The sequence below is a fragment of the Lepisma saccharinum genome, chromosome 15 (assembly GCF_977018435.1).
Source record: "Lepisma saccharinum chromosome 15, izLepSacc3.1, whole genome shotgun sequence".
Lineage (NCBI taxonomy): Eukaryota > Metazoa > Arthropoda > Insecta > Zygentoma > Lepismatidae > Lepisma > Lepisma saccharinum.
In genome coordinates, this window is record NC_139243.1 from 8026309 (window position 1) to 8148377 (window position 122069).

At 38.0% G+C, this 122069-nt stretch overlaps 2 protein-coding genes across 2 annotated transcripts; one reads left to right on the forward strand and one right to left on the reverse strand.

Annotated features, from left to right (window-relative positions):
* The first annotated feature begins 218 nt into the window (after positions 1–218).
* On the forward strand, positions 219–85242 carry LOC145999758 (uncharacterized). The gene is made up of 9 exons (XM_083137049.1): positions 219–556; positions 13901–14062; positions 20286–20833; positions 46034–47005; positions 53465–53774; positions 69581–69748; positions 72410–72574; positions 76267–76757; positions 83934–85242. Exons 1-9 carry the CDS (start codon positions 398–400, stop codon positions 84595–84597), a joined length of 3639 nt encoding a protein of 1212 aa, XP_082993175.1. The 5' UTR covers positions 219–397; the 3' UTR covers positions 84598–85242.
* Positions 85243–94132: 8890 nt separating this feature from the next.
* LOC145999556 (endochitinase-like) lies at positions 94133–107107 on the reverse strand. The gene is made up of 11 exons (XM_083136561.1): positions 106996–107107; positions 104758–104858; positions 104343–104509; positions 103432–103609; positions 101177–101399; positions 100506–100632; positions 99370–99570; positions 98453–98531; positions 97874–98088; positions 95370–95474; positions 94133–94338 (listed from the first exon to the last, which is right to left on the reverse strand). The coding sequence occupies exons 2-11, from the start codon at positions 104846–104848 to the stop codon at positions 94210–94212; spliced, it is 1515 nt and encodes a 504-aa protein (XP_082992687.1). The 5' UTR covers positions 104849–104858; positions 106996–107107; the 3' UTR covers positions 94133–94209.
* Between the last annotated feature and the right edge of the window lie 14962 nt (positions 107108–122069).

Consider the following 122069-nt stretch of genomic DNA (forward strand, 5'->3'; position numbering starts at 1 on the left):
TATTACTACTACTACTGCTGCTTCTGCTACTACTACTACTAGCACTGCTAATAATAATCATAATAATAATTATTATATTTGTTTAGTTGAAGGTGAAAATTGGTCGAAAAAGGGAAATTTTGCCCTTTGGAAAGGGTAATTTTGCCCTTTGGAAAGGGAAATTCTGCCCTCAGATTGTGGCAGCACTGGTACGTAGTAATAATCTGTGAGTAGGTCGAGGTGTTCATATTTTGTTTTGATAATATTTCGAAGGAAACTGAAAAGGAAATATGACTAACTGGGAGTGTTTATTTATGGTGTTTATTTTGTGATGTTATTTCCTGCACGATCGTTTACTTCTCAGGGATGTTGTAACTCCAATTTCTGATCGAGCGTCGATGATAAACTAGAAATCAACATGACAAGAAGCGGCCGTCTGAAGACGATCTCTAGCAGTGAATTTCGTAATTTGTGTAGACTTTGTTTAATAAATACAAACATGAAACTACACATATTTCTAGATGAAGGTGTCCAACGTCAAGTTCACCAAAAGATTTTGAATTGCCTGTCTTTAATTGTAAGTAAACACCAGATTAACTTTATATAATCTTTTATAGATTCACGGTTTGAGGCGACAATCTGCCTATTTGTGTCATGATCCAGACTGGTAATTCAGCAGTGTTTTTCTGTGAAATGTTACCCCCCCACACACACACCCCAATTTCTTTTTCTCGAATAGGTGAGGCAGGTTCAGATTGACCAAGCATTTCTGCACGTCCTTTTACCTTGTTGGCCCAAGTTCAGATTGTTTAATTGCGAACTAACAATGTTTCACACGCCCTTTTAAATATTGCTCGATTTCTATTTGTGAAGATTAACATATACTTCAGGAACTTGGGGATTACGGCTATACTCTACGTCCTTATTGGCTTATGGTGCACAGGCCCGTAGCTAGAGGGGGGGCAGGGGGGGCAACTGCCCCCCCTGAGAGCCTGCTTTGCCCCCCCTGTGAAAAATTCAGAACATATTCCTACCTGGAATTCTCACTAATCTTTACAATTATATCCTGTATTACTTTAGTAACATAACAAAGACATTTATTGATTTTGTGATTTATGAAGGTGTGTGGGATTCTGTATAATGTCCTATCAGGATGGGGGAAAAATTCTCTTCCAGATTCAGGCTTCGGGAAATGTTTTCGCAATTTTCAGTATCTAGAACAGTTAGAATTTAGCGTTGCTTTTCTGCCACATCTAGCTAATCGTGACAATGAGTGATGACGTGAAATTGATGAAGAGACACTCACAAACAGTGCTGCAACTACAGAGGGGCGGGGGGCATAGGCATTGGACTGAAGTTCAATCTAGGGGGGGCAAACATTGAAGTAAAGAAACATGACTAGCAGAATCTAAGAATAGCAGGACAAATGGATACTCAAGATGGAATTAGTTTTCTAGTGTTTCTTGCATTTTTCTTCCAGACGGCTAAAGGCACTTTCAGGGGGCACAGAGGGGCAATTGCCCCCTCGTTTTCAAATTTTATTCAAATAAAAAGTACATTTCGTAAAATTTTCTTGCTCGCTTCACTCGCAATTTCAATATCTGCTATTCTTATACTGCAAGTTCAGAGCCATAGCTGGGGGGGAGTTAGCCCTGGGGGACAAAACGATCTAAATGAAAAAGAAATGTTAAAGAGAATGCCATGGCACCCCCGTGGAATTATCTGCGTTCTATTAAATTAATATTGTTTTCAGTTTGCAAATATTTGGATCTAAAGATTTTCCTGCTCGCTTCGATCCCAATGATTCTTTTCTGTAATGCATTTTAAATAACCCGAGAGAGAAGTAAGGCCAGATATATATACTTCAGATTGTTGCTGCTTAAATGCATGAACATTTGAGAGACGATTTGGTGGATGAATTGATCATGTAATGTATTTAAATAATATATATATTTTAAAGAAACTTTGAGTACGTACACAAACACAATTTAGCGTTAACATGTTGCATATGTATTTCTCATTTTACGTCGCTCTATGTTGCATATGTGTAAAATGTACAAAAAGAATAATGTTCGTCATGCATATTCTGTCTTTCAAAAATACAGTTTGTGTTCTTGTTTTCCATTATTAGCTAATATGAAATTGAACGTGTTGAAAAAATATTTGAAATAATTTGTTCAAACACAAATGCTTTAGCACCAACTTCTGCCCCCTTTGCATGATTTACGACGATAATATCGTCTTTTAATGCTATTATTACTACCACTACCAGCACTATATTACTATTATTATTATTGGCACATTTGTCCTGGTACTTGACCCCCTCTACAGATAAAAAATTGTGGTTTCGCCTCTGCTCACAAAGAACACTCATGCCCAGGCTCGAACCTGGAACCCATGGCTTCGTAGTGTGTTATGTAACCATCCCACCATGGAGGTCGGCTAGTGAAAGATGTAGGACAGCTTACTGGCTCAAATTATTATCAAACACGATGAAAATGTGATAGTGTTTTACATTTATTATTTCGGTTAGAAAGCAATACAATTTGTAGTTTGATACAGGTTACACTAAGCATCTTATGGAGTGTAAATATCAATTTCAAATCTTATGAATCATTTCTCTACGCAAACGCATCAAATATGATAAGCAACATAGGCGTGTGTTATGATATCCATTTTATAAAGAGAAAGTTAAGTTTTAACCCTGGCTGTTTGCATGATATCGTTTCCATTGCTCTCAGAATTTTAAACGGCAGTATAGAAATAAATGACATTTGCAACTGCGAAGCTATCAATGGGATTGCATACATTAAGGACAGAAGATGCCATATTTCGATTTCTTGTAACATCGAAAGAAGAATTAGACGAGCAAATAGTGACTGAGAAAAGTTGCTTGTGTTGATGTCCTGTACACACTGTAAAAGTTGTCGGTGTTATCAGGCGGCACCCTATGAATAGAAGTTCAAGAAAATGACAAGTAGAAAAAAAGCTACAGTGAAATAAATACAATTGAAAATCTCTTAATTTTTTTAATATTTATTTTATTGTATTTATAATATTACATTGTGTCTGTAGCAGACGTTGTCTGTTAAAGTACCTCAGGCACAACCTAATTTTTTGACAAATAATTATGTCAACTCTTCTGCTGTGGAGTGGACTCTACTAATTTTATTCATACATCTTAAGTCATTCTGTGAGTGGCAGAAATCAGTATCAGCATAAAAGAAACCCCGATATTTGGGGTTTGTACGCTTCTGCTCAAAAATTGGTGGCGATAAGCGGCCCAGAGACCTCGTGCCGCGGAAATGGGGTAAGGCGAAGGAGGCCCCTAATATCGTTCGTTTTCGTACCATAGTCATTAAGGAAGGTATTTTTTTTCATAATGTAAAGAGGATACAACATTTCCCTCTATAAAACTTGATATGAAATATTAATGATTGATGACACTGTAATCCAAGAAGTCATTGATCAATCAAGGGATTCGTATTTGTTTGTCGGGTGTCAAACACATGTATTTCAACAACACAATATTTTGCAAAATGATTAACGTAACCAGTAGGCAAACATTGTCTGTAGTGATGCAAGAGAGTTTCATTTGAAGCAAATAGAATTCGTGGTGGAGTGTAAGGGACCCATGTTTTAATGTTTTAGCAAGTAGGCCTACAAAGAAGTATTACAAATTTTTACACAATTCATCAAAGTGTGGATAATATGTAACCATTATTATTTAATTAATTCGATTTTTCTTGCATAACACAAGACAATTGTGTTGTTGGATAATCGTTAGATTGCTTTGTGCGTAAAAATCTTGCATACTGGAAACTAGAGGGAAACATTGTGAAGCACGATTTATAAAGGATTTTTTTAATCAGTTCTGCAGAGAAGCCAAAAGCTGTTGGTACATATTAATCGTCACATTATTGACCTGTAAATACGTATAAAGTAAATACAGTCCACATTAGTCTATTTATGTTAAACTTTATCTTTGTATTCTTTGGTAGTCCGAAAAGTCATTATCGAAATATTGTTATTTGATGTTGCTCGAAATTGTTTTTTCGTTGGAGTTTCAAGATATCATCCCTTTCTTGTCACTTATCACTTTTGAAGGAGGGGGCAAGTGCCCCTGTGTACCCGGCTATATGTGCCAATGCAACACAATATATTAAAAATTTGCCCCCTCTAGGATTGACTTCGCCCCCCCTACTAAGAATTCCTGACTACGGGCCTGATGGTGCATGAAGAAGAACAGGTTCCAAAAACTTGTAGGTAGTATAAAATAAGTTTATCCCCACTAATAATTTAGTGCATCGTTGAAAACCGTGCTTGCAGACAGCCGGCATCTCTTCGGGTAAGTACCTTCGGTAAATGTCTGTTATATCGGAGACACATTAAAATCGGACATTTTGTGTTTCGGATGGTTCGTACTTACCAATTGTGTATTGTGGAACATAGTTGAAGGTGCCATTATGCATTTTACACGAAAATAACTTCGATTTTTCACATTACGAGTAATTCTTCTGGTACGCTTTTTTTCTTCTTCTTTTTTTTTTTTACAGCTGTGGATCATCGCACGTCGTGTTTGTGTTTTATCGATTTGGATTGGGTATGCAGTGTTTCAACCTCCTTAACCGAAAAATACCTACTTTCGTGTTTATTATGTCATCACAAACCATTGACGAATAGCCCCAAAAACCATTCACGATAGCCCCACAAACCATTGACAGATAGCCCAAAAAACGTTCATAATAGCCCCACGAACCATTGACGAATAGCCCCATGAACCATTGACAGATAGCCTCAAAAATCATTCACGATAGCCCAACAGACCATTTCCGGGAAGGTTAGGTAGGGTTAGGTTAGGTAAGCAAAGTTTAAAAAAACATTTTCTCGTAAAAAAGAGGCACATTTGGAAACACTGGCGAGATCGCATGACTTTCGACGCTCGCACCATCTGCAGGTTCATAATGGAAACAACGGCATAATATTGTCACTTTGCCAAAATGCAAGTTTTTTATATCAAAAGTGCTTATTTCTTGTGCAGCATTCTACGGTGAGAAAATACCTCCACGAACTTTCAAAATGCTACAGAAACTCATTTCTGTAAGTAGTTTCTTCTGTAAAAATGAAGAAATGTGTCTCCGATATAACAGACATTGGTAAATATGCGATATCGCCCGGACGGATTTCTTCAAATTTACAAAAGAAAGTACGTACTGAAATGAGTTTCTTTAGCATTCTGGACGTTCTTGGAGGTATTTTCTTTCACGGAAAGTAAAAACTTCGTAGTTTAATGCTGCTGAACAAGAATTAATCACTTTGTCAATGGTTTGTAGGGCTACCCGTGGATGGTTTTTTGGGCTAACGTGCATGGTTTGTGAAGGTAAACATGAAAAAAAAAAAAAATCGAAATAGTACGTAATTTTCCGTCATGAAGGTTTGAAACACTGCTTGTGCACTGAAAATCGACAAAACACAAGCTGGCGCGTCATGACGTGCGATGATCCATTACGAGTGCATGCCATATTGTGTATTACAGAAGCGGAACAAGTAAGACAAATAATCAATCGTAATATGAAAAGTTGACAGTATTTTATGGATAAAGGCATATCTTCACCTTAAAGAATGTTCCGCAAGGCAAAATAGGTAAGTACCAGTGGTAAAATTAAGGAAATAAATGAGTGAAAGGTGTCCGGGCGTTATCGCATATTTACCAAAACTACCCAGACATTTACCGTACCTTCTTCTTTCTACACTTTCTGTTCACTTTAGCTCCAAAAACCGTGCACGGGTAACCCCACGAACCATTCAGGGGGACGAGGCATGCCTACAAGGTTGGGTAGGGTTGGTTGGGTTCCATTAGCACTCATTTCACCCCTAAATATGTGCTTCATCATCGAAAAATTTCCTCAGTACGTTCAATTACGCTTATTCGGACAACATCGGTTTTTATCGATTTCCTCCTCCAGGTATTTTTACCTCACTTTGGGATTTACGTTGTTGAATTCTTTATACAATAAGCTTTCCAATGATATATCGTATGACATGTATTCCTTATGAAAGAGGACGTAAAGTAGTGTCTTACCAGGATTACTTGTACACCCAACGGCAAAAGAAACAGTAAGCGAATTGGGCTAGAATTTACAATACCGGCCCCTTCTGTAATTTCCATAATACTAATTATACTCATGAAGTACTTAGTCGCAGTGGTTCTTCTAAGGTTAAGATGTTGCGGTCAAGTGCAGAAATTGATCATTAACGTGTACAAGTTGCTACATAACGTTCTTGATTTCCGCAATTATTCTCGGTGGACAAGAACAGAAAACGTTCTTGATTTCCGCAATTATTCTCGGTGAACAAGAACAGAAACCATCTTTGGTGACATGAACAATTGACGTTCGTGATGAGTAATGCTGTCTACAGCATTGCAACACTGTTCATTTCATACTTGGAGAGCATGGATCGTGAGCATCGTGAGAGAATGGCGAACGGTGATAGTAAAAAGAAAATATTTTTGGTACTAATCTGATATGCCCCGGACAGATTTCTTCATTTTTACAGAAGAAACTACTTACGGTAATAAGTTCCTGTAGCATTGCAATTACCCCAGAAACCACTGACTACTAGTCCCAGGAACCATTCACGGTAAGGTTAGGTTTGGAAATTTGGCGGTCACGTGTAGAAAGGAAAGCAATTTTTGGAATTCTACGTGCTACGAAACTTACATTTTTTTAATATTTAAATTCCTTACCAAGGTATCCATAGAGACATGTGGGTAGCCGGAGCGGAGCGCAGCGGGGGCATTGCCACGATAGCTGTTGCTGGTGGCAGGTTAATTACCCCAGGGTGGAACCCGGAATTAGCGGGAAATTTTGACAGCAATTTTCATGACATTTCTTGAGGTACAGTCATGAAAAACCGACTTTGACATACATTGATCGGTACCGGTGCTTCGAAGTTCGCATACTTACTAATTGAGGCCTCCCAATCACGAATTTGAAGTTACAATTTGGCGGTCAGGTGTAGAGATTGCAAAATTAGCTAAATTGAATGGTGTGCGATCGGCACGATTGCTCATTATTTACAAAATTTTCTGGTAAATAATGAGCCATCATTCCAATCGCAGATCACTGAATTTAGCTTATTTTGCAATTTTTAGACATGACCGCCAAATTTTAACTTCGAATTCGTGATTAGGAGGCCTCAATTAGTGAGTATTCGAAATATTACGAAAATCAGGGAGGGGTCCGGTATTGTAAATTCGCTCCACGAATTGTCCACCACCATTTTCACTCGGTCTGAATTACACAATAAAGACGTCAGTAACACTTCAATATTGTTCCACCGGATTTCTTCATTTTTACAGAAGAAACTGCTTACGGAAATGAGTTTCTGTAGCATTTAGAAGTTTGTGGAGGTATTTTCTGCCATCGTGGAATGTATTTCACCAGGAATTCATGTATTTTTCAACATAAATATCTTTCCTACGTACAATTGCTGTTGCTTTCATTTCCTTCCACTACGTGAACCAAATGTTGCGTACGTTTGATGACGTAATCCCCCTGTCAGTGTTTCCAGCCACGCCGTTGTTTTGCAAGAAGAGGACAATTTTATCTATGTTTGCCTATCCTAACCTTGCCGTGTATGGTTTGTGGGGTTATTCATGAATCGGGGTTATCCATGAATGGTTTGTGGGGCAATGCGTACATGGTTCGTGGGGATCTTTCAGTTGAGAAGGTTGGAAACACTGCATACCCACTGAAGATCTACCATGCTAGTCAAGCTGTATCGCCATATTGTGTGTTTACTCCTCATGTCAAAAATTCAAATTATTTTCATGAAAAAAAGCAAAATACCACCTTGAAGAATCTTTCGCAATGCAGAATAGGTAAGTACAAATGTTAAAAATCACGAAATAAACGAGTGAGAGGTGTTGGAACCATACCGAAGTAGTAATAAGACATCAATAAGCAGAGAACAATGCCTGCTTCGAACCAACATAGTTTCATTCCTTAAAACAACACAGGATGTAAAATATAAAAGTAATAGTGGTGGACAATTTGCGTACCATTATCTTTGCCGTTGACTGTACCCGAGTGTCTCAAGGCTAGATTCCTGCTGGCGTTTTCTGGACTTTGATTAGTTACATGGTGCTTGTTCATCTCTAGTTTTTGCATTGCAAGACACTGTACTTGTAGATACAGTTTTTTCCCTGCAAGGCATTGCACAGATGCGACTTGAAGAAAGTTGTAGGAAAATAGCTACTTCTTCTATTGTCCTTATAATTACCAAAATTAAAAGAAAAGAATTGGCTAATTATTGGCTCTAAATAAAATATGGCAGTCAAGGTGTACTCAACATGTTCTAAATAAACTTTGCAATATTCATTCATAAGTATAGTGCTTTGTTCAACTAAATATATCAAACATTTAATACACACAATAATAAAGATTTGCATTATCAAATCTGTCAACAACAAGCTTTGAACATACGCCTACAATCATTTCCAGTACTTGCTAACACTCCTATTTTTTATGGGTATATCTAACATTTTTGAAACCTAAATTTGAAAATAAGATCCTTAGAAAAATCTTTGGACCTGAAAGGGATGAGGAGACAGGTGAGTGGAGAAGGTTACATAATTTAGAACTACATAATTTGTATGCATGTCCAGATATTATTAGAATGATTAAATCGCGAAGACTTAGGTGGGCAGGCAATGTGGCACGAATGGGAGAGGAAAGAGGAGTTTACAGGATTCTTGTTGGGAAACCTGATGGTAAGAGACCTGTAGGAAGGCCAAGACGAAGATGGAGGGACAACGTTGAGATGGACGTAAGGGAAATCGGTAGGGATGGAAAAGAGTATATTGATCTTGCTCAAGATAGGGACAGATGGAAGACCTGTGTTGCTGCAGCCATGAACCTTCGGGTTTAAGAAGGCTAGGGAGTTAGTTAGTTAGTTTTAAATTTGCAAGATTTTCAAGTTTCCATTTTAAGTAAATTTTTTGCACAGATAGGCTAAAGCAGACTGGGCCTACATTTTAAAGTGGGATCCAAAACACTTTGTGCCTCCACCAGGTACCAAACCCTGGACCCCTTAATTACAAAGTGATAATATTACCACTAAATGGCTACACTCCATTTCAAACCAACTTGCACGTGCTTTATAAATTTCAATCAAATCTTACAATTTATAACATGAAAATTTCAAAGGATAAAACAAAGTCAATGGCTATAAATAGTAAAAGAAAAATCCTAGAGTGTAAATAGTTATAAACAATAAAATAATTGAACTCTGTATATTGGGGAAGCCACATTTCTTCAAACACCAGAAAGCTGTTGAGAAAAATTTAATAAAGATTAAATGGAATTTTGAAAAAAATTTGGGAAAACAAATTAGATACCACAACATAATTTCAAAACTGGTTCTTCTATATGGTAGTGAATGTTAGACTCTTCGTCATCATGATAAAACTAGAATCAATTATGTGCATGAAATTTAGAAATTTCGCACTTCCGCATTGCACAATTTAATGGTTAAATCCTATTAATTTCGAAGATCCACTGTCTTCATTCACTGAAGGGTACGACATCTGGAGTGGAGATGCAATGTGGAAGTGCGAAATTTTACGTAAGTAATTTTAAACCACGTTTACCACATCCATGGTGGACTAGAATCAATTGTTCTCAAATGAAATTTTTGCAGTCTTTAAGTAGAGTAACCTTACGAGACAAAATTAGAAGTAAAGAAATCCTAAATTAATGGAAGGTCGAACCAATGGTGGAAGAAATTCAGTTAAAGTGGAATCAAAATGTTCTGAGGATGCCAGATAGCCGTTTGCCTCAGAAATTATTACATTTCAGGCCAAAAGGAAAAATAAATTTAAGATCATCTCGCTGATGGAATGATCAACTTTTGTAGTCTCAGAACGGAGTTTGGTTACCCAGTCCTGAAAGAGGAAGAAAGACATATTACTTCAAATTCTTTTCGAAAATTTGAATAATTTTCTTCATCTACCTACAAACCTTTCAAAAATCATGTAGCATGTCAAGGTCTGACATACAGTCAAACAGTTCAATGCTCACTGGTAGGCACAAATCCCATGTTTCAGTTATGTTTAGAGTGGTCATATTAGGAGAGAGATCTCTACTGGTACAGTTTTTTAATTGTTGCCACAAGATGACAAGTGTAAATCTACCATATTATCAGAACATGACATTGAGATATTTTATGACTTAAAGAAGGTCAATATACAGAATGTTTTGCATAAAACAAAAATTCCCAAAAATGTATTCGAGAAACTAAAAACCAGAAGGGAAATACACAACTACAAAACAAGAGGAACAGAGAATCTTGAACTCTTCAAACACTCACTGGAAATTTTCAAATCGTCTTTTACACTTTCAGCAGCAAAGACATGGAATGAACTTCCTCCCTCCCCAGTCCTAACAAATTTAAGAATAAACTAAAGAATTTTCTGTTAGATGAGCAATATCTCTGTTCAAGCTCCCACGAGTAACACTACACAATACAGTTTAGATTACATACGAGCCTCGCTAATCCAATCCTTGACAAATCTTCAACTATATTGTAATATTTACGTATGCGTTGTTCTATCGTACCTCACAAAACTAGCATAATCATGTACATCAATCTCAACATCCGTGCGTGAATGTCCTGCTCAGAAATGTTTAGTATGTGTGTTTTAATGTGTGCGTGAATGTGTTTTTTTCTCTCTTTCTTTTTTATGTGTTGTCTTGATTTTTTAAAATGTAGTCTTTGTTCTTTCCTTGTAACTTTTTTTTATTTTTTTATTGTATTTTCTTCTCTTTTTTATGATTTTGTTTATGTACACTAGGTAAATGTCAAACGTGGTTAGGTGGGAGAACAGCTACAGGCTGAACCTCGCCCTTTAATAAAGAAAATTTGAATTTGAAATAGAGCAAATGGGATGTGATCGTTACTCTATTCCCCTGTTCCATTCCTTTTTTCCTTCAGTGCTTATTGTCACTGCATCACGCTATACTCCCTAACTGAAATTTAACGTGTCAAATGTCACGAAAAGTTTTTATTTTAATAGAAGAGCTAATTTCTTACCTATTTATAAGTCAAATTAGTTTTAGCAACGTATACATTTTATTCAAAATTTTCCCGTGCATATTTTAATTAACTATAATTAAAATTAGACAACACAAAACTATAGTTTTTCTTGTATGTACGCATTGCTTGCATTGTAGAATTATTTTCCTGTAGTTTATGGTTATTACAAGCTTAAGAAAACAGAAATTATTAAATTTAATGAATTCAAAATGAGAAACTCTCTACCAGATGTGAAAACCACAGGAATATATAATATAAGTTGTTCATGTTCAAAGGATTATGTGGGACAAACAGGAAGGAAAATGGCAATAAGATGGCACGAACATGATTTGGACATTATAAATCTAAACCCAAGATCAGGTTTGTCAACTCATATCATCGAAGAGAAGCATTTGATTAAAAAGAGAAGGGTTTTAAAAAGATTAACGGGAAGCATAGAGTTGAATGTCTGGGAAGCTTCGTTCATTGCAGAAGAACACTGGAATAAATGAAATAATGAAAATGGTAACATAGATCCAGTATGGAGTTTTCTTTTTCACAAATCGAGTAAGCCACCATCTTTAAAATTTAATGTAACATAAAACATCAATAGACTTTGTGAAAACAATGATGAATTTGAATTACCTCATGATATTTGGGATTCATAATAATAATAATAATTTAAAAAATCTGAAATAAAAATAAAACAGACTGCTGCTTTTCACAGTTAAGTTGCTATATTACAACAATGTAACATTGACAACATCCATTATATAATGGATTCTTTTTGTTTAAAAAATTACTAACAATTGTTATAACTGTATCTTTAGTCAAAATTAAAATAAATGTCTGATGAAAGGAGCGTGTGTTCTCCTGAAATGTCACAAAGAAAAACTGTTTTCTTATGCTTGTAATAACCGTAAACTACAGGAAAATAACATAAAACTAGCTTTTTAGAATGATAACCATAAGTAGAAATTATTAATCATGTAATAATTTCTTCATTTAGTGGTACATATCAGGAGTTTTTTCTATGAATAAGAAGAAAAAACATGACTGAATGTGTAAAGAATTCAGCTGCTGGTGTCTGAACTTAACTATTTCTTCCTCTGCATTGTTCGTAATAGTTCATGTAACCACTATTGTGTAGGAGTCATGTGCAGGGGTAGACTGCAGGTTTCTCAGAAACCACCATTTTTTTTAAATACGGGCTAAGAAAGCCAATGACCTAACTAAGATAAGTTATGACATGTGATCTTAAAACATTTAATTTATTGATTAATACAAGATTGGATTGAAAGTAATTAATTCTTGCATGGGAATGGACTTTTTAAAAAAGGCTCAACTGGTGACAGCATACAATACATTGTTATATGTGCCAGACTCTAACACATCGCTGGAGATTTTAATATTCTGCTTGCAGCAGTGCCAAAATTTATAATGGCATGTTTTTTATTATTCTGATTTAATGAAGCATGTGATACAGAAAATGTACAAACATTAAAAACCACATACTGTACTCATTACAGTAGACTCGCGATTATCCGAGCTAATTGGAACCGAGACTACCTCGGATACGGAAAAACTCTGATAATACGGAGATAATGTGCTAATAGGTCGTAAATGACGAAACAACACTTAAAACTGTATAGTAATTATTTATTACTAGTACAGCATAAATGAGAAGATAACTTTTCAAAAAGTCTTTCATAGTTTTTTGGACACACCTTTTCCGTTTGCCACTCGTACTACATTACTGGCTTAGAATAGGCCTATACAGAGATTTAAACACCACTGTAACAATCGGATACACGGACAATGTAACGAACACGTGCAGGGCGGACAGTGACTTGACTTCAATTTATTAGTAAACAAACAGGGGGTGCGTTATGAAGCACGGTGTTTTCCAACCACTCCCTTGGTTAATCGCGAGTCTACTGTATTAAAGAAAAAGTAGACTTAGCACCTTTTATTTTTATACCCCTGATTCTTACTATTATACAGGGTGCTCGGAAATTCCCCTTACAAACTCCTGGGGCTAGTAGAGAGGACTGAGTAGACAATATTTGGAATAGGAACCCATGTCCGGAAACCTACCTTGTCCGTGCTACAACCATGACAATGTGTCGGAATTGCCTGTGTTGGTATGCATCCGGGTAGGCAGGATTTGACGTCACAAGATCACCTGATGGCACGTGACGTCTACAAATTGTTGCGTTCCACTGTCGACACAGGTGTTGATCAATGAATAGTACGTTTTTTTTGTTCCCTTGACATTGTTACCAATAAATTTGTTTGCATTATGGACTGAGTCACACGTCATTCACTTCTGTACCTTACGTAACACCTCATTTGACAAGGTTGTAATAAATGATTACACTTTAGGTCATCAGGTGATCTTCTGACGTCATGTACTGCCTACCCGGTTGCGTACCAACACAGGCACATCCGACACATTGTCATGGTTGTAGTACGGACACGGTAGGTTTCCGGACATGGGTTCATGTTCCAAATATTGTCTACTCAGTCCCCTCTACTTGCCCCAGGAGTTTGTAAGGGGAATTTCCGAGCGCCCTGTATTTACTATTTAATAAAACCTGAACCCTCTTGATGTTGAAGAACATTGGGCAGTCTACTAACAATTTTGCCTCCAAAGGTTCCATGTTTGAGTTCTGAACTGGCCATTGGCCCATATTGGTGTGAGTGATCCATTCAAAGTACCTGGAATTTGTTTATATCAAATGGAATGGAACCCTATAAAAGTAGTAACAAAATTTGATCATTTTTAAATTGGAAAGATTTCAGTAGTTTGATTTTGTCTACTTTCCTTTCTCCATTTTAGGTGTCAGAGGACGATAACCTTCCAAAATTTGTGTGCTACTCCTGTGTCAATAAGTTAGAGAACTTCCAAGACTTTAGAGACCTGTGCCATGAGTCTGAGAATTTGTTGAATTCGTACTTGCTCTCTGCATCCAAAGAAAATCACTCTGTAACAAAAGTCGAAGTAAGTGTTTTTTCAAGTTTTTTCTGCAAGCTACATGCATGTTCTAATATTCATTGCATGTGTAAAGATTAGGCGTTTGTGTTGCATGAGAGCTAAATAGCTCTGATTGACTCAAAAGGAACCGAGATTTACACCTTTTTTGTCCTTTCTGCACTACAAGGTGACATTTTCGTGGGGTATCGACCAGGATAAGCGTGTGGTGACGGGTGAATTAGTACCTGGTTGATATCCCGTCATCATATGTCACCGAGAAAGCATCACTAAATTAAAAATTCTATAATTTTTATTGAATGAAATAATATTATAACAATAATATTTGATTGAATATCTTTAATTGTTATAGGGTTAGTAATATATATTTCTTCTATAGTACAGGGTTGTTTGATATATATATTCAGATGTGTCATATCAGGTCACCACTGTTGTCTACTATCTGATTAAAAATTATACATACTCGAGTTTGGACTGCAATTAAGAATTAACCAATAGACCTTCATAAAAGAGAGTTATTTAATTCTGCATTAAGCTATGGCTACCAAATTATTTTTGAACTATGCTTTTTTTATTGTCTTTTTGTTTTCCAAACGGCCACTCTCTTTGAACTTCTGTAAATAAAAAAAAACTTGTAGTTCAATCGTGATGAAATTTAAATACAGTGCAAGTAGAAAGGTTTTTAATACAATTCTTAATTTTCAGATTTTTTAAATGTCAAAAAGAAAATGTTCCTATGAATTTTGTGAAACAACTTTTTCTTAGTAATGTATAGTCCTACAAATACAAATTTGGTCTTGGTTTGAAGCTCTTTACAGCTATTTTTAAAACCTATTATCATTGTCAATTCACCTTGCGAACTGATTTTTATTCAACAGAGTAAACATGTGTGTGAATGTGGCGACATCGCATGGAGTGACAGCCTGCAGTGACACAACATGTGATGTTGCCACGTTAAACACACATCTTTAATCTGTCCAATAAAAATCTGTATAAAATTGGTTTCGCAAGGTGAATTGACAATGATAATGGATTTTAAAAACAGCTGCAAAGAGCTTCAAAACAAGACTAAGATCGTATTTGTAGAGCTACCCAATAGCAAGATTAGAAAAATTGAGAAGAACCTTTTTTTTTTGGCAGATTTAGTAAATCTGAAAATTTGGATACATACTGGCAATGTGGTAATTGCTCACAATCGAATAGCAACTAAAGGTTAAAATATTAAAAATCAGTAACTTACATGTGTGAGCATGAGATTTGTCGAACTACGTTTCGAAGGTTATACTACCTCCTTCTTCAGGTTGAAACGATGTTTTCAGACACCCGACATGGTGCCTCGTCGAGAAAGTGTTGGTTGAGGATTTAGGTCAAAAGGTATGGGAAAAGACACTTTCTAAAAAGATGATGTAAAATACACATACTAAAACCGCGCAATACTCTATAAAAACAAAGGAACGTTCAAAGCTGATGGAGGCAAACTGCCGATCGGTGCTCGGGGTAGGCGAATGCACGGTGTCAGCTCATACCTGGGGAAGGAAAACTCCTCCCTTCCGGGTTTTCCTCAACTGGTGCTCTTGAGTCACCAATCCAAGATGAATTCAACTTCCACCTCGGCGGCTTTCCTAACCTCGGGGGTAACATAGAAGCCTATCTCGTCTCTATTCCCGGCGGCTTTATCCCATTTTTAAAAAAAAGTTTATCCAGCCGTCTTCCAAGTTTCCGTCATCCCTATTGAGTTTATTCCTATTATCTGCGCATATACAGGGTGTTTTGTAAGTTCGTTTACAATGCTTGGGAGGTGATTGTACGAGTGAAAATAAGGTGGAAAGTTCATGTAACGAAATTCCGGAAACGGCATTGTTGCCGAGTCATTGACGTTTGAAAACGTGGGAAAATGATTTTCCGAAGTGAATAATGGCAAAACGGGTGGAGAGAAGTCGTCGGTGTTGGGCAGTCCACTAAGAAATTGGGTACGCTCTTGTCAAAAAATCACGCGGCAATGTTGTGCAATGTCGGCGCAAGGGATTTCTCAAAGGACGCGAACGAAGATGTTGAAGGGAGTGGGGTGGGTGTGCATTCTGTGTGAGCTGGTATCGACGAAAATTGGCATGTGTTGAATGGCACCAAAAAACAAAGAAAATTTCCTGAGCGAAGGGCACCATGACGTAAAAACGAAAAAATGAACTGTCATAGGTTGCATACCCTGAAGGGCAGGGCCCTCCCCCATGGTGCAGTGGTAGCGTCGTTGCCTTGTAATCAATGGGTCTCGGGTTCGATACCCGGTGGAGGCACAAGTGGTTAGGATCCCACTTTAAACTGTAGATCCAGTCCCGATTAGCCTTACTGTGCATAAAGTGCACTTAAAACAGCAACTCAAAACCTGAAGGGCAGATGGGTGTCCGTGTGATCTGACGTTAAGTACCACATTTCCCGCTAGGGGTGCCAAGGAGTGCACGTGTCTGTGCCATTCGTGCTTTAGCTGCTGTGCCAGCAACAGGTTGTTAAACATTCACGGTTGAATGGAAAGACGTGAGGTTCTTGGACAGTAGTGTTGGGCAAACATTTGACCTAGCAGTGTTACGTGTTAATTCTTAGCCACAGCCCATCGTGTCCTGTGAAGAGTACTAGTGTTAACGGCCATAAACACTTGTAGCCCGGTATAAGGGATGGCTGTATACACGTCCCAAGAGCTGGCGGACATGCATCTGATTTATGGGGAGGCTGGAGGTAATAGCCGTGCTGTAATCGCCGTTGTCGCCTCTGCTTGGAAGTACATGGTGGACACTTTAAAAACCGTCTGTGATGAGGTTCCCTTTACATCTCCATTAAGCATACTGTGTACCCTTCAGGGTATGCAACCTATGACAGTTCATTACGTCATGGTGCCCTTCGCTCAGGAAATTTTCTTTGTTTTTTGGTGCCATTCAACACATGCCAATTTTCGTCGATACCAGCTCACGCAGAATGCACACCCACCCCACTCCCGTCAACATCTTCATTCGCATCCTTTGGGGAATCCTTTGCGCCAACATTGCACAACATTACCGCGTGATTTTTTGACAAGAGCGTACCCAATTTCTTAGTGGACCGCCCAACACCGACGACTTCTCTCCTGCGTTTTGCCATTATTCACTTCGGAAAATCATTTTCCCACGTTTTCAAACGTCAATGACTCGGCAACAATGCCGTTTCCGGAATTTCGTTACATGAACTTTCCACCTTATTTTCACTCGTACAATCACCTCCCAAGCATTGTAAACGAACTTACAAAACACCCTGTATAGGCTGCCTCATATACATTCCTATCTAATTTGTTGTTAATTGTCCTGATGACTTCTCTTTTAGCGATCTTATGCTGGTTAACTAATACATGCTCAGATAATCCTGTCTTGGGTATACCCTCTTTTACATCTTTATCATGCTCACTCCACCTAACTTGCATACTTCTCCCGGTCTGTCCCACATATTCCTTTCCGCATTCACATACTATCCTGTACACTCCCGTTTGCTCTTCAGGGTTATCGCGCCTGTCTCCCCTCCCTTTCTTATAAGACGTGACGTGTTTTTCAATGCTCCGAGGTGCTCTAACCCCACATTTTATCCCGTATCCCCTTAGAAAGTGTCTTTTCGTATACCTTTTGACCTAAATCCTCAACCAACACTTTCTCGACGAGGCACCATGTCAGGTGTCTGAAAACATCGTTTCAACCTGAAGAAGGAGGTAGTATAACCTTCGAAACGTAGTTCAACAAAGCTCATGCTCACACACGTAAGTTACTGATTTTTAATCTTTTAAGCTTTAGTTGATGAAAATTTGGAATTGTATTTAAATCTTTTCTACTTGCACTGTATTTAAATTTCATCATGATTGGACCACAAGTTTTTTATTTATAGAATTTCAAAGAGAGTGCTCGTTTATAAAAAAACTCGAAGGCATACTAAAAAAAGAAAGAAAAAAGATCAGTTACCATAGCTTAATGCAGAATTAAATATGCTAAATTTTGGTGTAACTTGTTTTTATGTAGGTCTACTGATTAATTTTTAATTGCAGTCCAAACTCGAGTAACCATAATTTTTAACCCGATAGTATTGTGTTGCAACCTTCACTTAAGAATTAGGGTTGTTTGAAGGTAAGAATTGTGTTCAAATTATTTTTCCGGATGAACTATTATCGTGTGGAGATATGGGAACGATTATGGGTGTTTTCAGACTGAAGCAGCAGGCAACATGGAGATTCACACCAAAGTGACAAGCAACATTGGCCTCATCCAATCTGTAAGAAAGCATACACCGTACATGTGCAAATAACAGACCGAGGCTACACAATGGACACTGTTCAGAAAAAGCCTGAAAGGTTGCATTTATTTCTGGAAGGTTGATTTCTCACTTGTTGCTTTGGTCTGAAAGCTCCCCAACAGTTACTTTTCTCTCTTTATTATGTTGTTTAGTAAGTCTGTTCAAAATGTATCTGACCTAATTTTTCTTTCTCAGAAGCTGGGTGAAGCTAAGAGGTGAGAGTCAGCACAGTAGTGTGTGAATTCATTTATACATGCGTGATTTTCTGACAGTCTCATCAGTTGAGGCTGTCACTCCCAGGCAGCTGGTGTGTGTTTTAGTGGGACACATGTTTGTCACATTTTCACGTCATGTGGGAAGCCAGAATGCTTTTGGGAGTATTACTGCATGACGTTTCACCAAAAACTTGGTGATACCCAAGTTGAAACAATCGTGCGATTCATCGTTGATGGTAGGGAGATTATAGAAATTAGAGAATAGCTTAAGTAATTTAAAAATGGCTGAATTTCTGGTGAAATCCAGATACTACAGTAAGGCTGTTCGCTTTATATCCGACCATTTTCGATTCGGTGCTGCCTCCTGGCGTATCATGCTGGAACTGTGGGTCTGCTGGCGGGAGCAGTGTTGTGTCTGACCTTGTAGGTGCGTGAGTGTTGGTAGTGAATGTTATCAAATGGCACCGAAAATCAACCGGTATTGGAAGGGTTACGTAATGGCCCTTTTTACATGCTACGTTTTCATACGTACGCATTGTGAAACAGTGTTGGGAGAATGGGTTAACACTCGGGGTGACTACTGCGAAAGCTATTGTGGCCTGTTACACACAACAGGCTCTCCTTGCGAAACATTCACCCACAAAAACCACCAGGAGAAGAGCTGCAAGCAAAGTGTCACCCGTAGTGCGAAGGGGCGCAGCAACTTTGTTCATCAGTGCAGGGAAAGTTTCCCTCGTGGCTTTATGGTTGTGATGGGATTCGGATATGAGGGTAAGTTGATGATACGCAAGGTGGACAAAAACGTGAAGGTGAATGCCAGATACTTCCAAGACTCCATTTTGACACCTATCTATCGGAGAGACATCCCACAATTGTATGGAATGGACGCGAACCAGGTGATGATCCATATGGACAAGGCTTCGAGTCATACCGCCAGAACATCACTACGTTTTTATCAGGAAATGGCAGAGGAATTAGGAATTCATGTCATTTCGTTTGAAGACATTCCTGTGAAAATCCCAGATGCCAGTCCAATGGATTTTTGCGCATTTGGACTGTTGAAACGACGTCTTCAACATCACCGCCCGTGCACCCTGGATGGTCTATGGAAAGCTTGCAGGGAGGAGTGGGACAGAATTCCCATGCCTGTCCTGCGCTGGAGCTTGCTGCAATGGAAACTGCGATGCGGGGCGATAGTCCACAATGCTGGGGGTCCAATAGAACATGATCAGTGGTGGCAGTGCAGTATCTCTTAAGGTGAGTACATGTCAAACATGGTCGGATATAAAGCAAACAACCTCTGTATTAATAAAGTTTAATATTTGATCATGAAACGTGATCAACTGCCTGAGAAATTTATGACATTACAATTAACAATGGTCCGCACATGTGATTTTAATCAACGGTTTGCGTACAGGAGGCTGTACCTGTGAGAGTCACTTGGCGGCTTCATCATGATGATGCCATCACCAGTTCTTGAACTTGTTCCAATATTTCTTGGCCAAGTGCTGATTCCACAGGTTCATGAGGCCCTCGACTATTCACAAATGGCCCCTTGCAATATCTGACTATTCCCCAATTCTACTGAAAATCAGCGATTTAAGAGAGAGGACATCATGAAATTTTGCCCCCAGCTTATAGTGTGATACTTTTTGAACTAACCTCGTATATTTCTGGGTTATAATAAGTTTAATTTGATTACTGTTAAATGTATGTTTCAGCACCCTCAAGATGCATGGCCATCATGTGCTCAACAGAGCAGCAGTCAGGTTGTTACTAGCAATGAAGAAAATGCACCATCAATAAGAGTAGACCCTACTATCAATGTTAAAGTTGAGAACGATAGTGAGCCAAGTTCTGAGTGTATAGTTCCAGACATCTCGCATCACGTTGTGATAAAAAAGGAATCTAACTGTGAAAGTAGCAGGCGGGGAAGAACTGAAGGTTGGGTGGAGAATCCATCAAGCCAGATATGTAGTTCTAGTCAGTTAAATAGTATAGTTTCAGAAGCTTCAGCTGATCTTCAAAAGATAGGTGAAGTGATTATTACTCCAGTGCAAGTAAAACAGTCCATAGAAATGCCAAATAATGTTTCCGATCCGTGTTTTAACAATGTTAGTGACTCCAGAAGTTGTGATATGACTGACAGTGCCATTTTTGAAGATTCCGATGACGATGTACAAATTTTGGATGACGATATGGAAGATGGGTCAGCTGAGGTCCAGGATAAAGTGCAGGCGCAGATAGATTCAGGCGAAGAAAGCAAAACGTAAGTTTCTATCATTTCTTAATTCTCTAAAAATGAAATTGGTAACCCATATACATGTGTTCAATCCAATCTAATTGCTTTTCCCACTGTAAAGAATGAGTGTGTCAAACCATAGCCTGCTACAATCCTTCCAGCCGTGGCACTTACAACCTAACAAATACAATTTTCTGTGCTGGCTGAAACTCCACATTTCTCTGTTATGTGCTATTTCAAAGAGTAGTTTAACTTCCAAAGTAGCGGCGAAACACTACAGGTTCACATCACCTAAGGGAAGCCCTGGGTGAGTAAATACAGCCGGAGCAGGGTGCTGATCACACCACTTCCACTATGTTCGAGACAAAGAATGTATGAAGCCCTAACTGCATACCTTCATGTGAAACTTTGTTTTCCCCATGGGGAGGGGACAATTATTTTCCAGCACGACAAGTAACACTTTTTCCATTGAGGGAGACAAACAACGATTCAATATTGTCACAATGCTTTATTTTGAATTATTTGAAAAGAAAATTATATTTTTCATGACTCATTTTCCAAGGGGAATTGAATACCCCTCCTTGGCCCCCGTTGAAAAAGTCAAAGGTGTCATAACCATTTAGTACATAAAGAAGTTATTTTTGTTTTGTTAATCAGAGCGTAAGTCAGTCACTTCGTTACATTTTTATTTTATTTATTTTATTTATTTATGGCTTTCTTTTGAGCTTATTTACAGAAATCGGTACAACTATCTTCCCTTGTTTATATTGCTGGAATTGTAATGGAAAAAGTTATAGAAATCATGTGTTGTTCCAAATGCAATGCAGAAGTATCTACCCCCATCCTGTGGTTCGACATTTATAAAGTAACAAAAATCGAATGATGCACTATCCATCGCCCAGCTTTATTGGTGTTTCATGGACAATTAAAAAAAAATAATCTAAAATGCTGTGCCTGTCTTACCGAGTGTGTGTGAAGCAAAGTTTACAATAAAATATAGAGCCTATGCAATGCGTTTGTTGTTCTGTTCCCCGAATAATGATCATTCTGAATACATAAGTGAATGGCTCTGCAGTGTCTTCATTCCAGTTGTGTTGAAATGCATTGCTTCCTCAATGACAGAGATGTTTGAAAGGTCTAAATACTTAAATCACAAACCGTTCAATGTTAAAGTTCACTTGCTTTAGAGGTGTCTTGTTAGAAGCAGACCAGTTGGATATGAGTGCTATTAGGGGAGTACTGGAAGAAATACTAAGTTCTTGCGATTACATGCAAACTGGTCAAATGCCAAGGCTTTAACAAGGTGGTCACTCTAAGATCATAATCAAACTCAAGTACACTATGTGGAAGAAAGTCATTGGACACCACATGTCAGCAGATACCATCAGTTTTCTTGCAATCAATAGGAGGTCGGTCCGCCTTTGGCAGCGATAACAGCAGCCACTCGTCGTCGTAAACTGGCAACAAGCTCATGTAGTACACCGAGTGGGATATTCCGCCATTTCTCCTGCAGTACAGTCACCAACCCTGGAAGTGTAGAAGGGCAAGGCGATCGTGACCTCAATTGGTGCTCCAGTTCGTCCCATAGATGTTCGATAGGGTTGAGGTCAGGGCTCTGAGCAGGCCAATCCAGTCGGGTGACATTATTTTCTGCATACCACTCCATGGTAGCCCTGGAAACATGACAAGTCACATTATCATCCTGGAACACACATTCTTCGTTTCCATAGAAATGCTACAATGTGGGGAGCATGGAGTTGTGTAGAATATCTCGATAGGACGCAGACGTCATGTGGCCATACACCGGTACCAGTGCACCCATACAATATCAGCTGAAACAACCGCAGAACATGATGCCGCCGCCACAACCATATTTCACTGTGGGCACTCCATGCTTGAGTAACAGACGTTCTCCGGGTAATCGCCATACCCACACTCTCCCATCTGATCGAAACAGTGTGAAGAGTGATTCATCGCTCCATAGGACCCTCCGCCATTGAATTGACCAGTCCAGTTTTTCCGGTCTTTACACCAACGTAGTCTCTGCCATTTATTGTTTTTTGTTATCAGGGGTTTGTGGGCAGCGGCTCGACCTTCTTGCGAAGCGTGTGAAGTGTCTTGGTCGAAACAGTCAAATTGGTCGCACTTTGAAACTCTTCTGGAATCGAATGCATCACACGTGTCCTGTTTTTCCGAATCTCCCTCTTCAGCACTCTCCTGCCCGGGTCATCCAATTTCGTGGGTCTTCCACTTCGTGGTGCATTGCTGCAGTGTCCCTTTTCCTTTCACTTCTTGATGACAAAGGTTGATTTAGGGACCTGTCGGGCATCAGCTATGCCACGTATACTCATGCCTTCTATGGAGCAGCCTACTATGATCTCTCTTTCAAATATGCTGTGCTCTTCCCTGTCCATCATTTTATGCGAATGATCTGAGAAGCCTCCTGCTTCGGTATATATACCCATCTGTACTCTCTCTTCCATGGGGTGTCCAATGACTTTCTTCCACATAGTGTATAATTTCAAATTTTCAAGGTGAACTTTCCAGAAATTCAAGGGTACAAGCAGATGTTCTCTCTATTTAAGCCTTACGTATTATCACCTCTCACCACCCACACACACACACACACACAAATATATTAACAATATAAAGGGTCTACAAAACGTTAAAGTGGGTGGAAACATTACATTTCTAGTGTATATTTTTCGTACTATAAATTTTGCCTTGGTCAGAATTTTAATGTTTTATTAACATGGGAACAAGACTTAACAGTGTTACCATTGGAAATAAAGGGTCTATGCGATTCCAATTTATCAAAAATTCTAATTCAATTCAATTAAACGGTATATATATTTAATTTGTTTTTTTAATTTAAGGTGCCAAGTTACATATTTTCTGTCTGTCAGGTAGACTGTTCTGCAAAGGAAAGCAATAGATTGAGAGAATTCTGTTTTATTTACCACACAGCTTTCTTTTCCTTTCTTGATAAAAATAAAAGCTAAACTGTGAAGAACTTGCCTCAGGGCATTAATAAATATGTGCAAATTCAGTATGTGCAAATTCAATGGGATTTGGATTAATAAAAGTTGCAATTTTTCACATCTACAGAGAAAAATTCATTTAGAATTCACACATAATTTCCAGATTGAATAATTCACATATAATTCTTGGAATTCAAGGAATTCCTGCTGAGTAGCCACCCTGTTTAAGGATCGTAGCGGGTTGTGGTCAAACTTATGACCATCTAGGAAGATGTGAATTGAGTATTCATTTATTCCACCCTTTTTTCACCTCATACAAATTGGACTTTAAACTTACAAGAAGTTGTAAAAGGGGAGGAGTTTTAAATCTAAAAATCTCTATGGATTGAACTATCCAAGTCTAAACATATTGTTGTTGGCACAAATTAATGTTGTTCAATTTTCCTGAAATCTGACACCATCAGATGTGGTACACAACATTTTCAAATTGATATATCCCCGAAATATCCGAAGGAACTAGCCAATGTATGATAGCATCTAACATATAGATAAAAGAGCTTTGGCTGCTGGCTTTCTGCAGCCTTGTTACAAGTGGCCTCCCAAAGAAAAAGGATGGCATGCACCATTTAAGTTGATTGTCAATGCTGTGAAAGGCTGCAGTGGTGTTGTATGACCCAACATTAACAAAAACTAAAGTAAAGGTGTTCATGAAGGGTGTTTAGAATAAATACACAGCAAATTGATGTTTAAGTACAAGTGATCACTAGATCCTGGAATTTTAGGGCAAATACCTAGTTTATTCCCTAAATGAAAGTGAAGAATTGTTTTCAATATTCATGATTTACACAAAATTAGACCTATTGAGAGTGACATATAAAGTGGCTCCGGCGTGAGAACAGACTTGGAAATTCTATTTTTTGTCTTTTCCGTCGAAAGCTAAGGAGGGTCACATGAACAGATGAACCAATCGGCTTTGTCCAGTTGCCATGGGGAGGGGGTGTTCTCGTGGTATTCTGCATAGCCAAATTTTTCATTTTGGGTCGTTTTCGAAACAGGTGGAACCCTTACCAAAGCCAGCACTGCGATGCCTAATGGTTGCCGCCACGTAGCAAGCGAATGGGTCTCCGTTTCCCTGCCTCTCCCTGAAATGCGAGCGAAGGGGGCTTGTTGACAGGAAGAGGTGTCGTGGACGACTGGACAAAAATCAGGCTTGTAGCAACCGGTAGCAACACTGCTTTTCCCCCCTTGAACTGGAGGCGGAAAGTCTGGGTTTCCTCAAGTCCATTCTCTCGCCGGAACCAGTTTAGTCACCAGAGAGAGTTATAGTGACTTAAAATGGCAAAAATAGGGACTTGCAGCCACATTGTTACTTTAATATTTTTTAAGGTTCTGTTCTCCAGGTAGCTAAAATTGCCCTCTTCCTCATACACAATTCAGCAATCATAAATTCAATTACTCAAGCCTTTTTTGACCCATCTACGATCTGCATAATAGGTTTATGAACACTTTGTCCAAGCTGTTCTTTTCTTTAAATTTCCACCTTTAACATCTGTCTCTGTGAATAGATTTTTTCTACCTTTAAAATTATTGTAAAAGACAAAAGACACAGTTTCACTGTGGGAAGTTTGAAGTAAAATCAAGTTCTGTAATGAAATTGAAGTGGTAGATTAAAAATGTAGCTAAAGTGCTATATTTTTTTTAAATTAAAAATATCTTTGTCAAGACATGAATGTTGGCCTAAGAATAAACTTTATTTAATCTGTAGGTTTTTATAACTTTTACAGATTCATTGACTTAGTTTCGTTTTAAGTCAACTGTTATGCACATATAGCCTAGTAGGGACTGGATCTACAGGTTAAAGTGTGATCTGAACTACTACAAGGTACCTGAACTGGGTATCGAACCCAAGACCCCTTGATTAAAAGGCGACACCATCAGGGTGGCCCAATGACTTGAATAGCATTAAGTAAAATGTAGTTTAAGAGTTTACTTTAGGGCATATTTTTTTTATTTTTAGAGCCTAATTTCATACTTTTAGAGCCTGTTTTAGGTGCCTAAATCTTAATTTTTTCGTCCCTAAAATTCCGAGGTCTTAGTGATCAATTAATTGGCCCACAATCAGCTGAATTTTACATGTACAAGATCAACCTTTCTCACATTTACCAGATTACCAATCTGGCACTGTTCCGGTACTCCGAGAATCTTTTTGAAACCTCCAGCTTGAGGCATTCAAGGTTTCCTGGATGAGGTGCTAACTTTCCATCAAAATTCTCTACATTTTAACAAGAAGTTAATTTTCTGTTCAGTTTTCATACTTGCCATGAAAGCAGCAGCGTATTGTGCAGGATTACAAGATCATGAGCCAAAAAAGAAAAACGTTGCAAAATGGAGGACAAGATCATTCTTAGCAAATAATGTATAATATAGTGTACGGCAACAAATTGGGTGATTTTGCAAGACTGGATATAGCTAGTTGTACAGAGGTAACACGTCACGACCACTACCTTGCAGCCCCAGATTTACCAGCCAGTTATGATGGAGACATGAAATGGGCATAGCACACATTCACTATAAACCTGCGTTACAAAAACTGTGATAGGTATGTGTGCTCTCAAGCGTGCATTTTCGAAACATTTTCGTGTCATCAAAACATGGATTAAAAACTTCGAGGAAACGGGCTCCAAAGATAGGGTCCGGGAAAACATGGCTCAAATTTCTGTGGCCATGCGTTGCTTGTGTAACCTACTGCACGGACACGTAACTATCACTTTTACAGCAAATGCATTCTGTGCCACGTTCCACAGCTCCACCATAACTGAATGGTTATGCTTTGCGATAGTCATGTGTTACCTCTGAAACAACAACTAGCAATATTCAGTGTTGCAAAGTCACCCAATTAACTGCTGCACCCATTACTAGGAAATCATTACAGAAAGAAAAACCCAGAGTTTCACTTTCATTTGGGCAACTCTTATAGATAAGTTCTTAATTTGACATTAAAGAACTTCTTACGTCATGTGCTGGCAACATGTTAAAAACAACACAAAATACATAAACAGCACGATATGAGGCACTTCAAAAGCTTGTCCAAGCTATCTGAGAGTCATCGTCAGGACTGGTAGAGAGACGGCGAAGAAGATATGGTCAAGGTTCCAATGGCACTGATGGCTGAGTCTGCCGGAAGGTGTTGTTGCAGTGTTTCAGTGTTGGTAAGTTTCTGGGTTGTTGCGATTGATGGCTGTGTACACGTGATAAAAATGTGACATTAAGGGGTACTTTAGTATTATACGGACTACCTCATTTGTTTACCGTACCGTGCAAACCTCCTGCTTTTAGGTTAGGTTAGGTTAGAGTGTTCCTATTATGTCCATAAGTGTTTCTCCTGCTTCCCCAGAAAACAGATGGTCTGAAATGAGGTAGTTCGTATAATACTAAAGAAATAAGGTAGACCTAACCTAACCTAACCTAAAAGTGGGGGTTTGCACGGTACGGTAAATGACCCATGTTTCCGAGGGGAATATCATTTAACGTAGACAAATGAGGTAGTCCGTATAATACTAAAGTGCCCATTAAGGAAGGTGTACACATAATTAAAAATACAAATAATATTGACAACAATTTATGTGGAAATCTTTATTGCTACCTCTATTTGGTGCAAGGTGCATGAATCTTAATCTTAAACCTCAGCTAGAATATCTACAGGGTAGGGTTCTTTGTAGACAACGAAACCAGACAGGATGCCTTCCACTGGAGATGTTTTAACGAATATATTATATAAACAAGGATACATGGAAATAGAATATTTACATGATGAGCTACTTTTCTCTATAATTCTCATCTACAGTCAAGTTTTAGCTCAATATGTTTTTTATTATTTCTTTTCTTCAATTTGTATATCCTTGTATCTGGACTTCCTTCTTAATGGACAGTCTGGATCTGGACTTCCTTCTTAATGAACAGATCTGGATCTGGACTTCCTTCTTAATGGACAGGTCTGGACTTCCTTCTGGATTTCCTACGTGAGCTTCCTTCTTAATGGACAGATCTGGATCTGGACTTCCTTCTTAATGGATGGTCTGGATCTGGACTTCCTTCTTAATGGACAGTCTGGATCTGGACTTCCTTCTTAATGGACAGTCTGGATCTGGACTTCCTTCTTAATGGATGGTCTGGATCTGGACTTCCTTCTTAATGGACAGTCTGGATCTGGACTTCCTTCTTAATGGATGGTCTGGATCTGGACTTCCTTCTATTTCAGCTTTTTGACGATTTATGAATTCACATATCCTTTTTCCAACTTTTCCCCTTAAGCTTTGGGAGATATACTAATCTCTTCCCTTGCAGCTGCGATTGGAACGTGCCAACACTAACTGGGTACAACAGAGTGTATACTTGGTGCCAAACGACTGACATGCGCATCCAAGTAGGTGCTACGGTTGAAATGTGCAACCAAAAGTGCTGTGGGGCATCGATTGGAATGCGCCGCCACTGATGTAAACAAAATTTCCGCTATGGGAATGGTAAATCAATCGGACAGATGCAATATCTGTTCAAAGACACAAACTTGTATCAGAGCTTTGACTTCTTTAATTTTCATATTAACTTACATATGATCACTGATTTGATTTATCGAATATATATATTGATTTATTTCTTTTATATTTATTCTTTGTCTTCTTATAATATATTCTATTGTTTTTCATCTTTCCAATTTGCTTTGTTCTTATTTATAAAGTTATTCACATATATTATGCCAATTCTTAATCTTGCACACCTGGTGCTGCCATCTCTATTCCTCTTTGGCAAACTATTTACAATACTTGGTCCTATTGGGTACGTAACATTATTTATCATGGTATAACACAGTCAAACTAAAAAAGAAAATCGTCTCCTTCAGGCATCAATCAAAATAACCAGGAACTTACCAAGACCTTAACGACACCTTCCGGCAGACACAGCAATCAGTGTCATCGGAACTTTCTTCGTCATCTCTCTTACAGCCCTCATGATGGCTCCAAGATGGAGTCGAAAGCTTGGACAAACTTTTAAAGTGTATTATGCTGTTTATGTGTTGTTTTTAACAAGTTCTTAATTGTTATGATTAGTGATTCCCATGCAGCAGTTAAGACACATTTATTCATAGCAGCTACCTTCTTGCAATGGTGATGATTCTAGCAAAATAAAATTGAAAGCACATCACTTTATTCCATTGCTTTGCTATGCTTTCAGTGCCTAACAAATACACCAGTTAAGTTCTGAACTTATTGATCTTGTAATTTTTCAGGACAGTTACTTTTGTACCAAATTGTATTGTTATTATCAAGTTGGTGGCCGCGGTGGCTCAGTCGGTAATGCGTCTGGCTACCATGCTAAAGGTCCCGGGTTCGATCCCCGGCCGGTTCAAATCCGGGAACTTTTCTAACGGTGGAAGCGGCCCTGGCGCCTACCCAGCGTCGAATAACATGGGTACCTGGGGGAAACCCTGGGGGGTAAAGGCGGTCAGGGGCGTGATGCTGATCACATCACCCCCACTCACGACCGGATCAAGAAAGTGTGGGGCGTTACCCCCACACCCCCTATACGCCTTCATGGCGTGGTGCTAAGCACAGGGGAACACTTTACCTTTTTTTACCTTTTATTATCAAGTTGTGACAAGAATAAATATACTTACTATTGTGCAGCAGGCATATAAAAAAAAGGAGCAGTATAACGCACAAGTGGGATTCTAACTACTGTACAATGTGCTCTACTAGGATTTAAACCTTGGACCTATTGTTTACAAGGCAACTGCAGTAGGCACCTTGGTTTGGATCACACTTGAAACTGTAGATTCAGTCCCGAGTAGCCTTTCTGTACATAAAGTGGATTGAAACTCAACTGCATGTATGGTAGTAGAGAGAGACTGGATTAAAGAATAATTGTAAAATCTGGAAGTACTTTCTGCCTTAAATTCCTCATTATATTTCATGAACTACTTACGTATCTCTTACTGGCATTGGCAGATGTCATATCAGTGTAACATAATATGTAGAAAAGCATGTGTTTGTTGTCTTGGTGGAGAAATGGCACAGTATGCTAGAGGTCTGGGTACGAGTCTCCATCGAGCCTGCAGTTTTGACTGAAATTTCTACATACGTATGTGTTGTCTCAGAGTTTTTTGGTTATTATTCTTGTATTGTCATAGATTTTTGTGTAATTAAAATGTAAATTGGTTTTATGTGAGATCTGCGGTGAATATTTATCAAAATTAAAAGGTAACAGTTTCATACATCGGAGATACATTTCTTCAATTTTACACAAGAAACTACTCACGGAAATGAGTTTCACCAAGGTTTACAACGTTCGTCAAGGTATTTTCTTTCATCGTGGAAGATATTTGACCAGGAAATCATGTATTTTTCAAGAGAAATATCGCACCGATGCACAATTGCCATTGCTTTCATTTGCTTGCCCTACGACAACCGGATGCTGCGTACGTTTGATGATGTAAGCCCCTGTCAGTGTTTCAACCCCCCCTTTTTTTTTTACTATGCTTGCCTAACATAACCAAACCTAACCTTATCGGAAATGGTTCGTGGGGCTATCCGTGTATGGTTCGTGGGGCTATCCATCAGCTACCTGTGCATAATGTATAATTTCCACCGGTGACGAACACGATAGTAGGTATTTTTTGGTGAAGAAGGTTGAAACACTTCAGTCAAGATGTGCCCGCCATATTGTGTGTTCCGGAAGTGAAGAAAGGAATAAAAAAAGCACTCAGAATGTGAAAAATTGTGTTTGTTTTCGTGTAAAAAGCATAATGCCACTTTGAACTATGTTCCGCATTACACAATTGGTAAGTACGAACCATGCGAAACACAAAATATACGATTTTAATGTGTCTCCGATCTATGAAACTGGTACCAATTAAAATCTGCCCATACATCCTTGTGTGCAATTGCTCTATTGTATTGCTTAGTGAACGCCATAACTACGAGTAGTGTTCTAGAGTTTGTAGGAAACTGGTTGCCAGGAATATGGTGAATTTTCTTCATTTTCAACATAGGACAATTGTTGTTCAGAAAAAATTAGCTTTGTACTGATGTAATTTAATAGAGAACTTGTTTTATTGTGTCTAATTGTACATAAAATGTCAATAATATGTGTTTTTACAGTGAAACACTATTGAGGAAATTGTCATAATGTAGCCTGCAAGTTTTTTTTTTTGGGAGGGGGGTTACTATCACGAGAAAAAAATATCCTTTAACTTTTTTTTAATGGATATTCATGTGTATCTTTATGAGGCTGGTTTGATACAGCAAGCTTTGTTTTCCTGCGTGTGATGTTTTACATAAATATGTCTTGAAACCTTGCATACAATGCATAGATAGTGCAATTACTAGTTGTTTTAAAGTAATTTGTGCATAACTTTCATAGTCAATTGCCAACAGCATTTGTTCATTCACCGTTCTCTGCCTTATTAGGCAAGTTTTTTACTCCAACCTCCAGGCTTTCCAATGTTGCACCTTACGCTTCATGTCAGAATAAGATCCACTTAATTTAATACCTTTTATCAGCTGATATGTTCTCCACAGGTTCATCTCATCTTTAGTAAGAGTAGCCAGTGTCCCAACCAATTCCTTTTTCTGTTGATCACTTGTAGCATTGTTCTTTTTTTCACCAACTCTTTGCACAACAGTTTTAGTCTTTACTTTGAGAGTTCACTTCACATGCCCCAGTCTGGTAACAGTATGGTATAGGGAAAACACATTTCTTCAAATTTACAGGAGAAATTACTTACGGAACTGAGTTTCTGTAGACTTTTGAAAGCTCGTGGAAGTGTGTTCTCCCTTCGTTCAACTTATTTTTCGACATTAATGTCTCTCCGATGCACAAAAGCTCTTGCCTAAATTACGTCGACTACGTGAACCAAATGTTCCGTGTGTACAATGATGTAACCCCCGGTCAGTGTTTCCAAACTCGCCATTGTTTTGCCAGAACATGACAATTTTAACTATGTTTGCCTAACCTCACAGAACCTAACCTAACCTTGCGTGCATGGTTCGTGGGGCTATTTATGAATGCTTTGTGGGGCTATTAGAATGGTTTGTGGGGCTATCCATGAATGGTGTGTGGGGCTATGCATGCATGGTTCATGGGGCTATCTGTGCATGGTTTGTGGGGTTTTCGAACCCGGAAAAAATACAAAATGAGTAACACAAAAGTAGGTATTTTTCGGTGAAGAAGGTTGCAACACTGCAAAGCCACTGGTCATCAACAACGCTAGTCAAGATTTCTCCGCCATATTGTGTGTGAGAGGAACGAACAATAATTACTCGATATGTGGAAAATTGAAGCTATTTTCGTGAAAAAAGTGAAATCCCACCTTAAACAATGCTTCTCGATGCATAATAGGTAAGTATCATGTATTGCCCACAGTGGTATTTAACTCCTTTAATGCACTGTTTGCCATTATTTTGTCTTGCGCATAAGCAGATGATGATGAACTAATTATTTCTGTAACTTTTTATTCCTTTATACTGAGAAGATAATATTTTATATTGCATTTCCTGACCCTCAACAAGATATTAAGATATTAGACTCATGTTTGAATTGTGTGAATTAAAATCATATTCAAGGGTTTATGCTTTGTTATTTTGGAGAATGCCTCATTGACCTTTTTAAAGGCCACAGCTCCAATACTGCCTTCATTGCCACAAGTGTCCCAAATAGTACAACATGGAAAGATATAAAGGAATTAAAAATCTTAATTAATAATTTTTGAATATCAGAAGAAATATTGTATTCAACTTAGCTCTTTTTATTTTGTATTATTATTTTTCAACTGTCATCCTGACGGCTGGTTGTATTCAGAGTCTGACTAATGACTTGAGCTCATATTTTTATGTAATATCAAAGTACAAAATATGTACATAAATATGTAACAATAAATTATAAAATTCATTCATTCATTGTTTTCTGCCTAATTGGCAGGTTTTTCACTGCAATCTCCAGCTTTCCCTATTCTCTGCCTTACGCTTTGTAATAGCATACGAACTTAATTTAATATCATCCATAAGCTGATATCTCTTTCTTCCACGGACTTTCCCTCCTTCAACCATTCCCACCAAGGCATCTCTTAGCAGGGGGTTCCTTCTTAGACAGTGTCCTAACCAGTTTCTTTTCCTCTTCTTGATGGTCTCCAGTATAGATCTTTTTTCACCAACTCTTTTCAGTATGGCTTCGTTTCTTACCTTGTCCATCCTTTTTACATGCTCCATTTTTCGCCATGTCCACATTTCAAAAGCTTTGAGTCGTTTCTCTTCATTTCTTCTCAACGTCCAGGTTTCTGCACCATATAGTGCTACACTCCACACAAAACATTTCACTAATCTCTTCCTTTGACCTATGTCCATGGGTCCATAAATTTTTTTTTCTTCTATTGAAAGCTTCTTTTGCTATTGCGATTCTCATTTTCATTCTTGTTTGCAGCTCATGTCACTGCTTATAGTGCATCCGAGGTACTTGAAGCTAACCACTTGCTGGATTCTTTCACTGTTTGCTCTCACATTAATATTCCTTGGTTTCCGTCCTATAACCATTGCCTTGTTTACATTGATCTTCATCCCATACTGCTCACAGCTGCTGTTTAACTCTTCTAACATACTATTTATGGTTATTTCATCCTCAGCGAATAATGCCATGTCATCAGCAAATCTTATGCAGTTTATTCTTCTTCCTCCCAATTTGACACCTCCTGTGCCCTGGAAACAATTTTTCACTATATCTTCTAAATAGATATTAAACAAAGTAGGCGATAGGCAGCATTCTTGTCGTTCTCCTCTTCCAATTTCACAGCCTTCTGTCATTTCGTCTCCTGTTCTGACTTTAACTCGTTGATTCATGTATAAGTTGCTTAGAAGTCTTCTCTCTTTCCAATCTACACCAATTTTCTTCAGAATTTCTGAAAGTTTAACCCAATTCACTCTATCAGAGGCTTTTTCCAGGTCTACAAATACTACAAACACCTCCTTTCCTTTCTCTAAATATCTTTCCCCAATGGTCCTCAGTAAACCAATTGCCTAAATATGTATTATCACAAGAATATGTAGCTAAATATGTGGTATCAAAGAATATGTAATATTAATAACAATTGAGTATCCAAGCAATTTCAAGAATTCTGCTAGATATTTATATTATTAGAACACATTCAACATGACATGAGTTGTTCAAATTGAAATTTGTATTAAATTTATAAACTCAAAAAAAGCACAGCAACGTGTACATCTTTAAGAAACCAAATTTGTCAACTATTAATTACTTTTCACATTGCAAATTATTATGTGTCCTCCTCTGTAGCCGAGCGGGTTAAGGCGTTCACTCGTCTTGATATCGTTCGCTGCGGGACGGCGTAGGTTCGAATCCGGCTGTGGTCGGAATTTATTCGGCCTACGTATAGGGCCGGTGGCAACCCACCATCGTGAGGAAATTGGGAAGCTTCGAATGAGTAAGCGTAATCCGGTCACGGAGACCTACTATAACGGCTGGGGATACGTCGAGCTGACCCCCCGACTATTCCAATACTGGTTGAAGATCTCCAAGCTTAGAGGTGATGAAGGAAAGCGTGGGAGGGAGACCGGCAGTCGGTAGGTACGCCTAGGCCCTTCATGGGCTGTTGCGCGACGGATTATTATTATAAATTATTATGTAAGAGACCTCTTTGCAACTTTCAAAACAAATTGTAAAAAGAAGCATCTACGGAAAGAACAATCGAATGAAAATACATAGCTACTTTTGCACTTTTTGTACAAGGGAACATATTGTGTAACTCGCTATGTACAGGAAATTAGCTTTCTTGTCCACCGATGCCAAGTTTCTAGGTGATATGTCTAAACCTAAGAGCGAAACGAAAATATGTAACCAGAAGAAGGGGGTGGGAGAGAAACTTCCACATCTTTCGATAAATAACTTCACTTTTTTTTGTTTTCTTCAGCCTGTCTTTCGACTTGGCTGTCCATTATATGTGCCCATAAGCACTATGCATCTCATTGATTAGAAAATATGACATCACAAATTTTCTTCATCATGTTTCAGAGATGCAGGAAAAGGATCAAGACAGGGAAAAATACCAAAATATGTAATATCCTGGCAAATATGTAGAAATATGTAACATAAAATGTATGCAAAATCATGTCAGTTATGTAATTCGTTAACATTTTCCTGTTCAGGGTGTGTATCTAGAAAGGAACATTATATGTAATTACATACAAAGCCGAGCTCTACTAATGACTTAACATTTAAGTTCTACCTTTTGTGTTCAGCAGTTTTATCTAATCATCATTGCTTCTTATCATAATTAAGCAAAGTAAAATAAGAACACAAGCAATACACTATGTGTTCCTAACATGACAGTCAAGAGTGAGAAAAAGAGATTAGTGTCAGAGCATGCACGTAAGGAAAATTTTCATGTGTATATTTCATGGGAAAACAAGGTATTTTTTGTATCTAAAGATATCTGTTTGGCTGTTACGCGTAGATTGATAAATAACTCTGATAAACTTACTTATTTTTTGTACAAATACCATGTTTGTTGATCGCAGATCTCGCTTAAGACGTGCTTCTTCTGATGAAGATGTATCATGTTATGTTGCCCAGTCAGTTAACAAAGAAGTTTCTTCATCTGGTCAAGATCAGATAATGAAGATTCATTCTTCTGATCTGAACAAGAGAACCTTCCCACATGAATCTCCTATCGTGTCTGTTAAACCTCGGCAAATTCAGCCAGGAAGTGGCAACACTGACTTTCTAAAAACACTACAGCGGTATCGGTGCAACACTGCTGTGAGGATTCATGCGTGTAGCTTTTGCCCCAAGATCTTTTCGACGTCGTCCAATTTGGTGAATCACTTACGTGTACATAGTGGCGAGAGGCCGTTCGTTTGCAGGGTTTGCAGCAAAGCTTTTACGCAGAAAGGAAACCTGAAGCAACACCTAAGAACACACACAGGAGAGAAACCTTATTTCTCTACAATCTGTGACAAGAAATATGCACATCACAGTAATCTATGTATTCATGAAATGATGCACCACTAAAGTGCATGCTTGGTGTTTTTTCTTTGCCAAGTGCAGCTGACCTACAGAAGGTTGTACACTAGCGAAGACATAGACATTTTATGGCTTAGTTGATCTTTGTACTTGTATTAATGTTTTGATATTGAAATATTTTATTCAAATTTTGTTGCTTTTACAAATTAGGGGCAAACAGAATAATTGTTACTCTATCGTTATCCAGCACAGACATGTTGGTGAATTTGCTGATAATATTACAGGTCTGATATTGGTATATACAGCCTGAAATGTAGTGCATTTTCTTCCATTTTGTTTATTAAAGCGTAATGTATATACTCTGGTTTTGTAGGATAAATGTGTTAATATGTCATTCCTTTTGCTGAGGCAAAATCCTGACCTTCACTAGCAATTTTATATTAAATTGATTGATAGAATATTGTTATTGCTAAATATTTTTTACGAGTATCGCCAGAATTTCATATTGGTCGATACTTAATATGTACCAAAATAAATATTTCCTTTGGACTATAAAAATAGACGGAACATTGAGTATTTCATCAAAAAGATTTGCTTAAAACTATAGATGCAACTGATCAATGGCTCATTGGTCTTCTTACTGATATTAAAGGTGAAAGTGAAAGGTAAAGTTCCCCGTGTATATAGCACAGTGCCATGAAGGCATGTTAAGGGGATGTTGGGGGGTAGGGCCCCACATATTCTCGATCTTGCTCATTTTAGAGGCGAGGTGATCAGCACCATGCTCCAGCCACCTCTATCCCCCAGGTACCCATTGATTTGAGGCTGGATGAGCCCCAAAGCCGCTTTATGCAGTGACAAGGAAGGAAAAATTCTTACCTTAGATCACCCACCCCAGGAATCGAACAAGTCAGACCACTGAGGCTCTTTCGATACTAGATATTTAATATGTTGAAATTTTTCATCGAAAAATGCAGGCTCGACGAGGACTCGAACCCAGGTCTCAGGCATACCATGCCATTGCACTAACCACCGAGCTACCGAGCCAGCCTGGCCTTGCCTGATTTTTCGCTGTCGCTGTTTTACCTGCGTGGAATCGTCTCTGCCATCCATTTCATCATATCACCATTCATCATCATCTTTGCATTTAGCCAAAAGTGACAGAAAAGCGATGTAAAAAAATCAATAAATCAATCTGTAACTTAGAATTTCCATATAGTAATGCACTTCTCTTATTTTTTACAATACCAGCATCCCTAAGTTATTGTGGAGTGCAGATAAAGACACACACACACACAAAACAGTAATCAACAACAGCCAAAATAAATATAAATACACTACACCACCACAATCGTGGACTTCATCATCATCATCATCCTTCGCCATTTCCTGCCTCCGGCTGGTTTGGAGTAGAAGTCAAGCCTCTCCATTTTCTTCTGGTCTTTCACAACTCCTCTCTTTCCATGGTGTTCCAATCTTGTCCTCTTCTCCTAACACTCTCTGCTATCTGCTCTTTTAACAAACATCTTGGTCTCCCCCTTGGCATTATTCCCACTCCTTGTGCATTGTAAGCTCTTACTGGTAGTCTTTCTGCATCCATCCTTTTCATGTGTCCGAACCATCTCATCTGTTCCTGATCTATTCTGTCCCCCCAATAGACTCCTTAAAAATGTCATCTCCACTGCCTGCATCTTTTTTTTTGTCTCTCTCTGTCATTGTTGAAGTCTGCTCCATATGTAATTATTGGCACATGGTGTTATATATTACCTTCGTGCATTTCATAGGTACATCCCTGTTCCATATTAATCTTCGAACACTTTGATAGAGTCCACCACCCATTTGTTCTCTTCTGTTTACCTCCTCATCTATTCTTCCACTTCTCTCAATTATGCTTCCTAGATATTTAAAACTCTCCACTACCCTCAACTCTTCTGTGTCCATCTTTATTCGTGGTACAGATCTGGCTTGTTGATTTATACATGTTAATATATACATGTTAAACTACATTATCAAATGAACGCCACATGCCGAAACTAGAAATTTTAACATTGATTTCTCTTAGCAAAATTGCAATACAAATTCGTTAAGTGTAAACTTTAATCTAAATGAGTAACAAAGGAGAATGGTGTGTTAGTATTTTTTTTTAACCATTACTACCCATTACCACTGACACCAAAGATAAAGGTACTAAACATTTAGCTATGTGGGAACCATGCAACTGTCTATGAATGGGATAAAGATCTAAACAATACGGGTATGGACACTTTTCCAAAATGCTTAAAAGCTATTGAGAGAACTACCATAACGCTTTAAGCTTCGCCATCTTGCTACAAACAGGTGAGTACATAACCCTTCAACTTCTCATATGTAACTAATTTTAGAATTTTTTCATGTTTATATTATGATGTTGCATGAAAGTTGCTTCTAGCTTGTTGGCCATTGCAACTAAAGTTGACAGTTTGGTGGAACATGAATGTAGACATCCTGTAAATAGATGTATGTATTATACAGAAGATTGTTCAGGATATATCTCAATGACTTTGTGACACCAATGACATTTGGGATTGATCTGAGCGACAGTGTAGCTCCTATTGTCAGTTGTGTATCGCAGCTTGCAGAAGTGTCGTGCACGTAGCTGTCAAATGGCACCAAACAAACTGTTATTGTAAAGGGTACGTCATGGTCCTTTTCCTTTCATATTTCTCGCATGACAGAATAGTAAAACATTGTCGGGAGAATGTTTGACCATTGGGAAAGCCACTGTCAAAGAGATAGTATCCCATTGTACACAACAGAGGCCTGTTGGGGAAACATTTGCCCACAAAAGGCACCCGTAAGAGGACAACAGTGAAACATCCATTGTGCTCCGAGAGATTCGGTGAATGACATGCTGGAAAAATCCACCAACCCAACAAGAGATGGAGGCCTCTCCGATGGTAGCATCGTCACCTTGTAATCAAGGGATGCTGGGTTTGATACCTGTGGAGGCACATTGAGGTTCGGATCCCACTTTAAACTGTAGGTCCAGTCCTATTTAGCCTTACTGTGCATAAGGTGGACTTAAAACACCAACTCAATCAATCAATCAACCAACGGGAGATGGCCAGGAGGGTGCATATGACTCCTTCCACTGTGAACGTGGCCATCCATAACCTCTCGGACTGTGGTGCATTTGCAAGACCCGTGTGCATCACCTCCTCCCATGGCACGTTGCAGAAAACTCTATGAAAGACACCTGGCGGGGTCTAAATGGAGGAATGTGGTCAGCATGGATGAAGCATAGGAGGTATGACACAAAAAAACAAAACAAAAACAGATTGATTGCATAAGTGAAAAACAAAAAGGAGTTGGCAACAACAGTTTTGGTGACGTCATGCAACACCCTTAGTCTATCTGTGCTGCAAGTTTTGACTCACACGGTCTCACCAGTTGGGAGTATTGCATCATTGAGTGAACACCTGCAACCGTGTTCTGCCGAAAAAATGTCTAGTGTGATAAGTGAACAAAGAATCAACATCAAATTCCTTGTGAAACTTACTTTCAGGGTCATAGGTAAAAATCCATGTCTCATCGCAAGTAACAACAGATTCCAACAAACTTGACTCATTTCTAAGGTGGTGTAACATGTCCTCACTCAAGTCTTTACGACACAGTTTTTATTCATCTGACAGAACTTTTGGTACAACCTTCGCACGAATCTTCCACATGTTCAATTCCTCTGTTAAAATGCGTCGAACAACTTCCCTATCCAAGTTAATTAACTCAGCCACTGCACGAACACTCGGTCTTCGGTCACCTCGTATCATTTCAAGAACTCTTGCAATGTTTTGTTCCATAATCGCAGTTCATGGGCACCCTGTATGTTCATTGACATCCACACTGTCCCTTACCTCCGAAAACCGTCCATGCCATTCAAGCATGCATGTCCTAGACAAAGTATCATCTCCAAAAGCCTCACTTAAGAGGGAGGTGGAGTTTGGCGAAGGTCGCCGTGAAAAGTGCTTAAATTTAACATGGGCTTTTTTGCATTTTGTTGAATATAACGTTTTAGGACAAAAAATTGCCGGAAAACACGCAGTAGATGTGAACTTACTTTATGAAACTTTGAGTACATGACACATTTATGCAATTTCAGTTCGATAAATGTGCACAAATTCCATTATTTTTTTTCAATTTCCCATAAGGAAATACGTAAATAAGCACAGAATGGTTATAGGATTTGTGGGTAGCACCAACGAAAATGGCCATTATGATGCATACTAACGTAATGCTCAATCCTTCTATGACTAAGCTAGGGAGGGCTTTTCTTTCAAAAGTAATTTGCACAGCCCAAAATGATTGTTTAAAAATGTCATGTATTATCGACGGCGAAAGATACGGCCGCTTCAGCCGAATTTCATTCATGATAGTTCGCCACTTGGCCACTAGATGTCTCTGTTCGAAAATTGCCCCAGGGTGACGGGAGGGCTAGTTCGCGCGGGTGTTTTAATTCTCTGCACAGCTGGGTTCCGTCCCCTCATCAGAAGGTCCCGTAGCTGTCACAGCTTGATTTATTGCCTCTTTCCCAGGCAAGAAACCGAGAAAGCAGGAAGGCCATGAGTTTGTGTATGTTTGAGTGTAGAGAAGCAGAGCATATTTACCGTGAATTGCAACCAGTGACACAGTAACTTTATCTCAACCCCTACCGCGAAGGACGTATTTAGGGGGTCCAGGTGTCCCAACCTCCCCCCGAAAGACTTACCAAGTACAAAAATTAAATAATGAAATCATAAAATAACTTCAATTAAGTAATGAAAATAAGGTTGTTGTTTAATCGCAAATTGTTTATTTCCGCAAGAATATTGGAAAGCAATACGATTTTGAATGACAGTACCAAAGAAGATTTATGCAAGAATTATTACTACTTATAATAATATGCAAACAAAATATTACAAGGAATTTTACTTTCCTCAACTGGATCTAACATCATTTTTTCATACTCAATAAATATTATATTCTTTATCTATTTGACATTAATTTCCTTGCCAGGGCAGTTTCTATTTATTTACAAATTTTGCGGACCTTAACTACACGTAAGCTAGATAATGAATACGTGATGTTATACTGCACTGTTGTTATACCGCCTTCTTACCTATTCATGTAATAAAAATATATTAATTAATTTAATATAATTATACTTATTTTAATTTAACATTATTAATATTATTATTTTTAGACATTACGTTAGGACGCCCCTCCGAAATATATATCTAGATACGTGACTCGTGTTCGATTTGAATAAAATGTAGAAAAGGCGGGGAGGGTGGTAGCGCTTCCTCTTTTTACATTTCGATAGTTTTACCTCACATGTAGTACTTTGTGCAGATAGGAAATACGTGTACACACACACACACACACACACACACACACAATTGATGATTCGCAAAGGAACTTCGTTAAATTCCCATGCTTGTTCTGCTCACAAATCACATCCTCTCCAAATTACAATAGCCTACTATTGTTGTTGCTTACATATATGTGTGTGTGTGGTTCCTAGAACTTCACTACTTCCAATCATAAACTTGATGTGACTCTTACAAAATATTTGTTTTTGGAGTGGAACGATCATGAAAAGGTCTACTGTTTCTTTGCAAATCTTCAATTAATGTAAAATTTAGTATAAAAAGATAATTTTGGCTGACTTGCTAACTTGAGATTTAAAGAAATTATTAATTTGAATTCTTCATTAACAATAACAAAAGCGACATAAAATGTAGAAGGACAAGATTCTTGGCTTGGTTGAGAATTACATTAGAGATGTACAGGTTAGGAAAGGGGAGGGAGAATTCCCTGTCTTCTTCCTCTTCAGCGCGAACCCTGCCTCCTACATTCTACATGTCCATTCAAAATGTCTTCTTAGTTTCGGATATATTTTGCCTCCCCTATAGCGTAATGGTAAAGATGAACCTCATAATGTCAAAAGGTCCCGAGTTTGGTACCTGGGGCTCCAGCTACGGGACGCGCGCAGGTTCGAGTCTCCTGGGAGAAGCGTAACAACTTTTCTCCTGATATTTCGGCCAGTCAAACTCGTGGCTCGCAGGCCGCATCAAGGCCCCAGCATACGTTAATGCGGCCCGCCTTGGCCCCACTTAACACTTCGTGCTTGAAATTATCTATACATTTGTAGTTATCCCGTTTTCTCTTTTCTCGTGATACAAGACCAGACTCATCCAAACTTCAACACATTGACCAATTTTCCCTACACAGGTATACATTCCATTATAGAGTAGGTGTTGTGTCAACTAAGCAAGGTGATTGACAGGTTACTTCTGAAGTACGAAAATATCTTGCCAGCTGGGGGAGGGCAGCGTGCATACTTTCTGTTGCCTATGAGTCTGTTTCTTGATTTTCAAGGATTTACCTGGAAGAAAAGTCAGTTTCTGTAAAAGTTTCAGAGAACCATATCGCTGCCCAAACTTCGTGGGAGTAAGAAAAGGACTATAGAAGAGGAATGTAGATTTTTCAAGTGAAATGCTTACTTTTGTTGTGAAGTGAATACTGAAAAGCGTAGAACATTTGTACCCTGATAAAATAAATCCATTCAGAAGTATTTCTTTATCACGAAATAAATTTGCCATAATCTGTGGCAGAGTGGTTAGCACAACCCGTTTCGACACCAGAGGTTGCGGGTTCGAATCCTGGCCTGAGCATGGGTTTTCTTTGTATGTGTCCCTTCATCAATTTCATCATATCATTACTCATCCTCATCGTCGCCATTAGGCAAACGTGGCAGAAAAGCAACGCTAATAAAAACATCATAAATACAGTTGAGGAGAGGATTTATGACTTAGTCAATGAACAATTGAAAGCGAAATTTGTTCGTGTTGTTGCCTTTTCCCTCACAATATGCGAAATTACGCACGTCTGTGAGCTAGCTCGGTTAGCTCCCTTCATTCGTGGATGCGATTCTTATCTCGATATGACAGTAAAACTACTTGAATGATTCCTCCCCGTGACACAAGAGTTGATATTTTGAAGGAAGTGGAGGTCATTTTGCAAAGTTACAGTTTTCCGTTATATTAAAACTTTTTAATAAAGTTATAATTTGTCCTTCCCAACTTCTCAGGAATACTAGGAATGACAGGAATATTTGTCCACAGTAAAAATACTACGTGATGAAGTTGGAAACAGGTTTCAAGACTTCAGAGGGTGCGAAGGGCAATAATCTTGTTCTGCTCTGCTCTGTTTTCTTTTGATGATGCGTGTGCAAGTCCTGACTTCGAATGGAACTTATTTAATTGCAGTGCAACTCGTATAGGTGGGCTATCCTTGATTTTTCTTATATCTCCCATAGCAGGATCCTCGGAATTAGCTATTTTGCTGTAGAAATTTTATTAATTTTGGTTGCACTTGCCTTGGTGAAAAGTTGTTTTCCATAATGAAGATTAATGAAACAGCCGAATGATCAAGAATGACTGACAAAACATTTGTTGTCTGCATTAAGAGTTTCATGTTAACAAGAAACTTATTGCACACTTTTGAGAAGCTTGTTAAAAAAAACAGTGAAATCTGTGCGAAACGAAACTATAATTGCAAACAAACAATTACAATTGTAACCAATTTATACTCGAAAGTAACATGTAAAATACTATAACCATGAAAAAATATGGGGGGAGGTCTATATAATTTACATATCGATGCTGCAATAATAATCACTGGAATCCCCCCTCCCTTCGGCCCCCTTGGGTCGAACCACTTAGTTCTGGATTTTAAGGTGTTGGGGTTCTAGATGTGTGGCCCGGATAGTTTTGACATTATCGTTATGCGGCCCTACTCACGAATTGAGTTTGACATTGCTGGTCTATAGGACCTGTTGAGGAGATATATGTGTGTGTGTGTGTGTGTGTGTGTCATAGAACATCACTACTTCCAAACAAACTTGATGTGGCTCTTACAGAAACATCTGTTTTTGGAGTGGAACGATTACGAAAAGGTTTACACTGGCCTCCCCGATGGTGCAGTGATAGTGCCGCCGCCTTGTAATCAAGGGGTTCAAGGTTCGATACCCGGTGGAGGCACATAGTGGTTCGGATTCAACTTTAAACTGTAGGTCCAGTCCCTCTTAGCCTTACTGTGCATAAAGTGGACTTAAAACACTAAATTAATCAACTAACAAAAAGGTTTACTGTTTCTTTGCAAATCTTCAATTAATGTAAAATTTAGTATAAAAACATAATTTTTGCTGACTTTCTAACTTGACAAATTATTACTTCGAATTCTTCATAACACGTATAGTGCTGACCTTGAAGATCATACTATCATTAGTTGGACTGAAATTTCACTTGGGAAGCAATCAATTAACATTGGGAAAAATCACAATAGGAGAAAGCAACTAATGTGATGCAGGAACTGGTCATATGTTTCCACAGGGGATTCCCATCACCACTGAGAGTTTGTCCCCACCCTAGGCCGATTAGCCGGCCCCGTGGCTGAGTTTTTATCTCATTTCGCTACGACGCCAGTGGTTCCGGGTTCGAATCCGGTCTGGGCATATGTGTCTTTCGTGAGCGTCTCTTCATCGATTACATGATATCATCATTAGCCAAGAGTGGCAGAAAGGCGAAGTAAAATAAACAAAATCAATCAATATTGGCCGATTAAAGCTGCTGTGAACTCCAACGATGAGAACTGTGCAAAGGGACTTAATTCAGATCATAACAAAGAAAACTACTTCATCAAAGTGTATGTTCAATATTATACTATTGTTTCCTGACATCTTTGTTACTACTGTAAATTTTGTTACATTGTTTTGTCCGTCTTTCTCCTTTTTAGTTTTTCCATATGTTATTACGCATGTCCACGTTTCCCCTTTTTAAATTCCAGGTAGTTTCGCTCCTGCCCATCTCTAATAGGGACTCGATTCGTTAATAGTTGAAATAATAATTGTTACTAATTCTTGCCTTATTATTATCATTATTATTATATATCGATTTTGTATAAAAGAACACCCCCTTAAAAAAAATACTTTCTTTCAACTGATATTCTCTACCTCCTTCTTTCCTTCTTTACTCTCAATTGATAATTCTAACCTCAACAAGAAAATTCAACATAATTATAGTAGCCACTGTAATCAACCAAATTTATTCAATCAAAACTTCAGCGATGAAGGTTCTGTCTCGGGAGCCTGCCACTCTTCTCGTTCCATGCAAGAGTCAGCCAGCAAGCAGTGAAATGCGAATTGCTTTGCCAGTGGAGAAATTTTAGCCTCCGAAACCAGAATGAAAAGAAACAGGTGGGTGTCCTTTTCCTGGAAACCTCACTGCGGGAGTCACGCAGAGGGGGGGGGGGGGTGGTGAAGGGAGGAAGGTTCTCTTCCTAGTCCTCTGATATGTCGCTAGGTGTCTCTGTATCGCATCGGGCCAGGAAACTACTTTCTTGCCAACCTCCAGGCCACTCTTAACATTTGGAATGTTTCTGTTGCCGATTTCTAAAGTTTCACAAGGAATTTGATGTTGATTCTTTCTTCACTTATCACACTATACATTTTTTCGGCAGAACACGGTTGCAGGTGTTCACTCAATGACGTAATACTCCCAACTGGTGAGACCTGGTGAGTCGAAACTTGCAGCACAGATAGACTAAGGGTGTCGCATGATGTCACCAAACCTGTTGTTGCCAACTTCTTTTTGTTTTTCACTTATGCAATCAATCTGTTGTTTTTTGTTTTTTTTGTCACACCTCGTTTGCTACCTCACTGGCAGTGGTTACGTTAGGTTGGTTACACACTGTAACACCAATGGCAAGATGCGAACTTTGTGAAAGAGGAATGAAAGAGGAATCAATGTTATCCCATTTCAGGATATTCCGATGAAAAGCCCTCATGCCAGTTCTATGGATATCTATTAATTCGGACTCTTGAAATGATGTCTAGAACATCACTGTCCATGCACCCTCCCCAGTTTTTGGACTGGAAATTGGATATGATTCCCATGCCTGTTCCCCAACATAGTTTGCTACATTGGAAACTTCGATGTAGTGCGATAGAACACAACGAGTAGTGGCAGAATAGCATTTCAGGGAGTCAGTACACCTTAAAAGTACTTCGGACATATCCCGAACAACCTTCTGCAGACTGATGTTTACTATGTTTAAATCTTTAAGTAAAATTATGCCTTTTGTTTACGCTAGTACAACACATTTCATATCTCCAAAAATTTCTTTATGCTTATTTGTTCATTTTCAGATTTGGTTCCGCACTTTCAATGCTGATTGACGAGTCTTTTACTGCTACTGAAAATTGTCGTGAAGTCCAGGCTGGCAATGTTCAAAATGCGAGTAATAAAGAAGAAACTGAAGTTGATGTTAAAAGCAGTTTTGAGGGAAAATATGTGGATCATTTAGTAACGCATCTACCCGCAGCAACTAAAGAGGAAAAGTTTATGGTGTGTGAAATTGAGGAAGGAAATCTCAAAAGGTTTGTTGTTCAGTCGGAAGTACCTGAAATTTCTGCCAAAGTGAGTGAAGAAAGTACGATGTGGTGTGGTCAGCCTGATTGGAACAGGATGACAAGTTTGTTAGGCGAGATTAACGAGCAGAGACATGTATTGAGGGAAGAGCACAGAGATGTTCAAAAGAACACCAGTTTTATAGAGGATAGTCGCAAGGAATTAGTACATGCGTCTAGGTTAGATAACCAAAATTTTACATCTGGCACATCGTATGATAGACCATCAGATGGTGAAGGAAGCAAGCTGTTGCGGCTTCTTACAGATTCAAGTGATTCGGAATGTTCCGACAAACAGGCACAGTCATCGAAAAACCGACATGAGAAACACAGAACTGCTCGTTTTGCAGAACTCGGTAAAAGTCATCAATGCCATTTTTGCTCAAAGCTGTTTTTGAAGGAAGCTCATTTTGCTCTGCACATGAAACTCCACAGTGGGGAAAGACCAAATTTACAGAAACTCTGCAACAAGAGCTCTCCCGAAAAAAGATATGTTGGTCAGCATCAAGCTCCTTTCACTGAAGGAGAAAAGACCTACTTTTGTAGACTTTGTGAGAGAAATTTTGATTCTAGAAGTAGATTTTATAACCACCTGTGTTCAGGTGTTCAGTTCAATGAAGGAGAAAAGACCTACTTCTGTAGACTTTGCGAGAGAAATTTTGATTCTAGAAGTAGATTTTATAACCACCTGTGTTCATCTGCCCCTATGGAGTGATATTTTTGACAGGCTTTTGAAGTTTTAGAAATAACTTTTTTGTTATTTTGATATTAGTTAATCGAATGTTGACATCTTGTTGGGCATGCACTTATTATTATTTTATTTATTATTATTTTATTTATTATTATTATTATTTTTTACCACAATTAAAGATCAAAATTTCTCTTTTAGTTTCTGTGGTGATGTTGCTGTTAAAGATACTTTGATTTCATATGTTGAAAGTTTTCAGTACATTTGATATTTGTACTATCATAGAGTAAGTTTACTAGTTTTGTTTATGCTATTTTCCCCCATGGAATTAGCATGTATGTTTATGTGGGAATAGAGACAGAGAGAGGTGGATCCTACAGCCACCCTGTACTTAAATATCTGTGTTTTCTAGTCTCCAAATATATACAGGGTAAGTCAAAGAAAATTAAACAATTTTATATATTTATAATACAAGACTATGCAAAGCGTTAATATATGGGAAGGCTCTCAAGCTCTTATTACCATCCCAAAGATTCACATGGCATGTGCTCATGTGATTATATAGTTTGTCATTCACAGGAGAGCATGTCCGTATCTATGATTTTGACGGCAGTAGCAGTGATGTATTTTCCATGTTATCACATTAACCACTGGTAAATCAACTTTTTTCATTTTTTACACATATAGCTTTAATACTTGGGAAATTGATCGTGTTATATTATATATTATGCAAACTATCGAAACAAGCTTTTGATACTGAATTTAAGTAATTATGAAAAAAATTAAAAACTGGTTAATGTTATTTATGACAGTGTTTCCACCCCGATGGTACACAAGGACGTGAAGATGGTGGACAAGGAAGTGGTTGAGTGTTTTTTAAAAAAGCACACACCCTACGTGTTCAGTTCCAACACTGCAACAGTGTTGACAGAAAAAGCTGCTTGTTCTGTGCTGTGCTTGGCCGATGCTGTTTTGCTACATGAAGCGAAATCAAGATTCAATTTTCGGTGAAAAGGAAAATTTTATTCTATTTAAAAAAATCAAAATTGCTGAAAAATTAAGTTGTCGGACTTCTGTTCTTGTTTCACTTGCATACCTGCATTTATTTTAATTTTATGTAATTAATCAAGGTAGGGGTTTCCGTAACAAATGTAGACAATATATAAGAATCGTTGCAGTAAAGCAGGTGGAATTTTCATGATACGCCACTGGGCAGTAGTAATACACTGTTGTTGGAACTGGCAGAACTTTTGGTAAGAGTGTCAAATACAGAGTGTCCATGAAACACATCTACAATTTACTTTCTCCTTGTCGAGCAGTGTTTTATCTCACTATCAACCCCTAATGGATATACAGAATGCTCACGTACAGAGGAATCTGTCCTGTCTATTGCCTTCTATCATAAATACATAGTTACTTAATTTCTTTAATTTTTTTTGACTTACATATGTATTACCAATATGAGTTGAGAGTATAGATTTGGATGTTGTTATTATTGATCTGGATCAATAAAACATGGTTATGCAAAGCACAGTAATACTCCTTGTTGTCATACTATATTACTTGTTTGTTGGATATGTGTATATTCTGAGGAAATATATTTTTTGGTACTGTTACAAAATATTTTTAAAAGATATATATGTATAACTTTTGTGACAAGAATGTTAAGACATATAATAAAGTTAAGATATTTATTTACTTGAGACTAGGTAGAAAGCACAATGTAAAAGACAGAAATTTGTGATGCATCTACAATATGTATGTTATGATTAATAAAAAAATATTGAAATTATTCTTATAATAAATGCTATTTTTATTACTGATAACTGTAATATTTTGGGTATTCAATCTGCTGCTATTAACATATTTTAACAGCAAATCTCCACCTAATAGTTATAAAATTTTGTTGGAAATTGTTTTTGTAATGTGAATGTTGGGTCTAATTAATGAAAATCATATAATTTGGAAAACAAAGGATTTACACAAGCTAAAGTAAGCGATACCAATATCAGTAGTACCAGCATTAAAATTTTATCAGTATGTACCCAACTTTGATTCCAAGTTTTTGAAAACTTGCTTTAATCTGCAGGTTCAATTCCTGTATAACATTGTATAAAACAAATCTTTACTTTTTGCCTCAATAAGAATGAGGACAAATTAATGTACCTAAATGTGGAGACAAGAAAAAACAGGCAAGGAAATGTTTAACCCAATGAAAGACTAAACTTCAAAGCAAAACAAAAGAAAGAAAGAAATAATTATTACTGCAAGTATTTTTTGAAATAGCAATTCACTAACACCTGTGAACCTCAGTCCATAGTAAGATCATCAAATGTGGAGTGTTTTTATAAATGTATCTATTTACAGTATGGTGGGAATTAAATATGCCAAAATACAGAACGTGTACTGTTTTATTTGATTTTTGTAAGTATAAAATTGTTACAGGTGTAATACGGTTTCTGTACAAGCACAAGAACAGATACTGCACACACGTAATTTGAACATAAACACAACAGTCAGCATGCATGTTACAAGTGCCATCTATTCAACACCCAACATTTTTCATAGCGATCCTGAAAGTTTTCAAATACAGCTGCAATTGTGTCCTGTGTATTTGAATGCAGAACACATATGACGTTCATTTTGAGCTGATTAATATCGCAAGACACTTCAGTATTTCGCACAAATTACCTTTGGTAAGGGTTAGTTGGCTGGATACAGGTAAGTTTGTTCCATTTGAGAGTATGCATGGATAAAAGTGATGAAAAAGCTTCCCAATCATGGACAAGTGTGCACAAACGTTTCCTCCATGTTCAGTTCTTTAGCAATATGGGGCTGACTTTTCCTGTGATCGCAAACTTTTCTCCAGCACTATCCCTGCATGTCCAGCATCGTGGTGCGGTCTAAGGCTTTGGGCTAGGCCTATGGGACGTACACTGGTACGAGTCTCTTTGGGGGAGTGTAACAACTTTTCTCCTGAGATTTTGGCCAGTGGCCACCTACCACCGTGAGGAAATGAGCGAGGCTGGCGATCGGGAAATAGGTCCTTGCCCTCGAGGATTGTTACACCACAAGTTGTTATTACTATCTCCGCATGATCACTGTGCCAACACTTCGGTGTTGACACAGCACTTATCCTGTTGCCTACCATAATGGCACTACTGTATGAGCAGAAATAAGTTCAACTACAAACACCTTTTCTCAAATACACAAAGATCATTGCAGATTGCCTTCCACTAAAACAGTTCTCTGTGAGAACCAATGCCACACTGCAGCTACATTTCCTCACTTCCCATACCAATGGGCAGTAGCGTACGCAGGATTTCATCAAGGGGGGTGTTATTTCTAAAACTTTTTTCCAAATTCACATTACCATTGTTTTATTATGCTTTAATTAAATAATAATAATCACAATTAATTAATAATACTTATAATTAATTAATTAGCTAAATTAATACTAATAATACTACTATTAAGTAGTAGAGATCTACATAAATATAGTATTTATTAAAACAATAGAATGAAATTACTTTCTAGTCATTCGATTTTTATGAAATCCTGGGAGCATTTTTTTTGTTTCTTTGTTACGAAATAATTGTCTAGTCAACGAGGTGAGATATTTCAAGGGTGAAGAAGATCCATAAATACAAGAAAATATATTAAAATAAATTGAAATAATCAAAGTATGGAACTCATCGAAGGAGCTGCGGTGATCTGGTCGGTAGAACGTGTGACAAGTGACAATCACGCGAAAGTTCCGGATTCGATTCCCGAAATTGGTTGGAATTTTTCCTTCTTCTTCCCCGCATAAATATCCCCGATAATTCACATCTGGATTGTCTCCCTGTTCTTACCAACAAAACATTTTACGATAGTTAAGCTTATTGTCGTTCGAATAATTGTCTAGTCAACAAGCTGACACATTTTAAAGAGAGACATTGAAACGTGCTGCAATAAACAATACAATGGGAAGGCGAACTGGTGACTGTATTCTTGTCCGCCTAGCCTTTGTCTATACATTAGCCTCTTACAACGAACCAAGAACTTTATTTTGTTAATTCTCATTGTTCACAGAAAAAAAATACATGTTCGTTGAACACTGGCATACGTAGAGGGGTGGCCGATGGTGTTCCAGCCCCTACCGAAATTTTGAGAAAATCAGAATTTTCAAATAAATATCCGTTAAGAACTTCAAAAAATCAAAATGTGTAAATGCGAAACCTCTTTTAAAGTGAATCCCGATTACAATTTTTGTCTTTGAATACAATTTTAATAGACTGAAAAGCTCCAAAAATACGAAATATTTCATTATGCATCCTGCCCTCCAAAACGAAGCCATGTGCTATCCACATTTACTATTCCAGCCCCTCCTGAAAAAAATAAATTCCTGCGTATGGCAGTGTATTGAACATTGTTGCAACGGAGATACAAATCAACTTTTCTCTCTTTTAAATCATAGTTACCCTAACCTAACCTCATAAACTCATGTTTATTTTCAAGGCATCAATCACTCTGAAAGATGCATATGTTTGAAATGCTGTGCTTTTCTCCATGCTGCATGGAAATTATAATTCAAATTATTATTATTATTATTATTATTAGTAGTAGTAGTAGAAGTAGTAATAGTAATATTATTGTCCCAGATCTTTGACTCAAAAATTGGCCATTTAATTTTTTTCCACAGCATTTTTCATAATATTTCACAAGCTCAAGGGGGGGGGTTAAACCCCATAACCCCCCCCTTGCGTACACCACTGCCAATGGGGTACATTGTTGCCAAATTATGATGTACTTTATTCCCAGCTACACTGTATAACCACATTTCTGTTTTGTTTTGGGAGCTAGAGAGAGATTTATGTATTCCTTCAAATACAAAAGGAAAGTAACATTTTCATGATCATCTTTTTATATATTAGTGTGTCATAAGTACATTTTGTTTTATTATCTTCACTTTCCCTTGATCTGTCAATCTAAGGGTGGTGATTTATGGGGATGCTTTTAGCATATTTATTTTCTTTTGCACATTACTCAGGGGAAGTCTATGAGCATGTAAATTCACTTAGAGAAAGAAAGAGCGATAACAACTTTGACTCACACTGAATTAAATAATAGGAGAGTTCATTTATATACAAGGGCTATTTTTTTTCAACCTCTGATACCATGAAATCATAACCACAGTGAATAGCAAAATGGGTGTATTGACAAAAGTTACGTACACGTATAATCTATTTTTCAATGTAATCACCAAGAAGATTCAGACATTTATCGTACCGATGAACCAGCTTTCCAATACCCTCTGCAAAAAAATGTTCCACCTGTCTGTTGAGCCAAGTCTGCACAGTGTCCCGAAGCTTCGCATTGGTGTGGCAGCGCCGTCCTCCCAATCACTTCTTCATCGCCGGGAAAAGGTGGAAGTCAGTCAGTGGCAGGTCTGGGTTGTAGGGAGGGTGATCAAACCGATCCCAGTGGAATTTTTGAAGGTCTTAGGTTGATGCAGCAACATGCGGTCGGGCATTATGAAGCAAGACAATGCCTGAAGACAGCATGCCTCTCCGGTACACAGCTCATTCGATGGTGAATTTCTGCTGGATTGTGCCCCTCTACCTGTAGAAATTGTATCACACTACGCACCTCGCACTTGGCAGGAGAGTCGATTGTAGCAGACATCTCTACGTGCCCGTCACTCAGCTTCAACTGATGCGTTGACCTTGGCTATGGTGGTGCTGGTGACAGAAAGGATGCCAATCACACTGCGTTATGCCCTGCTTCCTAAAGCTTTACGGACCACCTGACCGCACCATCGGAGGTTGAAAAAAAAATAGCCCTCGTATAAAAAATAATGTAATACTTCTCAGAATTACTTTTGATTGTTCCAGCTAATGAATTAAATTTGTGTTAGTATGGATAATGATATCTGCTTATGAAGTGTTTCTTCACTCAAATTATGTTTCAACAGTACACTTTTACCAGTCGCTAACCAGACTATTCTGGTATAAATGCTAAAGTAATGAAAAACTTTTTTTTTCAAGTATGATTATCTCCTTTGTTTATCAGCATGATGTGTTACAAATCCGTAATGTTTTCAATTATGGGTATGGTATAAATACGTCACGTTGGACTTGACTGTTAACACCAAAACAAAATGAACAAATGAATTAAAACATCACCAAGTGTTTGATTTAGTTTGGAACTCGTCACCAGGAGGAAGGTATATCACTTACTTTGTGACATATAAGGAATCTTCCTATTGATGATGAATTCAAGACTGAGTTGAAATCTTTGCAAAAGTTTTAATCTGTTTGTTCGTTATGTCATTGTATTGTTTTTTAAAAGTCCAATGTAACATTTTGTTCGACATTTAAAAAAAATCAAGAGCAACGTTTGTACGTATTTGTTCCTTGAAATGTCTCATTTCAGTGGTAGGCAAATACCATGAAATGCAAAATTAATGAACACTATATAATATTAATTATTTATTTCAGATGTTCTCTGCCTTATTCCAGAAGAAAACTGCCGAGGAATAACTTACTGGAAGTGAAGCACCCTTATTTCGAGTTATCAAATGTGGTGCAAACAACCAGAGCATCTTCAGAGAACAGAAGAAGGAGTAGAGGGGACAGAGTTGCACAACCGCTGGAAAAAGATCTCGAGATTTTACTTGAACACGATACTCGTTTAACTTCCATAAGTTCGTCAGGAATTGGTTCTCAGCCATTGCCTACTTTAATTTGCAATGGAACAGTTTCCCAAGAGCCCAGTGCTAACTTGAATTTTGGGCAGTGCAGGGACCATGTATGTGAAATTTGTAACAAATGTTTTGGCTCCAGCGGAGAGCTCAAGGTTCACTTCAGGATCCACACTGGTGAAAGACCTTTCAAATGCAAATTGTGCGAAAAATCATTTTTGCAAAAGGGACACTTAAAAAATCACTTAATGACTCATAGCGGAGAGAAGCCTTTTGCTTGCAATATTTGTGGAAAGAGATTCAGCAGAAAATTTAGACTGTTTAGTCATTTCTTAACACACAGGAATATGTAATATTTGTAATATATTTTAATGGCTTATTTGTAACTTTATTTTCGGCAGTTCATTTATTTAGTGGTCCTTTTGAGTGCTTCTTTGCTGATTGCACTGCATTACATAAACACAGTGCATTACCAAGAAAGGAACTTTTATAAATAATTTATATTTCTGAAAAAATTAAGGAGACCAGAATTTTAAATTAACAAAATGGGACATTTTTCATATTTTCCTGAAGAAAAGACGGATAGCAAAATTTTAATATAAAATCTGTTCCATCATAAATATTTATGTTTGAAAACTAATTAATTAAAAATAAATAAATGCTGTGTAAATAACTTACATAATATGGTACTCTGCACTCTACTTCAACCAAGCAGTCCTTCAGAATTAGAAGTCATTCATTGATATTTTCCTGATGAATGGATCTTCTTCAGAACATTCTTCTTTTCAAATAAAATTTTGTACAAGTTTACACATTAAATGCACTAGTGCTGTTTTGAATTGTGTTAATGCTTATTCTAGATTTACATGATCAAGCACATAGAATTTACCGGACGAAGTTTTTAATAATCAAAAATTGGATAGCCTTTTTCAACTTGAAAAATGTTGGGCTGATATTAATCAACATAAATTTTAAATTCATTCTAGTTTTTGGACTTTTAACCACTGTTATTTTTTAAAGAGATTTACCTACGTTTCGGAAGCTGAATCTGCCTCCGTCTTCAGGGCAGCGTGTAGTCTGTTAGATCACATAAATGGTTGCCTTGGAGGATTATTCTTGGTGGCCTAGGCTCCACCGCGTCTGTCGGTCACAACAACCTCTATATACAAAGTTGCCAGGTAGGAGTATCAGTGCCCAGGCTCCACTTCTTCAGATGACCACGTCAAGATCAAGGCTTCGTGTGGCACCGTTAGGTTTCCTCCTTGATCTCCGGGGACTGGACCGCCCCGGATTGCATGTGGTTAAATAACAGTGGTTAAAAGTTCACATGGCACATTGTTGACATTGAAATGTGAAATAATTTCTACCCAACAATGCCCTAGTTTATAGTAATAGTAGAGAAAGTGTATTGTTTCAGTAATTCTATGCTGATAAGTTCTTGTCACAGAGGGGACATTTCAACATCCCATTTTACGTTTTGTCCTCCTCCATGGCTGTGTGGTCTAAGGCACTGTGCTTTGGGCTCTGACTGTGGGACGGCTTGGGTTCGAGTCCACCTGGATTCAGTCTCTGGATTTTCAGCCAGTGTACGGGACCGGTGGCAAACCACTATCATGAGGAAATTGTGAGGCTACGAGTGAGTAGCATAACCCGGTCTGGGAAATCTCCTGTAATGGCTGAGGATTCTATGTGCTAACCCCACGTCATCCCATTACCAGTTAATGATCTCCACAGCTCTAGATAGGATTGTGGGAGGGAGACTGGCAGTCGGGAGATAGGCCAAGACCCATACGGGCTGTAGAGCCACAAGTTATTTTTTGTTTTACGTTTTAGAAAAATCGAGACTGTCCCGGCTAATAGGTCACCTTATCATATATGCATGTCACATATATTTCAAGACAATTTTGAAATAGGCCATAAAATGTCATGTTTCAAAATATTCGATGAAATTCCACGGAAATTCTTCACAGTTGCCTGTTATAACATTATGTTATGCAGGGGTGGAAATAGTCAGTAACAGTCAGTTTTTCATTGCAGTCTTTAATTTGTCAGTTCTTTTAAAATGGGCAGTAAAGTCAGTATTTTTTTGTTTGCATGACTGCAGTTTGTGATTTTGAAAATAATTATTCCATTACAACTTCCCAATGAGATGATTTTTAAAAAATCGATTCAAGTGGCTTCTTTGAATTGCTGAAAAGTTCCAATTTTACTAACCGAGGTCATTTTCCTACCATGTTATTTTATATCATGCATATTGGATCAAGGTATAATAATGATGATAACAGTAGCGTATACCGAGTCTAAGATCTAGCTATCTCACTATGTCACGCGGTCCTAGGCTATGAATAGAAATTAGTTTACCAGCTCATAGGAAATGAGGTTGCCAACTCATAGGAAATCAGGTTGCCGACTCCAGAATCACGATCATCATCATCTCACTGATATGAATAATTTTATTTACAATTTCTGATAGATTTTTCTCCTAACTAGCCTAGAATATACGCTCCTGGATGATGATAATAATAATAATAATAATATATAATAACCCATGGCATAACAGTTCATTGAGGGCTCGGGTCAGCCTCACTCCCACTTGATCCTACTCACTCACTCACCCGAGGTGGGAGGTCATCCACACAGTTATGAGGTGATGTGTGGCCAGCACGACGAACCCCCAGTCATTATTGTAGCTTTTCATGACCGGGTTACGCTACTCATTCGTAGTTCCCCAATTTCCTCATGACGGTGATTGGCCACCAGTCCCATACCCAGGCCGAAATCTCAGGAGAAAAGTTGTTAGGTTTCCCCAGCAGACTCAAACCTGCGTGCATCCCGTATCCGGAGCCCAAAGCATGACGTCTTAGACAGCATGGCCACGGTGCGGGACGTATTGGATCAAGGTATACCTTGTTAATATTACACAGGAGTTCTTGTAGATGACGAGCAGCTCATGTTCATTACAATCAATAAGAAAAGGGGCAAAGGAGGAAATAAATCAACAAAGGGGAAAAGCCTGATGAAGATAGAAAATGAACAGTGTACAAGAAAAGGAAGCAAAACTTGAGAAGAAGAGAGAATAACAGAAGGAAAAGAGAATGACTGCTCAAATGTGACTAACAAGTGAGGTTATCTAAGTGTCCCCCTCCGATTTCCATGAAACTTGGCAGGTGTATAGAGGTGCCCAAAGGAAGAAATACGTGTTCTTTTGTTTTGACTGAAAAAAAGGTTTTAGGGGCAAATCCCCCCTCAAATGGCAAGATGAGGACAAATTGAAGTGGGGATCTGACCCCTGTGCCCCCCTCCGATTTCCATGAAACTTGGCAGGTGTATAGAGGTGCCCAAAGGAAGAAATACGTGTTTTTGTGTTTCAGCAAAAAAAAAAAAAAAAAAAAGAACAGTTTTAGGGGGCAAAACCCCCTCAAATGTCAAGATGAGGACAAATTGAAGTGGGGATCTGACCCCGAAACCACGTAAATATGGCATAGGAAGAACACACACATATAATTGGAACACACACAGCACACAGCTGTGTTTGGCAGTGATATGCACTTCATATCTCAAGTGTCCCACTTGTGTATCTGCCAGTACTATTAGCACAGAACTTCAACCGCCATCGTGCTTCACGATAGCACTTGCGTTTGGTACCGACAATCCTACAGTTCTGTGTTGTGTGTGTTCCAATTATATGTGCGTGTTCTTCCTATGCCATATTTACGTGGTTTCGGGGTTAGATCCCCACTTCAAAATGTCCTCATCCTGACATTTGAGGGGGTGGGCGGTTGCCCCCTAAAACAGTTTTTTTAGGTGAAACACAAAAACACATATTTCTTCCTTTGGGTCCCTCTATACACCTGCCAACTTTCATGGAAATCGGAGGGGGACACTTAGACAACCTCCCTTGTAAGTCATGAAAGCTGCTAAGGAAAAGTACATGATGTGAGCAGGGGCGGCGCCAGAAATTTTCGACCGGGTGGGCAGAAGCTCCATATTGATAGATTAGGGTGGGCAGTATAAATATAAGACCATATATAGTAATACGTATGTATCCCCCTCTCTCTTACACTCCCGATTTTCCTCTTCCTTCTTTTCCCTTTCCTTTTCTTGTTTTCCTCTTTATTCTTTTCTAATCTATTCTCACATCTTGTTCCATTTCCTTGCACTTTGTCTCTGGTGGGCACAATTATTTCAAGGAAGTGTTTACCCATGCGCATCCATACATTCTAATCACATTCTTTCATGCATGTTAATACAGTGAAATAAATGTGAATTAGGTTTAAGCTTGTGTGCAAATACAAGGCACATACTTGATTTTATGTATTCGGCGACAATGATAGCAAGTGTGATGGTAGACAATCAAGTTTCTCGTAATTTTAGTGCATGTTCCTGAGCATAGTATTTCCATCGTATGAGTTTTTGACTGGAAGAGTTTCCTTACTCCTTGGGGGTCACTATTCCTACCTTACAGGGTTTGTACAACTGACAAATCTATCTGAATGTTTGTAGTATATTAGTATATAGTATATTTTTTGAGGTAACAAAATGATTTAGGACACAAGGAATTAATCGAAGTTGATCATCGTACCACTAATAATTCATCAATTTTTCATACATGACTTGGGTTGTATGGCGTGACCATTTCGAACACACTGGAATGTCAACCTCTAGCCTGTGCAGCATACCCTGGAAACTTTATTCGTTCAGGGCAACGAGTCCCTGGCGCCTGGAACCACTGTCAAAGTAATAATTTTTGAATTCATGAGGGTTTGTATTTTGAGTGTCGGCATGCGTTTGTTTACGCCCCTTCGTTGCTTTCATGAACCTTATTGTAGTCATTATCAAAATTAGCAGAAAAATGACTTAAAATATAACAAATAAACCACAACGTACTCTTCCAAAAATGGAGTTTCATTAGTTCATACCTCTTAGAAAGTTGAGGCGGTAGTTTTATTTGCACAGCGTTTCATCAGTGGATCAAGGCAGCTAATTCCGTGAACAATGACGTTGTTTGCCGAAAGTCTCAAATATTTGGTTCAGGCATTCCCCCTCTTAAAATGGACACATCTTCTGTGGTGATAAAATGACACGTTTGGTGCAACTTCTTTCTGTATATTTTTTCCCCAGTGGCATATCGCTGTCGCATTATAATGAAGAGGCCCTGTGTTCGACTCCCACCTTCTCTGATGGAAGCACAATGCACACTTGTTCGGACTACACATTAAACTATAGGTTTAGTTCAAATTAACCTATCTGAGCATAAAAGTGAGCTTCAAAACAAACTAACAAAACCGTCTTCTGGGTACTTTGTGACATAACGTTTTGTTCTTTACTTCAGCTACATCTACAGATTCTGCTGACATTTTCGGCTGATTCATGTGGCAAAATTTACGTGTGGAACGAGGATTTCTAAATAGGATAAGCCACTCATTACCAATTCTGTAACTTTTTCCATACATAACTGATTTATTAAAATTTATTCACTTCGGTATTGTAGTGAATATTGTGATTCTTTCTTATTAGTAGAACGAATATAAAGTTGATATTTCACATACCATATTGATATTTGAAGATGACAGGTATATAAAAATTGTAATGAAATAAAAAAGAAAGCACACTTCTGGAATTTTAATGCAGAGCTAATTAAAACTCTATTATACACTCTAGCATATTTAAACCCGAAGATTTATGGCTGCAGCAATACAAGCCTTCCATCTGTCCCTATCCGGGTCAAGATCAATCCAGTATTTTCCATGCTTACTGATTTCTTTTAGGTTCATCTCAACGTTGTCCCTCCATCCTTGTCTTAGCTTTCTTACTGGTCGCTTACCATCAGGTTTCTTAACAAGAATCCTGTAAACTATTCTTTCCTCTGCCATTCGTGTCACATGGCCTGCCCATCTAAATCTTCTTGATAAAATTATTCTAATAATAATAATTTAAAAAGTCGAAATAATATATTGTGTTGCTGGAGGAAGTAATGCTAAGATGATGTTTTTATTTGTTTATTTGGAGATTATTTTAACCATACCCAGGCCGGATTTATATACGTAAGTGGAGACCCGGAGCTTACAGAACCAAGACCTCACTCCAATCCCCTCTACACAGTTTCAGTTACAACTTCTCGCCACGTTACATTGTGTGGTGTGTTATTATATTTTTTACCACATCTGAAGTACCTTTTTTTTCATTATGTGGTACTTTTCAAAGCAGTCTTTCCCAGTGAAGGCCCGAAGCTGCAGCCCTCAAGTTCACCCTAAATTCTGATCAAATCTTGATCATACCCTGCATAATTTGAGCCTCTTAAGCCTACTACCTGCTTTTAATCCTGGAAGTATTAATTTGATCACAGATTTTGTTTCAATAGGTTTTTATGGGTTGATAATATGTGAACATTTCTAGCATAGATGATATTCACAAGTACAATATACATGTTATGAACACCAGAATACACTTATTTATTGAAGCATTCACATATCCCCAAGTATATGTATTATTGAATTTGATTGGGTGGGCAATCGGGTGGGCACAGGAAATTTTGGGTGGGCGCTTGCCCATCCGTGCCCCCCCCCCCTTGTCGCCGTCCCTGGGTGTGAGCCAACATTATAGGAATGAAGAGAGCAAAAGGAAGATGAAAACAAGAAATGAATGCATGCTGATGAAGTGCAGATAACTATAAACAAGAGAGTTTACAGTTGGAAGGCTTGTGTTGTTGCAGCCATAAACCTTTGGGTTTAAGAGTTAGTTAGTTTATTAATAATGTTTATATTATGTTTTGGGGAAACACACCTGGTGCCAAACAGATGTTTATTTTACAAAAAAAAAAGTTGTTAGAATAATAATTGGTGCCAATTGTCGTGAATCATGTAGGCAGGTGTTTATAAGCCTAAAGATTTTACCATTGTCATGTTTGTATATATAAGAAGTATTAATATTTCTGAAGAAAAATATTTTCAACCTTAAACCAAGTAGTAGTGTACATTCATATGGAATAAGGAAGAAAGATGACATTTATTATGAAAGCCACAGTACATCTAATTTCAATAAGAGTGATGATTGTAATACATATGATGTTCTCATATGTTTCTACAATAAAAAATTATTATTATTATTACTTTCATGGATATAAATTGTACAACCATTTGCCTAAGAAATTGAAAGACTGTCCACTGAACATGTGTATTTAAAAAACAACTTAAAAGTATACTTATACAGTATGTAACATTCTTATTTGTACACCCGGATTTTCAAAGAAAATGCTTTAATATCTGAAAGGAAATACACTCTCTTGAAATTGTTTCTTTACAATTCAATAACTAATATCATTAGGAACATAAAATCTTACCCAAATTCTGTATAGCCAATGACAATAATAAATTAAATGAAACTGAAAGAGAAACATGCCATTTTTTGTACAACTTTTCTATTCGAACACTTAAAAATATAAAAGAAAAAAGCATATTCAGAGCAAATTGACTGACAGTTCTAATACTTTGATGTGTATTCTTTGGCTTTAATTATGGCTTGACACCTGTTCTTCATAGAATTAACCAGTTTCCGACATGTTTCAGAGCTTATTTTCTTCCACTCTGCTTGCACAACAGTTTTCAACTCTTGTTTGGACTTTGACGCCTGCTTTTTGGACTCGCCTCTTCAAAATTGCCCATAAATGCTCAATGGGATTTAAGTCTGAACTTTGAGCTGGTGTTTGTAGTAGTTTGGGCACATTCCATATTAGCCAATTCATGTTAACTCGCGCCTTATGCTTACTGTCATTGTCTTGTTGGAATCTGTAGATAGGCAGCATGTCCATTTCTTGGGCACTGTGCTTTATGTTGTTCTTCAATATGTCCAAATAGACATATGCATCCATGATACCATCAATAAACTGGATGGTACCAACACCTTTGGACGACATACAGCCCCAAATCATTAATGACCCACCACTGTGTTTTACTGTTGGAACTGTGTTAATGTCATCATTGTCTTTATTTGATTTTCTCCAGACCCTATTTATCCCATCTGACCCGTATATATTAATCTTGGACTCGTCTGACCATATGACACTATCCCAAAATTCCTGGTCCTTGTGGATGTGCTCTTTCGCGAATGAAAGTTATTCCTGCGATTCACCTTATTTACATACGGCCTCTTTCGTGGTATTCTGCCATGATATCCATGCTTCCAAAAGGCACGTCGGACAGTTTGTTCAGACATAATCTTGCCAGCAACATTTTCTACTACCGGTCGTAACTGAGGAATACTTAGTCGGGGGTTTTCTCGCACTCTTTGTAAAATAAAGCGTTCATCACGTTTATTCAACCATCTCTCTTTTGGTTTTCTCAGCACATTCTGTGTTGAACCTTCCTCTCTAAATTTGTTTACTATGTATTGAACTGTGGAGTGTGATTTATTGACTGTTGGTCCAATTTTTCTTAACGAATAACCTTTAAGGGCCAAATTTATAATAACATCCTTCAGATCGGAACTAAGTTCCTTCACCTTGCCCATTTTGAACATGCTGATAGATAGACAATAGGCCTACAACCATACATACGCCAGCATTTCGCTAGACGGGGAGCGCACCTGCATGTTCAAACTTGTTACGAAGTTGCAAACTGCACAAATCTCCCGAATAGCGGTGGCGCTGTATGTGGATTATATGGAAGATTATAGCTCTTGCCTGTACGAATAACAATGTTGCATGAAACAGCATGTTTTTCTCTTTTCACACAAATTATATGCTCTGTTTATACACTTTGAACATACATTTTTATTGACATTTGTTGGTGAAACCTTCATTAACATTAATTTCCAGGTACATATGAAAATGATCAGGCGCGGAGCGTCCATGTAAGCTGTGTAATTATATGGCAAAATTCGTACAAACTTCAAAGTTCAACTTGGCCCGATACCAGTCTTCGAGATCCTGTTTGTTAGATTGCAACACTTCAGTACTAGGGGGCACATGGGAAATCCCACCTTCTGCTTGCGGAAAGTTATAAGCCGCCTGAATGTTGCCTTACAAATTTCTGACCGCGAAGGAGCAGTGCCTATCGTATCTGGATGGAGAAGAGCAAGGAATATAGGTAGGAGAGGGCCAAACGCTAGGTTTGTAAACCTACGGCCACAGGCTTACAGCAGCGTTGCAAACCTCATGTTTAGAAAAAGTGTTGTTCATGGACGTCCGCAGTATTTCTTTCCACCAGGGAGGATTAAGCAAAGTACTTTTTTTTCAGGGGTTGGGGTAAACTAGGTATATTTCCCTTCTCAAAATATCTGCAACGCCCTTACAATAATTAACAATTCGATGTGACTGAAATGAAATTGTATGTGTGAAAATGGTTGACATTTATTTTTCAGGAAGTGTCTCCTTGCCTTGCTCCTTCTGGACATCCATGGTGTCATTTAAACTCCTAAATTATGCTACATACTACTAAATTGTTCTGTGATTTTCATATTATTAATATTAATTTATAAACAAAAACATAAATTCGAATGGTTCAACCAACGGCATGGGTTCGACGTTATACGTGAAAAGTTTGAGAAAATTCAACCAAGACGAAAAGTGGCCCTCTTGTTTTATTTATATCCCCAACTTACAAACGACTTTTTAAACTTGTGCGAGATTTAGCACCATTATGCATGAGTTGGCTTCACTGAATACGTTCCAGCGAGACACAGGTCCTGCAACAGGAGGGGCTCCAGCGTTGTCGGGTATGAATGGTTGACTGCAAAGGAAATTTGAGCCGGTGGTGCTTCAAGGAGGTTTTTTCCAGGAACAGGGAATTCTGAAGCAAAAATCTATCAGGAAGGGAAAAAAGGAGAAACCTAAAAATGAGCGGGATACGGGAAAACTAGATACACATTGATATGCTAAATTTATGTTTCTGTTTTTAGCTTGTAGGAAAGCATAAACATCAGAAATATTAAGATCTCTGTTTTAAGTTTATGTATAAACTCAGCTGGTAATAATTGAGCTAAAAAAGTGCAAAAATAAATAAATCTTAATGAAAGCTGAAGATTGAACCAATTTAACAAATCTCATGTCTCAAATGTGAACCAAATATTATTAATTACGTAGTCTGTGATTCAGACACACTTCGAACAGCATTCGAAAAGCCTGTTTATGATCTTTTAGGTGCTAGATATGCTTTTACAGTATCCTACGAAAGCACTTACATGTCCTTTGACAGAAATTTCTGGATATGTCCCTACAATTAGTGAGCATTTCTTTTATAATTAATATTGGTTTTTTTTTACTAAATATAGGGAATTTGAAGGCAAGAGAGGGAATTTATTTATATCCGAAAGGGATATTCCCCTCACAGTCCGAAAGATCACTGCTCTGAGCAGTGACCAATTTTGGATCTGGTTTCTTTTTGTTTCCCCGTTCTTGTTGTCGAGGTAATGCTTTTGCGAATTCCATCTATTGAAAGTGGACTGTCGGCCCTGTGCTGTGGTGTGATAGTGAAGTGCATTATGGAATATAATGAGTGTGATTGTGCGGTGAGGTGGAGAACTTGTTGAAGATGCCGTTATCCAGAAAGGATTTTGTTGCCAAGAAGAAACTTGTAGATGTAGGTAGGCCCACCCCTTCCTTCTCTAGCAGGCATACGAAGCTGATACTTGGTTATGCGGTTTTAAAAAGTGTTCAGCACTTTTCTGTTTCCGTTTCTTTATTATTATTATCATTATTCATTTTATCTAACTTTGCATATTTTTTATCGTTACATTAGTCATTGTGATAGGAATAAGACTGACTTAATTATCAGTTGAAATGTAGGAGATACACAGCCTAGCAAAGAAAACACCAATTCCAGGGATTTATCCAGAATTTTTAATTTGGTGAAAAATTCCAGGGAAGTGTTCTGAAAAAATGTGGGGGGGGGGTCGATGTGTGTGGATAAATCACTAACCATGTCAGCCCAAAAATAAGCACAACGGGAAATAACCTTCATCATGATAGGCTTACACTGTTGGAAAGGCCACGCTCCGCCACTGAAAATGATTATATTTACTAGTAGATATGACATTTTTTCCTTGGAAATTCTATGTGTACGAATAACAATGTTACATACTGTATTATTGTTTTTATTCGGCTGTGGATTTTTTTCAAATCAAATTTGACTAATAATACTAATTATCAATTGTTATATATATATATATTTTGTATTAAGCCCCTATCACATGGAACTAGATTTCTAGTTGGAATGCCCTAGTTGGCGATGAACTGACTTTCTGGGTAGTAATCATGGCCGCCTGGCTGACTGCTTGACTGCTTGACTGGTTTTGAGGATTAGGACATGTTCTAATTGCTACTAACTTCTTCGACTAGATTCTGTGGAACAGCCAATCAGAGCAAAGTTTGGCCATGTGAAGATATTCTGTGAGTTTGTAAAGTAGCCTTTTTTTTGTCTGTGGCTTCCGAGTGCATACAACACGAAAGGCGTGTTTACAATTGAAAAAGCTAAAATATTCTTCCATACGTGTATAGTAAACGTTGTAAAGTATGTATTTTATCAGCGCCATTCTTCTCTACCTAAAACCATTTAATTCGATGCGATATTCCTCTCGGTTGAATAGTTATCGTATTTTAAAAGTGTGAAGTGATGCGTTGTTTACATCTCGCGCGGCCGCCATTATGGGAACGAAAGACTATCGACAAGTACGGTATAACAAGTACCGTGTGAGGCGAAAACTAGCAAATGGGTAGCCAGTCCAGCGGCAACTAGAGCAGTCCAAATAAAAATCCAGTTCCGTGTGATAGGGGCTTTAGTAATGAATAATATGTACATCATATACATACATACATCCTATACCAATCTTGTAATTAGTGTTACATGTATGATTCTTACAGGAAATCTATCTATGGCCGTGTCCGGATTGGCAAGCGCTCCGTCCCGTTCTCTCCCGTTGCTCTCGTGTGCCGTAGAAGTCACGTCCAAGTCGTCCGAATCTACATGTTCTCTTGTAGTACGGTCAGGTACGGTTGTCATTTTTCCCGGCAGGTGTCAGCCCGAACTTCACCCACCGCGCTCTGGGGCGCAGGCGCATCGCACGGAAGCAGAAGGCAGACGCCAAACAAACATGACAATGATTTCCACCTTTTTACTACTCATATTAAAAATGTAACACGCTATTTCATCATTTACAATTTTTCTACATTCAGTATTATGGATAAAATGTTAAAGTATAACTGAGTTTTACATCCTCTAATCAGTAAATGTTGTCTGTACAAAGTGAAAGTTAGAATATGGCTGACAAGCGCAGGGTCACAGCTAGTTCAAGCGTGCATCTGTCGCGCCTCTCTGCTCTCCCCTCCGACTCCACGTCTGCCGCGAATTCGGACAACGGAGTTTGGCTGAGTCCCCGGATTGAACGGTGCTCTAGGTGACATCTGCTGCCGATTCGGACACGGCCTATCTATGAACCCACCAAATCCCTCTCGGTCACTTCACTGTGGAGCGACCACAAGGGAAAAAACCTTGGACAAAAAGTCCCCGCGCAGCTTTGCTTCCTCCCTTCAGCTCGGGCCACAAGGAAGCATGGTTCACTCTTCCCCTCCCCTCCAAGCGGGAGTACTGTGCACAGGAGTCGCGGGTCTGCATAAGTTTCTTCCCTTGTGGTTCCACTATAGTGCTTAGTGGATGTCAGACCCCCCCCCATTTTTTGCGCCAAAAAAGAAAAGGTACGCCAAATGTGGGGAAAAGAAGAAAGCAGCTTCTTGCGGACACGAAAATTCTGGGCAGATGACATGAAAGATCTGAGTATCCCTCTCTCGACTGTAGGTTCAGTCGCAGGGTTGGCAAAATTTGTGTTTTTTTTAAAAAGAACAAAACAAACTGTTTTTTTTTTGTTTAAAACATGTTTTTTTTGGTTTTAAACATAGTTTTAAACATGAGTTAAAAAAAACATGTTTTAAACAAAACAAATTCAACCTTTTCCCAGTAAATTATAGTTAAAGTCGTTAAAGAGAAAAAATACTCATTTTTATGAGTACATTGGCGACAAGGACAGTTTATTTACCTTTGGAGATAAGGTTTACCATACTGCAGGGTAGGGGTGTGCGGGTAAGAATTTTTTGGGTCGGGACGGGAAATTCTTTAAATCCCGACATTCGGGACAGGGAAAATTCGCAATTTCCCGAAAAAGTCGGAAAATTTTCGGGACGGGATGTGTTCGAAATTTCCCAAAGCTCTTGAAATCTGGAATTCTACCCGTAATTTCCATCTGAAGTGCTTGTTTTTGCACTTCTGGTACAAAACCACAATGCAGAGAACGTCTAGAATTGACGACGTTTTAAAATGACCATTCGGAATTTCCAGACTGCTTGGGATCCCAAAAAGTCGGGAAGTCATTTCTGGAAGTCGGGATCGGGACGGAAATTTTTTTTCTCGATCCCGGTCCCAACTTTTCGGGATCCCGCACACCTCTACTGCAGGCATAGGCGCCGACTCCATGGGGCTTGGGGGGCTCGAGCCCCCAATATTAACAATATGGTTAATTTTGCCTAAGAGGATCTAATGTATTATTTTGCTTCTCTTGTAAAGCTTACTCTGAATTGTGCCACATGAACTTAACTTTTAATACACATTTAAAATTTTCTAGACCATCAACTTTGGGGGACTGAAACCGCTAAACCATCAACTTTGGGGAGGCTATGACCAGAGACAGCAAAACGCATGATTTATTACTAGTATATACTACGTATGTAATTATGAGTATTGTTAAAAGTTTTACTAAAAAAAAAGTTTCAAAAGACGATGTGCATGAACTAGGGTAGTGGATGGGACGTTCGGGCTACAAATGGCTCTCGCATGGCATGACATTCAGAACGAGATCATTGATATATTAGGGAGATCTGTTTCGCGCTCCATGGTAGCAGATAATAAAAGTCGGGAATATTTTGCTATTATGGTTGACGAAACTTGTGACATATCCATCCGTGGACAATTAATATTCTGCATTCGAACTGTGAATAAAAAAATGATATTTTTGAGGAATTCATGGGCTTTTATTAGGGGTGTGCGGGACGGGATCCGTACGGGAAAAATTTTCAATTTCCCTATTGAGTCAGGAAATGTTCAAAATTTCCCGAAGCTCTGAAAATCTCGAATCATACGTCATTTTCACTTTAAGTGATTTCTGGATTAAAAACTAACAATTTACCGTAAGTTCCAGAAATTGACAATGCAGAAAACGTCGAGAAATAACGACATTTTCAAATGACAATTCGGTATTTCCCGACTGCACGGGATCCCGAAAATTCGAGAAATCATTTCCCGAAGTCCGGTTCGGAACGGGAAATTTTTTTCCCGATCCCGTTCGTAACTTTTCGGGATCCCGCACACCCCTAGCTTTTATGAGATTCCGAACACTGAGGCCAAAACTTAAAAAATGGAGAGAGTGAGTCATTCATTAATTTATTTCAGTGATCAGAGCCCCGCAATAATTTTGACAAGTCGGCGCCCGTGACTGCAGGGACAAAAGTTGTGGGTAATAGCCTCCCTTTTTCCGCCACTACTTAAGTAGCTTAGGAATTATATTCATCTAAATTTCAAGAAACTAAATATTATAGAATTACTATCCTCGTCCTGAAAAAATCACGGTGAAATATCTCCTGCTGCCTGAGCAGTTTATATAGCAGAAAACAACCTGCAGTGTCATAATAGATTCTCCAGATGAATTTATCTTTCAAAGTATAAAACTATGTTACCAAAAGTAAGCATCTGCGCTTCATTCAGTAATACAGACCAATGAATAGTATCGCAAAAGAAAAAAAAATCACGTCATGATCAAAATCACGCATTTTGTATTTAGATATTAGATTCCATTTCCAGCTTCCACCAGTCTCAAACTTACAGGACAATACGAAACAAGGAACTGAGAGGTTTCAATTTCTACGGTAAAGCACAGGTCTTTCTTGTCACACAACAATTTTGCTACCTTGTGCATACATAGCTAGCCTGCCTAACCTAACAACATAGGCATTTAGCCTAAAATTAAAAAGCTTTCTCCCGTGATGTCAGAACATAAGGTTGCTCAAGTGTTGTGCGATAAGTGTGACTGTAAAGCAAGGATTAATTGACACAGATTCAATGAAAAACAGGGTTGCCAAACAAAAAAATTATCACAGACTATAAAATATCTACCACCAAAATGTGTTTTAAACACTTGTAAAAAAAAACATGTTTAAAACACATTGTTTTAAACGTTTAAAACATTTGTAAAAAAACAAAGCCGTGTGTTTTAAACGTTTAAAACAAAGTGTTTTAAACATGTCAACCCTGTTCAGTCGCATCTGTGAATAAAGTGGCCTTAAAACAAATTTTTACACGAAGTTGATTTTCAGTCATATTTCAAACTTGCACAAAGGCGGAACGGGATGTATACGTATGTGTGTCCATGGAATTATTGGTTTTTCCAGTTTTCTTAAACTAGTATGGCCACAGCTTTGGTAAATATATAAATAATAATAAATAACTGTTCACAACTTTAGGTTACGAAAGTACGCGGATGGAGGTTTGTTTCTGTGTTTTGTTTTATACTGTTATTAATTGTCCTACCCTAAACTTTAAAAGAAAAGAAAAAGGTTTTCATTTGGATATAATATTTCAATTTTGCATAAACCGAAGACAGCAAACAAAACTACATCATGTAGTCTACATGTTTAATAAACTCTATTCACGAGAACTATCGAGAATTGATTTAATTTCCTACCCTCCTCGCAATGCGGTATTGGACTAATCGTGCCACCCGCAGAGTTACATCTGTGGAAAAATATGGCGCGTTACAGTAGCTAAGAGTTTTTGGTGTTCCAGTTAGTTTTGTAATGCTGTTTAAACGGAAGAAAATGAAGTTTGTATTTGTCTGTTACAATGAATTAAATTGTATTGCTGGGTCATTTATTATTTAGACCATGGGCACAAGATCAAACGCAAAGGGACTATTTGTAATTGGGCCTGATTATATGGAATTGTGTCGACTGTGTCTGAAACGAACGAATTTGAAAATAAATATATTTCAGGACGAAGGATTAATTCGAGAGATTAATCAAAAAATTTTAAATTGTATTTCTCTTATTGTAAGTAAATTCGTTAAATATTTTGAAGGTATTACGGCTAGAATATCGAATTTCATGTGACTATGATTATCTAAGTTACAATTTTGGTCCTGTCAGGCTTATTTGATGGTTTCACGCATATTATAAGGTTCCTAAACAAGTTACAAATTGGATATTCATTAGGTAACTTAAGATAACGTACAGAGTACAAATTCTATTGTATACGTTTTGATGATTTGTATTAATTTCGATACCTTGTATAGCTTTTGTAAATTAAATTATAGTCTTAAGTTGTATGTTCAGCTCCCTTTAATTGTAAACAGAAAATGTTTGCAGATTTCCCACATTGACTGACGTGAGGGTCCACAGAACAATGGTCTGCATAAGCAAATTTATTGATTTTGAATTTTCTCAATGAAAAAGTATCTGGAAGTTAGACTCAATTTTTTTTTCTGGAGGTACAGGGGAAGTAGGCATATGTGGTAACTGGGAGTGAAAGACAGACACACACACACACACACACACGCACGCACGCACGCACGCACGCACATATACATACATACATACATACATATTTTTCAGGAAAATATATTAATCAATTTCTACATCAGCATGTTTGTGTGCTTTATTATAACTTCAACTTTATAGAATATTCTGACAGTTTCATAAAACTTATCACCAAAAGATCTTAACATGATTTAAGACAGTGCCTAAATGTTTTTCACCTGATCATATTTAACAAAATGTTTAAAAAAACAACTGTACTTGTTTTCATGTTCATTTCAGCATTTCTATTTTCTAGTGTAACTAAAAGCACAGCAACAAAGCATTCTAATCAACTGGATGCTACATGACACCACATTCAAAATCAATGTAGAGTTTGAGTGAGATTATGTGATGCATGAGATAGTGTGCTTATATTTCTCATATCACCTTATTTGTCGCTAGTGACTGCATTTGAATATTGATTTTTGCTATGACCCCTATTCACACACTAACCAATGCAATATCTAACAAGCTTTTTTTGTGGCTTGTTATGCTTTTTTTAACGTCTTAACCCCGTAATGCCTGAATTTATGATTTTTGGAATGAAAAAAATATTTTTCCCTAAATTATTTATTTTGTTGTAAGAAAAGCATTTGACAGCAATGAATTACATCCTTACATAGTATTAACATATTTTGTACTATGTTGCCTAAAAGCAACATCAGGCACATATTTTTTAGAAATGGCACTTTTTAATACAAAATTTGAATTCAGTACTAATACAATACAACACTATATTTTCTAACGATATCCTTTAATGTTTATGCACACAAACACATACACATGGCATTGTGCACTTACCTACAGACAACATTTCTCATATATTCAGAAAAATAACAATTTCACAATTGTGTGACACATTTTGTCATATTGGCACCCCCTAAACTCGGCACCCAGGGCACAATAATAATCTACATGAATGTAAGAATATGCAATTTAGTCAAATCCTAAAACTGAATAGTTGGTTGCCATTATGTGGTGTGTAGTATTTCTTTACAACAGAAGGCATGTATGCGGATTGATGACTACAGGCAACAATCCTTTTATGAAGTAATATTTTTGACATTCAATTTTTTTTCAAGAACATGCATTATTATTATTCACAAATATATGATGATTATGCTAAATTTTTGTTACAGGAAAAAACATGGCTATTCTGGTCTAAATAGTTCCCCCGGTATAATTTAGCGCTCACGTATAGAAATTCCTGAATTATGGCTAGCCCCACGGACCATTGGCGCTAGCCCCACGAACCATGGCACGTGGTTAGGTTAGGAAACATAGTTAAAAAAATTTAGGGTCATAGTAATATCAGGAATATTTCGTTCTTTAAGTATTCGAAACGGAAAATCTTGCGATAAATAATGAGCAATTGTGCATTGTCAGTTGCGATGACTGACCCTCGTATTTTGCAAGTTTGACACGTGAGCACCAAATTTTAACTTCAGATTCATGATTAGGAGCCCTAATTTAGTGAGTATGCCAAATTTCAAACAAAATGGAGAAATTCCCGGTATTGTAAAATCGCTCCGTTCCCCCTTTAGCTTATGCATGCGCCTGCGAAATGGCGTACCTCACTGTCCTTTGTGAAGTAAGTTTGTGTAATCTCCAACAGATGGCAGCACAACTGTTTGGTACCAATGAATAAGGATCGTTGAGTACAGGAATCAACCGGCATCCACGAAAAAGAGCCACACACATCAAACGTAAATCTCTATTTGTGGTATGTTGCCTACAGTCATCATCTGTCATTAAAGGGAATGATTTTTTGTTAAGGAATTGTAGAAAACCCAATATATTTTTACTCTGAAAAGAGAATCCACCCTTAAATATTTCAAGAAATATCCAGTGAAAAAAGTGGTAATCTGGCCCTTAAGATTTTTCATTACTTGACACATAGGTATAAGTTGTAATTATGGAAGGAAATTTTTAACAAATTAGAGCAGTTATAAACTAATCTGAATATATTAATAATAAATGGTTGAATCAAGATTATAACGTAATCAGTAACATAATTAAGTGATGAACCATATACTTTAGTGTATGTGGATTATGATACTTGGTGTCCTTGTTTGTGTATATATTTCTGCTTTGCAGTATTCACTTGATGTTCTTGATCATATTTTTCCATTTTAGGTATCAGCAGATGATTATCTCCCTAAGTTTGTTTGTCACACATGTGTAGACAAATTAGGAACTTTCCAAGAGTTTCGCAGTAAATGCCACGAGTCTGAAAATCTTCTGAACAGATACATTTCAGATTCCTCCAATCCTTATGAAAATAGTCCAATGGCTAATGAGGTAAGTTTCATCTTTCTTTGTTACTGAATACTGAGGTAGAATTCAAGGCAGGTCAATCTGAATTTCGTCAATAATGAGATGAAATTTGTAGACAGTAAGCTTATACTTGTTACACAAATTATTATTTTTAAATTGATTGATTTCAATATTTTTAGAGTACATTGATATTTTATCAACATACTCTGTTGTAGGGATGTGATGAAGCTGAAAATTTACCGATGCCGATGTACTCACCGATAATTTTTGGAACCGATTCCAATATTTAACCGATTCCGATACATAAGATTATTAAACAGAAATGGGATGTTATTTTCTGCATGACAAAAATAAATTTGGTATGTACATTTCTATTGCATATCATATGTATATACATATATATTTTCAAGAGATGCGATGTATATTTGCATCTACAAAAGGTTATGTGAACCTAGAGATTTAACATTAGTACACAAGCAGTTCTTTGAAATGGAAAATGAATTCCTGTTCTGCCAGATTCCACTTCAGAAATACGAGATTTGGAAGCACTTCAGGAAGGAACCTACTTCTTCTCTTATCGCAAATCTGTTCAGCAACACTGAACACTCAGTCACTGAATACTGATGCAGCAGGTATGCTCAAGTATTTTCTCAGCACTTGCTTCAGGTTTGAATACTCATTTTTGAATTTCCCATACAACAGCAGATCCTGGTTCAGCAATTTACTGTTTTATTTCCAATTTATAGTTAGGTTGATCCTCTGAATGAGAGTTTGCAATAATTTTATTATAAAAAGTCTACAATAATGACGAATCATAACCAAATTTTCAATAAATCTTACAAAACTAGAATATAAAACTTATTAGAAGGTAAAACTCTAGTATAATCTGTACCGGTTTAAATATCGGATTTTTGCTGATACCGATGCCGGTGTGTCAATTTCGGTCGATTTTCATACATCTGTAATCGGCTTCGGCACATCCCTGCTCTGTTGATTGAGAGTTACAGTCAGAGGCGTCGCCTGAAGGGGAGCACACGAACCCCCAACTGAAAACTAAAAACCACAATTTGTTTTCTTCTCTGCTTTATAAAACACTACATTTCAAGATACGTATTTTGGAAAGCAGCTTTTTTTCTTTCATAAAGTCTTCGCAATGCTTCAAATTTTCCAATTTCCTCCGACTGTTGGTAAGAAAAGATCAGCAGGTTAGGCAGCGAGAGCCTGGGACACATCTGGTGCTATGAACTCCCTCTGCTGTATTCTTCCTGCTCCACCGAAGAAGCCGAGAGAAACCAAGGGCAGAAGTTGGAAATTGGAGCACGTGCTCCTTCCGAAAGAAACTGTCAAGGTATTGTGCGGATAGCAGGGGAGGCACGATTTTCTTTTGCGCTTCCCAAGTATTTTATTTTTTGTTTACTTTAGCTTTTGTATTGGAGAAAAGTAAGCAGTATTTAAGATATAATGCAAGCACTGTTTGCATTGTTATAGTAATTCCTAACATATTCGATGCTTTTGCCTAATATCTTTCCTTTCCAAAAATTAAGGCCACAAACTTCCTCAACGAGCGCACCCAAAGCCTTGCAGTTGCATGGCGAATGTTTTGTTTTCAAACACTATAATAAGCAGAGTTACACTTACATCGACATTTTAAATGTGTTGCTTAAACCTTTAGATAATGTAGACGAGTCAAAAAGAGGACTAAGACACTTCTAGTAGAAAATAATATTTATCTTGGTACACATGTAAACGAGTATGGATAAGTATCCATTATATTTTTATTGAAAAGAAATTATAATTGTTATAAAATCCTACAGGTAAACTTCAAAACAATAATTTTAAGTATTGCAAATTGCAATTCGCATCATGAAGTTTGAGCTTTGCCAGAGACTTACGAATGAAATTACGATTTGCTATTGAAATTGAAAATAATAATAATAATTCGTCGGTATTATGGTTAGTGGAAATGATGGCAGGGTTAATTGTTAGGAATAGGTAAAATAATTTCCAACACTAAATAAGGAGAGAAGAAGGCATTTCAATAATTTAAACCGTTTACCTTAGTAATTTTTCCTTGTTTTTGAGGGTATTGATGGGCAGGGGGGGGGGGGGTTGTTAAGCGGAAATGATAAAATCGAAACAGAGGCGGGGATTAGGGGGGGAACTTTTCCCCCATCAATATGCTAAACCTTATATACAGAGGAAAATATACTGTCTTCCCCCCCCCCCCACAGAGGACAGAGCATGCTGAAAAAGGAGGACAAAGTCATAAAAAAGAGGATACTGCAAAAAAAAAATGGCAACTCATTTGCCATTATTTATAATTTAATCAATATAAAATAAAACCTACCAAGACTTTGCTGACATATAATTCTGATGATTTTTTAAATAATTTTCTCTTACCTTTTAGCAACGAAAGCAATCTCCTAATCTATTATTTAACACATGGCAATCATAACTAAGAATATCTATAGCTTGAAGCACAGAATTTTACTCTTTCTACAATTCTTGGATATTAGAATACAATATCACCATAAGTGAATGCAATGTAACAAGTAAGCTTCGCTTTAACTTATTTCCAAAAACAGAATTTAAATTTTAGTTAGTTTAGATTGGGTAGAGAAGTATGATTTTAATGCCAGGAACATTTCTAGCACTCTTTCAACAGCAGGGGAAAGTGACAGCCAGCCACCTTACTCTTTACCTCATATTCGTTTCTTCCATCATTTAAAAGCTGGATATTATCTTGCAAGATCATTGCTGAAATTCCACTTTCGTTTCGTTATTTCATAACTGTAAATATGACTTAATAATCAAAATTCTCACTACGCGTTTCTGACAAATCCTGCTTTTCTTATTGTTTTAATTCACTTCATAATCTTGTGAAAACCATATCCGAGCAAGTGTCGCTATTTTTTTCTTTACAGGGTGTAGTACACACCTGCAATTGATCTCTTGATGCTTCTGACAAAAGTCGTAATGTATATTATATCGTAATGTATCCATTATTGATACAACATCTGCTAATATCAATTCAAACATACAAACTTGCTATCCACACAGGCACAGAGGTAACCAAGAAATTGTAAGCAAATAAAGGATAAAAAATAAACATTACAATGGTTTAGCAGTTTGTTGTAGTCTGCTAGTTGTTGTGCTGGGTGGCAAAGTGCAGTGGGTAGGTTGAGCGGCAATTACAAATGTGAATTATTACATATGTTCACATTTTATTTATAAAAGCTCATCAAACCCTGCTACCTACTGACTGCCAGCGTTGTTCTCACCTATTGAGGTGGGAGATCATTCAACTAGTTATTGGGTGGTGTGGTCAGCACGACGAATCCCTAGTCATTGTAGGTTATCTCGACTGGGTTATGCCACTCATTTGTAGCTTCCCAATTTCCTCACAATGATGAGCGGGCCACCAGTCTCAAACACAGACTGACATCTCAGGAGAAAAGTTGTTACACTTTTCCCAGGAGGCTCTAACCTGGGCATGTTCGTGGAGCCTAAAGCTTGCACCTTAGACAGCACAGCCACTGTGCATAACAATTTATGGCTGAGGATTTAGAATGCCAATGGCCCAGGTACGATCCTTGTTGAGATTTACTCATCCACCAACTTTTGAATAAGTAAAACAATTGTATTTCTATATTTTTTTAGGTATTGTTGTTTTATTTTGTGAAGTGTAATCTTGAGAATATTGCATTTCATTTCAGCAAACATCCTGGAACACAGCAGGCTCCGCTGTTTCAGAAAGAAAGCAAAGTGCAAGTGACATTTTTGAACCAGAAACCGTTCTTTATGAACCCACCATAAAAGTTGAGAAAGATGACGATGTGGCCCCAGCAGAGAGTACAACATGTGATGGTAACGTGTGGAAATCTGAGCCAACTTTATCAGTGAATGAAATCAAGTGTGAAGTTGAATCTTCGTGTGATAAGGATACCATCCACAAACAAAGCAATGTTGCAAGTATTTCATCCCAAACCACGGATGTGTCATTGCCGACAGAAGCTGTAAATGGGGATCAAAGTTTCTGCAGAAGCAGTTACGACGATGATGATGATGATGACGACGACTCTGATATTGATGTGAAAGTGGTCAGTGTGGATGTGTCGGAATACAGTGATTGTCTGGAAAATCCTGAGGGAACTTCTGGACCTTCTGCACAGGTTGATGTCAGTGGATCATCTCCGACTGGGCCAAGGTAAGTGCAAGTTATATAATAACTGATAAATATTGGTAATTTGACTGTCAATCTTATCTAAATGAAATCTTTTAAGAATTCAGTTTTTTGAAGGCCTGAATGTGATTTTTTCCCAGTTTTTATTTTTACATTCTCGTATTTCTCTGTTTTCTAGTAGAGTTGAATGTGTAAATATATTACCAGGCTAATTGTCCGTGACTACTCACTGGGAATTTCTTCAATTCTGAGAATTGTGGTTGAATTATTGGCTCTGGGAATTACACTTGAATTATGCTTGAATTTTTCTCCGTAGATGTGAAAAATTGCAACCTTTATTAATCCAAATCCATTGAATTTATATATATTTAATAATGCCGCGAGGCAAGCTTTTCACACTTTAGCTTTTATTTTTATCAAGGTAGGAAAAGCAAAGAAAGCTGGGTGGAAAATGAAACTGAATTCTCTCAATCTGTTTACTTTGTTAGTTTCCTTTGCAGAACAATTTATCTGATATACGGAAGATTTTTGCAAGATACCTTGAAGTTGATTAGGTAAATTTAGTATACAATTATCAATTGTAGCATAGATTACTGTATCCCTTAACATCTGTTACTTGTGTTTGTAGAGTATTTCTAGGTTGAGTATGCGAAATGGCAAATCTAAACTAAATATAGATACACACTATGTTGCCATTCGTCACCAGACACCCCTCAAAAAGTGCTCGGGATCGTCTGTACACGTCATACAACCTATAAAAGGCATTGCCGGTTGAGAATACACTCATACCAGCTACAGCAGTCAATATGGGCAGACGACGCGAACTGAGTGAGGCGGAAAGAGGGATGATCATTGGAGCCCACAGGTTTGGGCATTTGACCTGTGAGATTTCCATTAAATTTCAGATACCCCAGTCGACAGTGAGTGATGTTATCGTGAAGTGGATGCAAGAGGGGGTCATGAGATTCCGACCCAGACCCAGTAAACCGAAAATATTAACAGATCGTGACTGTCGATGCTTCAAACGTGTGGTGAAATCAAACCAGAAGGTGTCGTTACAGATGGTGGCACAGGAGTTTCAATTGGCTTCCAGTAGTGCTGCAAGTGATCGTACTGTCCACCAGGAGATCATCGCACTTGGTTTTCATGGTCGCGTAGCATTTCACAAGCTGCATATCACAGCCTGCAATGCGACCCGTCGGTTACAGTGGTGCAAGGAACTCCACCATTGGACTCTCGAACAATGGAAATCCATCCTATGGAGTGATGAATCTCGCTACCAGATGTGGCGGTCCGATGGACGTGTGTGGGTGTGGTGTATGTCCGGTGAATGCTGTTTACAGGACAGTATCGTACCAACAGTGAAATTTGGCAGAGGAGGCATCGTGGTATGGTCTTGGTCCTCTTGTTTTAGTTCGGGGAAGCATGAATGCCGATACGTATCAAAAAGTTCTGGACAATTCTGCGCTACTGACATTGTGGGAACAATTCGGTATTGGCCCATATCTGTTTCAGCATGACAGTGCTCCATGTCATATGGCAGGCATTATCAACACGTGGTTCGAGGACATGGGTGTGCAAAAACTTGATTGGCCAGCCAAAGTCCAGATATCAACCCCATTGAACACCTTTGGGACAAGTTGGAGCGCCACTTGAGAGCCAGGCCATGCTGCCCAAAAAAACACCACTGAGCTCTTTGCCGCTTTGCAGGAGGAATGGGGCAAGATTCCCATCGACATGTATCACAAATTGGTGGAAAGTCTTCCTCGAAGGGTTGCGGACGTCATTGCAGCGAAGGGTGGCCGTACAGGATACTGATGTGTTGTTGCTGCGACCAGATTAACGTACTGGTATGGGATATCCGGTGACGAATGGCAACATAGTGTATACATTTCAATTGAATTGAATTAGAAATTTTGGATACACTGGCATATCTTCGACCTTTATGTTGTGGATGGGCGGTGAGAGGCAGTAATACGTAGGGTTCATATGGAGAAAACCGATCTATAATCCAGAGGTGTTCACACTCCGGAATACTTTTGAGGCGTGACAATGAGGGTGAGGGCAGGCTGTGGGGAAGGTTGAATTAAAAAGAACACATCTCTATAAGGGAGAGAAAAAGTGACAATATTTAAGAATTCACCCCAAATGTGCATTTTATTTTGTATGTAGGGTACAAGAAAATGTGACTGCCTCAAAATATTTGTGTATCTTGCCGTCTTCCATCCCCACTTTTTTTGCCAGGGACAATGCTTCACTAAGTTGCTGTTTTAGTTTCCCTTGGTGTTTTGTTAAACCAGCATTTTCGAACGGGGTGACAAGGACATACGAGTGTGTGTTTTGGATGATGTAACTTTAGAGACGTTGAGGTACACTCTGTAATGTATTGCATTGAGATGTAGATCGACCACGTTGTGACACACACATGTGTCATTAGATGTATTTGATTTTTTGTTATTTAGCGTCGCGTTTCTTCCATTTTTGGCTAATCCCGACGATGAGGATGAGTCATCGTTAGATGAAATTGATGAAGGAACACTCACAAATAACACCTATGCCGGGATTTGAACCAGGGAACTTCGGTGGCGAGTCCAAACGTTAGCCACCAGGCAAGATGTACATTTTGATTTTTCATCTTTACATACGTACATCAACTCCCAACAGGTCACCAGTGAAACACTGTTTTTTCCACGTCGTTTGACAAATTGAATGTCTTTGCATCTTGTAGCTATGTGGATTATTTTATTTTCGTAAGTTGGTAACACTGTTAAGGTACACGTGCTTTTGTTTACAGAAGGTCTTAAGTTCTATGATTCCCACTGAAGCTTTGTAATCCAAGCAGTCTCGATAGCAATGTGAAATGATGACAGTTGACACCTCTCGGCAACTGCATTCACACAGACACACACAGGTGGTCAGACATATCAAGCGACACATGAAGTTGACATGCATGTGACACACGTGGACATCCGCAGAATATTTTCCAGGGAGGGGCAAACAAGGCACGAGAAATTTTTCAATTAGCAAATACAAAATAATATAATACAGATATTTTAAGTAGTTTTTATTAAAAGTCAATAAGAATCACATAATATAACCATATTATATAATTTTGCATCTACAAAAGGTGATTATGCGAAACTTAAAGAAGAACACAGATTACATAAGTTTTCAATCCATATGAGATGTATGATTTTTGCAAGAAGTAGAGTAAGCAAAAATGTGGTTAAAAGTAAGGAAGACATGATAAAAATTATGCCTTTTAAAAATTAATAAAACTTATATAAAAACAGAATGTTCTTTCATGTTTTAGACGTTGCAGTCAAAAATGAAAGAACAATATACGTACTTGTATGTGGATGGTGAGAGGCGGTAATGCGGAAGGTTAAAGTAGAGAAAACATCTGCTTGTACCTTGAATTTTTGGAAAGTTTGTCATGAAAACCGGGAATTATACTTGAATTTTATCATGGTCCTTGAGTAGCCACCCTGATTTGGCTTTAATATATGCTCATTGCTCATTATTTAGTATGCCAACTCTTGAAACAAGTTTCTAAAGCATAATTTAAGTGAATTATTTAAAGAACTTTAAGACTGGTTTGTGTATGCCACTGATCGTTCTTCATCGCACCTGTCTGTAGACAGGTCATTCCATGTCAAGTGAACCAATGAAAAACACCTGACCATCTCCTAATTTATACTTAATTGTCATGAAGTACCACCTAAGGTAGGAAAAATTGCAGATTTGTATCTGTTGTAGTTCTCCAGTTAGAAGCCTCTGAAATATGGGGAAAAAAACACAATTTTCGGCACACATGCAATCACAAAAAACTCATACATCAAGCTAGAATTGATGTAGGTAGAACATTGGGATAAGAGCCAAATTGTTGCTTTTGCTATGAGCTTTAATTAGAAATATCTCATGACTTCTTTTCAATTTTTTTTCATTGCAAGGTCATTCAAACTTTTTTTGAAAATAGAATTTTTCAAAAACCTATATTTTGAAAATTTTTAAAAAATGCACTTAGAAACACATATTTCAACATCAAGTCTTAGAAGTTTTGTTATGGGATCATAACGGGATCATAGTTTTTGACATGTATAAACAAATACTATACACTAGGTAAGTCCACGTGACTATTATTATGTGTATTACATTACATTACTATTATTATTATTATTACTATTATTATTATTATTATTACTATTATTACATGAATATTGCAATGTAAATTCCATTCCTTTGTAAAGGGACTATGTTTGGCAAAATGGTGAAATAATTGGTATGTAGGAAAGGGGCATAACTTGGGGTGTCGCTTTTTTGAGGGGAGGGCAAGCTTTTTAACAAAAATATTTGTTTCTATGTGCATTTTACAAAGAGACTTTGTGAAAACAATGATGAATTTGAAGTACCTGATGATATTTGGGATTCATAATTAAAAAAAAAAATTGAAATAAAAATAAAACAGACTGCTTCTTTTCACAGTTAAGTTGCTATATTACAACAATGTAATATTGACAACATTCATTATATAACAGATTCTTTTTGTTTAAAAAATTACTAACCATTGTTATAACTGTATCTTTAGTCAAAATGAAAATAAATGTCTGATGAAAGGAGCGTGTGTTCTCCTGAAACGTCACTAAGAGAAACTGTTTTCTTATGCTTGTAATAACCTTAAACTACAGGAAAATAACAAAAAAGGATACATATAAACAGTGCTCGAAAGATTTTCTTCAGAGCTAGGTGCTAGGTCTGAAAATCAGGCACCAGGAAACCACCTACTAGTAATTGTGGATACTATAAGAAGCTGAGCCAGCCCCTGTGGTGGAGTGGTTAGCACATTAGCTACGATGCCAGGGGTCTCGGTTTCGAATCCTGGACTGGGCTTGGATGTTCATCAATTTCATCATATCATCATTCATCACCATCTTTGCAAATTAGCCAAAAGTGGCACAAAAAGTAAAGTAAAATAAAGCAAATCAATTAGTCTATAAGCTGAGCATCACCGTATTGAAAACATCGCTAAATTATGTGAGAAAGCTGGAAATGGGAGGTTGACGACAAAGTAAGAAATTGTTACTGATTCTATAGAATGTTCACAACGTTGGAAAAAAAAAATTGCTAACTTACGCTGTACTGCAATTTGGACTTAGAATCTTGAAAGTTTCGTACACTAAAACTTAAAAAACGGCAATATTACAGCAAAAGATCACAGTCGCCAAGCTGTAATTTTTAGTCATCATGGCGACTTGCCGACCAGGATTTTTCGAGCCCTGCATATAAACATGATAAGACATAAACAAGAAAACAAACAAAAGATTTACATATTTGTTCTTAGAGAAGATCGGAAAATACTTTCAGGTCCAAAAATGTTGATGTTTGTGGGCAGTTTATTATAGAACTGGGGCAACCTGTGGAACAGAGAGCGCTGTATAAGGGAAAGCCTTGCGGTAGAGTTGTGGAACAATTGAGTGTTTCGGGTCGATCGAGAGGGAACTCTGAAGTTGAGTTCTGTAAGTAGAAATTCAGATCTTAATTTTCCATTGATGATTTTATAGAAAAATTTCATATCGGCCATATCGCATCGGGTCTGCAGTAACTGAATCTTCAAAGTAGTCAGGATGTCAGGTTTCTGAAGATGCCGTAGAGAAGGAATTCTATGACGAACAATGGCGGTAAAGAAGCTGAGGATGGAATCCATGCTAGAGAGATTTGCATTGGATGCCATGGCCCAGACTGGAGAGCAATTGTCAAGAATCGGAGAAGTGCATGACTTGAAAAATAGGCTAAGAGAAGTTGGAGTATCAATTTCAGTTAATCTGTAGAGGAGGCCTAAGAGGCGCATTGCACTTTTAGTTGTAGCTGCGATGTGTTGCTTAAAGTTTAGTTTTTCATTTATGATAACACCTAGATCTTATTTGGGTCGCAACTGTGTTAATATAATTGTTTTCAAGAACATAATGAGAATGTATTTTGTTCTTTTTTAAAGAAACTGAGAGGGAGGAACATTTCTGCGGGTTAAGTTGTAGATTCCACTGCTTGCACCATGTGACAAGTTCGGAAAGAGCATTCTGGAGAATCACAGCATCTTGTGGGGTTGAGATTTCTTTGAAAAGTTTACAGTCTTCAGCAAACATGAGTATATTGACAGGAAGTGAGGAAAGTCTTTGAGGGAGATCGTCCATGTATAGGATAAACAAGAGAGGGCCCAAGATGCTCCGTTGTGGCACCCCAGACAAGACAGGAAGAAAATCAGAAGAGGCACCTGATAGGGTGACACAACTTTGATACCAGTACCAGGAAAATTGTCTCGTCAAGATCTCAATTTTGGAAAATGGTTTTCGATTCTTTAAATTCCTGACCGTTCAGTGAATACCCATACCCCAGCTCTTGGAAATCAGAATTCTAAACTGTATAGAAGTGTTGACTGATCAAAATCTTCCTTTATCACAAATCTTGGTTAATTCCGAAAAATTATAGTTTTCATGCCATAAATTCTGAAAACATATTATTTAGTGCCAAATTCGAACATTTTTAAATCCAGAGGAGAGTCTTATTTTTCCTGTCCTGAGAATTTTGAGAATGCTGGAATTTTTATTGGTAGTTTCTCACAACTGTGGATGTGAGATGCCATCAATTCTGTGGCTCCATTTGATTCTGATTGGATGCTTATTTTACTGGTTTGGTTAACACTTGAAGCTGTAAAGTTAGTTGTAATCAGCCTATGAGCATAAGTTTGACTTGAATGAAATTTGTAATTTCTTGAGGACCTAGAAAAATTGAAAAATCTCACGAAAAGTTGTTCTCGAGTTATCAGCCAGGTTAAGTCGATGTTAGCGTCCAACTTTTTGAGCGCATACATTGCCCCCATCATCAAGGTGTGTTGAATTGGAGACGAGTGCAAAGTTATATATTTCAGTGTAACATAGATTACTTTGCAGTGCAAATGAGGATAACATATATAACTTTGTACTGGTCTCCAGTTCAACATACCCTGATGATGGGAGCAATGTATGCACTTGAAACGTTGGATGTTAACATCTACTTAAGCTGGCTGACAACCCGACAACACCTGTTCAAACCACGTCACCAGGAAAGCTACAATTCCTGAAAAATCTCTCTTGAAAACTGTATTCAATTTAATTCAATATCGTCAATTAGATAAAATTTTGCAGTTGCCAATTTGTTTACTTTCAGATCCTTAAAGAAGGATGGTCAGAAAAAGGAAGTTGCTGGGAATCTGATGAATTATACATTTGAAGCTTTGAAAGATTGCCTCATGGGAAATGAGCACTTCTTGAAGATGGAACCACCTGAAAATTCACCAAACGAGAATCAGCAGTATCCTCAGCCATATGACCATAGCGTTTTCAATAAAGAAACCCCACCCATGCAGGGGAAACCGTACCGCTGCATCCACTGTCCGAAGTGTTTCCGCAACAAATATAAACTGGATCGTCACCTCAGAATCCACACGGGTGAACGTCCATACGAGTGCAAGCTCTGCAACCTGAAATTCACCCGCAATGAGCATTTGAAGCGTCACATCGTGATACACACCGGCGAAAAACCGTACGTTTGCGACTTCTGCAACAAGAGTTTTTCCCGCAAGGGGAACCTCGATGACCACAGACGCATACATACGGGCGAGAGGCCGCACGTGTGCAGCGTCTGCTTCAAGGGATTCTCGTACAAGTATAGCCTTCTGGAACATTTCCGGATCCATACAGGCGAAAAACCTTTCCAGTGTACTGTCTGTGATAAACGATTTACGTACAAGAATGCTCTTCATAGCCACATGAAGACGCACAGTGTCGTACTCGGACATTTAGACCCTGTTGAGTCACGGGCATGTCCTTGACAATAGACCTATGTTAGCTTTTAAATACAGATGTGACAAAGCAGATACGTATCTATTTCTGTCCAAACTTCGTTTGCATGGTTATAACATGTTTGCAAATATTTCAATCATGTAGTGCATTCATGTTCTCAACTTGTACTATATTTAAACATGAGTTCATGAGGCTTTAGCAGTAGCTTTTAACATCCCCAGTAAATATATGGGTACACTTGATTTTTCTTTAATTCTTCTGCTTTGTCACATCGCTGTTGTTAAAATATATATTATATTGATCATGGTAAAATAAATTTAAATAACTAATATTTTGTGCATGTATTGTAAGAAATTGAAGGAGTTTCTGTATATGTGGAGTGAACATGAATTATTTTTATATTAAATCTATGTATATTAGTATCTGGTGTGGAAAAATGAAATACAAAGAGAATGTTAACATTGGTTTATACCTCAACTGTGTTAAGAAATATTGTTGGTCTCTAACAATAATGTAGTGACTAATTTCACTTTAATTTTTTTGTGAATGTTTGACATATTGGGAACAATATAGTTTGTTCTTACAGAATAAAGGGAATTTCCCCCTACTGTATTGTTAATAACTTGACTTTGTAATTGGTAGCTTGTAAAGACATAATAAATTGATGAAAGAATTACATTTAAATGATTAATGAAAGAGGTATAGTACTGAAGAAATACTGCGCTAAAGACTTAACTATATTTCTAGTTTAAGGAATCACAGAGATTGAATGTTTTAAAGCAATGAAATGCCAATATAATGAGAATGATGGATTCTGTCATAAAAAAGGAAATATTTGTTTTGAGAGTATTATGTATGAATTTTACTCTGATTTTATCTTATTTTCATGAGAAATATAACAAAACAGCAGAACTGTGAAAGCTAGTAACAGACTATGGAATTTAGTTTTGAATAAGGAACAGTTTTAGTATCCAGCCGGACATGAGACCCCAAACCACCCCTCCCCCAGTGACCTTTTCCTGCTGCGAGCTGGAGAAAAAGAGGCCAGTGCATTGGATGGTCATAGGAGGAGCAGAAACCTTAGCATTACACTCATGGGAATATTATTTTACTTGAAGCTTTCCTGGCGACGAATGATGAAAAGATTCTCTCGGAACTTCGACTTCTTCCCTGAAGATGAGAGTGATGCTAGCTCTCTATAGCTTGCAATCTTTTCCACAACTCACCTGGTCGATAGCCCAAGATAATCTTTTCATTATTTTACTTTTTCTCTTGGGAATATCAAACTTCCGATGGTGTAGAAAAACACATGGAAAGAGTACAAGTTGAAGATTTGATCAGCTTTAAGTTGAAGTGTTCTCCATGGGCTTCCTAAAATACTAATTCATCATATTTTTTAAACATCGTGTCGAGCTTAATAATCAACTTTGAAACCACTTCCACTTGCAACATGTGGAGAAATTCACTCTCTCTTGTATAGTCTTGTTTCTTTTTTGTAACAGTGCCCTTTCCGACGATATTGAAATAAATGCACCCTGGTGCAAAACTGTCACTTTTTGTCGTAACTTATGACCAGCGTCAGTGGTGAAGTGTATAAGATAGCATACTTTTAAGCAGAACAGGTAGAGATTTTGGCACCTCCCTGCTTGGGAAAAAGTGTTGTTCTTTCTCAGGTCTACATGCATTATTCGAATAATAATAACTTGTGGCGTGGGGAGATCATCCAAGTACAGTGAAACCTCATTAATCCGGATAAGCCAGACTTCGCTTAATCCAGACAGGCAAAAGAAAGAAAAAAAGCAGAATGCAAGTTTTGAAATGTGGCTAGAAGTCAACAAGAGAACTTCCCAAAGAAAAGGCAGTCAACCCCTGATGAAATTCTGTTTCCTGCAGACTCTGTACTGTACCATATAGTGTATTTAGGCATACACCCTTTAAATACACCATAATAAATGTGTTTTGTTGCTATAAACGGAGTTTTAATGCACTTTCTACTGTTCTTTTAGGTTATTTCAGTTAATCCGGACTTTCGTTAAACCGCTCAACTTACCTCCTCCATTAGTCTGGACTAACGAGGTTTTACTGTAGTTAACAGGGTGATGCGTGGTCAGCTCGACAACCCCCCATTTGTCATTGTAGGTTTTCTATGACCAGGTTACGCTACTCATTCATATCTCCCCAATTTTCTCACGAAGGTGGGTGGCCATATTCCATACACAGGCCGGAATTTCAGCAAAAGTTGTAACACTTCTTCGGGAGACTCAAATCTGCATGCTTCCTGGAGCCTAAAGCTTGCACGACCACGGTGTGGGATTCATTATTCGCATACAAGCCGCAAAACTTCAACCCTGGAAGATATCCATGCAAGAGTGATTGTAATTTTGTCTCTAGTATGTCTACTCCTTTACAACATAAATGCCTGAGGAAGCTTCCAGAACTTCAAACCTCTACGTACAGAGATTTGATTTTTATTATTTAGTTTTGCTTTTCTTCCACTTTTGGCAAATTGCATGATGAGGCCAGATGCCAGAATTTGACCCTGGGACCACTAGTGTTGTAGCATGCTGTTCTAACCACTCCACCATGAAAGTTGACTTCTACGTAGAACAATTAGTAAATTGCATATGATAGATCATCATCTTCCATGTACAACCTTAGTGACAATGAAGTTCGACCAGTCACAAATATAGGAGTGCGTTGTGAAAGAAGGAGAACACATGCATATGCTGAACATATTTTATTCAGCAGGCTACATGGAACAAAGGAAAACATAAATTTCCGCTGCAACGCAGCAATGTATGGTGTCCACACAAAATAAAACATTTTCGTCCATCTACACGTGACATTGAAGTTCGACCACTGTTAGAGGGGATCCTGTTTACCATGGTGTGACGCCGCCCCATCGGCGAATAACTGTGGCAATGTGTTGGGGCATGCTGCGGACGAGTCGTTCAAGGTATTCCACATCGATGCGGTGCCATTCCTCCTGCAGGCAGGCGATAAGAGCAGCCACTGTTGTGGGTCCCCTCTGTTGCACACGTCGCTTAACAACACGCCACACATTCTCAATGGGCGAGAGGTCGGGACTCGATGGTGGCCATGGCAGAGTTCACACTTGATGGCGAGTCAACCATTCTCTTGTCAGTCGTGCTGTATGAGGCCTGGCATTGTCGTGTTGAAAGATGAGACGCCGCCTGTGGAACAGATGCCTTCGCACCGTGGGAAGATGCCGCTCCAGTATGCGTGTATAGGCGTGTGCATTCACAATGCCCTCACGGACATGTAGTGGGCCAACCCCAGATGCCGTCATGCATCCCCATACCATCACTGACGCAGGTTTCCGTACCCGACGTGCATAACATTTTGCTTCATTCTGTTCCTCCTTCCGACAAATGACTGTTTTCCGTATTTTCCCGTACACAACATTGAAAATGGATTTGTCCGTCCACAAAACCCTGTTCCGCTGCCGAAATGTCCATCCCCGGTACATTCGTGCCCACCGTAGTCGATTGCCTTTGTTCAACATGGAAAGGAAGGGTTTACGTTTCGCCTTGTACACTCGGTAACCGCATCGCTGTAGGTAACGGCGAATGTTTCTGGTTGACACTTCAAGGTGAAAGCGTTCTCGAGTCCACAGTCGTAATTCGGCCACAGAAACATGATTGTTGGTCTGGATATAGCGCCTAAATATCCGTAGGTCACGCACGCTCAGCAGGCGTTTTCGACCGGGGGCCTTACCTGGCTCTGTAGTACCCATATTTTGGTGGTGTTTGATGATGCAGTGGACGGTTGACTTGGGTAAGTTCAGTTGGCGCCCTATTTCCCGTTCACTGAGTCCATCCCGTTGCAGCTCCACCACTCTTCTCCTCACGGTGTTGTCAATAGGTTTGCCCCTGGCCATGGTGATGATGCACTGCGGTTCCTCGGTGCACAGCACGTGCTTATATACGGCGGACTCCCTTATCGTGTCCGTGACGTCATGCTTCCGTCGAATGCGCCACTATCTGGAATTTTCCGTATGGGTCTGGTGCCTGGTCGAAGTTCAATGTCAAGCATATAGTTCCCCGTTTTCGTTCTTTACGTGACCTTGGGTGCAACATGCTGGGGTCACGATTCTTGCCTGCTCACATGCCTCCTCTTACACACATGCGTCACTTCTGCGGGTCACCCATTCCACCGCCTATGCCTCTGTGCATTTAATCACGTATTCCTTTCTGGTCGAACTTCATTGTCACCAAGGTTGTACTTATGAAACTGATATATTTTGATATAATACAAATATTTTGTTTCTTAACTGTGGCACAGCTAAGACAAGATTAACTTTCAACAAGATATTTGAAATGTTCATTTAGCAGTATTTTTTTCTCTGTTCTTATAATTACATGTATACAGTTTGTTCTGTCATATATTGAATGCAAGTATTACAGCTGATAATAATATTATACAGATTTTGTCCAAAAAGTTTAGAGGCTGGTAAAATAACTTCTAAAATATTGCACGCACCAATTATATTGTCCTGGCTACCTTCAAAGTAGTTCCGTCTGGAATTGACACACATCTGCCAACACTTCTGCAGGTTCTGGGATGCTGCATAGCTCAACTGTCGCGTCCACCTGGATAGCTGCAACATCTCTGTGCCATGTCTCCTTCAGTGGCCTTTTCAACTGTGGAAGAGGAACATATCACACAGAGACATACGAGGGGAGTATGGAGGGTGGAAGAGCTGTAATTTTGTGTTTTGCCATATATTCCTGACAGACACAGTGGTGTGTGGTTGTACGTTGTCATGCAAAAGAAACCATTCTCCTGAAGCCCATAGATCAGGTCGTCATCATCTAATTGCCTCCCACAAACGTTTCAATGCACTCACATAGAGTATTTGGTGTATTGTTTCACCCTGAGTCACGTTGTCATCAGTATGGATTGTTGATGGCTGCCCGGAGCGAGGCTCATGCTCTTCCTGCCATTCACAAAACTCTTGTGCCACTCAAACACTCGTGTTTTTGATAACAACTGCTCATGATACACCTGCTGGATAAGGTTCCAGGTTTCTGTAGCTGTATTTCCTAACTTGACACACAACTTTGTTCACATGCTGCAGCGAAAACACCTGTGTTAATATGTGCTGCATTACCATCTGGCAGAATACCGTAGAAACACTTTCACGGTCACATGAAGAGCTGCAAGCCTACCAGCTGGCGCGAAACATTTCTAATTAATCCTAATTCTACTTCCAATTAGAACCTCTGTCTCGAAACTTTACGGACCGAGCTTGTATCTTTTAGTGCATTTGTGTTATACACGTATACCAAAATGCCAAGCACATATTTTCCATTTCGTTGCTTTTTGATTTTGAAAATGCCACTGCCTTACTTTTAGTCTTCACTTAAATATTTGATAATGAGCAAGTGTATGCGTGTTTTTAAGAAATATGTATAAAATTGAGGTGACATTTACTGAAATTAGGCCTCCCGATGGCGCAGCGGTATCGTCGTTGCCTTGTAATCAAGGGGTCTCAGGTTCGATACCCGGAGGAGGCACATGGCACAGTGGTTCAGATCCCACTTTAAACTGTAGGTCCAGTCCCGATTAGCTTTTCCGTGCATAAAGTGGACTTAAAACAACAATTCAATCAATCAATTCATTTACTGAAATTGTCATGAGCGAAGCAACCAAAAACATTGTAAAGATCTACTTCTTTGCAAACTGACAATGATATTAATTTGGTAGCATGCCAATGTTTTCACCTTGACTTTTAAAAGCAAGAAGCATTGGTTTTGCAACGTTCTCTGCCACGTCAATCGTAATGACCGAAACTGGTGCACACCAATCACGCCATCTTGGTCATTATGACCAAAGCATGTGGCTCGCACTTTCTTTTCCTAGTATGCCGTCAGTCACGAGTATAACAATGATGTGCATAAGGCATGACTGACAAGGTGTGGGGAGTCCACTCCACATAAAAGTGTTTTGGCTGTTCTATTTTCACAGGAAACAAAGCGAATTTGCGAAATATAGTCCAATAACCACTGGCAGGGAACGTATTAATTCTATGTAAAGCAAGGATTTTTGTTTGTTTATCTAGTTCATCAATTCACTGTTTATCCTCCTTGTAATTTCTCTGGAAAGGTATAGATGTGATGCATTATCGTTAAATTTACTGTATACGAATGCAATCGCTGCTGCTGATTTCAATCTCTGCTATGGTTTTTCATGATTGAAATATTGTATACTGCATTACTTCTGTTCATGTTTTTTCTAATGCTTGAAGTGGAAAATGTTAATTGGGGGAATGTTTGAATGAGCCTTGGTGTTGGGGGGAGAGGTTGCTCATATGGTTTAACATGGTGACAATAAGATGGGGATGCTTTGTGAGAATTTTTCTAGCCAGTTTCTCCCACTGTATACCCCCTCACTTCGAGCACAGGTTTGAAGTGGAAATTGTTAGGGGTGGAGGGGGTTGCTCTAGCCTTGGGTTAGGTGGGTGAATGCTTGTAGGGTTTAACATACATCTCATGAACCGTATTCTCCTCTTACACACTTCATTTAGTTCACTGATTCTCAAGATGGCTTTGAGTGTGTCCATAATGAATCTTGGAGTCATTGCTTGTGTACACTCAACAAACTGTCCCTTTCATCATGAATTTAAGTTGACAGGTGACTTTTCATTATGTGTTGTTGCCCCTGAGTGCTTCAGCAATGTAACAAGCCTATCAATAATTCGTGGACTTGTTACACTGCAGAAATATATGTGGCTGTACCGAAAGCTTCTTTGGGTGAATCAGTGTGGTACAGTGGGATTCACAAGTATTGCTTGGAAAATTGTCCATGACTGTTTTCATTGATTTTTCCTCTTGTATCCTAGGAGTTTTTAAGAAATTGATTTTTATGTATGCTGGTACAGAGGTTGTTAGCAGCTTGTTTGGGTTTTGTTTTCTTTAAACTCTCATTATGTGAAACAAAATGAGTGAATATGCTGATGGACAATTTGCCTGGTATTACTTATGGATCCCACTGTACATAGTTATTTGGATCCCACTTTAAAGTATAGATACTGTCCCAATTAGTTCATCTGTGCATAAAGTGGACTTAAAAAGAAACTCAAATCAAATCTTAGGGTGAATGCTGAGATGATACTTTTAATGCAGCCCTCTGATGTTTCCTCCTATTTTTTTTCCTTGTCTGGCATTCTGATAATGTAGGTGTGTCTCACATTTGCCTTATAATTAAGGGGTACGGATTCTATCCCTAGTGGATGCCTATTGTACTGGTTGATTCCATTTTAAGCTGTAGGTCCAGTCCGGATTGGCTCATTTGAGTACAGAGTGGGCTTAAAATATACTTTTCCTTTTCTTTCCATTGTAGCTAACGTGATTGAGAAAAAAGTGCCATGTAATTAAACAACCTACAATCCTGTGTTTTGTGATGGGCACACCATTTCATTTCAAGATATATCCAATGTAATCTCACCAAACATAATAAAATTTGAAATGTACTGTGTGGTAAAGAATGCTTTATTATCTGTAAAATACATGAATACTTTTTACAGATAATTTTATGCATAATGAACTGTACAGGCCAGTCACAGTTGTGTATACAGATGTCAGATTTTTGAACATTGGAGAACAATTCTGTGTATTCTTTACAATAACTTTGTGTGAAATTATTTATTATGTACTCTTTCATAATTAATTTTTATTTATCATATAGATGGTTAACTTGATTTGTACAGATGATATTAAGAATCAGTTTTTATACCAGTGCTATGTATACGTTCATTTTTTTTTATATATATATGTATATATTTAGAGGTCTTCTATATTGTAGTACATGATGGTAAGGTGGACTAAGCTGAGACTTTGAGAGCTGGATATTTTGTAATAGTTTGTTGCCAAAAAGGCACCATGTTGCGTATTATTTATATTAGGTATTTTCTTGGTTTTCTGTTTTATAGAAATAAAGCACATCTTCACTAGTTGCACTCTCATTTTTATTTTCGGAATGCATGTTACAGAATTATTAAAATAAACATGTACAATTTTTAAAAAAATGTTTAGTTAAACATTATCATACGTGGGTTAAGTCATAAGTCATGGCAACTATTTTTTTTCTTGTGAACAGGGGACAATATGAAAAATCTAAGATATATGTTCGAAAGTGTATGGAATGTACTTTCGAAAGAAGCCACCAGATGGTGTATGTGAACAATGGTGGGGTAGTGCACCCAAGTTCAGTCTGTGAGTGACAGCGTTCGAAAATAGAGGTCATGAAGCAGGAGCAACGTTCGTACGTTAAAATAGCAGTTCTCCACGCAGAAATGCACAGGAATGCCATACAGAGCTACGAGAAGCACTGGGTGTGCATGCCATGCCCTGTCGAACAGTGACGAGGTGGGTGGAGGTCTTCAAACGGGGCAGAGTGTCAACTGCTGATCTGCCTCATAATAAAACACTGTTGTCCAATATCCTGTGTTCTTCCTCTTCCCTACTACAGTCTCCTGCATCCAGTGGTTTCATTTGAAGGTACATTCCATACACTTTCAAATTTACATCTTAGATTTTTTGTGTTGCCCCCTGTTTGCAAGAAAAAAATAGTTGCAATGACTTATGACTTAACCCTCGTAGACTGATGATAATGTTTCAAGTTGAGAATGAAATTGTTCACATTTAAGAAGAAATGTACACTGACATTTCTGAGTTCTAACGGCGCCAATGAAAATCATTGGGTCATTTCAACCCTCAAGTGCCTTTGGCTGTATGGATGTACACTATTATGTTTTACAAGCCTGTCAGGATGGTGGTTATAATAAGGGGAAGCTTTACCCACAATCTCTTGCTTTGTAGGGCATTAATTACAAGCATCAGAATATGGGTGTCAGTTCTTTCATATTTGTATTAATTTTAGACGTTGTTCATTTGTTTTGGTTAGTACAGTAATTTAATCTTGAGGAATACATAGGTAAGTCAGTAAGTCACAAACGGTTATTAAAAAATACTAAGTGAAATACTTTTTAGAAAACTGTTTTCATTTTTCAACATAATCTCCACCAACATTGATACACATATCCAATTGCTTTATCTGTCCCCAAAAAGCTGCTGGCTGCATTAGTCTTTAGGCTGCTATCGCACCTCACTTCAACATCTTCATCATCCACAAACGTTTGCCACCACTGTGCACACACTTTTTCGGAAATTCAAATGATCATGAATTATGCTGTAGGCTAAACCATGGGAAACCCTATTGCAGTTGCTATGCTGTCGATCATCACTCGCGTGTCAGCTTGAATCGTCTCCTCTACTCATATCATCTCCACATGCAGTCATCGAAGTACAGTCACCATTTTCAAACTGAACTTCCCCATGCATGTGTCTGTTATCTAGCAACTGGTAACTGAATATCATCAAACTGAATTGTGCTGCCACCTAATGACACCTTCAGAAACTACTGTACTATTTTCAGCTATTCCACATCAGTTTGTGACCTATTTACCGACTCTCCCTCTTATTTTAAAATTGATGTAGGAAATGAAACCAGCAAACTTATTTTTAGCTTTTTTATTGATATGCCATATTTGTGTGCATTGCAAGTCATACTGCTGATGTTGAAATGTTGTTGATAATTCTCAAAGATGGATGCTTTTTTTAATCTTCCATGGTGCAGAAGTATGTATCAGTATATTGTGGATTGTCACAGAATAGTGCTACTGGATTCCAAACTGTTCCTTCTCGACAGTGATTGATGACAGGTTCTCCACCACTGCATGTTACATACTGTAAGAGAAACAAGCTTAATTAGCATTTGTAAGGTAATAAATTTGAGAGTTTTTTATTCCAGTATGTGAAACAGATTTTCTTACCATTTTTATATTGTAATGATTTTTTTAATCCATCCTTTATGTGTCTCGTCATGGATACTTCTATAACCGTCCTATTTAAGAGTCAATAGAATTGTTACAACTCGGATGTGTCTGTGATTGTACAGTGGAATGCACAAGTATTGCTTGGCAAATTGTCCTTGACTATTTTCATTAATTTTTCTCTTGCATTTACGTGTTTTTATGTAATGGATTTTTACGTAGACTGGGGCAGAGGCAGTCGGAAAATCTTAAACACAACATTTAGAAGTTTTTAGCAGACATGACAGTTTCCAAAGTCTGAATTATGGAGAGTTATGCAAATCAGAGAAAATTGATTGATTTTTGCTGTAAATATTTGAGAAGCAAATATTGGCTTCTTTCATTTTAACAGTGAAATGCTATTTTTGATCCTGAAATGTACCCAGTTTTAGTACAGAAATCGTAATATTTTTATTCACTATACATATGTGCCTTTAGTAATAGGCACAGAGTTTCAACACTATTTTTATGCAATGCAAGATCCAAGTACTAACAAAACTAAGGAGAACCACAGTTCCACCATCAGAGCTTTTCCATTTCTTAAAAGTACACAAGAAATAAGAAAAGATAGCAGTAATAGCAATGGACACATTTGCATTCTATTATCTTTGCTTTCAGCTCTTCGTATTGATTGTTCACTCTTACCAACCTGATGGCATTTTTTTTTAAAAAAAACTGACTGTTTAATTATTGCTATAGATAGATTAAGCTATTGCCCATTAGGGGTGGAATGTGATTGCCTTCACAATATGATGGATTCAATCGAGATGTTTTGTTTGTATTAATGTAAATATGCGAGTCAGGTGTATTAACTAGGAAATTCTCCTTTCTGTTCAAATACATTGTTCACGACTGTTTTCTATACTAAATTTCAAACTAATTGTACCCATTGAACTTAATACTTACCACAGAGCAGTCCGCAGTAGCATAGGGTCCTCCTCCATTTGAACAATCGACATTATTGGGATCCACTGTTGGTACGGGTTTGTGTGTTCCATCACCGCCGCCAGACTGAAAATTTTAACCTTAATTATACCTTGTTCACGAGATTCTTAGAGCACAATTTTGACTGTACAATGCACGCAAGATTTGGATGCTTATACATCAATTTTATTAAAAGTGTGCCAGTCTAGAAAAATTCTCACACTACACCTGGTTGCTTTGGTACATGGTGTCATAGTTTGACACTAAATTTTTAGTCAACACAAGATGAAAGTGATGTATGTTAACTAAGACTGAAACCAGAAATGGCCAAATCAGATTTCATTTTTCAGAATTCATCAGAATGCAACTCTGATGATACTCTGTTGTAATTTTTTTTGGTTTTTTTTTATAGTAAATTTGCTAACAATTTTACTGTAAATAGCATGTGACTTCCAAGCACAAATTCAGACATTTTTATTACTATGCATATGAATGCAAGAAAATATATATATATATATATATATATATATACTGTATATGTATAATATACACGGATGGGATGAGCCATTACATTATGACCACCTACCTAATACTGTGTATGACCACTTTTAGCCCGCAGAACCGCGGCCACTTGGCGAGGCATTGATTCAACAAAGTGGAGGAAGGTGTCCCGGGGTATCTCATGCCACAAGCGCAACAGCAGATCCTCTAGTTGGCATACAGTGCAGGGCGGTGTTGATGTAGCACGAACCCGCTTCTCCAAGTCGAACCACAAATTTTCATTGGCCTTCATATCTGGGCTATTTGGGGGTCACTGCATTAAAGCAAATTCACTGTCACGTTCCTTGAACCAGTCCTTCACAATCCCGGCAGTGTGGCATGGTACATTGTCCTGTTGGAAGTGCAGGGAACACTGTTGACATGAATGGATGAACTTGGTTCCCAATAACGTCCAGATACCGGAGAGCCATCAGGGATTGGTGTACCACAATAATGGACCCCAGTGTGTCCCATGAAAACATCAGCCAGACCATCACACCTCCTCCACTGGCCTGTCTCCGCCCAACCTCGCAATCAAGCCATAGCTTCTGATGGAAATCGGCGTACACGCCCTCGGCCGTCGATGTGATGAACCAGGAATCTGGATTCATCGGACCAGGCGACCATTTTCCAATCATCCACAGTCCAGTGCCAATGATTTTGTGCCCTCCTCATGCTCTTCTTTCGGCGGAGTGCAGTCAGCATTGGGGTATGACTGGGTCTTTGACTCCGCAGTCCCATGCACAGAGGTGTTCGATAAACTGTGTGCTGTAAAGCATTGTCCTGGTCACCACTATTGTACCTGTGGGCGATTTCTTGCACTGTGGCTCTGCAGTCGCTCAGAACAATGCGCGACAGCCTCAGCTGGCCTCTGGCATCAATGAGCCACTGTCCACACACTGCTGGATGACGAGTCTTTGTTTAGCCATCGTTGTACCATTTTCGATACCTGCTCACAACAGCGGCACGAGAGCAGCCAACGAGCCGTGCCGTTTCGGAGATGCTGGTACCAAGGTGCCATACCGTCACAATTTGACCTCTATCAAACTGGGAGAGATCGGCCACTTTTCCCATTCTGACGCCGGAGACACTACTAACAGCGAGCCTGTAGACCTGCCTATTATATACCATGCTGCCAGCTTGTCACGCGTTACTCTCCATGCTCCAGGCACGCTAAATGTTTCTGGGTCAGGGTGGTCATAATGCAATGGCTCATCGGTGTGTATATATATACATACACATACTACACACACACACACATATACACACACATTTCTGCATATCTAGTTTTCTCCTAAAGAAAAACCCAGTCCAAATATTACTGAATGCTTGCCATTTTACTATCAACAAAAGTTATATCAACATTCTATTGTGTTATTCGTCAAATTGTTAAATCAGTTTATATCTGTACTATTACAGTTTTAAATTAGAACTAATTAAAGTGCCTCAGTGATAGACTCACAATGTTGTTATCAAAGGTTTTGGCTTTTAAGTCAGGCATAGGCATTAGTATTTGTGATCATCAATTTAATTTAATCAGCATTTATGGTCATTGTTTCAATTAGTCAAAAGTGGCAGAAAGACAACTCAAATAGCAAATAAAATAGGTAAAATGCAGTGTGTAAATAAATGGTGCTGAATATTTTGAGATGAATACAAATTTGGTAAAGAAATGCATATCCGTGGAATTTTTAGTGCGCAAAATGCTGTTAGCAGTATAAAAATATAGTGCTAGTGAAGTAAGAAAGACATAATGATGGATTAGATAAGTAAATAGAATTTGTGTGGAAATAGTTTTTAATGCGAGTAGAAAGCTTAATAAACTAGAATGTTAGAATTACTCATGGAATGTTGTTAATACTTTACGAATGAGTCTGATTTTCACTCTGTGAGAAACCCCTGTTAAAAATTGACTGAAGTTAACTGCTACAAAAATATTATCTTACTGAGCTGGTGGTTGTAGGTGGCAATGTAGGGACAACGTAATCGCTGAGTTCATTGTAGAGGGCAGTCATCATGGAGTGGTTTCCAAACCCACAAATGTTTCTGAAGTCATCCAAGTCAATTGCCCACACCATAATACCAAGGTATCCCCTCTGCTTTACAAACTGAGCCTTGATCTTGCAACTGTCAACGTCTTCATATCCAATCCACTGGTCACCTACGGAAAGGAAATTCTGTCTTGTAAATCATCTGAAGGCATTCAGAATTTAAGTGGGGGTATTATATTTGCAGCTCTTTGATATTCTTACTACTGAAAGTAATAAAATTTCCTTATGGTTGCAAAGGGTTGGAGGCAACTCTGATGTCAATGAAAATTACAGGATGGAACAATAAATGATAATCAAGAAGAAATATATTCATATAAACTGTGTTTTTTCATCTTTATTTTGGAATTCTTTAACATACACGAGAAATTAATCAAAGTTTCTCAGTCATCCTTCTTATTGCTTTAAGAATACATTAAAGTAAAGATGCAATGTTATATGAGACAAAAGAAAGGAAAATATGTCTTGTATACTTACCATTGTAGGTGTATGGAACCAATCCTACATCATCATATTCCTTCACCCAGCCGTCATCTGTTTGTTGTGCATCACAGATCTATACAAGGGAGAATGAACTTCAATGTTATATATTGTAGAATGCAAAATGACAGTAAAGAAAGACATAATAGTAGTAATATATGAAGGATATTGATATGCTTGTAATATCTTCACATTAAAAAATCCACAATAAATACCACCAGGATCTGAAGCATTTGCATTTAGTATGATTTATAAATTACATTAATGCATTCCTCAGGTGATGAAGCTAACTGTGCTAGGGTCCAAGAATATATGTATATCTCCACTTTCCATTTATAATAATAGCAATAAGCTATTTTTCTATTATGCACCACGGAACAACACAGGAATGTAAGAAATTGAAATATATGTTGTTGGATTCATGTAATATTGACATACTGTACACTCAGCCACACAAGAATTGAGACTTTTCTCTGTATAGTGTCTTTTCACAGAATGTTACTTAGCTGACACACTATTTTTTCAATAATTTCATGTTTATATTTTATCTTGTTTTTATCTTTATTTGCATAAGTTGTTAAGAAGTGGGTGGAAAGGATATAAAAATACAATGTACTTACTTCTCCGTGAAATAGGTTTTTTTTTGTTCTTGTTGTTCTATTAATTTCGTGGCCACTACCATCATCCTCATTGGAACAGCAGCAGTGCCCACCAAAATTAATAATAATATAATAATAATAATAATAAATTGTTTTACGGAAGAGTGAGCATATCAGTTCCTTATATCTATTTACTACCATGCCTATTTTTTTCCCAAAATGTGAAAGTGAGTGGATTTTACAATATATAAACACCAATAAATTTGAGTGACTTTATACTATGAAAATAGGTTAGGTTATGTCAGGTTAATTTACCTCATAGAAAGCAGCCATTCCACTTGCTGCAGTGTATGGGAATGGGTTGCCTCCTCCACCACCGTCCCACTTCTTGATGGGATCTCCTATGTCATGGGCGTTGGGGTCTCCAAGGGTGTAAGTTCTTCCATAGAAGGGGACGCCAACCACCAGCTTGTTTGCAGGGCAACCAAAGTCCTCCCACAGAGCCAGAGAATCATTCTGCAAAGTGTAAGGAAGCAATTTAGTTTCTCAAAACAGTATCATTATCAAATGTATATGCATAACAGATGAATCTATACAATAATTACTTAAAATTTAACTTTTTCACATTAATACAACTTAATTAACAGTGGCAGTACTATGAGATTCATTTTATTAAACCAATTTTTCAATGCATGTACTTATGTGTTCAGATCATTGTTCAGCTGGTATATATATACCAAGATTGTAAAATAATTCGTTACTAGTTTGTGAAGGACAAGCCTTTGTATTGGCAATTGTGTAGCAGACATAAGTGCATGCTGCATTAATTAAAATTCCTTCCATTGAAAACATCATGCAGCATTCATAGAAAAGGACAATACTAAATGTACTTAACTAATTATTAGGAAATGAGCAGTTGCTTGAAAATGAGTTCAGCATTTTTAGAATTGTTGTTTGTTATAAGAGTTTGATTAGAATGGAATACCACTGAAGGCAGATGATTTCGTGTGAAGCTTGTATACTGTTAGCAAGTGGATGTTTTTGAGTTCATAGTAAGTTTTCATTAAATTATTTTACATGTAAATGCGCACACACACACATGCAGAGAGTTAGTGAGTTGGTAAGCGTGTGAATTTGTCAATCTTCCCCATCCACAATATATTTAAATTCTGCACAATTTCCCATATCATCATTTATTTATTTATTTTAACAATCCCAAATAGAGAACAAATGTATTTATATATATTTTATATCCATCTGCCAATAAATCATAGAATATTTAATAATCTATAATTTGATTTTCATTGTCAGGAATAACTTGCAAGTAGAAATGCACCACCTTAAACATTGTAAAATTAAAGACATTTCTACTAGCCATTCTAATCGTGAAATATTGTCAGCTTTTTCAACAACGAAGCATTTTATAATAAAGATTTAGAAGGCATACGTACCACATTCAGAGCCTCATATCCTCCTTGATCGAGTCCTGGCCTCTTGTACATAGGGCTGTGAACATCTGCGAATCCTGTCCAGCTGCCTCGAAGATCGTAAGTCATGCAGTGAATTGCATCAAGGAGCCTACAATAAGTAAGTGAGATGTATATGTTAAATATGATAGGCATGCAAGAGTATTCAGAGTAGAATTTCAACATTTCTTTAAAAAGTTAGTTAATAGTGTTACTGTATTTTATCAAATCCAAAGTGCACTGTTTTTTCCATTCAGGTTTTGGATGTTGAAAATTTTGGTTCACCTTGGATTCGATGGCATCTTGAATTTCAGTATAAATATGCCATGGCATTAATGTAATATAGAATGGAGTATTTGCCAGTTTCAATAATCAAGTTTTTCCCTCGATGTTTAGTCGAAATACCCGTATTGAAACACCCTTAACTGTTTTATTTATGGTATTATTCTTAACAGTAAATGTAACAATAATGTAAATGTAATACTATACGGAATTGTTCTAATAACATACTGGAATTACCAGTATGTATATCTGTGTGCCTTAAATTGGAAGTAAATTTTTGTCTCAAGAGCTGAAGCAATATTTGAGTATGCATTACATTCAATGGCATAGTGAATTTGAAGAAATTCAGTATGCATATATATAATGTGACTTACGAGCACAGTTCAGGAACATAGTAGCCATCTTGCAGCCTAAATCTGGCAACAGGCACGGCTGCTGTGAGCTGCCAGCCCTTTCCTTCTTCATCAAAAGCCTTTCTTAGGGCTTTCACAAATTTCAGGTAGTTGTCCTTGTCAGCGTATTTGCCACCTCTGTCAGTTGCACCTGGATATTCCCAGTCCAAGTCTAAGCCATCGAAGTTGTATTCTTTCAGGAGAGCTGTGTGGGGGTACAAGCATAGTAACTATAAAGTGTTTTAAAACAAAGTGTTCCATTTTCATGCTAAACATACATCTTCGTATCTAGAGTGTTTGGGAAAAGGCACATAAGTCACAAACTGCGATTTTCTGTTTCTATCATCGAATCAATTAAAGAAAATAATTATAAGTATATTTTTATATTGAACATGAGTAAAGATTCTAAACAATGATGATCCAACATGTATATCATATCTAATGTTTACTATTAAAAAGAATAAACACAAATAACTGTCTATGGAAAAATTGCTCTTTTTTTTTTTTTTTTTTTACTTAAGTCCTTTATCCCGAACAGCCTTGATGTATAATGCACCAAAGTTAGTCGAAAATATTGACCTTTTTTAAAGCCCACTATGTGTAAGTGTTTGATTTTTGTGCTAAGCATATGTGTGCATGTGTATGCACTCATGTACCAATGTTAGTCAAAGATATCCACAATTTTTAAAGCCCACTTTGCAATTTAAACTTTTGAAACTCTTACATAATAAATTACTGATTCCTTTCCAAGTGCCAATGATATATTGGCTATTAAATAATCCGTTGCGCAACAGCCCATGAAGGGCCTTGGCATACCTACCGACTGCTGGTCTCCCTCCCACACTTTCCTTTGTCACCTCTAAGCGTGGAGATCTTCAACCAGTATTGGAATAGTCGGGGGGTCAGCCCGACGTATCCCCAGCCGTTATAGTAGGTCTCCGTGACCGGATTACGCTCACTCTGAGCTCCCCAATTTCCTCACGATGGTGGGTTGCCACCAGCCCTATACGTAGGCCGAATAAATTCCGACCAGAGCCGGATTCGAACCTACGCCATCCCACAGCGAACGATCTCAAGACGAGTGAACGCCTTAACCCGCTCGGCTAACTAAAACTACCACTATTTTGTGTCTCTGGTCAATATTGCAGGCGTAAGAGGATCTAGTGCCTAGATCCACACCCAGGACAGGGCTGTGGATCCTGTATTTGTCATTGTGTGAATGCCCTTTTAAAGCTGCAGTTTTTAATAGTTAGATTAATACGTATTCTTAATAATATTTAAAAATACAAAACTGCCTGTACTTACGTTTAGGTGAGTATCTATTTTTTTCCCCTGAACGATGTTTCGGGAAACTACTGTTCCGTTCCCTTCCTCAAGTTCTTTTTTTAGGCTATCTGAAGTACTTCATAGCCACGTCAAGTCTCTTTAAAAGCCAGGAAAAAGGATACAGGTATGACTTAGGATTTTTTTTTTTTGCTAAGACCTATTAAAACTCCCATATCCCCATGACTGTTTAAAACCACAACAATAATAACATTCTCAGTCTAAAAGAATCATTTCAAATTAGAAAATGTAAAAAAGTAGAACTTCCTGCATTTGGCGAGTAGTCATCCTGAAGTCAATGTGGGGAAGTGAAATGGCGTGCGCCTTTTTATCTTTTTAATTTGAAATGCTTCTTTTAGACTGAGAATGTTTTTATTGTGGTTTTAAACAGTCAAGGGGGTATGGGAGTTTTTAAAAGTCTTAGCAAAAAAAAAAAAATCCAAACTCTTCTTTCACCAAAGTCATACCTGTATCCTTTTTCCTGGCTTTTAAAGAGACTTGACGTGGCTATGAAGTATTTCAGATTGCCTAAAAAATGAACCTGAGGAAGGGAACAGTAGTTTCCCGAAATGTCATTCGGAAAAAGAAAATACTCACCTAAACGTAAGTAAGTTTTGTATTTTTAAATATTATTAAGAACACGTATTAATCTGAAAAAGTGAGTAATTCACACAACCATAAGTTATGAATTTTAATAGTTTAGGAGAGTTTATCTTTGTATTTCTTCTTAAGTAATGAATTGGTTTTAAAAATTGCATGAAGTTTTTAACAGGCATATTTTCTTTTCTTTTTAGGGACATGTCCTCAATTTTATTTTAGTTAAGGGCTTATCTCTGTATTGTGTGACAGGCAAAAATAGCCTGTAATATATAATCAATTGAACTCTAGTATTAGCAATTAACATATAAACTTACCTACAACACTCTTGACAAATGTGTCAATTCGTGCTGAATCGGATACCAGGTCTGAGTATTTCCTTCCTCCTTCGGCCCACCCTCCCATGGCAATTGTTAGTGTTATTCCTGGAAACTTTTCTTTCAGAGCTGTGAACCTACGGTAGCCTCCTGGTTGCCCATCCTGATCAAGATCACGCTGGAATGCAAACACTCAGGTAAAGTATTCAGAAAATCTTTCTGTAGCCTATCAGATTGTAAACCTAATCTGTCATATGAGGTGAGCATCGTAAGAGATGTTAAGTGGAGTTTATTCATACATTCTAATTTAATGTCACACAAACTAATCACTGCATAGACAAATATGTGAAGGGGAAAGCTCTTAGGTATTGCTTTTGATTCTATAGGCATTTTAAATACATTAAATTGACTCTCATCGTAAAGACATTGAACATTTCAAGTGACTATATTAACAAGACAAATGATTTAAGGAGCATAGTAATAAAACATGTGCTATTACTTCTAAAAGTTGTTTGCATGGGGAATTGAGAGCATGTGTATTTTCAAGAGATTGTGAATAAACTATTTTATTGAAAGTAAAAGTGTTGAAGGCATACCAAAGGGAAGTTTTTATGATGTCATATTTAGTCCCCGAGGTCAAATAAGAGTTTTTAGAGTTTGAAGACTTAAAAATGTAAAACAATTTGTCATTCCATCAGTGAAAAATCATTGATATCGCAGCAACATATTATATTTGTATGTAAATTGAATTTTCAGATTCGTTAGTAAGCCCATGCTTGTGAGTTGTGTGATGGTACTTGAGTCTATGGGATGAGATTCAGATATTAGTGAGTAATAGGTAAACATCGAGAATTTGTTTTCTTGAATCGATGCTGATCAATCAGTGCAAAGTAGATAGTTGTTAACATTACCTCAGGATTGATCACCAGGACTTCCCATGTGACGTTACTGACTCCGCAGAAGGAGTAGATGACGTGGGTGCAGAGATCTCCTGGGATATCTTCGATGTCGTATGAGCCAATGCCAGGTCGGGTAACAGCCCAGTTGCTGAAGTAGCATACGCGACGACTGTCGGTATCTGTAAAGCAAGTATGAAATGTAAGAGATTACGTTGTCCTTTGAATATCGGTGCCCTGAGTATATGTTGCTTCCATTACAATGAAGTTCTACTGCTTACATTATAAAGTGTTATACTTTTAATTGTTGTACATTTAATTGAAATATACTTTGTATACTTTCTAAACAAAGTTAAATTGCAATATTTGGATTTTGCAATGATAATGTCAGTTAATATGTAATATTAATAAGAAAAGAAAGTCTACTTACCTCCATCTACAACATGGGGATATCCATTAGATCCAGCAAACAACGCAAGTGTTATTGCAAGGAAAATAAAGGCTGCCATTCTTGGTATCATTTTTGATGCCCTGAAAAGTGAATGAAGAACACTTAGAATAAAATGAGTTGAAGTGTGTACAATGAAGAGTAAGTTGCCATTGTTGAGTGTTAACTGAAAATCATGTTCAATTAGTTACAATAATGTACTCCCTATCCTAATGAAACACTTTTTTATCATATATTGCCTCTGTAATTTCACCCTTGCCTTGCTTGTCTGCCAAAAAAGAAAGGAATATAAATTAGAGGAATTTTAGGGTGTTTTAATGATTCCATAACAATGATAATTTTCTCTTGACTTTATCTTTACATGCCATACTTGTTTATGCTTTACAAAAATTTTCACCAAAATGTGAAATAAATTTATTTGTAATTGGACCCTTACAAAAAACTCAACCCCTGAAAACTAAAGCTGGTATTTGATTTGTATTTTCGGAAATTTTGCATTGCTTTTTCCCCCCACTAGGCTAATAATGACGATAGGCTGAATGACAATTAGATGAAATTGCTGGACACCAATAAATAAACGCCTATGCTCAGCATTGTACCTAAAGATATCGGTTTGGTGGGTACGTGGAAAGATCCAAAAACTACATGCAAAAATGATTAGTGAATTGATATGAATAGATTGCGTATGCTCAGGTCAAGATGCAAACCTCTTAGTAGCAAGATCGTGAGTTGACCACCCAACATGTTCAGCTACCGGTGGCTACCAACTAAAATTGCACCTTCTCTTAGAGTCCTGTTTATTCGTTTAGTCAAATACTTGGGGCTAGGGTGATCAATTCTCCCATATTTCCCAGAAAATCCAGTCTTTTTTTATACCCTGGCTCCCGTATTGGCATTTGATTTCTCCCATATATTTCATTCACAACTAAGATCGCAAAATTTAAATTCATCTGACATAATGGGAGTTCAGTGAACCGTACAAAGCAATTAATTGTGAGTATAGTTGTAAAGAATTTTTGAAATTTGCACAAAAAAAAACTTGGTTCTGCATCATCAGTGGACAAATACATGTAGGTCAGGACTAAGAAACATGCAAATTTGTAAATTCTTATTCTGTAGTGTGACCTTTACATCACTTAACTATTTCTTTTGTTTAATATTATCCATCCCATGAACATCTGCTGGAGTGATGCCGCACCACTAAAAATGCACAAAATTTGTCGCGACTAATTCTCCCATAATCTTGAAAAACTAAATATGCTGACCAAGGCAGTAATTTATTTTATTAAAAACATAAACTAAACGTAACGTTTCAACCTTCTAGCAAGGTCTTCTTCAGACTCTGTATCAAGTACAAATGTACCACCGTGGTCAGCATATTTAGTTTTTCAAATCATGGATACAAGGCTTAATGGTGTTATAATCCCATAATCTTCCGTAAATAGTTGGCCACTCTACTTGGAGTTGATAGATTCACATTTCCAGACATCCATGCACCCACTCTCTTTCTAGATTCTCACTTGCAAGCAGACTGAAGACCAATTGATGATACTGCAGATGTGTACTCAGGCACATCTATCAGGGTGTGTTAGGGTTACCCTTCCATGTATTACACCCAATTGTCAACCTCAGTTCCACATAGTACACCCAATTGTCAACCTCACTTCAACATAGTACACCCTGGACTGCATTTTGCAGACTAACGAGGCTCTGGTGTCTGGACCTACGGCCAGTATAATCTTCGTAGGACTGTGTGTGTGTGTTGTCCTTGTTTGTGGTGAGTGCCTATTTACAGCCTCAGCTTTTAACAAGTCAGAATATTTTAGTCTCCGACATTACAGTTGTGTAATTTTATATTGTAGATAAGGTAAGGGGCTGGACCCTGTATCATGTGATGTGTGCAAAATAGCCTAAGTGCTGATGAACCCAAAATTTTAAATTCATTCAATCAATCAGGTCTTTCAGTTTTGAAAACGTTTTGAATAACAATTAAACTTAAATTTTTGTGTACATGTTAATGTTTCAATAGTTTCGCACAATAAACAATGTGGCACCACGGCTAAATTTCTAAGTAGATATCCCTGTGAAAAATTGGACACCACCAGTGTACATGGAAGAGTGTATCACTGTGAATACTAGTATTAATGAAATAAAATTGTGTGCACTTGAAGAGTTCGCACGTACACTAGTAATAAAGTTATGAAATCTCATAGAACTTACAGGCTTGAAGAACTCTGGTGCTCTTAATTGGCAGGGTAGATGCAAGGCACTTTTATAGTTACTGGTGGTTTTTGTTGTACCACTTGACCCATTTTTCCCCTCTTGTGTTGAGTGGGGCAGTGAAAGAATTGATCAAAGGTTCATCTGATTGAATTTGATAATGAGATTCAGCCACCTTATCAGTAGTTACCTTTGATAAGCTTGTTGACTTTTTTTTTATTGTTTTTACAATGTCAATGGGAACTCTGTGTGTTTAATTAAAGGGGTTTAATTCTAAAACTTTTCTGTACTATAAGTGTCATTTTCTTGGAAATTGTGTTTTTCATTTTAGAAATGTGAAAACAATCACTTTAGGTAAAAGAACCTCCCCAATGGCGCAGTGGTAACATTGTTGCCTTGTAATCAAGAGGTTCAGAGTTTGATACCTGGTGGAGGCACATTACACAGTGGTTCGGATCCCATTTTAAACTGTAGGTCCAGTCCCGATTAGCTTATCTGTGCATAAAGTGGACTTGAAAACTTTGGCGGATTGTGGTGTGTGGTACTAGGCAGGATTGTGGTGTGTGGTACCCTGCACTACCAAGCACCGGCATTTTTTGTGCATCCTTCAATATTTTCTTATTTTAATATCGCTTGTGTTATTTACATGCTACAAATTGTAAAAATAAGAAAAGAAGCAAAACTTAATAAAAATAACATAGGTTGTATTAATAGATTTTTAGTTTGCCTTACCCCACATCTCAATAAATCTGCCTTCATGGCACGGTGCTATATGAACAGGGAACTTTACCTTTTACCTACCAGTCCCAGTTAGCCTAACTGTGCATAAAGTGAACTTAAAACATCAAACAAACAAACAAACAAATGTTATGTACAAAAATGTGTAGAATTTAAGATTTTGACAGCATTGGAAAATCCCCAATATTTTCTAACTTTGTTATGAAATGACAAACATTTTCCATCCTGATTTGCAGGATTTAAAAAAGAAAGTCCCATCCAGAGCAAAATGTTTCCATCTTGTACATGCCTACCATTAAACAAAAGCATACAAATTTAAACAGTTGAACTCTGTGGCACAATAGTTCTTTGAGGGCAAGATCCTGTCAAGAGGTTTTTGATTGGGTGTTGCATTCAGTCTCATAGCTGCTGCTGCTTTTTTTTTTCCTGGGTTTCGAGATCAGAATCCGCTACTATTGTTTTCAAATAGTTCGCCAATTGCCCTCAGGATGCTGGATCAACAATAAAAGTTTTGAGCTTCCACCAGTGATTGAATCTGGGACCACCAGCACCAAAGGCAAGAGTACTATCCATTTGGCTACTCAGGAGTACAATAATAAGTTCATATTCTACTCTATACCTCCCTCCTCTTCTCGCTCTCTCCAAAAGTTGGACTACTAGCTATTTGGCTCTGTACAAACTCTTTGGTTATTGTCAGGGTTTATATTTGATGTGAGGATGAGGGGAATTCTCACCCTCTGGTTGCTAACTTTGGGCATTTGTGGGACACTATGTAGAGGATGCAAGGAAGTTTAGTCCCTTACCACCCCTTGTAAAATCCGCAGTGATGTATTTTCATAGAATTTGATATGAGCGATACAAAATAGGCCTTGGGGGACACCTTTTGGAGTATGTCACGGGGACGGCCGCCATCTTGGTTCCGCCATCTTGAATTCAACTTTTTTATTTAAAATGATAGGTGGGTCATGTGATATATGACCATAGGCTAGAATTTCGTCAGGATGTCAAATCTAAAATCAGATTTCATGTAACTTCATTTGGTGAAAAGTTATTGGCAATTGAAAGTGATGTTTACCTGAACCATGCCGTTAACAACTGAGGAACACATCCAGATCGTCAAACTGTGGGGTGGGAGAAGTGTCCGTGCTGCCGATTTCAACCTGCGTCATCCAGAACGTCACCCTGTGTTACATGTTGCAGTGGCACAGTTATTAACCAAATTCGAGGAAACGGGCACGGTCTTGGACAGACCGCATAGTGGACGACCGCAGACAGTCACGGATGAAGCAACAGCTACGGCAGTGCTGGCCTCCTTCTCAAAGTCATCGCAGCGAAGCACAGGTCGTATAGCAATGCAATGTTCTATGAGTCACAGTTCATTGTACAGGGTGCTACAGAAACACAAGTGGCATCCGTATAAGGTGCAAATGCAGCAACACCTCTTCGAGGATGATACAGATCGCAGCGTACAGTTTGCGAGTGGGTTATCGTGCAATTACGGCTAAATCCAAACGTCGCTATGCAGATACTCCATTCCGATGAAGGGAACTTCTACACAAATGGGGAGGTGAATAGGCAAAACATGTGCTATTTGTCGCATGACAATTCCGCATGGATTGCCCTCAGGATGCTGGATCAACAATAAAAGTTGTTGACCGGAGCAGGCAAAATTATGGTATGGACAGGCATATGGAAATCACGGATAATCGGTCCTTTTTTCATTCAAGGAAATTTAAATGCGGAACGATACCTGGGGATGCTGCAGGAACAGATACTGCCAGCTCTGATGTCGGATGATGGTACATTTCCCAGGTTTTTCCAACAAGATGGTGTGCCTCCCCATAATGGAATTCAGGTGCGTCAGTACCTGTATGAACAATTTGCTGGGGCATGGATTGGTCAACGTGGGCCAGTTGAATGGCCTGCCCGATCACCAGACCTAACTCCAATGGACTTCTACCTTTGGGGACACGTTAAGGTTATGGTGTATGGTGTGAAAATTCATGATCTTTGTCATGTGGAACAACGTATCATGGCTGCCTTTGAGCAAATTTCACCAGATACCTTGCTTGGTGTCCACAGACATTGGGAGAAGCGTCTGCACACGTGCATTGCCCATCACGGACATGTGGAGCACATTCTGTAACAGGTAAACATCATTTTCAGTTGCCAATAACTTTGCACCAAATGAAGTTACATGAAATTTGATTTCAGATTTGACATCCTGACGAAATTCTAGCCTATGGTCATGTATCACATGACCTACCTATCATTTTAAATAAAAAAGTTGAATTCAAGATGGCGGAACCAAGATGGCGGCCGTCCCCGTGACATACTCCAAAAGGTGTCACCCTAGGCCTATTTTGTATCGTCCATATCTAATTCCATGAAAATGCATCACTGCGGATTTTACGAGGGGTGGTAAGGGACTTCTGATACACCCTGTACTTTATGTACAGATAGGTTAATGCAGCTGGACCTACAGTTTAAAGTGGAATCCTCCACCATGTATGAAACCCAGGTCCTGGATACAAGGAAGGAAGGACACAAGGGTTAAATAATAACAGGGTGGCTACTCACCGGGAATTCCATGAATTCTGGGAATTATGCTTGAATTATTGGCTCCGGGAATTATACGTGAATTCTGTGGGAATTTTTCTCCGTAGACGTGAAAAATTGCAACTTTTATTCATGCAAATTGCATTTAATTTATACAAGTTTTTCGCAGTTTAGGTTTTACTTTTATCGAGGGAAAAGCAAGTTGCATGTAAAACAAAATTCTCTCAATTTGTTTATTTTGTTACTGTTCCTTGCAGAAAAAATCTACCTGACAAACGAAAGATTATCCCTCTTTGAAAGTGTTTCTATGATGTTCATTGCTTCGTTTATTGGAAGTGCCCCACACAACCGCATATTAAAAATATCCACCGTAGAACTTGTCGCAGACGAAGAAATAAACAGTTGAATCAATGTTTTCTGCTTTTTTGTGATATTGTTTTTGTGGGTTGTCGACTCCTTATGTTGCTCAACTTGGACTAGCTCTGTTCTCTTCTATATTCTAAACTGTAACTGCTTTTCTTACATTTACAATCTTAAACGAGAATCTGTTGGACCCCAACAACAATGAAATTTCGAAAAAATTTAAAACGTGTCATTGTTAAGGTATTTCTTATGTAATGCCAACTTTGCTTTCCTTTTTTTTCTCATGCCCCTTCCCTTCTCTCATTTCCATTTCCCCTTCTCTCTCTCTCTCTCTCTCTGTGTGTGTGTGTGTGTGTGTGTGAGAGAGAGAGAGAGAGAGAGGGGGGGAGAGAATATGTTTTCATATTGCCCTACAGTTAACAATGTGTTCACTAGGATGAAACAAAACAAGGTTTCAGCATTTAAATTTTTTTTTACATTTAGCTGAAAAGTTCAATTTAGCCTTTTTTAGGATCTTAACTCCTTTTAGTCGTTTTTAGGACCTATAGGATTCATGTATTTCATTAAGAAATGGCTAAAACAAAAATAGTATATGTTAGAATAGTGACGTTACCAAGTAAGGAATAAAATAGGTTGAAACCTGAGAATCAGGGCCCTAGTCATCACCTCTATGTTAAAATTTAGTTTTGTCTATTTTACCAATACACAGTGATATATGAAAATGATATAGGCGGTTATGGGCTAATACTGCCTAGGCAGACATTTTATATATATATGATTCTATGATTATTGTCCCACTAAAATGATGTTCGATTGAATATTATAACTGCATCTTATTATTTTGCAGAACATAATTTTTCTTTTTGGCAAGTGAACAATGATGTACGTGTCACTGCACTATGATATTTTTAGGCAGGTCTGTCAGCAGTGTATCCAAAGGTTCCATTTTACATTTCGGTCTGTAGATATTGCATACTTTCATATATATATTAGGCACATCCAGAAAGTAAGTTTCCCACTCGCCCACAGGTGGCAGGCCTTGCGTATTGAAACCGGTTTTGCGCATGCGTGAGAGGCACATGCCCTGGCTAGTGAATGTCCTAGAAGATGCCTCCCGAAAGTCCTCAGTAGCGTCGCGGCTCTTGTTCCGGAAATTGTGTCCCCGGTGGGTGCCGAAACAACTGACGCTCGAACACACAGGAAAACGCATGGGCATGGCGCTGACATTTCTGCAGCGTTACCATGATGATGACGATTTTCTCAACCAGATCATCACAGGGGATGAAACGTGGGTTGCATACAGCACCCCAGAAAGCAAGCAGCAGTCCATGCATTGGCGTCACAGTGGATCTCCATGCAGGACGAAGTTCAAACAGACTGGATCGGCACGAAAAGTGACGTGCACGGTGTTCTGGGACAGGCAAGATATTCTGCTCATCGAGTCTCTGCCCAGAGGTTAGACTGTGAACGCTAACCGTTACTGTGAAACACTGGGGACATTGCGACGAGCCATTCAGAATAAGCGACGTGGTAAGCTCAGTGCCGGGGTGATCTTGCTGCACGACAATGCGAAGCTGCATATGGCTAGGTGCACTGCAGCCCTTCTGGACAGGTTCGGTTGGGAGGTGTTCAATCATCCATCGTACAGCCCGGATCTCCCTCCCAGTGATTACCACCTGTTCTTGCACCTGAAAAAGTTCCTGTCTGGTCAACATTTTCACAGCGACAAAGAGGTTCAGACGGCTGTCACACAGTGGCATAGCGTGATTCTATGAAAGGTGTAAGGCTTCCTTAGATAAACGTGATCTGAATATTGGATAAAGAAAACCCAAAGATATTTTAACTAAATAGAATCTATTTGAATGTAAGTCATGCATGGGCATACTCGATTTCAAACACAAAATGCACACACTCTATGTTAACAATAATAGCATATGTATATATTACTTAATGAAAATTCTGATTTATACTGTAACTTGATCCGACGATCCTTTAGTCTGAACACCTCCATCACGTCGTCGTAGAATCGGGAGTTTCTGGTCAATTTCTTTAGCAGCTCCTTTTCAATGGATATCAGTCCCAAGTCAGATTTCCTTGTCTGAGTCTGTGTGCTGCGTTGAAATGTATGAATCCTCTTCAGTGCAGGAAACGACTTTTCCACCTACGAGCTTAAGGCAGGAACATTGACGAACAATTCTGATAGTTTGTACACTTGTTCAACAGCTTCATTCAAATGGGTAGTACGCAAGTACTCATGAAGTTCAAACACACTCTTTACTCGATATTCGGCTTCAGAATAAATTACCTGTAGCTCAACTTTCAACTGGTAGCAATTGAAAAATTTCGCATACAGCTTAGTTAAGGACACATGTCATATTTTTATTCTTATTATTCTTTTTCTTTCACTAAAAGCCATTTGAGGGAAATGCTTAGGATACAATTTGCAAATGCAATGCATTCGAGAATATTACTCATTATCATGGTTACGATATTTGCGCACAATTTGAAAAGCATATCAAGCAACTTAGTCAAAGGAAAAGGTAAAACAAATCTGTAAATCATAACGCTAAGTATTACGCGTAGCTATGCTTTTAACATTACGCGCAAGTGGGATGCAGGCGCCTAACTTTGCGGGCGCTGCCGGATCTAGGATTGCCAGACATTCCTCCTCGCTGCTTCTAATGAAGATAGTATCCAATATTAAACCATCTCTTTGTGAACTTAATAGTTAGTTTACACATTTAAAATGACACCCGTTTTGTTAGCTACACCTCCCGTCAAGCATTGTTGAAACAACACGGGAGTCGATTTTCTTGGTTCTCTTCCGACCGTGGCAAACAGACGCAGCGGGGACAGAAATCTCGCCAGGTAGTAATGCGCATTACAGTGCGTGAGAATCGGGGCTCCCTGTCATTGGTTGAGAAGATACTACATAAGCAAACACACCCGCCATGGGCGAGTCCAAATCATTTCTTCCATTCACTCGCACGTAAGTCCTCTCAAGAAGCCTTACAGAGAAACAACTCGAATCAAAACAAGTCCTCAATTGTTTCGTTAAAAGTTCTACTTGAAGTCTGATGTGTGTTCAAGCGATAAATACGGGAATGAAATACTTCTTCTTCAATAATTTCAACTTGTAAGGTGGACTTACAAGCCTTACGTGGACACTACGCCGCTGCTGTCACACAGTGGTTCGGCGCCCAGGCGGTGGACTTCTACGATGCAGATATACAGAAGTTGGTCCCACGCTATGACAAGTGCCTGAATTCCGGCGGGAATTATGTTGACAAGTAACTGGACAGGTGCTGTATCTGTGGCAATAAATCATTGAATGAAATAATGTTTCCTTTGTGTGCACAACCCAGGGAAACTTACTTTCTGGATGTGCCTAATAATATTTGGGTCTTACATAGTAATATACGACTTATTATTTAGAATTGTAATTGCATAGAGTAGTTTCCTTCCATGGGTTTTAGGTTGACAATGCTTCTTATTAGGCTCTGAAATATGGGACGTTATCAATCATTCCACTACAAGTGTGGTCTTGAGGGTGAGGAACTTGAACAAGTACGAGTGAGTGACAGTGCTCCCATGCAGCACTCTAGTACAGATCACACTATCTACTCTGGTGCTGAGATTGAGAATCTGGGCTTACTTTCTCATATTCCTGAGTTTCTTCATGTTGTTTATCTAAACCTCTTTTTCCTGATAAAAATATCACCCTATGCGTGATTATTAAAAGACACTGCTTTCTAGTACCTGGTATTTCTAATCTACATTATCTTAGTTATAGATATGATAATTCTGGTTGTGAATCACATATGCACTTAGCTTCCAGTGCCAATTTGTTGTTGCTACCTTGTCCTAGTTATAGGGTCATAGACACCAAATCTGATACATTTCCGTTATCTTTTGACACATGCCATGTAAAAATATGTAAAAGAACCTTATCATTTAACCTTGAAAAAAAAGACCATATCTCTAATTTTGATCCTGAGTATGTTAAGAGGTTTCTTTGCTTTTTCTTTCTTTAAGAAGTCTTTGAGTGCTACAGGGTAAACATCCTTGAAGGCAATTGTCTGTGAGAGCATTTCTTTAAGTATCTCATTACAGAGCTTATGCCATGTCAAATGATTGCTGGCTTTCCCAGCTTTTCAAATGACAGGATGAGTAATTATCAAAAGAATGCAAAACTCTTTTGTTTTCATGGATTAATCTTTTTTTAGATCTTAATTTCCATCCTTAAAGGATGTTTGTTCTTCATATTTTGAATTTCTTCAAGTCACCTGAGTGGTTTGACTCAAGATCTTTCTTTCAATAGTCGAGTACCAGCCAGGGTACTTTCATCCAATCATCCTATCCTCCTCTTCAGGAGAGGGGGACGATGGCCCCCTCTGCCTCTCCCTTTAATTTGGCCTTTCCAAGTAACCAAATGCAAATAACCTAAACAAATGCAAAAGCATCGAACAGTAACAGTTGTCGATTAAGAACATTGTTGTGAGAGGACAGATGTCTATGGTGCCCCCTTCCCTCTCAAATTAAGGGTTTCTACTCTCCTCAATAATCTCCTCTTTTTTGGTGCCCTTATCTTGTCCCCTCCTTACATCTTTCGACACCCATGGCATGAGCCCTCAGCCCTGTAGCAACAGATTTTTGCCATGTGTGTCGTAAAGTGTTGTAGTGTTTACTATATCCCATTCCAACTGCAAATTATTTATGAAGGTAAGGAAAGGTAAACTTACCCCTGTACATGTGCACACATGCCATGAAGGCATATGGGGTGATGTGGAGTCATAGAGCTTTCTTTATCTCGTCCATAGTTTGGATCAGCACCGCTGGGCCACCTTTACTCCCAGGTAATGCTGGGTGGGCCTCTGAGCCACACAGAAACAGGGAAATGAATGGAAAAAGTCTTCGTCCAGATCATCTGCCTGAGATTCGAACCTGAGCCCGATCTATTCTGCCCTGCAGTTTTACTACCCCCACTCTCCGTTGAATATCCCCATGCCTTAATCTGTTCCAGGCCTCCCTGTTGGTGTAGTGGTAACACATGGCCTTGTAATTAAGGAGTCCTCAGGCTTAATACCTGGAGGTACATAGTGGTTCGGATCCTACTTCAAACTGTGTATGTACAGTCCTGATTAGCCTGTCTGTGCATAAAGTGAGCTTAAGACTCAAACAAGCTTATTCTGTCTTTTCTGGTCTTCTCTATCACTTAAGAATTTCGTCTCTACTGCTTGAACCTTACTACTTTTTCTCTCTTTTATTGCATAGGTCTCTGCTCCATACATGATTATGGTACAGAATATGTGTTATATCAACCAATAATGACATTTTGCTTTGTATCAATAATGTTACCAACAATTTTATCGATCTGATATTTCTATGATATTCTGTAATTTTAGTGTACAATTCTGTCATTTATTGTTGTTCTTACTGATTGGAAATCACAGATGGATTATCCCTTTAAGTGAGTATGCTCAGTAGCAAAGCGTGGTGTTGCTGCAAGTGTTGGCGCAGGCATCTGGATGGAGGAAGTGGGGGGGGGAGCTTTGAATTTTTTTTAGAAGAAGCGTTTTTTTTTATGTTAAAATATACCATATTGCCTGAATTGTATCGACTTCAGTTTGAAAAACGTCGGTACAGGAATTGAAAAGAAAAGATAGCGTAGCGATTAACGCTGTCACCTTGCAATCAAGGGTTCATTCGATTCACTGTGGAGGCATATTGACAGTAGTTCAGACTCCACTTTAGTCTAGTCTTGATTAGCATATCTGAGAATAAAGTATACTTTAAACAACTTGTTCAACTAAATGGAGGTGCTCCGATCTCAAAAGCCAAAAAACAGCAGCAATGGGACTCGATACACTAACCACACATTGCCCAATAAATAAGGGGCCTCGGGTTCACATCTCCACCTGGGAATATGTGTTCTTGGTGAATGTCCCTTCATCAATGTCATCATTCTCATCTTCGCAATTAACCAAAACGGCAGAAAAGCCAAGTGAAATAAACTAAATCTATCAATCAATTATTTATTTTTTAACTCTTTCATTCATGTAATTCTTCTTTAGCATGCAACTTTTTTTTTCTAAAAAAAATTTAATACGTTTTATAAAATGATGAAATGTTTCTCAATATGTTTTCATGTGTACTTCACACCCTTTTAAAAGTAGCATGTTTGTAGTTATGTTAGTAATCATTAAAGAAATGCCTTAATACCAGCACGGAGTATGGCAATTAATATTTTCCCTCTCCTCAAAGTAATAAAATACTTTCCCTATTTGAATTGGGATTAGTGTGAGGCACATTCTGATGCTAATACTTTGCAAAAACCGATTTTACAAAAAAGTTGAAAGCTCCAAACTTAAATCATAAAAAATCAAACACTTAACTAACTTGCATGCATTATTTTCAGTTAGAATTGTAATAATGGCAACCAATTGCAACTTGTTAGCAGCTGGTTGTGCCCCACACCCGACGTTCTCTGAATTTTCCTTTGAAATGCTGCTTCAATAAGCTCTGTGGTAATCTGTGTTTCCTTGGTGCTTCCACTGTTTCGTCACGTGTTCGTGCACGATAGGCACTCTTCGGGAGGTGGAGGCCAGCCTCAATGTGTCAGTTACAGGCAAGCATGCACCTGAAATTATACTTTTCCGCATGGACTGCATAGGATGTTAGAAAAAAATACCTGGACCTGACGAAATTGCAACAGAAATTCTTCAAAACGCAATTCACATAATAACACATCACATCTAACAGAGTTATATAATGTGTGTCTGATACAGAGTAGGGTACCTCTTAGCTGGGAGAAGGCAAAGGTGGTGATCATCAGAAAAGGAAAGGACAAGGATCCAACGAATCCTAAATCATACAGACCTATATGTCTGCTATATATGATGGGAAAAATACAAGAAAACTACTGTTAAAACGTTTCAGAGACATAAGAATAATAAACGGACTTTCTGGCTGCCAGTATGGCTTTACGAGATGGAGAAGCACAGAGGATGCCATTTGCAAATTACAACAAGTTGTGCACAACTCTTCGTACAAATACGTAATATCGATACTTATCGACATTTCAGGAGCATTCGACAACCTGTGGTGGCCATACATCTTTAAAGTTCTTGGCGCCATGGGTTGTCCTAAAAACCAATACCTAACACTGAAGGATTATTGCAAAAATTGGGAGGCCAGTCTCATAAGTCCATATCAAACTATCACGAAGAGAATCACCAAGGGATGTTCTCAGGGATCGGTGCTCGGACCGGAACTGTGGAACATCAGTGTGGAACCAGGCCTGAAAGCCCTTCAAGAACTTCCTCAGGTGACGGCAGTGATAGCATACACAGATGATCTGCTAATAATGATAGAAGGCAACAGAGAATAAACATTGAACTAAAAGCCAAAATAGCCATTGAAATGCTACAAACATGGTGCACTGAGGCCAAGCTGAGACTGGCCCTGGAGAAGACACAAATCTTAATATTAAAGGGACAATTGAAAAGATCACCAATAATAAAAGTTTCAAACAAAACCATCAAGAGACCAGGCACAGCCAGATATCTAGGAATACACGTAACAGACAACCTCAAATTTACCTCACATATAAACATAATGTGTGACAAAGCAGCATCGGCGATTAATAAAATAACAACCATAGGCATAAGCAATTACAGACTTCCCATGAGCATCATTAGAACATATCATAACCCGATACTTGTAGCTATCATAGGTTATGGAGCCAGTGCATGGCAGCAATGGCCAAACAAATCAAAATCATAAACAAATTAAGAAGTTCACAAAGAAAAATTCTCATTAGGCTAACAGGAGCCTTTAGCACAACTCCAATTATCGGAGTCTGGCCATTAGATCTGCAAATACTAAGACGAGCTTCAAACTATTGGTTTCAGAAATAACAGTTTGGAAAAGTAGAAGAACTTATTCGATGCAAAAATTGAAATTTGACTATATATTAAACTAAACTTAATTAAAAAATGGCAGGTGGAGTGGAGTAGTGCAAAACAAGGAAGAAGAACATATGAATTCATCCCAAGTATTAAAGGGAGATTAAGAATCCAATATGTAAATCCTAGCAAAGGACTTATTCACTTCTTGACAGGTCATGGCCTGTATGGAAATTACCTTAGTGAAGAAGAAAAATTTATAAGATGCCATAACCAACCTGATACTCCAGAGCACAAGGTATATTATTGCAAGTACTCTAATCAGGACGTGCACTCACTTAGAACCAAATTAACAGATCAAAACACAATAAGGGAGTATTTAACTTACCATAATCACATCGATATGGAAACAGTGTTTCCGCGTTGGCACTGTGCTAGCTGTGCTTACCTTTCGCTTGCATTTAATATAATATATAATCACTGCCCAGAGCAGAGGTGTGTGCCAACAGCATGAGCATTTTTCTTGATTGAGTGATTGAATTAGGTTCTTTACGTTGCTTTTCTGTCACTTCTGGCCAATCGCAACAGTGATGATGATATGAAATTGATGAAGGGACTCGCACAAATAACACCCATGCGCAGGTCAGGATTCGAACCTGGGACCCCTGACTTCTTGCAATTTGAAGTTGCGGGTTGCATTTTACAACATTGGTTCAAAGTAGGAAGAGCCGTCATCTATCTTTTTGAGTAAGAAGATTCACCACTTTGAATTGGTTGTCTCAATCATTGAAGACTAGTGGGAGAAGAAGATCTTACACCCCCATATATTTATATACACACACGCACACATATATACATACATAAATTATTATGATATGGATATTTATATTGTTATTAAATATAAAAGTCAATTAATTTACTAAATAATTTTAAGAAACATTATTATTAAATACACAAAGTAATTTATTAGTTACTTTTACATATATCAGATATGTGTAAAGTAGCAAAATAGTTCCTTTGCTAACTGGTTAAAGATGCCAATAAATTACGAAATAGTTTTGTTATGAACAAGCTTTTCTTTAGTTTTTGTATTAATACAAAACTATTATAATTTATAATTATGTTTGACTTGCATTCTTCTTTTATTGCATGCATATTGTTATTGGTGTAGACAGAGTAATAATCTCTTGAAAAAGAGAGAGAGCATTCTGCACACACTATTTTGTGTGTTTTTGATATTATCCTCAGTAAAGTGCATAAGAAGTAAATTCTAATTGCATATACTTTGTTGTTAGAAGAACAAATCTCCCCCTCGGAAATTTTTGGTGGGAGGATTTTTGAGGTCAAGATTGTTGGTGGGGGAAATCCCCCCCCAGGATTTCGCACCCTGGTCTCAACTGATCAATGGCAATGACAGAAGCATGCACAGATATCTCAGTTGTGGAAATTGGTGAAGGATTGACTTGATAGCTAGTATGGAACAGCAGGGTCTTAAGATCAAACCCTAGTCAAGCCGGAAAAAAAAAAAAGAAACACCCCTGCCCAGACTGGGATTCGAACCTTGCACCTCTGGCATTGTAGCATAATGTGATAACCACTTCCACAGAGGTTGGGGAGACAACTAATTCAGAGGTAGAAGTAGCTTATGTTGCACATAATATTGTAAAATAATGAACTGGAACTAGATATTTCATGCTGGCATAAACAAGCAACCAATTTAATGTGTATGTTAATAGAATGGGGATGGGAATAAAAGTTATACCTTTGGGCATCTCTCAGACTTGTGTCTTAAAATAAATTAGGTTCACTATGTTTTGTTGATTGCAATATCATTTCTGACCTTTTTAAAATTAATTTTGGAGCATTTTCCATGATCACTAATCAGAGAGACTGAAAAGTGTGTTTTATTGAGTTTGTGTGAATAAGCTGTGATGGGTGAAATTTCTTCATGTGCAGCTAGGCTAAGTTCTGATTGGCAGCTGCAAAATGTATTTCATTATGGAGAGAATCCCTCTCCTTCATGCTCTGTACACTTGAATCCTGTATTTTTGTTGCAAATCTTGATCCCCTGGGGATGCTGTTTGGAGGAATAGAAAGTTCTTTGTAGAAATATTGATGATCTCTCTCTTTAATCCTTATTTTGTGCCTTTTCTATGTGACAATTGTAACTGTCAATGCAATTGTACAAGTTTATTTCATTATATTTTTAGTGATATAAATTACAATTTTACTTACGTTTTTTTGCAAGTATGATACGTTTTCTTCAATTACAACATTTTGAGAGATAACTTCTCTCTTCTTCAGGTTTCGTTGTTATAAGCAATCCATAAAGTCATTGCTTCGTCAAGATATTCCTTCTATAGTCAAGAGAATCAAGGGTCGTAATTGAAGAAAACTTATCATACTTGGAAAAAAAAAACATAAGTAAAATTGTAATTTATATTGTTAATCTTGTGAGTAATTCCACATAGTAAATATGAATGTATATAGTTAGTGGTTCCAATTATGTGGATGTTGCATCCATTCTGCCAGCACCCTGTGGCCGAGTGGTTAGCACATCGTGCTGCGACGCCCAGGGACCCGGGTTCAAATCCTGCTCAGGCTTGGTTGTTTGTGAATGTCTATTCATCAATTTCATCATTTCATCACTCATCCTCATCTTCGCAAATTAGCCAAGAGGCACAAAACGTGAAGTAAAATAAACTAAATCAAACAAACATTTTGCCAGCAGATGTGGTCTCACTGCCTGGCATGCTAGCCTCCATTCCACAGATGACTGACCGTGAAAAGCACTGTATTATCACTATTTAATAAAGCAATTACACAAGATTGAATTGCTTCTAACAGTTGGGCTGAAAAGTTCGTAGGCTGACTCATAGATGGCGTTACTAGAATTAAATCCATGTGATTTTTACTTAGTACTAACCTTCAAAAGATACGTGTATAAATTTCACAGCTGCCGGATAATTAGTTCGTGAGATATAGCATTGTGAGTGAAGCAGCTTTTGTTATTGTGAAAAAATGGATAAAAAAGAATTTCGTGTGTTAATAAAGCATTGCTTTTTGGCGAAAAAAAATACTGTTGAAGCCAAGGCTTGGCTTGATAAACATTATTCGGACTCTGCACCAGGAAAATCAACCGTTGAGAAGTGGTTTGCTAAATTTAAACGAGGCGAAATGAGCATCGAAGACGATGCACGCAGTGGATGCCCCAAAGAGGCTGTTACCGACGAAAACATAAAAAAAGTCCACAAAATAATTTTAAATGATCGTAAAGTGAAGTTGATCGAGATAGCTGAGACTTTAAAAATATCAAAGGAACCTGTTGGACATATTGTGCATGAATATTTGAACATGCGAAAGCTGTGTGCAAAATGGGTGCCGCGCGTGCTCACAATCGACAATGCACCGTTTCACAAATCAATGAAAACGATGGCAGAATTATATGAATTAGACTACGAATTGCTTCCCCATCCACCATATTCTCCAGATCTGGCCCCCAGTGAC

Bases quoted from the DNA above. Each gene is read 5' to 3' on its own strand.
- LOC145999758 (XM_083137049.1), top strand. From the start codon at position 398: ATGACAAGAAGCGGCCGTCTGAAGACGATCTCTAGCAGTGAATTTCGT. The intron at 14,063-20,285 runs GTAAGTGTTTTT...TGTATGTTTCAG, and splicing joins ACTCTGTAACAAAAGTCGAA to CACCCTCAAGATGCATGGCC. The intron at 69,749-72,409 runs GTAAGTAAATTC...TTTCCATTTTAG, and splicing joins TAAATTGTATTTCTCTTATT to GTATCAGCAGATGATTATCT.
- LOC145999556 (XM_083136561.1), bottom strand. From the start codon at position 104,848: ATGATACCAAGAATGGCAGCCTTTATTTTCCTTGCAATAACACTTGCG. The intron at 103,610-104,342 runs GTAATGTTAACA...TTTGCATTCCAG, and splicing joins TCCTGGTGATCAATCCTGAG to CGTGATCTTGATCAGGATGG. The intron at 94,339-95,369 runs GTAAGTATTAAG...TTTCTCTTACAG, and splicing joins CTACTGCGGACTGCTCTGTG to TATGTAACATGCAGTGGTGG.